The sequence below is a fragment of the Mugil cephalus genome, chromosome 21 (genome assembly GCF_022458985.1).
Source record: "Mugil cephalus isolate CIBA_MC_2020 chromosome 21, CIBA_Mcephalus_1.1, whole genome shotgun sequence".
Classification (NCBI taxonomy): Eukaryota; Metazoa; Chordata; class Actinopteri; order Mugiliformes; family Mugilidae; genus Mugil; species Mugil cephalus.
Genome location: NC_061790.1, coordinates 20,469,174 through 20,613,352, shown reverse-complemented (window position 1 = coordinate 20,613,352; position 144,179 = coordinate 20,469,174). Strand labels below are relative to the sequence as shown.

The 144,179-nt window shown below is 39.6% G+C and overlaps 2 protein-coding genes across 2 annotated transcripts; both read left to right on the top strand.

Annotated features, from left to right (window-relative positions):
- Positions 1-38,609: 38,609 nt before the first annotated feature.
- LOC124998674 (heparan sulfate glucosamine 3-O-sulfotransferase 5) lies at positions 38,610-123,899 on the top strand. Its single transcript, XM_047573132.1, has 3 exons — positions 38,610-39,039; positions 120,464-120,605; positions 122,045-123,899. Exons 2-3 carry the CDS (start codon positions 120,499-120,501, stop codon positions 122,973-122,975), a joined length of 1,038 nt encoding a protein of 345 aa, XP_047429088.1. The 5' UTR covers positions 38,610-39,039; positions 120,464-120,498; the 3' UTR covers positions 122,976-123,899.
- A 2,423-nt stretch (positions 123,900-126,322) lies between these two features.
- Positions 126,323-143,386, top strand: LOC124998792 (histone deacetylase 2). The gene is made up of 14 exons (XM_047573337.1): positions 126,323-126,490; positions 127,944-128,056; positions 128,142-128,259; positions 128,380-128,454; positions 130,633-130,771; positions 130,958-131,099; positions 131,297-131,389; positions 133,010-133,118; positions 133,216-133,356; positions 134,590-134,698; positions 135,333-135,463; positions 138,481-138,636; positions 138,736-138,793; positions 142,996-143,386. Exons 1-14 carry the CDS (start codon positions 126,436-126,438, stop codon positions 143,024-143,026), a joined length of 1,470 nt encoding a protein of 489 aa, XP_047429293.1. The 5' UTR covers positions 126,323-126,435; the 3' UTR covers positions 143,027-143,386.
- The last annotated feature ends 793 nt before the right edge of the window (positions 143,387-144,179 follow it).

Below are 144,179 nucleotides of genomic sequence, written 5' to 3'. Positions count from 1 at the left end.
CTTTCATGTTGTTAATGCCACATTCTGACCCTGCCAACCCGAATGTCGCAGCTGTTTTTCTAATCTTCTATTGTCCAATTTTGATAAGCCTGTGTGAACCGTAGTCTCAGTTTCCTGTTCTTAGCGGACAGTAGTGGCGCCCAGTGTGGTCTTCTGCTGCTGTAGCCCATCTTCTTCAAGGTTGGACGTGTTGTGTTCAGAGATGGCATTCAGCATTCCTTGGTTATAACGAGTTGTTATTTGAGTTACTGTTGTCTTTCTATCATCTTGAACCAGTCTGCCCATTCTCCTCTGACTTCTCACATCAACAAGGCATTTTCGTCCACACAACTGCCACTCACTGGATAATTCTCTGTAAACCATAGAGATGGTTGTGTGTGAAAATCCCAGTAGATCAGCAGTTTCTGAAATACTCAGACCAGCCCGTCATGACCAACAATCATACCATGTTCAAAGTCACTTAAATCCCCTTTCTTCCCCATTGGAATGCTCAGTTTGAACTTCAGTAAGTTGTTGTGATCACCTATACATGCCTTAATGCATTGAATTGCAGCCATGTGATTGGCTGGTTAGCTATTTGAGTTAACAAGCAATTTAACAGGTGTACCTAATAAAGTGGCCAGTGAGTGTATATCACATCTCTTCTTCTACAGCTTCTCCTCACTTGGGTTGCTGGAGTGTATCCCAGCTTTTATCAAGCAAGAGGTGGGTTACACCCTGGACAGTCTATCGCAGAGTTAACACAGAGACAAACAACCATTCACACTCGCACTCACACCTAGGGTACCTGGAGAAAACCCACACAGACACAGGGAGAACCTCCACCCAGAAAGGCTTGAGCCAGCAGTTTAATAATAATGTGCATATATATATACACACACAACCAGTCAAAAGTTTTAGAACACCACACCTTTTCCAGTTTTCTTACTGAAAATTATTCAGTTTGTCATTGCACTCTGAAATGAAAGCATAGAACAAATAGACAAACAATAACTGGAAAAATTAGGGTGTTCTAAAACTTTTGACAGGTAGTGTATGTGTGTATGTATAAAAATTGTGGAGAGAGGGAGAGGGAGAGGGAGGGAGGGAGGCTCACTGCGTGCGACTTAAGACCACAAAGTTAGTCCGTGTTTTTTTTTTTTCTTTCGTCGACCGCCATTTTTTTTCCTATTTCTGATTGATGAACTAATTTTGCTTTGGAGAATTGCACTGAACTTTCTTTTGAAGAACCAAAATTGAATGAACCGAACTTTATTTTGAGGAATTGAAATGAAATGAACTGATTTACTTTGAAGATTTATTTATTTATTTATTTTTTACAAATGAAGAACCTATTTTGTGGTCTCCTTGATTTAAGGGTGATGATTTTGTTGCAGGTGTTTTATTTTTTTTTCCAGTTAATACAATGAGGGTTGAACTGAAAAGGGTGCTATTATTTTAGGTTTCATCCTTGAATGGTGTGTTTTGGGGTTGTTTTGACTGTCCATCTTAAATGCCATGAGAGAAACCTGGCTGGTGCCCATCATATAAAAAACAACAACAACAACAACTTCAAACCGTCATAATATATTAGTATTACTATATATTAATATCCAGTCTGCCCCCAGGATGCATTGAGGACACGTTTGACAGATTCAACCTCATTTAGCGGTGGTCTGGATCACATTTGTCCACATTTTTTTAGTAGTGAACGCAGTGCCTCCTCAATCACATTAAAGACAACCTACTCAACAAGATGCATCAGCAGTGTCTCATTCATTCTGAAAAAGAAAAAGAAAAATGCACTGTTACTTTGCCTTTAAATGATTGATGGTCTTCAAACAGACTTTTAAAACACTCAGCCTAAATAATGAATAAATGTAAACTAGAATTAACAAATGAAAGTATTTTTTGTGTTTATATTGTGTGTGATTTTATCATTAAATAAGATATTGGCATCTCATTTCATTTGGAGATACATAGTAATGCTAGGCATGAACACAGGTATTAATGCTGGCCACTTGCGATCAGATTGACAAGGACGGATGTTAGTGCAAGGTCTGAACAAGGCCTTTGTCAAACATGTTGAAGGACAGACAGTTATGAATGGAACAGTAACCTATTTTTGAGCACCTGACAAATGCCACAAAAAACAATTATTGACTGACATAGAAGACAATAGTGTTAGTGATTCAGATCAGATAAAAGTGCAGCTTTTGGTCTATGTGCAAAAACTGATCTTTAGCAGTCAATGTCACAACTTTCCAGCATGCTGCAAGTCTGGTTTACTCAACTTTTAATGGCTGACATGATATATGTTTGTTTTTTTGTTTAAAGCTGTACTCAACACAAAGTTGGTCTAAATCCAAGATTTCAGAAAAATGTGTAATCTTTCTCTGTAACTTTGTCCTTATTATTCTGATTTTGGTCCAACACACAACAAAGTTGTTGGGAGGTAAATTTGAGTGACTTATCCATGACATGTAATCATACCAGGGGTTTAAGCTTATGTTACTATTTAGCCTGTATACTGAAGTTTTTCCTGTGGATGAAGGTGCAGGGGGGGACAGACAATTGTTATGTTGTTTTCATAAATCATATTATTTCAGAAAATGATAAAAAAATAAACATGTTGCTTCATTATGTGAAGTGTTTTTTGTTTGTGTTATTTATAACAGAATCCCCCAAACCACATTTCTATGTGTACAACTTTTGTTTCAACATATGGAAAAAATATTTTATGAAACTGTAAAATGAAACACAAACACACTTCTGGACCCTTGCTTGGAAAATAAAATCCTCTGATAAATACATAAACAAAAATACTTTTTGCAAATGAAATTACTCTTTTTCAGTGCATGTTCAATTAACTTAGACAGATGCATAGAAAGTTCACACATGATGCGTATTCATTTTTTAATTGGTAGATATCAGTAAATTAAATGTAGGTTATCCAATAAGAGAAATGTGCGTTTGTAATAGTATGGGGAAGCCTTGTTTTGCAGTTCGTGGTTCAATGGTGTTATATCCCTTTATTCCAGTAATCTGCTCATCGCAGAATGTTAGCTGCATCTGTTGCTCAACTGGAGACAGGCTTCTCCTCCACCAGTCCCCCACCGGTTTTAATTGCTGAGGTTTTATTATGAGTGATTTTTTCTTCTTCTTAGGTCTTGCCATCTTTGCTTAATTTCAACGCAGCCACACAAATACAACAAAACAGTGACAAAGAAATAGAGCTTTTGCTGTATTAGTGATATGAAGCTCAGTATCTTCTGCAGCACAAGTTTGACACTGTTGCCACTTGTTGGTGGGGAGGGGTCAGCACATGTGTGACTTAAGGAGAAGGCACAATTCAAGAGAGATGCATATAGACTATACACATGGAAACGTCAGGGTGGCGTTTAGAGATTTATCTACTCTTGGTGCCAGTTTCAAAAATCCGAGTATATGGGCTCCCGCGAACACCGGCTTTGCGTGGATGAAATAACCATACGACAAAAAACTTTAAAGCAAGCGGAATCTATAAACACACTTTAGTGCCCCTTATTTGGGATCTTAAATCAGGCCATAAGAGTTCCAACTTCCAGTACTTTGGCCAGATCTCATCTACTAAAGATACTGCACTCATCTGCACCCATGCTGGAAAACACAAGAGATTATGCTGTTGCTCAGATTTATTTATTTATTTTTTTTTCCAAAAGTTACAACTTTTGTTGCTACCCTCTTTAGAAACATTAATAATTTTATCTCAAACCAACTCAAACTAATTTACTTTCACATTTGTTTTTCAATGGTAAACTCAGATGACAAAATCTCTAAGGATTAAAAAGACACACTTCCAATTAGAGTCTCACAGTCAGCCAGGGGTGCTGGCTGAAAAGAAACAGAACCTTAAAAACCTCTTTTGACAAGTCTGTTACCCCAGATGTAGAGACTAACCCAAGAACTAAACCTCAAGCAGAAGTCGAAAAGCCTTGAAACGTCAGAGAAGGAAAACACATGCAATGTACACCCTGCATCGCTGGAGTGATGAGACAGATACAGATTTGTTGTGCGAGGAAACTAGTGAGCACCAACCACCTGTGTCTGTCAAAGTATGTGGCCCAGGTCTTTGGTGGTTCCATCAGAGTAGTTTACACTCCATGAGCAACTATATTTGAGTTACTGGCCTCTATATCCTCACTCAAATGTGCTTACATGGAAAGCTGGCATGATTAGTTGATCAGGAGGAAATTGAATAATTATTTATTAAGCAAGGATTATTGATTTTATCTTGTTTACTGTAAATATATGATGTCATAATATAATAATAATAATTGTTTTTTGGACTGCTCATCATGTGCTTTGAGAAATTGTGGACTATGAACTGGACTGCATCTTGCTGCTGCATATTAGTTGGATTGTTGTTCCTAAACCATCAGATTCAGGAAAATTAAAATGATTGTACAAGCATTTGTTTTGGCAGACAATTTAAAATTAAAACTCTTTGTGTGTTACTTACTAATTTTTAGGTGTTGGGCTCCAGTAGGGGGTGCAATTTGACGCTTGGCGGTTGACATTAATAATTATGGGAAATGATCATTAATATCTATAAATAGTTACTACAAGTAACCACCCTTTTCAGGGACCAAGAATCAAATTGCCTGATAAAGATACAGTCTCAAAATGGGTTTGAAGTGTACGTTCCAGCACTGACTGTCATGAATCCAGTAAATACACAGTGTACAACCACAACAAACACAATGTCAATTTAAATTATATAAGTATTTATTGCAAGCAATTATTATTTAACAATAACATAATGTACTATAAAACCTATTATAATTCAATTAAGTAACTAACTACTCTAGGCAACACACATGTAATAGGAATGGCATTGGTGATGTGTGTGTGAGTGTGTGTGCATCTGCGTATGTACGTGTGAAAAAGGGGGATTGAGATAGAGAGAGAATGGTGATGTCATGGTAGTGACGTAATCAAGATGGCGACAAAGTCAAGTCGCCAAGATGGCTACAGAGTGGCTGTGTTGCTTCTGCCAAGCCAAGATGGTGTCTCTTAAAAGCTAAGCTTGAGCAGATGCAGAGCGGTGCGTGTGTGTGAGAGAAACGACGAGATGTGGGGCTCAAAAAGGATCTTCACTTCTTGATTTTCACTTCTGATGTGCTACTCGGAAGTGATGGGCTTCGTTGTTTTGAGTTTGAATAGGGCTCCTCGGCTCGAACAATGATGGATTTGTACCAGCTGGCATATGGGAACTGATCCTGGGAAGATCTGTATTAGACGATTGACTTATCAAAGGCAATTCTGGTCCTTCGCTTCTGCAGGTATCCAAGGCTGGCTGTACAGCGTCCTTGGCATGGATCCAAATGTTCAGTTGAACAAAAGAAAGGCATGAAGCTGATCACTGGCTTCAATACCAAAGCCAAGCAACAGGAAAGCGGCCCAGATACAGCTAATGAACTGATTGTCTTTTTTAATATTTTCAGTCCTGGACCCTGTGCTGGCTCTACCCCCAACTCTCACCCCCACTGAGGAAATCAGCCCTATCTCTGTGACACCTGGTCAGGTGAGAGCACAACTGGAAAAAGTCAAGCAAGTCAGTAGGCCCTGACCATGTGAACCCCCACATCCTGACCACCTGCACTTCACAGCTGACTGGCATCCTACATTTCCTGTTTAAGTTTATTCCTGAGTGTGAAGTTGAAAAAGATACTGGTGCTGTGGATAACATCCTGCATACTACCAGAGAGTCCTAGAGAGACTCTCCATGGCTCAATTGAGACCAGGGGGCTCATTTATCAAACCGTGTGTAGATCCTACACACACTAATATGTAATCGGTGATGATAAATCCCACCTGTTCTTAACTACCATGCTCGTCATTTGCATTCAGAGACCAAACCATTGTTGGAAAAAAACAAAAAAACAAGACCCCACCAAATCCATAAATGAAATAAAGGATCATCTGACCAACATCGAAAATACTTTACTGCAAATAAGCGAGTCACCGAATATGCATCGCAAATGTTAAATAAATTTAATTAGAGCAAATTAAAATAGACTGACCTAAAATCTTTGTATGATCCCCGCTCTTGATTGAGTTTTCGAGGTTTACACTGAAGTGCGTTGTAGATGCATCTCCCGTTATTTGTGTATTGACTGAATGAAATTATTCCCCTTTCACATAACTATTATTCATTGTGTGGTTTATTGCGATGTGTATCAATCTATGGCTCCAAATTATGTTTGGGAATGCCGCAATGACCCAAAATTCTCATTTAATTTGGGTTTGTTTGGTGATGTCTGTATGGGAACTGTATGTATTGAGGCCAGAGAAATGATTTAATCCAACACTGCCAGCATCGGTTGTGAAATGCCGCATTTGTGTTGCTGAAATGTTCCGCTGGCCAAGCATCCCAGGGTGGACAGGAGACAAGAGTTTTAAATCATGGCATTAATCCATCAGTATGTATTTTGGAGAAGTGGTGTCGAACTGATCAGATTAATTAACGCTCTTTGAAAACACACGATTCTCAAAATCCTCCAGTAATACAAAATAAGCAATAGTAGTGTACTTCAACATTTCTTTTCAGGTTATCTTTTATAGCTTGTCAAGCAAATTATTCAAAGTGTCCACTAAACTACCGACTGAACATTACGTGGTAATATGTGAAGTTTGAGATTGCTTAACACCGTGACTCTCTTAATGGGTTCTATGTGTAGTTACACTATTCAAACACTAGATTTTGTGTGTACGCACGGTCAGAGTTGTGCATAAGTTTACACACTTTTCTAGGCACAATTACAAATTGATAAATGCCATACTTTGCGTTGGAATGTGCTTATGCTCTCTTTATGCACAGATCTGTGCATAAGCACGGTTGATAAATGAGGCCCCTGGTGGCCCATGTCTTGGACCCTCTTCAGTTCGGGTATCAGCCTCATGTTGGTGTGCATGATGCTGTTATCTACCTGCAGCAGCGAGCTCACTCTCACCTGGATGGTGGGAAGGGCACTGTGAGGATCATGTTCTTTAATTTCTCCAGCACCTTTAACACCATTCAGCCCTTTCCCATGAGTGAGAAGTTGCTCAGGATCGTGGTCGGCTCCTCCACTGTTTCCTGGATTTCTGATTTCTTGGCTGACAGGCCCAAGTTTGTGCAGCTGGGGAGCTCCCTGTACTGTTCTGTCCGTAATGTTTGGGCACCACAGGGGACTGTCCTATCTGGAGTATAGGACACTGATTGCAGAGTTTGTAGAGTGGTATCAGGCAAACCATCTACTCCTGAACATGCTGAAGACCAAGGAGCTGGTCATTGACTTCAGAAGGAAAAGGACACCAATGAAGGCCATCACCATCCAGGGCCTGTAGGTAGAAGCAGTGGGAAGTCAAAAGTCCCAAGCACCAGGGAATGTTTTTGGCCTAATTTTCATATTCGATAATAGAAGCCGATATGTAGTTTATTTTTATTGTCATTTTATCCACAACTATTGTCACATTTGTATGATGATTAAGGGTTGGCTTGATCTGTTTATATTTACTTTAATGACAGCATAAACATCTAAACAAACCGGCATAAGAAAAACCGTCTCCGTAACCAAGGCAACAACACATTAACTGCTGTGTTACAATATCACTGTTGCTATGGCAACATTAGTTCCACTACATGAACTATATATGATCTCCCTCTTTTAAGTTATTATCAATAACATACAGTAACAGACAGAAAATATTTCAAATTTAAACATGTATTCTTAGCATGTTGTAAATTCTCTCTCTATAAGTTCTCTCTATCTAAGGTAATCCACACAAGATGCCATTAATTGTAATAATAATAATAATAGATATCAAACTCGTTATGCTATTTACTTAACTCAACGTTAAATTACTAAATCAAATATCATGACATTAAGGCACTCTCACAATCACAAGATGATTTTCATATAACATACATAGTTCATTCTTTCTTTCTGTCTTGTTGTATATCGATGTCCTGAAGAAAGACGTGATTACTGCTGACAAGTCTTCTCTTGCTTTCACAAAGGTTTATTACAGGAAAGATCAGTGTCAAAATCTCTCGAGGAATCTGAGAGAGCTTCCAGTCAATTGTCAAATCCCCTCTCTCCTTCAGTTCCTACAGTCTCGTTATATATGGTTCTCAATTTGTCTCCTTGCGTCTAGTAATTTTACGAGCTGACAACTGGTAAATAACATTTTTAACCTTTAAACTTTGTACACATCTCAGAAACCCAAAAACAGAAAAGAGGCACGAAGAGGAAAACAAGAGGACCATATACTACTCTCTCTCTCTCTCTCTCTTTTTTAAAAAAACAAATCATAATTGAGTCCTTCTATTTCCCCAATCCCACGCAAAGGCTTTATGATTGACACATCAGTGTCTGTCTACAGGACTAGCCTGTTGACTGGTCTGCACAGTCGTCCAGCTCTGGTTCCATACTATTCCTGATGTCTGTGCAGGAGTGTGTGTGTGCGAGGCTTATGACTTCCTTCGGACTAGAAGAAACAGTCTCTGGAGTGATAACAGGTGCTGGCTGGGAAATTACTCCTGTACTCTCAGCTAATGAAAGTGGGGTGTCTTGGACAGGTTGTGAAGACAGATCTGCCCGGAGATGGCAGTGGTTCCACCTCAACACTGCTCCTTATGGTGTGTTGATGATGTATGACCTCACACACTCTTTTGAAACAACTGCTGGTGTCACCCAGGCCTTTTCCTGATCCAGCTTGGTGAGGACTGTGTCTCCAGGTCGTAGTGGTGGAAGAGGTCTGGCGCCATGTCTGCGACAGTAGAAAGCTTGTTTTGCCGTCTCACCAGCATCTGTCTGTTTAACAATCTTTCTGTTGGGTTCTGCTGGACTGACTCCTGTGGTGGCACATTGAGTTGATCTGTAGCACATGAGGACTACTACTGACTACCTACTTGGTGCTGTCTTTTGTTTTCACTAAAGTAGTATCAGTCTTCGTGCAAGTGGGTTGATGAATGAAACCATACTATGTTCTATGTTATTTTTTGTCGTACCTGAATCAATAATTCCTAGAACCGCCACCAGTGGATCTGCATTAATAGGTTTATGTAAAATATTTGATAAAGTCTGAAAGATAAGTCTGAAAGATATTGTCCCAGTAATAGCCTCGGGCAACTCCAAAACATATGACCCAGTGTTGCTGGTCCAAGTCCACATCTGTCACACGAAGGATCTACTGAGGGAAATATTTTATGAAGCTTTTGCTTAGACCAGTGTATGCGGTGTATTATTTTAAATTGAAGTAGTCCATGTCTGGCACATATTGAAGAATCATGAGTTTGTGCCAAGGCTATCTGCCATTGTTCTTCTGTAATCTCCCTTCCTAGGTCGTCCTGCCAGGCCGACCTCAGATGATCCATAGAAGTTTTACCAGTGAGGCTCAAGAGATATTCGTAGTTTGGATATTCCTCCCTTTTTGGATGGATCTTGCATAAGCACTGAGGATCGGGTGGGAGACTTTGGATATGGTGGATTGCTTTGAATAACAAAACTTCTTATCTGTAAATATTTATAAAACTGTGACATTGGCATATTGTATTTTTCTTGTATCTGTTCAAATGTTGGGAATACTTGACCTATATATATAAATATATATCCAGGAAGTTATGTATCCCTTTATCGAACCAATCTTTAACAATGTATAAGTAAATGAAGGCGCAAAGGCGTGGTTTCAATAAGAGGGCTTTGAAGCGAACAAGACTGCCAACCATAGAATTTTTTAATCTGGCACCAAATCTTGAGTGAATGGGAGACGACAGGATTAGTTAATAAGTACAGTGGGCAAGGCTTAGAGCAACATGGCTGAGAGAGAGGAGGGGCGACAACAGTCGTTTTCTATACTTGACCATGACAGAGGCCTTTTTTGTAACCAGTAGGTCATCATTTTAATGTTACATGCCCAATAATAAAATTTTAAATTTGGCAACCCCATACCTCCTACTGATTTTGGTCTCTGTCAGAAGACTGTCCTCAGTCTGTTTTTTTTTTCATGTTCCAAATGAGTTTTGAGATTATTTTATCTAAGATTTGAAATGTTTTTTTGATATACTGTAAATGGGAATACACTGATATAAAAAAAAAAGAAATTTAGGGAGGATGGTCATCTTAATTATGTTGATTCGGCCTGCTAATGTTGTGGGGATATGGGACCATCCTTGTTGTAATGTCTAGTAGTTTTTTGAAAATTTGTCCTTGTAGAGGTCTGTGAAGGTTTTGGTAACGTTAATAAATATTAAAGATAATAGTGACTATATACCTCCTTAGATTGTACTATGGGTTCTGGTCGTAGAAATCCTCAGCAGCTTTGGGGGAATCAGAGGAGTGTCTAATTCCGTCCACACTGATAGCTAGCCTGGCTGGGTAGAACAAGCTGACCTTGATCTCTCAGAGTTTTCTCTTCACTGGAAGGAAAGCAGTGCGTAGTTTGCTGACCTCCGGGCTCATGTCTGGGAAGATGTATACCTGGTCTCCTTTGTATGTTAGCCGTCCTTTAGCTTTCCCCAGATCCAGTATTTTCTGTCTGTCTGTATAGTAGTGGAGGTGTACAAGAATGGCCCGTGGTCTCTCTCCAGTTGGGCTCGGGGCAGGTGTTCGGTGTGCCTGATCGATAACCACCTGGGAGCTGAAGTTGTCGGCTCTGAGCACAGCGGGGAAGAAATTCGCGAGGAATTTAATCATATTGCCTCCTTCGGGTCCCTCTCTAATGCCAACCAGCAGTAGATTTTGTCTCCTGCTTCTGTTTTCTAGATCTTGACATTTCTCCTGTATTTTCTTACATTCTTTAGTGAATAATTGTTGTGACTTCTCCAGCACAGTTACTCTATCCATTGTTTCGCCGAGCGCGGTGCCCATCTCTTCATATTTGGTGACTGTCTCAGCCTGTGCAGAATGGATTTGTGCTAGAGACCCAATGTTTCAATTAAGAGGCCCAATGTCTGTTTTAATTTCTTTAAACGATTCCACGATCTCAGCTTTTATCTGGACCAGGACCACTTCTCTAGACGTCTGTAGCTCCTCTCGAAGCATCCGCAGAGAAAGTGTGGTCTTGGGTGTGGTATCAGGTGTATTCCCCGCTGCACAGTCGGCCATTTTTGAGCTGCCTCGCGTGAATGGAGTTATTGTTTTCTGTACCTGCGTTCCTTGTTGATTCCCCCGCGTGAACTCTTCATAGCAGGAGTTTTGTCAATATGTAGCAAATAAAGCTATATGGAGGTTTAAACTTGTTTAATAAGTGTTTATGTGTCAGAGCTCTTCTCCTCTGTTGCTTACTCCATCAAGCTGAAACCAGAAGTCTTGGAATAGCTTTTTGACTGAAAACCATTTATTGTATCTGGTGACACCAAACAGAAAACAGAAAATAATACTTAATATAACCTCATCTTCCATACTGCTTAATCCTCACTAGGTTGCTGGAGCCTATCCCAGCTGGCATCGGGCGAGACGGGGGGGTACAGGTTGTCAGTCTATCGCCAGCCTATCGCAGGGTCAATTTGACACCTAGGGTCAATTTAGAGTCACCAATCAGTTTAACGAGCATGTCTTTGGAGGTGGGAGGAAGCTAGAATACCCGGAGAAAACCTTGTAGGTTTTCTGGGTATACAACCTTTTTTCCTTTTTTATGGCAGTAGTTTACCCTTTCCTGAAACTGTTTTCACATGTAAATGCTGTTTTGCAAAGTCTCTGCCTTGGACATAAAACCAAGAGAAAGTATTCACAAATCTTTACCACTCTAACGTCAACATATTTGGTGGATATTGTAAGAAAATAAGGAACACACTAAAACCTTTTAAATACTCAAGAAATCTGGAGCTAAACCAGGAGAATATCTGATTTCTTGCTTGCTACAACTCCAAGTGTTTTGTTTTCCTCTGCAGATTTCTGAGCCATAAAACAAGCTTTTAGGCATATTCCATGTTCCACAAAAAACAAGAATTCTTTACATTTACATTTTTAAGAATGCTCTCATGGATGTGCTAACACAACTCATCTGTTTTTCTCTCTTCAGTCTCTTCTGAAGTATCTTTGTCTTTCTCTTGTCAATTTTCATTTTTAATTCAACATTTTGTTGGCCTGTTTAAAGTTTTTGTAATTTAATTTTTCCTCACCACACTGAAAATACAACTTTCAAAGTTCAAGCTGAATTTTCCTTTTGCTTTAACTGTCAAGACAGTCATGCATTAATGATATTTTTGGAGATATTTTCGACCGGCCATTGGAAGTTTTTTTCAATTTTATTATAAGCAACTACGCTTTATCATTACACATTACCAACTCTTTGAAGATAGCAATAGCCATTCTACATGTGCAACATTGAGGGTGACCCCTGCTGTAACTGGCACCGAGGTCAGATCTGAGTTCGATGGCAGTCCTGGTCCCCCGGAGTGGTTCACAGCGGCATCTACGGAGTACTGCACATAAGTAAACTCGCCTTTTGATAGAGTTGATGTGAAGTCGTGGTAAATCTGAACAAATCTGAATTTTAATCGCTTAATCATCAATTTAGGAAATTAGATTCCATTTGCGTCCTCATTTTCGTTCAGTTACTTCTCACTTTCGTTAAAACGTCCTTCTGAGCTGAATTAGATGATCACTGTACTTAGAGCTGACTCTTCAGATATTGATCCAGTATTAACTGATTAGTTAGTACTTAGTGTACTGTTCATCTGGTGCCCCCATCAATGAGTGCCTTTGTTTGACTTAATTGTTTAACATAATTCCCCTACAACACATTCTTAACTACTTGTATGAAATACCATTTTTCCTGCAGGGGGAGGGAGGGTGGCAGCAGAAGGCCAAGATAGAGTTGTGCTAGATTCATGTGGACGGAGAGGCTAGCAGCAGTCTCCTGTGTGGCTGGCTAAGTCGTCTGTGCGTGCTCTGTCATGATTGGATTCAGATCAGGTGTCTCAGAGAGGCTGAGCTCCATGACAATGAGGGCTTCCTCAGAGACCACGGCCGTGTGGATCCATCCCTTCCTGCAGTCGCAGGAGTTTACACAGCAGCACGAAAGACAGTGAGCCTGTCTGCTGTGAGCCAATAGCCTCTGAGGTTTGTTTCCTGCAACCACAGGGACCTCTTTGTTTAACATGGATATTTTAAGGAGCTGCACAATATGTCCTTCATAAATCTTGGTAAAAATACACTTCTGAATAAAAAGAGATAATTGCTTACCTTCTATAGTTTGCATAAAAAGAAATACAATTACAATTTAAAGTACATGTGACCATGTAACATCCGAAAAAAGTGATATGCATCTTCAAAACAAATAGTGATCTAATGGAAATCAGAGATTTTGTAATATGAGCAGAGTCCTACAGTGCAGAAAAGAGCAATAATATGTTTACAGCTGTGCACTTCCAAATATTATAATCTTGGGTGGCAGTAGCTCAGGAGGTAGACCACTCATCCAATAACCAAAAGGATGGAGGTTGGATTCTGCGCTATCCCTAGTCTGTCCGTTGTGTCCTTGGGTAAGACACTTCACCCTTGCCCCCTGGTGTATGAATGCGAGTGAATGATGTATGGTGGTGGTCAGACAAAATTGGCAGCCAAGTTTCCATCAGTCTGCCACAGGACACCGTGACTACTGAGGTAGTTTACCACCACCATGGTGAGACTATGTGAGAATGAATAATGCATACAATTGTAAGCGCTTTGTTCATCTAACATGGAAAAGCGCAATGTAAAAACCAATGCATAATAATAATGTGGCAACACGAGGGATAATTTACTCAGTTATGTCTCAAAACTCTTTTCTCTTTTGTATACAACCGACAACGCCACCTTGGGTTAGGGCCCAAGGACCCGTATTAAAGGTCAATTACCAACTATTACAAAAGGACACAGGTTCGTTCAATCAGGGAGAATAGGAGACGGAGTTCAATTATCACATACAAAAACTTTATTTTGGCACTCTAAAATAAACAAGGCATGGGACAAAATGAAAATAATAAAAAACGGAGCCAACTGAGAAAAAGGATACGAGCTGGGGCTTACCGGCTGGAGGAGGAACCAACATGGGGAGTGACGTCCACTCACACAACCAAAAAAACGTGAGGAGCGCACAAAATAAGCAGGGACCACCACACACACACACACACACACAGGGGACCAACACCACCCGGGGAAGAACCACCACCACCGTCCACCTCCAACTCTAGGGAAAATAAAGCACAGTTAACAGGGCTCACAATTAAAGGAAAACAAACAATATCCCACAATATAAACGAATTAAAGAATAATCAATTAATACACTAAGGAATAATACAATTAAAAAGTCTCTGGCCAGAGATATCTACTCAACAGTAATCGTAACTAATCCATTTCTGACAAGTAACTGAGGGCTGAAATTAAGAAGTTTTCCCCCCCAAATAGAACGTAAATAATTTCAATAAACTCCCAAAATGACACCTTACTCAAGCAAAGCAAACCACTTAACCAAAAAATAAATAACCACAATAAACTTTACTATTAATCAGAAAAAGAAACAAAATATAAATAAATGAATAAACAAAATTACACCACACCTTGAGAATTGCATTTAAAACGCACACACGTAAGCACTCACGCACACACTCACGCAAACACACACACACTCACGCACACACTCACGCAAACACACACACACTCACGCACACACTCACGCACACACTCACTCTAAACTAGGGGCTGAGGGTCCGGACTGGGCTCGTAATGTCCAGCACAAGCGGTAGCCACACACCCACGAACGCGCACCGCCACACGTGCAATAGCAGCAGAAAACCCGGGCCAGCAGCGCGAAGCAGGTCGACCCAAAACGGCCATCAAGAACCCGAAGTCAGGAGCAGCGAATTAACAGGAGCAGCGAAGTAGCAGTAGCAAGGTAGCAGTAGCGAAGTGGCGAGGCAGCCGTGGCTAATGAGCCGGAATTATTCAGTACCAGTCTTACTCTGCTTGGCGTCCAAACTACCGGCCTTTTATCCGGTCGGTTTCGGTCTCTACCAAAAAGGGAGAGGGGTGAAGAGGGTCGACGTAGCGGCGAGGGACAGCCACCACAACACCAACAACCAGCACTGTTAGAGGGAAGGAGTGGAGAAAGGAGGAGGCTCAACACCTGGCCAAGACAATTAGCAGCAGCAGCACACCGCAACTCACCTAAACGCCAGTGATAGCGACCCCAGTGCCCTGCCAGGACCGCGTCAAGGATGCCGGATCTATCGGAAAGGTTATGTTTGAATTAACTGACACTAACAAGTGTGCACTTTTACCGGCATGCTAATGCGTGCCTACCTGTCCGATGCGGTGAGCAGCGGGGACAACCTGGAAGTGGGCGGGCCGACGAGGCAGGAAGCGAGAGGACAGGGGGGAGAAACCTCTCCTACTTTTATCCTCTCTGTGTGACTAATGATTGGCCAGAGAGGGCAGGGTGAACCGGAAGTATTCAAGACAGTGGTGCCTCATACCACTACAATAATAATAATAATAATAATAATAATAATAATAATTATTATTATTATTGTTACTCTTTATAGTTCAAACTTAACTGACTTAACTGATTTGTCAAATGGACAATTCTCTAGAAAGACAAGAGGAAATGGCACTGTAAGGGAAACCCAAATGCCATGTGTGACTCTGACTACAATAATTGGTTGAGGTGTGACCTGTCAGCCACCCAAGGTCATCCATACACAGGAATGAAAGGAACTAAATTAAATCAAGCAAAACACTAAATAATATGATTTTTGATTCTACATACATTTAACACAGATTTTACTGGATAATCCAACAATCCGACTTTAATCCGACTGCTTAGACTCCTGTTAGTGCTGCTAGCCATATTTTTCAGTTGTTTAAGCAGCAGTTCTAGATCAGTACTAGATAGGTGGTACTTGTCTAAGTAACATCCACATGAATGTCAGATCCAAAGGCTTTGCAGCAGAACCTTAAATAGTCACAATGGTCAATGTTATTGACTTCTTCTGTCAGTGGTTTTAATATTGTGACTGATGCTGTTAGTACGAATAACTTTTGGAGAGAGTGAAATGTTCAAACAGAATTCAAAATATTGACTTTCTTGAAATATCCTCTTCATACCATTTTCCTTTATTCGTGAGTTCAACCTAACTTGAAAATATAGTAAAAACATTATAAAATGCAATCATATTTCTCATTTTGATGGACACAGTATTCTGTCATTATCAAGCTTATTGTCCAATTAAATAGATCTTTAGAAACAGAATCTATAGGTCCTCTCCCTTACTTTTAATTAATCCAGGGTGCTGTAGATCAGTCTCAGTTAGCCACTGTTATTATGTGGTTATCATTGATTCTTGAAAGTCACTCTTTTATTCACTCATTCTCAGTTTGCACTGTGGTGCAATAGAAAGCAGGAAGATACAGTTCCTTGGAGATGTGTGTTTCACAGACAAAGCCTTCCAGCTGTGTATTGTTCCATATTCTACAGTTCTCTGAATGGTGCATTTTTAAATTTTGAATGAGAATGCAAGGGGGATGCAAATGACCACTGCCCTAAAATACAACAACATCTTTAGCAGACTGTTCATTTTATTCAAAATACTCTTTGAAATAATGGTGAGGTGTGATACACATACAAACACTATAATCATATAGTGCAATGTACAGCAATATACATTGTTTTTAGCTGTCTTTTATACACACCATATTAAAAGATCTTGCCATGTATTTCCAATGGTGCTCCAGAGGTTTGGCCTTTATCACCTGAAGTTGTAGTTTGAGGTCTGCTTTTGATCATTGTCTTGTTGTAGAAGACAATCTTTTTTTTCAATTAAAGGTTTCAACTGTCCACACGGATTTACGTTTTTAGAGTGTAATTTATTCTTCTCACGTCATCTATAGTCAGCTCCAGGTTTACAGCATGTTCTTTTCAACCAATATTTCCTCTCCAAACATACTCTGACATATGCAAGCGTTGCAGGACATGTATTTCTTCTAATGATGTGGTGGGTAATAATTTTTGCTGTGATTTCTCTGTTCCAGGCAATTTTGAACTCTCAGAGAAAACCCCAGAATGTGGCCAAATCTCACGCCCATAGCATGATTAAGGAGTCCTGCCAGAGTCCCACACATTTCCTGACATGCTTGAAGTGATCATCGCAGATCCCAAGGTGATAGCAGCTAAAGAACAAAACATTAGAGAGGCAGCCAAGAGAGGAGTGGGGCCTGAAAAGTAGTGGGATGTAAACAATATTATGGCTAAGTCGTAGTCACTTTTGACTTGATTTAATGATTTCATCCGTCTAGACGGGTGAATGGGTCAGAGACGTCTCCACTGTGCTCTCTAACATCAGTCCACACTTTCATTTACATTGATTTAGTGACAAGAGACAGAAAAATACGTGAATCAAACAAAAGCCCTCCCAGATTCGCACTGGATTAGTTTATCACACTTTTTTATCATGTTCATGTTTAATCATGCTCAAATGATCAGAACACACATGCAGTATAACAAAATAATCACAATTACAACAGTGTGGTCCCACATAAAACTAACTTTGACTCCCGCCTGACAATTTCCCTGATTTCAGCCAGTTGAACATATTTGCAAAGAAGAGACATTCGCACTGGATTAGTATTATCACAGGGCATCCATGTTACCAGAAATATGGTAATTTACGGTGTAAATTTTACTTTACAAATTAGAGACATGGACGATTTGCATGGGACTATAGGTCCCAGATAAAACTAGTCCCATGTGAATAGGCCTTTATCTTTTTCTCTATATGTGCACCTTGTGGCCTCTTGCGTCATTCATTTTTCTCAATTATGCTCAACTGAAATTAGAGAAAGTGCCAGGTGGCAGGTCGCGTTTTTTTCTGTCTCTTGTCTTGTCTCTTAAGAATCATGATGTTCTGTAAATAAAAATCTGAATTGATGTTAGGGAGCACAGTGGAGACATCTCTGACCCATTCACCCGTCTAGACAGTTGAAATCATTAAATCAAGCGTTTAAGTGTTTATCGGCAAATGTGGAGCTGGATTAAATACTGACAGATCTTGGGTAATTTCTTCCCCGGGATAAATAGTATCAAAAATATTCATTCATATAAATTATCCATTATAATTTATAAGTAACTAAAGCTATCAAAACTGTAAACTGCCCTCTGACATGTAGTGGAGTTCATGCTGATATATATCTCGTGAGCACAAGATAACAACTTGTGTGCAAGAGATAGTTTTTCTTATTTATTTTTTTCCCCCATGTCCCTTTAAGGGCTTCTTAAGCTTCAAACATCTTGGGCTAAATGCTAAGAGCGTCCTGTATTGTTGTGTTGTCGGAGAAGTTCAGTAAAATAAGAATTTCTCCACATTCATGCCTGCACACACATGACTGCTGACCCAGGTTGCTTAAAAATAATCAGGTGGGGAGGTGAAGTTTACTTTGAAAAAGATAAAATGTGTGGAAATCATCTTTGCTTCCCTCATTCAATAATAGGACGTCATTTGCTCCACTAGCTCCCATGCTCAGACACCTACGCCTCATTTTCCTGCATGCCAGTACACCTGCTTCTTACTTTGGTCTGTGGTGTTATTTGAGACACTACTGAAGATGAAATTATAAAAATACCTTAGGGAGCTGTGCATCGCTGTGTTCCTCTTGCTCTTGCTCAACTACACATTAATGACCAAGGTGTATGCCAGTGCCCTAAGGTTAATGTGTGTGTGTCACAAACAGTTGGCTATGACAAACCAATGTGCAAATGATGTAACTGTGCTAGACCTCACATTTAATTGACATTTTTTTAATGATGGCTCAAAAGCAAAAATGTCTTATTTTGTAAATGCCAGTGGACTCAACCTAACTCTCCTCAAGTCTCTGCTTCCCCAGCTGTTAATTTAGGGAGGGACTACAATGCGAGGGGAGGATGTGAAAAAAAGGAATTGAGAAATTCTTTTACTTGCCACCGTTTCACTTGAATTTGATTATACATGGTTAAATGTTTGTCTTGGCTGCTCATCTGTTGCTGAACTAAGTGTAACAGCCTTTTTAGTTTTTCCTGTTATTCCTGCGATCACAGATGTTCCAGGCATAGGGTTTGAAGAGTCAGGGTTTTTATGGAAGTGTCACTAGCTGACACTTGTCTAATGACAATTCACTGATGGATGCATGATGCAACAGCCTCATGGCCCAGCCTGCAAGACTACGCTGAGGTAAAACAGGAAGACAGATTACACTTAAGAATTTGAGTAGAAGACTGAAACTGAATCAAACAGGCCTGAATTGCCCTGGTGCTGGATGTTGCGGAAGTTGATAACATTAAACAAAAAATGCATTATTAAGATTACATTAAACTCGAAAATAAATAAATAAATTAAGAAATAGTGGTTGCACAAGTTAGCATACAAGATAAAAGAGCTATGGGCTAAAATCTTACTCCTCCCCTTATTCTGCTCATACAGATTTCCTTTGACTCTGTCATCTCTAGCCATTAAATGTGACACTGGCCCTTTAAATCCCAGTCATAACAATCAGGCTGATGTGACATCTGATCACACCATGGAATTAGCTTTATTTTGTAAAAAAAAAGGTGATGATGTTCATAGTTGTCAGCAACACACGGACATACATCCTGACCGAGTCATAATATTTAGTCCCAAGTTGGAAAATCAGCCTGTTTCCACAGAGAGCAACGGTGGTTATTTATGGGCCATTTCATGCTCCTATTTCCTTTAGTAGGTAATATGTGTCACTTTTATAACACTGCTGAAGTTGAAGTGTTGGGGTGAAATGTTAAGTGATGTTTCAGCGATATGCAAAAGAAAGAGATTGGCTTAGCCTTAAGTGGATATTCCAGCCCTCATCCAGCCGCCGGAGAGATCGTAGCCATTTCTGACTCCAACATAACAAGGCAGACTGTAGTGTCTGTGTCCTTGACAAGCCCTTACAGTGGGAGAAGGACGTCCCATTGTACTGTCATGTTCAGTAACAATGCAGTATCAACTGAATAGTTTGGTCAGGAAGTGACAATACTGCTCTGTGTTTGTTTTTTATTTGTGCATTTATCTGCAGTGAATGTTTCCTATATGAAACATCAATCACCTTTTTCTCCTTTTGTCATCGTTTACCTTTCTCAGTTTGGTTATGGTGAACTACTTCATCTTATTGTCTTTACTCCATGTGTTAACATTGGACACATGACTTACATTTAAAACACAATATATTGGTGTCACTGCCATTAGTCCTTATTTGTTAAATGGAGACAGTCAGACATGAAACCATCAGTGTCCAAACCCAGACTCACATTAAAACTTTAAGATTTCTTTGTGCTTGTTGGCTGTCACAGCCTACCATAAGCTCTTGACCGGACTAATCTTTCAGTCTCATTAGTAATTGAAGCCAGATCAGACATAACATTAAAACCACTGACAGGAGAAATAAATAACATTGACCATCTTGAGCCCAATTATTCTGCTGGGAAACTCTTGGATCTGGCATTCAGTTAATGAGACATGTACCATCCACCTAGACTAGACCAGACCAGACAAATCCAAAAAACATGAAGAACAGCAACAAGGTGTTGATCTGGCCTCCAAATTCACTAGATCCAAAGAAGTATCTGTGGGATGATCCACAGAGGCCACTCTTAAATGTACATCTACATATTTTGTTCACATCTATGAGGATTGGAGAGGATCCCTATGTGGATGTGATCCATGTGCAGCCCAAAAAATGTGGCCGCATTGTCTGTATGCTTAGCAAGCTGCTTGCAAGCGCAGTGTTTTGCACCATAACAAACATCTTTAAAAGAGTATAAGGATACACTCTAGATAGTCTTCCAAATTCTCCAGAAAATTCTGTGCTATGTCTGCCCACCATGCCCAGGAGGGAAAGGCAATCTGGCTACTGCTCACATCTGATCATTGAGTAACTGTAACTAGGTGCTATGCTGCAAATATTCTGTGATAATATTATTCTGAAGGATATCGAGGGTATAACAACAACTCATGTTGTCGCTTTTAAGGAGTTAATGGCCGGGCTTGCTAAACACCGATTGGGCTGGCTACTTGGTATACAAGGCCACAGCAAAGGGAAATGGAACTTGATTGTCATGCTCTATTGCTCCTCTGCCAATTTCCCCGAGTCGTATTTCTCTCTAATATCGTTTGATGCCAATAACTCTTGAGAGGCAAGTGACAGGGCCTGCTGGTGCAGAACGTGATGCACCAAATATGACAGCATGCAATACTGAACCAACTCATGCCTGTAATTAATTTTTATCCTTAATTCCTCTGTAGATAATTAAAAGATGAATCCCATCGTATTACAATGAATGGTGACAGACAAACTGAGATACAGCGATATTTATGCCTGGGATTTACTTATACATAATGTGGCTCACCTTGCCCACAGTATCTGCAGTTCACTTTTCAGAAATTAAAGGGTAGGATTAACAAGGTTTATTGATTGTTGAGTATTAATTTTGGGTAACTGAGTAGCCATCGTTTCTGGTATTAACCCACTCAATAAGTTAATTGCTGAAATCTAGAAATACAGCAACATCAACAAAAGATAGATAAGACAGATAAAAGATATGAGATCTTTGAAAAGAAGTACCAAAGTATTTATATAACCTTAGGAACTCACTCCTTTACAAGCAAATGTCTATAAATAAAAAAAAATATTAAAACAATTTAAAAAAAAAACAATAATAAAAAAAATCATTTACTGTCTCCTTTAGTCCAACATTACAAATTAGTCCATGGGCCAGAGCCCAAAATTTCACTAGGCTATGATAGCCTTTCCAGGTGAGTAGCTAAATATTGGTTATCAGCTCATGAAGTTAACCACCCCCTAAGGAAAAGTCCTAATCATGAGGGTAAAACAGATTATGCACATGTGTCTAACACACAGTTTTCCTTAGGGGGCGGTTAACTTCATGAGCTGATAACCAATATTTAGCTACTCACCTGGAAAGGCTATCATACAAAAAAATTATCTACAGACATATATCTATCCAAAAAATATAGGTAGCCTTCGTCCCTTTGACTGATACCAAAATCCGGTCTGGCCCATGGACTAAATGTTACCAAAGTACTGACAATAAATATATTGTCCTCTTATACTATTGGCTCATCATTATTATTACTGATGGATTAACATGCATGATTCCTTGATTTTACTGATTATGCCTGTTTTATACTGCCAGATGGCTCACATAACCTTGACAAGGTCACTAAATTTGATATTTTAGGCCTAGTTTGCTGTAAAATGAGAAATAATATTTCTGATAAATGCGGTGGTGTAAAGGGTGCAACATTTCCCCTCAACCCTCCTATTATCTTCAAATATTCCTAAAACATTTTAGACTTGGGGTCAATTTGAGCCCTGGGAGATTTGACCTTCCCTCTAGCGCCCCCATCAGGTCGAACTTTAAATTTTAGACTTGGTATATCTTGAAAATCTTTTATCCAAATCATTTCTAATTTAGGGTGCACATCCAAATTTATCCAGCTTTTATATGTTTGCTCCTCCCTTATTTTGCATGAACTACCAATGTCCTTGTGGGAATACCCCGCCCTCCACAGCGTGGGAAATATCAGTTCTACTTCAGCAGGTGTGAGTTCAGTAGGTCACACATGCACTTTATGCCCATGGTGTGGGAAAGTTTGCATGAGAATATTGTTTTCCCCTTTGTCATGTCACGTTAGCCCCAAAAATGGAAAGTTATGGTCTCCATGTTCACTTCAACAACAAGGTAGACGTGCTGTGTCCCACCACACACACACAGCCATGTTGAACACATAAACTCATTATTCGCGCTCTTCATATAACCATCAGCTGAAAATATTGTACTTGAGATGATAAGTTTAGAGGGGAGGCATGTGTAGCTGGAAAGACTTGGATGTGATTAACTCTACATTGGCTTCCTAATTTTGGCAGAAGTTCACAAGTCCAGTTGTTTTCCACGTGCCCACACCTTGATAAAAATCAAAGTTCGAGTGGGAATAGTTGTTTTTCCCCACTCTCCTCTTATGTATCATTTCAAAAGTATCAACTCTGTACCTGCAGGTGTGGGGATGTTATTTCATACACACAGACAGACGAACTTTACACAGCTAAAACAGCTTCCCCAGAGGGGAACACCAATGCATGTAATATGTGTTCAGCACTTTGAAAAAATATCATCATGATAATGATAATGTTCCCATCAAATCAGGAAAAGTCATGAAATATGAAGCTATGTATATTAGGGTTGTTCGGTATACCGGTACTAAATTGGTACCGGGGTACTGAGGGATTTAAAATGGTACTATACTGCATTTGAATGGGACCGGTACTTGGGAAGGAGAGATAGAGACAGAGAGAGAGAGAGAGAGAGAGAGAGGGGAGCACGTTGGCTGCTGCAACGCTCACCACGCCGCAATTTGTGGACAAAGCAGGGGCGCGAAGTGCGATATGGCACTACTTCGGTTTGAAAACAAATGAGCATGGCAAGGCAATTAACGCCAACACGCCACTATGCAAACGGTGTTTTAAAACGTGCCTGGCTAAGGGTGGAAACACCTCCAACTCCAAGCACAAAGGACAAGCATCCAGACCTGCACACCAAGTTCAGGGAACGACAGGTAATAAATATACCCATGAAAAAAAGCCACATTCAGTGTTAAAAGCAAGTAACGCTCTGGAAGAAAACAAATTAGAGCTGCATTGCAATTACCACTAAACTCTGGTTTAAATAACCTTTTATATCATATTATATTCTCAGTGATTTTTTAAACTTTTGGCCATACATGTAGATTTACATTGTTTTGAGTGGAATTAGAAAGGCCCGGTGTTTTTAAATCGTTTTTTTTTTTTATTTTATTTTAAAATTGTGTTTTAAAATTTTCTATTAAAAAAAAAAAAAAAAAAAAAGTCAGTGATGACATTTTTTGTGCTCTCTTTTTATTTGAAAAAGTATCGAAAAGTATCGAAATACATGTTGGTACCGGTACCGATACCAAAATGTTGGTATCTGACAACGCTAAATCATACATATACATATATATACATATATACATATAGTCAATTGTTATTTTTTTGAGTGATAAACATTGAATGGGGTTAAGGATAAATAAAGGTTAAATAAAGTTGAATAACTGAAATGGACATGAGCACGAAGTTACCCAAATTAACTCCTACTAAATGACTTTGCGTTGGTTTGCATTGGAGTTTGTTAGAAGCCATGTGAAGTTTTATACAGTTACAGCTAATAGCCAGAGTCATTTTTCCATTTGGAGCCAGGACCTTAAGGAATAATGGATATATTGTGTCACAGCAACTTGCCAATGTAGTCTTTAGACCACAAACCCATTAGAGTTTTACTGTCAGGTAAATAAAATAAATAAATAATTAATAATAATACAAAAAAAAACCTCCAAGAGGCAGTTAGTTGATGAACTGGGAAGACAGCAGGCAAACTTACTGCCAAGCACAACTGTCAGTCAAATCAGACATTAAAGCCCTCTGTAAGTCACAGCAACACATTTATTACAAGCAGCTTAGACCATAATGACTATTGTCAAGAGCAACTGGCTTTTTTGAATTGGGACCACTGGGACTAGGGGACATTTTAGTCTCTGGTACTTTTGCACTGATTTTAGCCTCACCTGGTGATGTCACTTTATTTTTATGAATTATCTTAATGAGACCCAATTTCAAAAGCACAAGAGCGGTGCAGAGGTGCTGTCAAGGAGGCACCCACCTTCCTTCACACAACATTGATGAGACCTCAAGAGATGGAGATCTCAAGAGTGATTTCTAGTGTCCCAGAAACAGCGCCCTGTGTTGGGTGGGGTTAGAGCTCAAGGCTAAGCAACCTTGGCTCTGCTAGACTTGCCTCTTTATCCAGCCCCACCGGCTTCTTCTGTCATTATCCTAACACTGCTTTGATGGCTAAGTGCAGGGTCTGACCTCTGGTTCCCAATCCCAAACTAATCTCAACTGGTCTTGTTTTAGAGGTCTTTACCCGCTGCTTGATACTTCAGCACCCTCACACACAAAGCCGGTTGGGGGTTGGATGTTTCTGGTAGCACTGAACAAAGGGCACGAACATTAGCTCAAGGAAGTTTTTCCTTCTTTCAACAATGCCAAAGGGGACTACCTTGGGCCACCTTTCAGCCTCCTCCTGACAAACAAAAAGGTTCTAACTTTTCAAAACAATGTCACCAGTGTCATTTTGACTCAGTGGCCATCTGTATGTCTACTGTTCTGACACAGTTTAGCTCCATGATGCATTCCATCTAAAAGTATCCTCTGCAAGTCATAGAATCTATCATGTTAATTGTCATCTATGCTTACACACCACAGAAATGGAATAAGCTGACACTGAGTCACCACACTTGAAAGATGACTACATAATCTCACTGACTGGTGCTTACACATCGTTTGGCCCTTTGTACGCTGATCCAGAGTAATAGAATCAAATGAAACCCCATCAATCCGCTTGAATGTGTTTCAGCTCTATCAATCCATGTTACGACACCCATGCCGAACACTAACCGTGTCCAATATGCTATTAAAAGTACATGACAGATATGTTTCTTTTTATTGAATTGATTTATCATAGCCTTTCACGACATTCTACTAAAAATGATACAAGTCAGCAAGTTTAAATGGCTTGCAGATTCTCAGAGCTGCGCTGGTTTCACTCAGTCTGTGTCAGAGTTCAAGTGTACTCTGCCAGGTCAGCAGTGGAGGAGCAGTCAGAGAGCAGAGCTGCCCAAGCAGACATGATGACCGAGTGAACACTGTCCCTCTGCTCCCATTGGTCATAGCCTAATGACAGTCACCAGGGAAGACTGAGTCCATTTAATACCTTTTAGGTTTATTGTGGAATATTGAATCATGGTGATGTTTGATAGCTTTATCATAACCGACAAACTTAAAAAAAGAAATTCATGAATATAGCAGTGTTCGTATTATGCCCAGTACCCTCAATCACTGAGTCCATTACATGTTGTGTCGTCATTGAACTAAGAAGAGTATGTCTGAGTAGTATGGTTCAGCTTTAGTCACAATGCACAATCTATACAGTACAGAAAATAGTTCTTTAGACTGGTTCTGCTTATAGAAATTGCTCTCGATTAGTGAATAAGACGTTGTCTATCCATCTTCATCTTGAAAAAATGTAAAGTGGTTAATGCTGTGTAATTTAAAAATGTTTTCTCTTGGTGATAAACTATCTACAGAGTTATTTTCTCTTGTTTTCATGTTTCAGGTATCAATTCTCCATGAATCCATTCCTGTCTTGCTTATTGTTTTCCCCTCAGCCTTCTCTTTTTTCGAGGTTTGACTCCTTGTGGCTTCTGGTAAGTTTGGATAACAATGTTATGTTGAAAACAAAAACATTGGAGATTGACATTTATTTTATTTAGGCTATTTACAGAGGAGGACATTAAAACTTGATTCGCTAAAAAAAAAAAAAAAGTTTGGACAGCATTCCTAGTAGGGAAACAACTTCTAAAATCCACACATCCATTACGGTAATGTTGCTAATATATTTGCTGACACTGTAAAACCATACTTTAACCAGCTTTGTAGGGCTTTGTTTCAAAGGGTTAGACATTTTATAGTAATAGTTCTGTCTAATTAAAAAATGCAAAAATGGCAGAAGCCCCTATATTTTCCAGTATTCATCACCATTTCAGCTCCCCCATTGCTTTTTTTAATTTGAAACTTAAAAACATGAGGTAAATGAATGTTGACCATGCAGACAAAACTCAAAAGAAGTCAAGACAATGGATTACTTTAAGTTTTTAAAGCTTATTAAATTGAGTTCAATATCAAAAACTTAATCTTCAGTATTGTAGCTAAAAGAGAAATACATTCACTTAACTTAATGGGGCTGATATGTTTTACAGTGTAGTGCTGACTGGTGTCAATATGTCAGTGCTGTTCATTATTATTTTTCCCTTAATTGAAACTTTCTGTGTTTTTGTCTGTATTCTGTGTCCTACTTTTGGCTTACTCTCCAGAAGCATCAATTACATTGAAAATGCACACCGCTACATTCATCCTATCATCAGAAAATCATTGTTATTTTGTTTTATATTTTATTTAACTAGGATTGTCAAATAAAATATCTCTTTTATAAGGGAGACCTGGCCTAAAGTGGTAACAGAGCAGTTTCAACAGGAAATTACATAGTCTGCCCAGTCTTCATGACTTGCAGTTGTCCACTCCTACCTGAATGAACAGTTCTCCAACCTGCCTATGATTCCTGTCTCAAACTGTTACATAAGATAATCACCTATATGTTATATTATTAGATGCATTCACATTGCTAGAATGTATTTACATTTTTACTGAAGGACAAATCTAAATTCAGATTTAATCATCGTTATGTCATACATTTTTACATACAAGCAATGCAGCTACTATTTAACTAAATGTTGTTACAGATTCCTCAACCATTGACCAGGTGTTCACTAGCTTCAATTACATCTTTCTTTCCTTCATTTAAGTTCTATGCAATACTGTATATACACATAAATACACCCTCAGAAAAATCCCAAGTGAGAGATTGCTCAGGTATTTTCACATTCTACAGAGGGTAGAGCACAGAAAGACAGCGCTCATCTCACTAATGAGTGATGACTCACAGAGAAATCTGTGTAGTGTTCCATATGTAGTCACAGTCAACCAGCTTTTGAGGGCCTGGTTTTGGAAGACCAGTCATAATTTTCAGTCTGAATCAGCTTTGTGAGATCCCTCCCCATTCTCATAGTACTGATCCACCAGAGAGTTTGAGCAAGCTTCCGTCATACATCAAAGCTCTGAATCAGACCAGCAGATGAATAACACTGGCAGCCTATTTTGTTCCCTGCCTCTAATCAGTTGCAGGGCCTATCCCTGAAGACCCAGAGCTCTAGTTGCCGCAGTGGCCAAGGACAACTGCTTGTCCACAGAGATGCTCCCCCTGGCTTCAGGGACAGTATTGAGTGTTCCCAAAATCAGCCCACATTAAAGCCCATCTGTCTTCATTGTGTTTGCTGTAGAGATCCTCAGCATTCCAAGATAAGACAAAGATTTCAGTCATCCATCTTGATCTGTCAAGTGTGATGACTTTCAGCATCCAGATATAACAGCTGGCAACCAAGGACGGAGCTTCCTCTCTGGCCTTCATGCCTTGCAGAGAGAGTTTGAGGGATGACACTCACTTCTATCAGGTCAGATCAACCTTGATGTCCACTCTGTGGACTTCCACCTGACAAGGATTTACAGTCCTTCACTTCAGCTCAAACGTTTGTGATGAGATATGATTTCGCAGGAAATTAATTTTGATTTTGGGGACACTCTGCAGACAGACATTAGGTTACAAGGTCACAGTCATGTCAGATTAAAAATAAAAAGTCATATTTAGGCTTCTGGATGAAGTCCTGTAATAAATAAAAGTCACAGATTACATTTGTATGGCTCACAGCTAAACAGAAAACAGACAATAAAACCACTAAATGTACAGCAAGTTAGAGCCTAACCCCCTCGGGTTCTGCTCAAGGCTTCTTCCTGTTAAAAGGTAGAACTTGCTTTGAGGTTTCAAGCTCTATAAAGTTTCTTGAGATCATTTTAAATGCTATTGATATTATTAATAATTGTAACTTGAACTGAAATTTAAGAGAGTTATGACTGACACTACTCTCATATCTGTACATCTGCTAATCCGAGGGCAGACTGCAAGCTACTGTATATGTTCAATGTAGTAGTTAAGCCCTCACTCAGATTAGCTGAGGAAGCAAAACTGAAATAAATAAAAAACTAAAATAGTAAAATATTAAATTCCACCACTAAACAAAAACACAAAGGGCTAGATTAATGGTTTATAACATAGAACTCACCTTTATTGATCGTAGTACACACATTTATGTATTTATTTATTTTTCTGTAACTATCCTAATTGTAATAGAAAGAAAAACATGTTATTTTTATTTGATTGTATATTCATAATTTTAAAAATGCCAGTGATGGGTTGGCCTTCAGTCAGGTAAAACCTGATGGTTCTAATATTTCCATGAGGCCAGAAGCAGATGAAACCACAGAAAATACAACTCTGATTGCTAGCAAATGTAAAAAATCCACAGTGAATGAAACAGGATAACAACAGAACTGATCTTATTTTTTATCTTTGTAAATTAATTTTCCAGTTGCTTGCTACACAAATTCTGTATGTGATACTGAAATAATGGCCGATCAATAGAGAGAATTTAATTTTCAAGTCCTTTTCATTCCATTGAAGGCCAAAGAGGGTCACATTTCTGATACTAAGGGACCTTGCCAAATGATGTTCTCTTCCTATTACAGGAGAAGACAGAGAGGGTAATTTCATACTTGTTTATACCCCACATTCCCAGGCTCTTCTCACATCACAGCAAATTGATTTCACTCTTTATATTGCAGCAATCATCCAGTTTCCTCCAGTCCATGCTAAAATTAATCATGGTAATGTTCCCACTATGTGAAAAGAAAATTAATTTTCACTGCCATACTGATCTAACTAATAACAGGGTACAAGTAGGGAGAAAATGGGAAATCATTACTCATTGAACATTATCTTTATCATTTGTACCCACGTCTGAGAGGAAATGAAGGAGCAGCCATGGAGGAAGTTGAGGCGGATACATTGAAGTGTGTTTGACTTTCAACAAGATCTTGAAGAAGGCATTAAAAAAGGCAATTGGCCATTGATTGCTTGTTATTAGCAGAGAGAGGAGGGAAGAAAAAAATACTGCAACAAACTTCTTTCTTTAGAAAAGAATGCTTATCCATTCATGCATGTTATTAAAACCACTGAGCTTAGACCAGTTGGTGAAAGACAGAATGTGGAAGATAGAATCTTGGCCACCCAAAGTTACCAGATCTATTACCTATTAATGTGTGTTTGACAACCATAAATCAAAATGACACTGTGCTGAAATCTTTATTTAATCTGAAGCAAATATTCCTCCAGTCACGCCCTGAGTATCTCCATTTTACTTTGATTTCACAGTGGGCCCAAAGTCTGTGATTCATCATTTAAAGTACGCAGTTTTTCTTGTTTCAATTTTGTCAATATTTTCAAATTAACAGCATATAAGAAAATGGAACTTTAAAGACCGCTCTGATAATAACCAGAGGCACAACCACCAATCCAGACATCATGCCACCAAACCAGCCACCCAAACACCACAAAGTCATGGGGAGAAGTTGAGAATGTAGTAAAGCAAGTGAGATTGACATTGGCATCCTGCAAACACATTTAAAAATTAAAGCTGGGGGTTTGGGGAAAAAAACAAATCCTATCAAAATGCAGTGTTGGGCAATCTACTTAGAAAATGTAGTGAGCTAAGCTACAAGTTATTCTACATTAAATGAAGCTTCACTACACTGAAGCTACCCACCAGAGAAATGTAGCAAGCTAAGCTACAATAAAATGACAAAAGTAGCTTAACTACATCAAAGCTTATTTTTTATCGAACTTACTTCATTCCAAATCATTGGTATCTAGTGATCAATAAAACTGTGAGATAAACAGATCAGATCACTTCAATTGTTTATTAAACTCTTCTCTCTCAACAAAACCAATACTTACATAGTCACCATAAAAAAACAGGTTGTGTGTGTGACTGTCTTCATTTATGATGATTTCTTTGGGTCTACATGACCTTTAGACTCAGTAACTTTCTTCAAACCACAGGAGCAAAGTTATTCAGAACTGCTCCAAACTAACAGTTGTGTGTGTGTGTGTGTGACTCTTTTCATATATTTAAAGTTATATTGTTCAGCTTCATCTGTGTTCTAATTTTTCCTAAGTTTTCCTGCCTGAATTCCTTTCACACACACACACACTCACACACACGGTGTTATTCTTTTGCTTCCAGTTTGTCCAGAGTTGTGATGATAGCTTAGCTGGTGATTGTGTTAACTTCGGGAAATACCTGAATGTGCGTCCTTAAATTTGTGTTGGACGTCTTGGACGTTGACAGGAGCTTCCTCTTGGGGTTGCATAGTAAACAACAGAATGTGAAACTGCTCTGTGAGGTCTCGACAAGTGACATAAACTTGTTAAGGTATGGCCATGGTGAGTAACAGGGTGAAGACGACTCTGCCTCCCCTTCCCCCCTCTCCTCCCCCTCCATTGTCTCCGACTGTCGCGCGCTTTCTATCTCAGCTGCATCAGGCAACTCTCGCGGGCATCTTTTTATACGAGTCTAGGGCGGGTATCAGCAGGATGATAGATAGGCTACGTGAGGTTACACAGGAGAGATGTGTTTCTAGAAATACCTGGGAAAATGTAGCTTTTGTGGACGGTACACCCAGTACTGATGTAGAAAACAGCGACGCTACGACCATGCTACTGAGAAATGTAGTTAAACTAGTAACGCCGCTACTTGTAAAGGTGCTACTGCCCAACACTGTCAAAAGGTATGGTGAAATACAGGGAGGCTCTACATTCTCCTGAAGAAACAGTGCCTAAACAACAGCCAGATCTATGAGATTCAACCCCCTGAACTTGGGGGCAAAGATTTTCTAGCTTTGGCAGTAGCAGAAGGAAAAGGCAGCCCTTAGACGACAGTGCACATTATTTCAAACTGCCTGGTCTTTATCTACATGTTGGCAGGCTTTTCCTTGCAATATGCAATGTGTGCAATCTTTCTGATTGTATACAACCTGCACTTGATACCATACAGTGACAGCAATGTGCAAACCTTACAATGGAATACTGGTGTTCAAGATTTGTTTTGGCATCAGTCAGAATGATCTATTTCATATCATTTGGAAATCTTTCTAAATCCACAGCCAGATTCACCAACAGACCCCACACACTTTTAGATGTGCCATCAGTTGTGGAACACTTGATTCTAGTTTAAGGATCTGGAGGGGTGATAAATGGGTATGGGTGTGCTTTTTCTATGTGACTGGCGACTGATGTTGAGTGGATAAACACATGGTTGTCAACAATTTGAATGTCATCTTCTGTAAACCAAATAATTGAAATAGGTGGTTCATGTTTTATATTTAGACTTCAGGTGGTCCACTGACTGTTTGGACATTAACACATTAACACAATGCCCATTTTTTGTGTGCCTTGTCTCATATAAAGATAGATAGATAATGACATATACTCTACATGTGTGTAATGCATCAGGCTAAAATGGCACTGCAGACATATCTGTTCCCACTGAAGCCGGCTGTAGAACAACCCTCTTGGAAGTTGTATATGTTATATATATATATTTTTTTTTGTACAAAAAGACATTTTTCAAATACACACCTTTGAGCTTCTTATGACAAGCCTATTTCAGGCAAAATATATATTTTTTAATCAAATTGTGAAACAATTTAACTTGAATTATCAAAACACCTAGAGGTAAATCAGGCTTCAACATTAGTTTCATAAAGAAAAGAATATTCTCTGTGGCCTTGTAAAAGCTGATTGATTCATGGCCCCTTGTCAGTAGTGTTTCTTCTTAGCTAGCCTCTGTTTGGTCGAATTCTCTGGGCAATTAACAGGCAGGACCCCGGCAACGTGAGAGGAATGACTCACAGAGGATAATGATGTATTTCTTCATCCTCTCGGCAAACAGACTATAGCGCTCGTCTGTCCCCATACAATCTCTGACATCTACCTGAACAGCAGCCAGGGTTCATGAAGCATGACCAGAACAGAAGCTAGAGGGGATGAAGGAGGAACATCAGGATGGACAAACTGTTTCAGACTCAGCTCCAAATACATGTCAAATGCAAAAAAAGTACAGCTACATGTGCATGTATCACAATTTTTTCTGCCAAGCAGCAGTAAGTACAGGCTCTCCGACAGTGTACTGATCATTATTTTGAAGGCACACCAAAAAGAATGTATTCTTTACACTGAAGCCGGTTAAAGGTCTTTAACATAAAGGTATGTAGTTGCATACAGTATAGACATATACATTATAATGGAAGCCGTGTCTTATTAAAATAGAAATCAGTGCAGTGTTCACCTGTAGCTCTGGGCAGGGGAACCATTCAGAGACCTCAAGGGTGAGGAAAAAGAGATTTGAAACAGTGATGACCTGATAAGCCTCTGTGCTACATCTAAATCATTTTTCCCTCAGGAACAGCGTGCAATTTTAGCATGCAATTTATGTTTTGTGAGATGCTATCAGGTATCATATAATGCTACCGTAATAAGTGTTACGGTAGCAGTCTGACTTTTTTTTTTCTTGTATTCTCTTATTTTCTATTATTATTTTGCCTTCTTCATGTATATTTTGTTAATATCGGTGTTAGTCCTCCGCAAATAGTCTCTTTAAACTATTGTAGTAGTCCATACTGGGTCCATATTTCATCCTTACTTTCAGACAATAAGATCAGGTCTTTATTGTTGAAATCCTTCTTCAAGACTGTTGGGAAAGCATTATCGGTAACTAGCTCACGATGACTGTTGAGAGAATGCAAATGTGTCTACCTCAAAGAATCTTATTATTATTATTTTTATTATTATTTTGAAGTCACACCTGACCAAACCCTTATCACAGTATAGTGGACAGTTTTCCTTTTTTTCTGGTTTGAAAACATGAGTCTCATTTTATAGTCAAAGAATTACTGGTTATTTTGAATGGAGAGTATTACATTTTGCCTAGGCTTAGGTTCATAACATTTAAGTTCTTTAATGCTTTCAGTCAAAGTATAGCGAGCCTTTAATTATAAAAGTTATGAACATAGTTTCACCTGCATTTAAAAATGAAGTTGTTTCAATTAGATGTTGCCATTAATAATCATACATCAGTTTTATATAGACATTATCATAGACAACGATGATTTACATTGGAGACATTATTCACACAGTCACACCCCGGTGGTGGGTAACTACCTCAGCAGTCACAGCTGCCCTGGCAGCCTATCCACACCTACAACCTCCTCTCTACCTCCTGAGCTACTCCCGCCCATTAGCTTAGTGGAGTTTTTGATCATCAGTAAAGACAACTTCTTGCTTTGTAAACTAATGTTTTCCTTTAGTTAGTTTTCCAATCTTGTGCTTGCTTGGAGTTTAGTGTACGTGTATCAGCTAAAAAGTACGCTTTAGTAAATCTACATGATGGTGTACAGTGCAAATTTAAAATTGTGATGTTGGCAGCCCTGCAATAGACTGGCGACCTGTCCAGGGCATACTCCACCTCTCACACAATGACAGCTGGGATAAGCTCTAGCAACCCCCGTGACCCTAGTGAGGATAAGATGTCATGAGATGAGATCTTGTGGCAAAGCGCAGAATTTTACACCGCATGTATCCCCTGCATATTGTATTTAGACAGCTGACAGAATTATGCAAATTATTTCAAAAGCTAAAATATTGTATGTCTACATATTTTGACTGCAATGGAAGGTATAAGCAGATGGTTATTTGGTTGCATCTGAACATTCGACAACACCAATATGACCATTAAAAGGTGCAAGGAAGATAAAAACTTGAAAATAAGGACCTGATGATATACAGATGTGAGATCATAACCAAGGAGATGTGAGAGTCCAAGACGTAGATGCTGATCAGCAGGCTCCTGCCTCCTGGAGGAATTGACATCAAGCAGATGGGATAAAGGGCACCTCTTCCCACAAGATTGAGGTGAGGAAGGGCAGCCATTGGAAGTGAATGTCATGTATGAGAGATCAATGGAGTGACAGGAGCCAGCGGAGAGACACAGCACGCTGACAGCTCTGCGATGAATATTTACAGCCTGGCCTTGCTCTGTGTCGGCAGGAGCACAGCTCACCCTCTCCTCTTTGATTTTGACATGTAAACCCTGTTATGTATGCAAGTGTCAATATGTGTGTTTTAACAAGCTAAACAATCTATATTGTTTTAAGTTCACACAACAGAAACCAGTTTTGACTTTTGGACCATGAACACAAATAAAGCCCCCCTAGAGCCCCCTAAACTTAGATCAGTAATTTGTCACAACAATGTCTAATGTTTTAGTGGAAAACAAATGAAACATGGTGGTTCATTGAGCAGACATAGCTGCATTAGTTATTTTTTGGCTCATAACCTCCACTCTCAGCTACAGGCAACCGTTTTTATAAACACCACATTTCCTAGCTCATGTTTAAATGGTGCGTTGATGGACACCAAAACAGATGAAGGAAAACCATATCCTGTACTGTGAAAAAGTGTTAGGCAGGTGAGGGGGAAAAATGCTATAAACTAAAAATGTTTTCAAAAATGGAAGTGTTAATAATTTATTTTCACCAGTTAACAAAATGCAGTGAACGAACAGAAGAGAAATCTAAATCTAATCAATATTTGGTGTGACCACCCTTTGACTTCAAGACAGCATCAATTCTTCTAGGTACCTGTACACAGTTTTTGAAGGAACTCAACTGGTAGGTTGTTCCAAATATCTTGGAGAACTAACCACAGATCTTCTAGGGATGTAGGCTTCCTCAAATCCTTCTGTCTCTTCATGTAATCCCAGACACACTCCATGATGTTGATATCATGGCTCTGTGTGGGCCATGCCATCACTTCCAGGACTTCTTTACTCTGAAGATAGTTCTTAATGACCTTGGCTGTATGTTTGGGTTCTTTGTCATGCTGCAGAGTAAATTTGGGGCCAATCATCCTGGTACTGCATGATGGATAAGTATCTGCCTGTATTTCCATTGCAGAAATGCAGCCCCAGACTTGCATGGAACCTCCACCATGTTTCACTGTTGCCTGCAGACACTCATTATTGTACCACTCTCCTGTCCTTCAGTGAACAAACTGCCTTCTGCTACAGCCAAATATTTCTTATTTGGACTAATCAGTCTAGAGCACCTGCCATTTCTCTGCCTTGTTGGCATTATTTCCATGTCAGGGGTACAGATTTTTGCTTGCAACTCTTCCATGAAGACCTGGCCAGACAGGCAAAGGGTCGTAACAACCTGTACTGTATTGGAGATATTTCACACAGGAGCCTAAAAGGACTTTATTTTTTCTCACATTTTCACAATACTGGAAACGGACGTGTGTCAAGAGCAGATAAAGAAAATGAGCCAAAATAAAAAATATGGTTTAATATCAAACAATATTACAGTTTTGTAGCACTAACATACAGTTTTAGAATTACTAATTAAAAGCATGCATGCATTAGTCAGATACAAATTGCAGGTGCTTTAATTAAAGACCACACAGTGTGCAATTACACTGAAAGGTTCTTAGACTGGTTGCCTTTGTTCAAATGGGTTGTTCTGTAGAGAACATAACTTACCTTATTTCCCTCTTGTGGAAAGGCTCTTATCTGAAATTGGTGCACCTACTCACATCTGAGCGGTGTGTCTACAGGCAGAACAGGCCTCTTGACTCAAGACACGCTATTAACCCATTTCACACGATAAGGAGTTTTTTTCTAATTCTGAGTGATTCTTCATTGAGGCAGTGAGGCTGAGGGCTTTGCTGTAGAGCCACTCAGCTAGAGATGAAAGCCTGAATCCCCAACTGGATTAATGGGTCGCTCTCAGGGTGATTACACCATACGCTCTCAGGTACACACACAGCGACCCTCCATGTGATGTGGATTTCTTTATTGTGTTTTGAAAGGATTAGACACAGCCCCTCCATGCGCGCACACACAGCACACACATACAACGCACACACACTTGACTGCACATGTATACATGTTCGTCCCGTTCAGATCATCTCAACCTTGGCAAAGTGAGGCTGATTTTAGTTGGAAGCAAATGAGGGAGGTATGAGGAGAAAGTGAAATATGAAACATCTATCATCCCTAATGTGGTGTTATATTATACAGCAGTATTTTGTAATGGCATGTATTCATAGTGTCAATGGCACTGCTAAAGTGACAAGAGTTATCCTGCTAAATTATGGCTTTAATCATGATCCCTGCCATCAGTAAAGCTTCACTCTAATATCACTAATGGCCAATATGGTAATTGTAGCACATTAAACGGCCCACATGATGTCTTTCAGAAAATTTATGACAATGTTTAGGTTTATGGCTCTTGACACATTCTTATCCAACTTCAATTCCATAATTGTGTTTGATGTTTTCGAGAATGGCACAACAGAAACTGTGTATTTATTAAAATGCTTAACCGCTGGTTTCTAGAAGCACAAGCTCCATGGTAAGCTCAGCGATCACACATAAAAGCAGGATCAGGTGAATTATTTATGATTCTCATCCCTCGCTGTGAGTTCTTAACACACTCCGAGTCTGATATGAAAAAGAAAAAAGAACAGTTCCATCACTGCGATACATTGTGAGCCGGGCCTAAAGTGTGCATTAATGAAATTTGAATTTGAAGGTGGATAACCTCTCGTGTCTCTGTGGAAGCCATAAGCGCTCATCTATTGGTATTGCCCAGCACAAGGAGAAACCAACAAAGTTGTCTTACACATGACAGCTCCAGTCTGCTGTGGGATAGCTGAATAATTCAAAGTTGTTACGTAGGACCATCTGGCAGCTCAAAGTAGAGGTGCTTGACACCAGCCTTCCACAAAGCCTTTGTAAAACTAGAAACCAGCAGGACCTCTGCAGGTTGAGCTGCTTACCAGTAAACTGAAATGCAGAAATGCAGTGTCAGACTGGTGGCATCCTTGAGAGCTTAAATATTCTTGGTATGACATAAAAGTTCATTTTCAATTCCCACTTGAACTGGAATGTCAAATCTCTCTCAGCATCTCTCATTCCTCTGTTTGCTCAGGAGTTTGCATAACAAAGATACCATGATACCTGACTTACTGACATTTCACTGAGCTCACAAAACTAGTCTCATGCGTTTGTCTGTTTTTATTTTTTCACTGGGAAAAGCAGATAAAATGCAGCTACAAACGCCTACAGTTTGTAACCATGATGTCTGAATGGAAGGCCACCGGTCGCATTTGTTTTCCACTAAAACATCTCATTTTGTTGGATCAACAGCATTCGTAAATGTGTTTTGTGAGAGAGAGATTTAAAGGAGATGATTCCTTTATATCTTATATATACAATATGACGTGTAACAAACATACAATTACAACAATTATTATTTTAAATTTTATTCAAATGTATCAATGCAATGTGAATCAGTTTGCCACCCAGTGTCCAATGAATTGTAAATGATTAGTCTGAGTAATCTGCCAGGTGATGCTACCCTTAGACCTTTAACTTCAACAGCACTGTTGCACACGTTTACTGGTGGCGTTGCAGGATCCTTTGCGGTAAAGCTCTCTAGTCTTTCAGTCTTTTCTGCCAAGTTCATCCTTAAATTTTACTTTGTTGTTACTTTTGTGTGTGTGTGTGTGTGTGTGTGTGTGTGTGTGTGTGTGTGTGTGTGTGTGTGTGTGTGTGTGTGTGTGTGTAAATTACGTGGGGGTTTAGCTAGTTTCAGAAAGATCAATAAACCCTATTTAACAATACAGGTAGACATCGCTAAGATTATCTATCATAATCGTACAAGGTAATGTTACTTTATTATCAATGCTGAAAGCTCTAAAATCTTACATAAGCTATGTAATACAATATATGCTATGAGAATTAGAGAACGAGTGCACTTTTTGAAATTTTCTGACACCCTCACACTGAGCATCTTTGCGCATCCGCTCTCCCCGTCTCTCCTCCCCCTCCTGCAGGAACACGCCCCAGCTCTGGCCGAACAGCCTCCACCAGTCAGCAGCAGCATTACAGCGAGCTCCAAGCGTCTCCTCCGCTGTATAGCCAAGGGTTTGTTCCCCGATACACGCAGACTCCAGAAAACGCTTGTACCTGTCTCCAGTATACCTGCACAGGAAGCCTCGCACACCGAGAGGCACTTTGATAGCGACCGGACTCACGCTGACTGTTCCTTTCTGTATGTTTTTATTTATGTTTTATATATATATATTAAGAGCACCTGTCCTGTCCTACCGCAAGAGGAACATCTGAGTACTGAGCTCCAGCACCTGCCGCGAATTGTTCTGCATTTAACCTACAGTGATCCTAAACGAAATCCTGAAAGAGATGCGGAGAGGCTTTCTTCCCTGCGGGTCCTCCTGAGCGTCCGGCTGGAAGGGTAGCCGCTGTGTCCCGGGGAGGATGCTGCACAGGTAAGTTTTTTTTTTTTTTTCATATATATATATATATATATATATATATATATATATATATATATATATATATATATTCCTTTCATATCCCCATTCTGTTGATGTGTTAAATTGGTCCTTATTTCGCATAATTTTGTGGTCATTGTCTCTCAGTCAGGGTCACATTCCTGCAGAGTGTTGTAACAGTCATTTAAATCCCCATTCATTCAATTAATCAAGTTTATTGGAACAAACTTTAGCTCAACCCCTTGAAAGTTTGCTAAATTGCTGCAGTGACAGAAAAAAAAAAAAAAAAAAAAAAATGTATATAGACATTTCTTTAACTTCTACTCTGTTGGTGTTGGTGTACCATCAGTCTTGTCTCTGGTGATTTATTGTTGTCTGGGCTGACAGGTGATACTTTCAGTGCTGCTGCTTTTCACCATTACTCTGCATTAACTCTCTAATAGGGCTTGTGTTAGTAGTTAAACGCCTAAAGCTCTGTGGCAGCCTGTGAGTATGAAGATGAAAAGGCTGCGTGCAGAGTATTGCGCGATATAAGGTGATGTGCTTTCCTTTAATACAAACAGGATGATCTGCTTCTTATGTAAACATACATGCTTCTCCCATTTCTACAAAGAGTGCTCCAGAGTGCAGTTGACAGAACTGCTTGAACATACTGTGCATTGCTTGCACCGTTTAACGCTTTTGTCAATACTGCCCTCATTAGCAGCCTCTTGTGGTTGCTGGGTTGCAACAATTGCTGCATTTCCATTGCCCCTAGATATGCGCAAAACTTAAATAGGACAAAAATCTCTCCGATATCGCTAAATCATTCTTACGCTCCCATGAGGTGGTTTTTAACCTGAGGTGACGCAGGGGTTGATGTGACCAGTTCATTGAAGTCCATCTCCTCAAAGTGACTTTAAGAGGATTCTGGGATATCGGGAGACAAGACTTTGCGAGAGTTACAGCTCATTCTCACCTTTAAACACACCTTTAAATGGAAACACATGAAATTTCAGAAATATCGCTTTTATTATGCAAAAACCTGTAATGGAAACGCAGCTAGTGTTGTATCTGAGAAAATGTAGTAGAAGTCTGTGGCGCCCTACAAAGATAGAGCCACTTGGAGCAGCTAATTTCATGCAGCTCAAAAAACAGCATGCATTCTTTTTGTGCATTTCTTTATGTCACACCTACTCGCACAGGGTGGAGTAGAGGTCAACAAAGATGAAGCTTTCAAAGCTTGTTGAGGCATAACCCAGGTGGAAATATAATCTGACTCTTGTTACCAGCACTAATTAAAATTTACTTCACAACTACCAACCTAATCTTAACCCTCTTTAAATATTATCTACAACTGATTTTAAATGTTGCTTCCCACCTCTTATGTCACTTTATGGATTCTGGTGTCTTACTGCAATGTAATAAGTGTCATACCAGCCTGATCAACTGGAATGCAGCTCATGACCACAATCTTCCAATCTAATAACTAAGAGAACATGCATGTCCTGCAGAGTTTTTCCATGCAAAATGTCTGTGCACTTATCAATATATGGATAAAAATATTTGCATATGATGCCAAACCACTATGGGTCTGATTAAACAAGATCACAGTTGCAATGAAGCAATTCCCAACCTTAAGCTGAGGGTTTTGAATTCTGAAATACCTGATGTTGAAATTTTATTGGTCTCAGGAATACCATAACGTGTGAAATGGAAACAACCCTCTTAACCCCCAAAACAAAATGTTTCAATGCACCAATAGTTACTGTAGTACTGTAATTCCCTCTGTGTTTTAGGCTTCAGTAATGGAGATTAATGTTAGATGCTACTAACTACAGTGAATCTTCCCCTTTATGATCTCAATGTGCCGAGCTAGGACACTCACACATTATGTTGAATGACTTCTATTTTTTACCTCAGCCTCCTTCACAAAAACATCTACATCACATAGAGACACACATCTCATCAGGAGTTAACAGTAGATCTGTTCCCGAAGGTCTAATTCGAGCTATCAGAGGTCATGATGGCACATAACTAGCTGCAGCCTGGACAGCGTATTGCACTATTCATCTTAACGACTCTTGTGGGCAGGGCAGCAGCGGACGTTGGGGAAGGGCCTGAAAACACTCTCCCATGACCTTCTGAGAGTAACAAAAGGAGAGCGTCTTGCATGGTGGACAACCCAGCCAAGCTTGGCACGGGAGGGAGCCAAATCCTGTAAAACTGTGGAAACAAAAGAGAGCAGGAGAGAGGGAGTTTGTCAATCTGTCAATCTGGTTTTACAGCAACCTCTCCAGTGCGTCAGTTTGGTCTCTCCCTCATGTCAAATTGGCTCATTACATTTCACTCACGTTTGTCTTTGCAGAAGCACTAATTGAATGCATCCTATAATCAGGCAAAGGCCCACCTCCTGTACCAACTTGACCTTGGGTACCATTTCCTGATAACTTTAGCAAGCAAGGCACTTCAGTGGAAGTGAGGCCCCACGGCGTGCTGTGTTATCACTCCACATTCATTGATGGTCAACCTGCTATGTCCAATTTACAAAGACATGTTTGGACCGCTGCGATGTGAATTAATTTCTGGCTTAGCAAGCAATTATGGGGGTAGGAGGAAGCAGATGCACAGTGAGGACAACTATGGGATTAAAATCTGAGGATGGTGCAAATAGTTTGTCAGTCCTCCACCTTGACACCTCCATCCAAGTCATTTTCTTGCAGATGGTGATGTATGACTAAGGTGAATGTAATCATTATTCACAGATCCCTTACTCCTGGGTCTGATCAAGTGTGTACTATTATCCACAGAAATGATTTGTGGAGGAGCGTGTCGCTGTAGCATCTGAAGGACGGCCTGTTGTGTAGCCTTCCAAAACAATATCGTAACCCACATCCATTAGCCATGTGGGTTCCATTCCTCGAATTTGCTTGATCCAATTTCCATGTCTTCCCACAGCAGAGCCATGGGCCAGTTACTTTATTGATTATTTTCTTAAACATTTTCACCAAATGCTCATCACAGTTTTCCACAATTGTTTTCTCCACCAGTTAATCGATTAACTATATTGAGTTTTCAGGCGCATCCTGCAGCCTTCATCACTACATATAATTCAAGACCACGACAGGGCAACTGCATATTTTGACACTTAGCCAGCCCAATAATGTTGAGTTTGCAATAAACAGGTGGAAAACATGAGCAAAGTGAAGTTGTCTGCTAGAGCTATTGTACTAAGAAGCTCATTTAGATTTTGTGCCAAGACTAGGTTAGTTCTTCATCAATTTTTCCACAAAACAAAATATTTAATGTTTATAAAATAAATAATATTTGTAAAATATATAATGGAACAATAAACCTTTATGCTCTGCTACTCCAGAATCAGCAGTGGCTGCTTCACCTGAGTTCGGCCCAGCAGCAGACCCTCAACCATAGCATTTACAGATATGCAAACCAGAGAAATGTGAATAAGACAACTAATAATACATAATTTACATAATAATGCTCTAACTTATTGTTGAGTGGCTAGTCCTAAAAAAGAAAACAAACTGGGTGTATTACATTAGGCACCTACAAGAACACTGAAAAACGAAGTAAAACAAAATGCAAAAAAAAGTGTCAATGAAAGTTCCTAGGGTAGAGGGGCCCACACCGATATTCCTTCAGCAGGCCCAGAATGCCTAGCAACTGCCCCGATTATGAAACTGTTGGAATAAACTAAAAAATGTTTGTGCTCATGGTAATGAAGGAGCATAAAGGAGCATTTTTTTTTTGTTTGATGAAAATTTCTGTAGTTGATATAATGGTGATGCACACTCAAGTGCCCATTTTTCAGATTTGTTCTGAGTTTCGTTTTAGGAAACAGGATGTGAAATAATGACTGCAAGTAAGTTGCAATGTCAACTGCTCCGTGAAGTGTTCTCATAGAACCGTGGGAGCTGGAAAGAATAAATGAATGAATAAGTACAGTGTGTCATGATTACACACTGTACTTATTTTTTACTTGTATCTGGAGGAGGTAGAAAAGAGTACAGTATTAATTAAATGATACCCCAAATGTGTCTGGAGGAAGTTTAGACTCCTCGTGGAGTATAACGTGACGTGTAAGTCAGGAAAGGTAGGTTGTTTGGTAGGACCCAGGTGCAGGACAGCAGGAGATGCGGTAGGGGTTCCAACTAAAAAAAAAGATATTAAAATCTAACAGAAGGCGCTGCAGACATGGCAGGTAAATCAAAAAAAGACGAAATCCGGAGAGACGAGATCATGGGTGAATCACAAGACCATGGCATGGAGACAGAAAACATGGCAAGGTGTCAAAAACAACACAACAGAGAACAAAGGGAAAGGCAGGACTATATATACACACATGGGCAGGGGGATGACGGGACACACTTGAAACTAATTAGGGCATTTAACGGAAACACACAGGGAGTAACACTGGAAAGGAAACCAAGGAACTTGACAAAATAAAACAGGAAACTCAAAACATGTTCACAAGTAAATGCTGAAGATATAGAATCATTGACACCGTACTGAGTCTGGCTCCAAAGTCACAAGATGGCGGTGCCCATATCCTCGGATAACTAGTGTCAATTTGGCTAATGCAAGGAAATGGGGATGTGTTGTTCATACTTATGTACAGTCTATGGTCTACACAGACAGCATAGTAAGCAGCACATTGGCAGAGCAGCTGTATCAGTTCTCTATTCATGCGCACACAGGATGTGTGCAGGCACAGTATATAGTGTGGGTCACTCACATTTTGTCTGCACTCAAACCCTACAACAAGCACAGGCACTGCACTTATATGGGGCAGAAGAAAACACACTTAAATTGCAAAAATATGGAAATGAGGCTGAGAGTAAACCAAAGCAGAAAAGTTTCTGGCTGTAAAACCCAGAACAATTTGTTGAGCAATACTCAGAAGCTCAACATAAGTGACCTATACGTACAACACTTTGCCTTTATATCCATTGTCAGTATTAAAAATAACGTGGTTCCTCATAGAGTAATTTTAAACTAAACATCCTTCGTTTTCTGCAGTGTACTCTTAATTATGATTTATCCAGATAAATATGACATTTGTTAATAGTAAATTTAGATTGCAGATGTGCCTCCACATAGCATATAGTGAAATGCCAGCTGCTTAGTATTATGCCCAGTCCTGTAGGTCTGAGTTAGTATGCCTGAACTTAATTGTATTTTATCACAGTTATCTGTACAATACGACTCATATTGTAGAACTTTATTCTATTTCTACTGGTACGTCATGTCTGCCACCTTATACAGGTGTCTAAAAGGAAACCGTAGACAAAAACTCTGTCTGTGCACACTCTTTAATCCAGCCCACTGTATTGACAAAAAAACTAGTGTCCATCTGTTCCAGCTGTCTGCAGACAGACACAGAGAGAGGTAGAGGTACATCTTTTTTCCTTCCAACTTGTACTAATATTGCATCATGGTTCAATACTTATAACATCAGCATTAGTTTGCTGCTGCTGAAATGCAGCCATAAAATAGACCTCCAACTCAAGCTTTTTTGAGATGCAAATACATAATGCTGCCACACTAAATGCAAAAATCATTTCAATTATATTCTTTAGAAGCAAACTGGTTTACTTTAAGACATTTCAGGAGAGTAATGATATTGCAAACTAAATGAGAAGAAGGTTCATCAGATGTTACGGGAAGTGCTTATACTTGGGGCAGTTTAGTCTTTTTCGAAATGCCATAAAGAGATGCCTTCATCAAGATATCAAACAAATGAAAGAAAAGACAGGTTATTCTTAGAGCAAAATATATTTATCAACACAAACTTGGGCGTGCATGTCTTGAAATTTCTCACAGCATTGACATCTTGCATTGCCCAAACATGGGCACAAATTTTATGTAATCGTCAGGGCCATTGTCTGCACATACAATCAGCAGTCAATGATGCTTAATTCTCAGCAGCTAATGCTGCTATCAATTAGAACGTTTATAGGGCGGTGCTGTCAGAGTTACCATAGAAACCAATGTTGTTGGCAGTGTATTGCATCCCTTGCAGGGCTGAAAATGGAGTGCTTGCGAGTATCACTGCATGGTATTGTCAAGATTCAAATTCTTCAGTGCAGGACAGAAACAATGAGCATGAAATACTTCAGTCAATCAGTCTGGCAGACCTGTACAGCTACTCATACTGTTTCTCCTCAACTTCTTAGCTTTGTATGAGTTGTTGAGGTTATTTGGAATGTTAACTGATAGCTTTGGCAATTTAAGGAAGTTGTAAGTGTCCAGCCGGCAGAAATAATAATTTACTGGACGCAAGCCCAGACCTATATAGCGCATTCTTGTGAATTACCTGCTACAACACTTTTACAAGCTACTTTTGGATTCTGTCAAATGAAAATGTCCAAGTTAACTGCTTGCTATTCTTCTACAACACACTTTATGACCAGTTATGCTCAGATTTTCGTAGATGTTTGTGGTGACTTTTACAAGCGTAAAAATGAAATATCATGGGATGTTGACTCACAGGGTTCAGAGTCAGAGCTGCCACTAAAAATACAGAGGTCATGTCTTCTGTTTATATTCTCAGAATTTAGCGGTTTTAAGGACTCGGAGTCATTTTACGTTTTACAGGATGGTTCTTGTATCATTGGTCTTTTAAAAGTCTATGTAATCTTGACAGCATTCAGCATTTTTCAATTTGAATATTAATCCTGACCAGGCTTTCCCTTTCCCATGCACCACAGTCTGTCTTTTCCTCATGTTTTATGCTTTATTGTTTATGTAGATTAAATGCTGCAATACTGTTATATTCAAACTATTGTGTTCCGGGATGCCAGTCTTACATCTAATTGAATCTGTCAAACTATTTCAGCAATTCTCAGTTTATTAGCAGCTACAAACACAATGGTAAAAATCCAGAAGGATGTTTTAAATTAAAAAAAATATATATATTTTATGAAGGTATAGACTGATTTACCATGGCACTTAAAGTGGGCTAGTTCATCTCAAATGCTGTGTGTCCCACTTTGGGGCCAAAACTGTATGCTGACAAGACTGAGCTATAAATAAGCCCAGTATGCAAAGAATATTATGCCAGTACTAATGATAACTGACCTGCACACCCTACACACATTGCTGTCAATGTCTCTAATGTTCTGTAGAACATTAGAGACATTGAAAGAATGAAGAATAGTATAGTGTGGGGCATGCTGTAGGAACTAATTCTTTCTTTCTTACTAACTTCAGTAACCTGGTAGTATCGCCAACTTACGAGACACGTATAAAAATTTTGTGTGAATGTTTAAAACCTGGAAAGTCCCCAAATATGTAAAACCCAGAACACCATTTAGCATATTTCACGACACCAGTGGACATTTTTCATTGTATGTAGCATGTAAATTGTCAAAGGGCTTCACACTAAATGTTACACATTTATGTGTTCACACAAGCACACATACATTGACTCACCAGTGCACTTGCTCAAACACACTTTGACATGTGTTTCATCTATCAGGTATTTAACCACTAACCCTGTGGTTTGTGGGCATCTGACTCAACCTAGGGCATACCTGCAAACACTACACTATGTTCTATATATTGAGGCCGTCTCTCAGCACCCTTCCATTGCGTTGCTTCCCCTGGGAACCTCACATAATAAATTAAAGTCCGTATTTTAAAACCATTTCTGTTAACAGTAGTTACCTTAACTGATAAAACTTACTATTTTAACTTTCTGATGCATGGATTTTTCTTTATTCCAATAGTTTAAACTTTAAAATTTGAATGTAGACAACTGTATTAAAAAATATTATTCTAAATTATCATCCATTTGTGAGGCACTGGCACTGATGGTGCTTTTTAAGTTGATTCTGACACTTTATAGGCTACAGTTCCTTTAAATCTTACAGCATTCAGAGTATTACATGTGAGAGACTAATTCTTCTTAATGAAAAGGTTCAAGAAAATATAATGGAAGTATAGAGTTTTAGTGTCTGATATTCTGTCTGTGGCTTTGTCAGGTATCCTTACATAAAAATGGCCAGTCTTCCTGGCCATGAAGGAAGCATTTAAAGTGTATGGCTGCCTGTCTGAAGACAGTGACGCTGATGTGCAGTAATCTGAACCCTCATTGTGAGCGAGAAAAACACCACCAGCCTCCTCTATCTGCACCGTGAGCAATGGCTCTCCTTTATCTGATGGAGCACTTAGTCTCTAGCCCAGCCTTGTTTTCAAGTATTCTTTTCACTTATGCCCGATTGTTCGCTGTTGCCAAGTGTTAATAATGAGTCATACTATTAAATGTGATGACCTGAAGCCATATTCTATTACCGTGCTCTCTTGCACAGGCAGATTCCTGTAATTAAGGTTCAAGTAGATGCAGTAGGAGAAGCATGTTTGAGCCTAAATTCAATTATAAAGAGCCCTCGTCATCCAACACATGCCATTCAAAAAGAAATATTGAACACAGTTTAAAAGTTTTAAAATAAATATACTGCTGTTCCAGTGGCAGTGTAATCATTTACAGAAATGAATGGCCAGTACCAGCCTTCTTAATTCACATTGTCATTTTTCTATGGAGTCAGTTGGAAATGTGTAATGAAAGAAGTGGAGGTCTCTGGTCAGACAGAGGGGGTTTTATACTCATTAATAAAGTATTAGTATTCAGTATCATTCCAGTCAATTTGATTATTTTTATTGTCAAAATCGAGAGGTGGAGACATTAGTTGAGGCAGTGGCAAGTTGCACATCACCTCGATATACATAATCTCTCACAAATTGGGTTGGGATTATGCCATAGATGGATAGATAGATAGAAGGGTAGGTAGGTAGGTAGACACACACATTCAGTCTTGCTGATCTGACAATAAATTGCACTGAAAAATTACCAGATGAGGCAACTAATACTTCTGGAAGAAGGTGCCAGTGAGCCTTAAGTTTACACTGTAGCTGTTCTTCGTCTACACTTACTCAAGTGCATGGACTCAGTCCATTTATTTATTAGTTTTTTCTCTGAATGAAAGCCAAAAATGGCAGATGTTTAAATTTAAAAAATTAGACCTTCAGTCAAAACAGGAAGTGGTAAATGGACCAGATAATCAGAATTTAAAGTTTAAAGTTTTTGAGTTAACCAGAGTACCTAGTGAAGTGGAAAGTGGGTGTATGTTTTAGCTATTAATATTCCCCTTTTTATTGGTTGTCTTTTCTGGTCTTAAGTAAAAAGAGACAAAATTAAGCAAAAATATTTTGTTGGTAACACTTTCTATGAAGGTTGTATTTATAATGCCCTATGAATACACTCATAATGTTTTATAAGGTGTCTATAAAGCATTATAATGGTCATTATTACCATCTATACATATTCACAAGTCGTTATAACCAACTTCATGATGCATTATGACAACTGGTTATGAATGATTATAATTTTAATCTGAATAGTGCATTATAAATATGTCAATATCTGCCTAGTCACTTTGCTAAATGTGCATAGTGATGCATAATGACTTTTGACTTCGCCTATAGTGCTTTATATCCGTAGTTATAAGTATATGTAATAAAGTTATAATAATTATATACATCTCCCTACAGCACACTGTTATAAACATCTATGCAATATCATAAGTGCTATTTGTCAGCGCTAAGTAAAGTGACAAGAATATGACACTATTATTAACAGATATAAGTTACTATGAGTAATTAAAAGGTGCAATGAACTAAGTCCTGAGTCTGGCATCTTTACCCCATATGCACAGTGTTAATATCATAGGTGTTATTTGTCAGCTTTAGGTAAATTAGAGCAAATGAAATACCTGGACAGTAAAGACAAAAGAAATGCATTTAGTTCACTTTATTTTCATTTAAACCAACACACATAATCAGAATGATTATCAACGCTCTGAGCACATTACACAAAAACACATGAAACAGGCCACAAAAGTGGCACGGCGTGGTCCTAGAGATGTGGCTCTTAAAAGTGCCTTTGGGTTGGTGACGTGATTCAGGGTCAGAGGTCAGGAGATGGTTTGACAGCAACTACAAGAAGAACAGAGGCAAATCTTTAGTGCTCTAGCTGCATAGTACATCTACAATAATAATAATATAAATAAAAACGATATCAAAATAATATCTGACGGCATTCAATAAAGGCGGACATTTCTAGCGATCCTGTATAAAGAAGCGGTTAAATGCCAACCCGGTGTCACAGTGGATGTGAAACTGTCACGAAAATTAATCTATTGTTTGGTGCCTGCCGATTTTTCTCAAATTTTCATGCCGCTCGAAACGAATTTCAAACTGATGTATTTCAATTGGAAGTTATTTCGTGAGGACGACTGTCAATGGGACACTGCGCAATGAAGAGGTTTGATTTAATTTCATTTAGACTAGATTTGTAATGGTCTTATTTTGGTTTTTAATGTAACGTCAATTTTGCTGCAGGATTTGGCACTTTGGGATTCGAAAAAAAATTAATGGTTATCGGTCTCTTATACAGGATCGCTAGAAATGTCCGCCTTTATTGAATGCCGTCAGATATTATTTTGATATCGTTTTTATTTATATTATTATTATTGTATTTTTTTTTTTTTTTTTTTTTTTTGTCTGCATTTGTCTACATAGTTGAACACCACAGGGTGTCAACATTACATGAGGTTGATGCAGTTATATTCTTGCAGCTGAAAGTTTTATTACTTCAGTGCGTGAGTGTGACCATCACCAGCCCTCCCTGAGAACTGTCCTGTTGATCTTTATTGAGTGTAGTGACCTTGTGTGGCAGGGAGGGCAGTGCTACACCTCAGTGGATAGAGGGGGGGAACAAAGGAAAGAAAAGATGTAGAAGGATGGACAGTGGAGGAGATACATGTGGTGCTAGTAGGAACTAGTGTAGTGCAGGGTTCTGTGCTTCCCAAGTCACCTCACTCAAGTATGACTGGGTACAGTCATCTCTGGAGAGATGAGAGAGTCCAGGGGGGGGGTAAGGGTGTCCCAATGGAAGGAGAGAAGTCTGCCATAGGGCACGTAGTGATAGAGTGAAAACAATAATCCAGCCCTTAATAGCCGGGACTCATCAATTCTTTTTGATGTGATCCAGCACGGGCTGGCAGGTGACAACACACATGCATGTGGGCATTCCCTAAATATGAGTGAGACCATTACCAGGGCCCAGAGTCAGGTCAGAAGCCCCAGCGCCCGAGAGCCTCCACCCCAGTGTGGGGCGCATGGGTGACAGGACCAGAGAACCACCGTAGCCACGGGGCAAGCCACACCCCAGCGCAGATGGCGAGCGATGACCAACACCCCCAGACCGACCAAGCGAGCACAAGCCGGTGCAGGCCAGAGCAGCCCCCCATACCCCCCACACCCCCCAGCCACCGCAGCCCGTCCACCCACGCGCGCCAACACCCCCCCCAAAGACCCCACCCCCCGCCCGCAGGGCAGCCATGGACACCTCTCCAGCCGAGAGGACTCCCCCAGGAGCCCAGCAAAGCCCCCGCAGACGGGCACCGGCCCAGCGCCCAACCAGGGACGGGCCATCCGAGCAGGGGGGCCAGGGAGCCGGCCCCATGCCCCTGGCGCACCCGGGCCAGGGAGACCACGGGAAGAGAGAACCCCCACCCGCCAGGGAGAGACCCCAGCCCCCCATCGAAGGGAGAGGGGAAGCACCAAGCCACCACCCGAACCAGTCGATACCGGAACAACCGGGTACCCAAGGAAGCCGCCACGAACCCGTCGCCACGCAGCACCAGGAGACAAAGCCAGGCCAAGAGGACACCAGAGAACCTGGGTAGATACCCCTACCAACGGCCGTGGGGCCACAGACCGCCAGCCCAAGATCCCCTTGCTAGCGGAGGACCAGGCCCCCCAAGCCGTGCCAATGGATAATGAAAAGTGACAGTGTCCCTATTACTGTGCTTCCTCAGTCCCTGATGAGGAAGCAAGCCCCTACACCGTGACCCTGTGACCCTGGATGTGGTGTGGTGCATTAAGAACAGGGGCAAACAGGAGGGTCAGGTGGGTCAGAGGACTGCAGCACACTACTGTCCTGCAGCCTGCCCTGACCCTGACCGATCCTGGGTGGACCCCTAAGGTGAGGTGCATTAAAAACTTGGGATGGGTGTGTGTGGTGTATCTAGCCTTGGTTGTAATGGGCGACATAGTGTATGGTGGAGTGTGAGGTGAGTGCAATTTAGGAGGCAGGCAAGTGAGGGCCAAGTCCCCGGCAGCAGGGCCAAGGCGCAACAGCCGCCCATGGGACCCACAGACGGGGCGAGGGCCCCCAGGACTCAGGAAGTCCCCCGACCAGACCCCGCCCCCAGCCCAGAACAGCAACCAGGATGCGACAGACCCCCAGGAAACCCCGAAGAACCAACACCGACCAGCCGAGCAATGGCATCAGCTACCCCCCCATCCACCCCCCGGGGTGGCAGGGGTGCCCCCAAGGCGGACGGAGACCCCACCCCCCACAGCCCCCCCAGCCCCAGCGCGACGGAGCGACCGGAACACGCCCAGGGTGGTACTCAGGCAGCCCCCCACACCCTCAGGCTCCGACCCCAAGGCGCCGGGCTGGCCCCGACCGCCGGGGCCCCCCGGACCCCAGGAAGGCCCCCCACGACCAGCGAGGGCCCAGCCACCAGCGGAAGGAAGGAGGGGCCGGAGGAGGAGCCGGGCGAAGGGAGGAGGGCGCTGCAGAGGGGAGGGAGAGGAGGGGACAGGGAGCCCGCCAGCCCAGACCGCCAAGGCCCACCAGGAGATCCAGGGAGAGTTGGCCACCGATACCCCACGACCCCAGGAAAGTGAGCAAGCGCCGAAGCCACAGGGAACCCCAGGCAAGTCTCCATCGCCACCCCACGTGGGGGAGAGGGAGGCCAGCCAGGTAAACCGCTCAGGGCCGGAAGTCAACCCAGGGGTGAGAAGGAGTAGGGCACCCCTAATGCATGCTCAAGGTGTTGTGGTCCGGGGATCCTCCTTAGTGAACCTGGATGAAGAGGGCAATAAAATCTTTTCCATAACGACATTCATCACTGTAAGAGAAATATTATTATAGCATTACAGTGAGTGGAACAGAAGTGGCAAAAGCTAGCAGGCAAAGTCTAGATGTAAATTAAGGTTGAGGGAGTCGCAGAATACAGACCATTTTTTGGCAAACAGAGTCAACTGATTTTTTCGGGTAGCAGATATTTTCTCCAATGATATATAATCGGAAAGAAGGTTCAACCACTGGGAAATGTTTAGTGACTGTTTGTTCTTCCAGTTCATAAGGATTGTTTTCTTGGCGATGGTGAGAGCTACAAGGACAGATTGTGATAGATGGTGAGGAAGACTGATTGTTTCCAGGTCACCAATGAGGCACAAGTTAGGGGTTAATGGGATTCTGCAGTCCAAAATTAAGGCGAGTTTCTGTGTTACAAGTGACCAGAAGTGCTGTACCGGAGAACAGAGCCAGAGAGCGTGGAAATAATAATCTGAATAGTTTTGGGTGCATTGCGTACATTTGTCGGATTGGGAGAAGCCCATTCTATACATCTTGTATTGAGTTGTGTGTGATCTGTGGAGTACTTTAAACTGGATCAGCTGTAAATTCGAGTTTTTGGTCATTTTAAATATATTTTGGCAGATCTGAGTCCAGAAATCAAAGTCTGTAGACAGGGAAAGATCGGCTTCCCATTTTGATATTGGTACATGTATTAAATGTGTGGTTGATAGCAGCTTATATATTAAAGAGAGGGTTTTCTTCTTTTTCGGTGTGAGTTTTTTAATGTTGGTGACGAATTGTGGTGGCTGTATGCAGTTCTGGAGCACTGGGATTTTCTTTCTGATTGTCTTGGTCACCTGTAGGTATTGGAGGAAGTTTCCATTTCTTATTTCACGTATCAAAAATCTCGTGATTCTAATAAGTATCCCTGGAATGAAGTGAAGTGCGCTGGGGTATAGTGGTTTTCCTTTATGCTTCCAAGTGCTGAGGTGAAGAGGGACTTTGTTATTCACAAAGTCAGGGTTGTGCCAAATTGGGGAGAACCCACAGGGTTCCAGCAGGGATCCTGTGGTCTCTAGACTCTTCCACCAAGCCGACAGGGTGGCGGCAATAATGGGGTTTTGGAAGCAGTTATGACGCTTAAGGGTGATTGTAATGAAGGGCAGGTCCGAAATGCATATGTTGAGGCAGTCGGCCTGTTCTATTTCTAACCACGAATTGTAATCTGCCTCTGGGTTTATCCATTTGGTGATGTATTGTAGCTGATTTGCCAGGTAGTAGATTGTAAAGTTCGGTGCATCAAGTCCTCCTTCTGATTTATTTTTTTTGAAGGGTGGTGAGGCTAATTTTTGTCTGTTTGTTTTTGGAGTAAAATTTGGTGACTGCAGAATCTAGGTTCTGGAACCATTTTGCTGTGGGTTTGAATGGGATCATGGAGAATAAGTAATTAATTTGAGGCAAAATTTTCATTTTAACTGTTGCTATGCGTCCCATCAGAGAGATAGGAAGATTGGTCCAGCGCTTCAGGTCATCACAGATTTTATCCAGAAGTGGATCAAAGTTCAGTTGCACTAACTCTGACAATTTAGGTGAGATGTTTATGCCCAAGTATTTGATATTTCCTATGGAAAAGGGTAGTTGGGGTTTATGGTCTGCAGGATCCCATGCTTTGTCCGTTATTGGTAGTATTGTTGATTTGGACCAGTTGATTGAGTAGTCAGAGAGGGCTGAAAATTTTGAAATACAATTATAAGCTTCCTGTAATGATCTCTGAGGTTGTTGCAAGTAAAGTAAAACATCGTCAGCATATAGATTGATCTTGTGTTCAGCGATGGATGAGTGGATACCCTGGATACTGGAGTTCTGACGTATTGCTGATGCGAGCGGTTCAATAAATATAGCAAACAGTAGGGGGCATCCTTGTCTGGTTCCCCTCTGTAAGGTGAAGCTTTGTGATGTGAAACCATTGGTGGTGACTGTGGCCTTAGGTGAATTATACAGTGCAGCAACCCAGTGGATAAATGACTCTCCAAAGCCGAAATTTTGAAGGGTGGCAAAGAGGAAAGCCCAGTTAACTTTATCAAAGGCTTTCTCAGCATCCAGTGACAAAACAATGGCTTCTGTATTTCTACGCTGGGACATGCTGATCAGGTTAAGGAGCCGTCTAACATTAATTGTAGATTGTCGGCCTTTGATGAAACCTGTTTGGTCATTGAGAATTATTGATGAAATTACTTTCTCTAGTCTAGATGCTAGTGCTTTGGAAATAATTTTGATGTCTGTATTAATCAATGACAGAGGGCGATAGCTGGAAGGGAGTGTTGGGTCTTTATCAGGTTTTAAAAGTAATTTAATTGCAGCAGTATTCATTTGGGATTTTATGCAACCTGTGTTTTTAATTTCTGTAACAGTCCTTAGGAACAAGGGGGCCAGATCTGACCAGAACTGTTTCATAAATTCGACAGGGAAACCATCCGGCCCAGGAGCTTTGCCCATAGGCATGTTTTCTAAAGCTGTTAATAGTTCTTCCATGGTCAGTGGTGAATCCAATATGTTTCTTTGTTCTGCCGTCAGTTGGGGTAGATTGAGTTTTTTGAGGAAGGCCTGAATGTCGTCAGGATTCGGGTTGGTAGTTGTTGAATATAATTTTTCATAGAAGCTGTAAAAGATTTGATTAATTTCCTGTGGTGATTGAGTGTATTTGCCACTTGAGTCCTGAATTGCATTTATAAGAGATTTTTCTCTGTTGCGTTGGAGTTGATTCGCAAGAAATTTGCCTGATTTATTGCTATGCTCAAAATTTTGGTATCTAAGTTGTTGAAGTACGAATTCTGTTTTTTTGGTCAAGATATTTTCTAATTGTAGTTTCGCATTTTGTAGTTGGGTCCATAATTGTTCATTTGGGTTTGCGGTGTATTGTTCTGTTATTTCTTTAATCTTATCCTCGATGTTTTTTTCTGCTTGTTGGTCCCGTTTTTTCTTGTAAGAGGAGTAAAATATAATTTTGCCTCTGATTACGGCTTTCCCAGTTTCCCAAATCAGAGATGGGGATAAATTTGGAGAGTCATTTATTTCCAAAAACCCCTTCCATTCCCTCCTTATTAATGAGTCAAATTCAGGGTCTCTCAGTAATGAGGTGTTAAGGCGCCATGTGGGTGATGGTTTTAGGGAGGGTTCTATTTGAAAGTGGAGGGACACCGGTGCATGATCACTGATTATGATAGGGTGTATAGTGGTGTTGATTCTTTGTACAATAGAATTGTTTGTCAGAAAAAAGTCAATTCTAGAAAAGGAGTGGTGTACTGGGGAAAAGAAAGTGTATTCCCTCTTTGTCGGGTTTTTGATTCTCCAACCATCGCCAAGTCCAAACTCATCCATGTATTCTTTGAGGACTTTGGCTGATTGTGATTTTTTTATGTGTGTCGAGTTATGGGACCGATCTAGAGAGGGATTCAAGACTGTGTTAAGGTCCCCTCCAATAATTGTAAAGGGTGTGACGGCTATGTCAGATAATTGTGAAAAGATTTTGTGAAAGAAGGCTGGATCATCGTTATTCGGGGCATAAATATTAGCAATTGTGTATAATTTATTAAAGATTGATGCCTGAATGATGATGTATCGACCTTCTGTGTCTGTTATCAATTTGTTTAAGGTAAACACGAGTCTCTTATGGACCAAAATCGAGACTCCTCTTTGTCTACTGTTGAAGCAGGAAGAGAAAACTTGGTTAAAATTTGGATCTATAAGATATTTTTTTTCTGAATCTTGTAGGTGAGTTTCTTGAATGAGTAAGATATCGGCTTGTAATTTGGAGATATAATCCATAATTTTAATTTTTTTTGCCTGCGAGCGAATGCCATGCACATTCCAAGAGACAACAGTTAACTGTGACATTGAGATTGAGAGCATTCAGTCCTTCTTTGTATGTTGTGTTGGTAGAGGATTTTGTACGTCTTTACGGGGTCGTCTGCTGCTGTCAGCATGAAAGGATGTACAGACAATGGAGAGAAATCAGGAGGTGAGGGTTGGAATACTTGATTATACCTGGTACAAACAATGTCATACATACGTATCAACAATAGCATCAGTTCCTGGAAAATGGATTGTTAACTTAATAACATTAGCACCACGAGAAAGGAAATTATTGTGTCGGAGATATGTGGGGGGGTGAGGGGGTGAGTGGAGGTAAGTGTGGAGGGCAGGGAGACATGGACAGAAGGAGAAGAAAGAAAGAAGAATAGCAGGGGGGGATGTATGAGGTGAGTGAGAAGGTAAGAGGAGTGACATACATTAACGTTTTGTGAGGTTTTTCTTTTATGTTTTTTTTTTTTCCCTATTCTTAGTATTTATATTTCTATATACAAATGTACACCTTTATAATATACATACAAATAACAAATATACATGGCTTATTTTTCTTAATACTTATCCGTCAGTAGAGCCAGGGGGTGATGTTTGCATCCCGGAACAGCTGACCGTCGATGTAAAGTTTGTCCACTGTAAGTGCGGCCCTCTTTCCTCTCTGCCGATGATCCTTGAGGATCGGGTACAGCACTTTACGCCTCTCGTTGATTTCTTTCGGGAACTGGTCGTTAATTCCGAAAGTGGTACCTTTGAGTTCGCGTCCTTTGCTCTTCACAAGTACCTTCTGTTGAAAATGTTCAAATTTAGCAATGATGGGACGCGGACGGTTTCCTCCTCGGGCTCCGAGCCAGTGGACGCGGTGAAAGGAGATGTTATTCACCGTCTCCGTTGGCAGCTTGAGAGCGGTGGTCATGAATTTTTTAATCAGAGCCTCTGGATTGTCCGGGGAGCTCTCTGAGATCCCTGAGAAAATTAGGTTGTCCCGCATACTCCTTGACTGTATGTCCAGGACAGTCTCTTTCAGTTGTTTATTTTCCTTTTTGAGCTGGTTTACTCAACTGAAATGGAGGTGACGTCCGCTCGCAGCTCGGCGTTATCTCTTTGAAGATTAGCGATCTGATCGTACGAAAATTCTAAGCTTGACTTGAGATCCTTGATCTCCTGGTGCATAAGGCTTAGCAGATCTAGTTTTTTATTAATAGAATCAAGTACTGATACCTCGGCTGTTATTAGATCGCTTGTGTCCGTGGAGGAGTCAGCTTTCTTTCTCTTGGCCGGATTGTCAGAAGGCTCCATGACGCACCGCAGGTAGTACTCGTCGATAAAGTTTTCTAGGGCCTCCACTCTGGCGGTATTACAATGTTTTAATTTAGCCTCTTCGATTGCGAGTGGAGTCCGCGGATCTCTGTTGATGTTATCCTCTAAAGTCTTGATTTAATCGGTTTAATCGTGCAGCGTTATGCCGCCATGTAACAATTCAAAACCTCACCCGTCTCGTGAGATCACAGCATCTCGCGATCACTCCTCGGATAAAGGACAAAGGCTGCCTCTAGGACAAAGGCTGCCGTCAGATGTTATTTTAATATCGTTTTTATTTATATTATTATTATTGTGGAAGTGTCATTCCTTAGTCCATGACCCCTGACCTCTGACCCCACCCACCCACCTCCGTCCCTAGCTCCTCCCACTGTCGTAAAGCATTGACTGTATGTACTAGTCGTAAAGCGGCTTTTCTTTCCTTTCTCCTCTGAGTCCTGTCCAGGACAGGTATGTCGTCTCTCTGTCCTGCTAATGTTTTTTGAGCTAATGCCTTACTTTGCTTACATGAAGCACATCGTTTACATATTAAAGCAATGATTTCGAATGGTTTCAATCATTAAACGCAAGAATATGAAAACGATCTAATTTGTGAATTAAAACTAGCCGTGTCTGGTAACTTTCGTGTAGCTAGCTTAAGCCATCTACGGGTAATCTGCGCTGCCTGCACGATATGCGGTAACATAATGTCTCATTAGGCTGCTTTAAACAAAAAACGTGATCTGCTTATGTGTTTTCATTCAAACCTTTCTGCATAAAAACAAACCCAGCTAGAGCACTAAAGATTTGCCTCTGTTCTTCTTGTAGTTGCTGTCAAACCATCTCCTGACCTCTGACCCTGAATCACCTCACCAACCCAAAGGCACTTTTAAGAGCCACATCTCTAGGACCACGCCGTGCCACTTTTGTGGCCTGTTTCATGTGTTTGTGTAATGTGCTCAGAGCGTTGATAATCATTCTGCTTATGTGTGTTGGTTTAAATGAAAATAAAGTGAACTAAATGCATTTCTTTTGTCTTTACTGTCCAGGTATTTCATTTGCTCTAATTTACCTAAAGCTGACAAATAACACCTATGATATTAACACTGTGCATATGGGGTAAAGATGCCAGACTCAGGACTTAGTTCATTGCACCTTTTAATTACTCATAGTAACTTATATCTGTTAATAATAGTGTCATATTCTTGTCACTTAACTTAGCGCTGACAAATAGCACTTATGATATTGCATAGCTGTTTATAACAGTGTGCTGTAGGGAGATGTATTCATTATTATAACTTTATTACATATACTTATAACTACAGATATAAAGCACTATAGGCAAAGTCAAAAGTCATTATGCATCACTATACACATTTAGCAAAGCAAAGTAGTTATGATGCATTATAAAACTAACAAGTGACTAGGCAGATATTGACATATTTATAATGGACTATTCAGATTAAAATTATAATCATTCATAACCAGTTGTCATAATGCATCATGAAGTTGGTTATAATGACTTGTGAATATGTATAGATGGTAATAATAACCATTATAATGCTTTATAGACACGTTATAAAACATTATGAGTGCATTCATAGGGCATTATAAATACAACCTTCATAGAAAGTGTTACCATTTTGTTTAATTGTACCAATTTGTCATTCAACCATTAATCTGTGTACAGCTGTGGTAATGGTTATTGTTAGTGGCTGAATTCTGGTGTTTTTAGATGTAAGTGTGAACACGTTATCTAGAGTATACAGAGCACCAGATGAATGTGTGCCATTGTAGCATCATCATACATATCATCAAAGAAATGTTCAACCGTCGCAGTGAACGTAAATGAAATCAGTTTTCCCTGATAAATACATTCACCATTACGCATATAATTCAATTGAATACACTTATAGACTGCTTCTGAGTGTATGGATATGGTTATCAAAGTATTAATATTTAATTTATGACTTTAGTCATATTTTGTTTAGCTTTGATGCATGAATTGTGAAGGATTGATATGCTTCATGAAACTGCACTGAAAGCCCTTCTTTTTCTGTGTGGTTTTAATTCCACGCTTGCAGTATTTCCAAAATAGGGAAGTGGGTTTATTGCAGTCTCAGGTCAGTCTTCCAACTCTGCATTCAGGTCAGCTTTTAAATGCTTGAAGGAATGTAATAAAGGGCGCGTCAAAGGCCATACAACCTGTAAAACGGGGTTTGCAGTCAAAGGAGGAAAATCCAGTCAATATTTAATGTGCTGCACGTTGGCAGAGCAACGTTGAGACAGGGTTCTCTATTTTTCTCAATTAGACATCAGACATGCGGTACCTGTAGAATGATAGCAGATTTTAGGAGACACAATAGTGACACCTCAGTGTCCGTAGAAATTAGATAAAGCTCAGTGTAAAGTTTAGATGGATGTTCAGTAATGTGGCATAGCGTTAAAAAATGCTGAATGAGGAGATAGTGAGTGAAAATTATAAAGAAAAGAAGAACTTTAATTAAACATCAGAAGTGTTCTCTGAAACTTTGTCATTGGCGCAATCCTCTAGAATTATACCAATCACAACATTAGAATGTAAATGAAAGACTGTTAATATGATCACAGATTAGGAAACAAATCTGTTTTTCTGGGTTAAACTCCAACTGCATACAGCATGTACTGTGAGAATTAACAAATGAAATGCCATTGATAACAACCTCTGTTAAAATATTTGACTGCACCCCAGATGATGTCGAGTTTATTTGTATACAGAGTGTTGGATCTGCACTTGGAGACACATGTTAATGCTGGGTCTGAAAACACATACCTGAAGCCACTTCCTATCAGGTCTGAACTTAATGTGAGGTCTGACCAGACCCATAGTATATTTTACAACATCCTCGCACCCATTAGTGACATAGAGGGCTTTCTGCACAAAATATACTCCAAAACAACTAGTATCATACACTTGGCTTTAGATCCCATTGTTTTTTGAAACTCAGTTCTGGTAACACACCATCGGTATTTCATTATGGGGCTTGTTAACTCCAAAAAGGAAATAAATCCTCTGTGCACAACTGGGTAGTCCTATAATCAACCACAGAAATGAAATATGTAACATTAAGTGATTAAACCGTTCTCAACAAATTCCTTAACTCTTAATCGCGTGAGAAACTATATTTGGTAACTTAGTACACAGTTTAAATGTGTGTTCCTTTGCCTCTCAGTGAGGTTGAGAGGCATGCGGTTTTCACCCAGCCAATCAGAGAAGATCCCATATGTGTATGTCAGTGGATGGCCTATAAAGGGTTAATCGCAGTTAACTATTTGTCTTTAAAGTTATATCATTGTCCATATCAACACATTGCAACAAATGCCACAGCTCCCTTCTCCAACCGCAGCCATTTTGATTCTGAAAAAAATCATCTTGAAGGTGCTTCGATGACGATTATGACCAGTTAACGGTTACTCTGCCCTGCCAAAGTATTTGGTTGGCTTAGCAGATCTTTACTTGAGCATTGTCATTTCCCAGTGGAGTAGTTCTAGACAAACTTTCCCTGACAAAAAAAGATTGTTGGCAGGGAAGTTGGTCTGGCTTCAGGCTTTAATGCGTTATGTATGTCGACCAAGTCACAGCAAAAATTCTATTGTCATGTGATCTTACACTACAGAAGCAATTATAAATAAGGTGTGCGACTGGTCATCTGACCATCTCAGAACTACTTTTAAAAGGCACTCCTACATTTAGAGGAGAACAGTTTTACCTCTGGTATGAACCTTTACAGAAGTCTGAAGTTTACATCATAGAACTTGGAGACGAGCAGAACATTTCAAATGATCATTCATCTTTGCTACTTTTCCATAGTAATATTTTGGGCGAAAAAAGCAACACAAGCAACACTATTTTCAAATATACTGTCCAGCCAACTACTTCAGGATTCCACTTTTCTGAAATGTGGACAATCCAAGACGGAAAAGCACAATAATGTTTTCAACTATCAGTGTTCCCTGCAGCAGGTTGCCACTTTCTTTCATATATCTTCCGTAAAGAAAATAAAAAAGAACTCATTATACAACCTGTTAAAATTTGAAATATAGAAACAAGTGGGAAATGTTGATGTGTCTCTTCAGGACAAGGCTTTCTCCCCAGACTCACATAAAATACATCAAGAGTTTTTGTCACTGAATAGAGGTGGAAATGTTTTTCTAGTCAGAGTACAGAACATCCTGTGGAATGTAACCTAGATGTTTTTATCTCTATAGATCTGCTGCCATGCCTGCCATATATCTGACACAATATTGTTGCTTTATTGACCTTGGGGAGAACAGAGGAAGATGGATATACAGTATATATATATATATATATATATATATATATATATATATATATATATGTGTGTGTGTGTGTGTGTGTGTGTGTGTGTGTGTGTGTGTGTGTTTAGCCAGCAAAAAGAAATCTGATAACCTCTGAGCCAGTTTGTTTCAGGTTGCATTGGGAGAACATTACAATAGCACCTGGGGATGGTCTTCCTGTATGATACCCCTCTTGGGATAGCTGGAATTTTGTGGTAGGCTGTATAAAAATCTCTGAGGCTGCAGTAATAAGTATGAAGGAAACCGAGTCCTCATTCGTCAGCGCTGTTCTGCTGACTCTCCCCTTTCCGTATTCCTTTCACCTGTGCGATGTACAGCCTTTTCTCAGTTTTGCTCTTTCAGCACACACATCACAATTTATCAACTTGTTTTAATTTACAACTAAATGTACCTGAGTGTATTAATTCACTTACTTAAAAGTAACAGATTCAATCTCCTCTTGCTGACTGATGGGCCACTTTGGCAAAAATTTTAAGGGCTCATCATAAGAAATAAAGAAATTGTAAAATAACTGATTACATTCTGGAGCTTGTGTAGACCAAAGCAGTTGGTTGAGTTTTTATTAAAATGGATTTTAATGTAAGTACTTTGATTGGCTCTTTTCTTGTTAACGAAAATGCCAACATTTAGGGTTAAGGATATGTGTGGGTTATGTAATGTTTCATTCAGTTAAAAAACATTACTGGAAAATACTTGAAATGAAATAGCTTTTTTTAATTTATGTTATAACATGATGCTGCCATTTTACATGCTCCACTATAAGTATGGTATTAGCCAGGAGATGAGCAGCACGTAGTGTTTAGGTTAGGCTAACTGGTGACCTTAAATTGACCCTAGGTGTGAGTGTGAGTGCGAAAGATTGTTTGTCTCTGTGTTAGCCCTGTGACCTCTTGCCTGATGCCAGCTGGGATAGGCTCCAGCAACCCCCGCAACCCTAGTGAGGATAAGCAGTAGTAGAAGATGAGATGATATGAGATTCCTTTAGCAGCTGTAAAAGCTGGATTGGTGGAATAATGTTGAGATGGTCGTCCTTCTGTCACGTTCTCGCCTATTTGTAGAGGACTTCTGTTATAGTGACTATTGGGGTATTCAGTTTGTTAACATGACCAAGAGTTCTAGTAGTTAAAAACGTCAAATCCAGACAATAACTGTAAAGTTATTCTGAAACAATATTTATCACTTTCACATTGGTCAAATGCCATGGTCAAGTTGCTCTGCTATATAGGCCTGATTTCAGCGTGACCAAGAAGCTGGTGGTTACATTTGATTTGTAGCTCTAGGAAGAGCCTTGGTGAGTCCAATGTTCTCCAAAGTTTTATTCTCTTTCCCTGATCTGACTCAGAGAGTACTGTGGTTTGGCTTTTGTCCTGGTATGCAGTGTAAATTGTGGGACATTACACACTTGCTTTTAAATTAGGTCCAATCCCTTCAGTTCGACACAGGTGGACTACAGCCAAGTTTTTTGACCTTTACCACTGTAAATGAATTTGTAAACATGTGTTTTCGCCTTATTATGGGTAGTTGAGTTTAAATTGATGTGGATTTAGATTTAGTTCTTGAAAACTAAATCTGCGGGACTATAAAGGAGCACAGCAGCCATATCTTTAATTTAAAATGTATAATGGTATCGAGAATAGTGCCTTAGTACACTATATTACCACACGTATCAGAATCAGCATGTATGCAATACAGTTCACAATTCAGTTATACTTTGATTTCAGTCTTGATTTTCAGTTTTGTTTATTCCTAGCATTACCTAAACAAAGATTTCAGTTTTCCCTACAGCTGATTGGCATCTCTCTGTTTTCACCTCCGTGATAAATATACTGCACCGTGAACACCTACAGTCCCAGCGGTATGATCATTTTCCACCTCACTGATGTCACTTTAGTTTAATGAGGCTGACACCTTCACACTCCACATAATGAACCCACCTGTGACTTTTGTCACTTGTGCTCTCTCAGTCTTTGCATGTGATTGGAAATTATGCAGTGCTGCATTGCATCATTTACATTGATAACACCATGCTCCCTCTGCATTTGGCAGTGGGATTTTATCTACATTTGCGACAGCTTTTAGATCTTCATGGGCAACTACATTCTTAAGGTTGCTTTTCTGTTCTGTTACTGTGTAAAAAAACAGATAACAATGTGCTTTTCTTACACAGTCAGCTTGAGACATAATGATACACACCATATTTTCAGCTGAGGACTTACAACTGTTATACTTAAAAGTAATAATTTGCGAAAGCTTTATATTCTATGCTAGCAATGCAAGTAGATTAGACACAAAGGAACAATGTGCCTTACATTGAGTGTGTTCAGGATGCATAGAATACAAAAAGTCATTTCTTTCTGTGGCTAGTGTAGTGAAAAGTCTACACAGCTGGGAGCTGTTGGCACAGAAGATTCTTAAAATTGCAAACTGGGCCTTTATGCATCAAGTCATACTTGTATGTTTTCCCAAAGTAGAAAGTTTTTCCCCCCAGTTTTTCAGAGTTTACAGACTTTGTAGCTACTGCAGGGGAGTGCTGTTTTTCCCCCCACGGTTTTGCCTCAATGCCTTTTACCCCAATAATTTTGTAGGCAGACACCAGGATTGGTGTCTAGTCAAGTCTTACTCACTTTTTAGTTGAGTTACATTTGGATGTGTATTTCGATGAAGCTAACAAAATTAAGTGTTAAGGTAAGGTTTTTGTGTCCTTAGTTAAATAAGTAAAAAAAATATTTTTTTAGTTACATTGTAGCGAAGTCCAAACAATCTAATCTAGTCAAGAGACCCTGAGAGAAAACTTGGTGAAAACCCTGTTTAAGTTGTCAACTGTTTGTGCACAGCAGCTGCTGAAGATAATGGTTTTTGTTCAAGTTGAGAGAGAAAAAATTATGTTAGCCACTGTCTGTGGTGCTGAATCAGCCTCTTCTTCAGATTATACTGCAAACAGTAAAAGCGTGGCAGTGTGCTCATCAGTTTTTTGTTACAATAATGTGTTGAACCATTTCAGAAAATCAGTGTGATGTACTTTGTTAATCTCTGTTGACAGAAGGGTATTTATACACTCAAAAATATATTCTAAATCAGGAGTCCATTAACATGGCTGGGCAGAAGCCGATGACTTCAGTACATAGTTTTAGTCATAGTACTGAATAAGGTAGCATGTCATATATTGTATCCTAGTTGCGAGATAGTAACAGAGTTCTATGACAGAAGTGTATTCATCTTGTTTCTCCTGTTCTTCTTTTCTCTCTGTTTTCTCTGTTTCTACCTGGCTGGTCTGCAGCAGATGGGTCCCTCCATATGAGCTCCAGAGCAAGCTCTGGAGGTTTCAGGTTCATTTTTGTAAAGTGTCTTGAGAGTGTCTTGTTTCTGGTGCTATATTAATACAATTGAATTGAAGTGAACCTCTGGAAGTGTCTTGTGCTATCTGGAGCTGAGATGTTACTAGCAGATCTTTTAAGCCTGTAAGTGATGAGTTGGTGCTGTGTGAATCTGATGTATTTCAGTGTTTCTCCTAAAACAGTGGGATGATGTCCCTTTTCTGACCCAGTTGTAGGGTCATACTAATTTGGGCCTTGTCACTGTGTTCATCAAACAGAGTGGCTATGGGTATTTTAGCTCACAGTGTGCGTTGTCCAGTGCTGAGCCTAAAGGAACTATGGTGTTCATATTAATACTAGCTTTATAAAACTTGGCAGTAGTAGCTTTTTTCAAACTACAGATTCCATTCATTCAGTTAATTTCTGCACTGTATGATGTATCCTGCCAGGCCCTTCTGCATCCTATGCTCTGGGCAAATAAATCTGTTTAGCTGTGCTGTGGGCTGCATGTGCGCAGCTCTAATACGGATGCATGTGTGTCTCAAAGCAAATAGATGACAACCAAGGTCTGGGTTATGAGGCAGAGTTTATATGAGCTCCGTGATCACTGGATGTATTTTAACACTCTGCTGTAAATAAGCCAGTGACATAAGAGGCCATGGGCAGATGAGCTTCTGAAAAATAGCAGAATTCCATTACTTCTTTCCTGTTTTTTTTCTTTTTTTTTTTTAACAAAGGAAGCCATGGTTTATAAAGCCAACTTGACTTAATATTATTTCCATGGTATTGGGATGTGGGCACATTGGGATCCCAATAGAATGTGTGTACAATAAGGTGTGTACAATAACAAACTATAGTTCACAGACTGCCTATATCATTAAATCCTCTCTCTTTATCTTCCACTGAATGAGTTGCGGCCAGACCATGGACTGAGCCACAATATGTCCAGTGTCATCAAATAGAATTCATCTTGCTATAATCAATAACAGTCCTTCCCATTTATAGGTAGAGCTCCACGAGGCTAAGTAAACTCACCTAGATGATTTGTCATATTTTTGTGTTTGTGGATGTAAAAAATACTTCTTCACTGCACTAACTTCTTATTTGGCTCTGGTGACTTGATGTTTGGCTGCCTGAGTTGATGTGATTTACTCTGAGCCTCCACATTATTTGTCAGTGCTACTGAGCATTACTTATTAATGAGTTCTTCATGCTTTATTAAACTTGTTGTCATAACACCTCATTGGGGACCATGCAGGGAGTTTGCCTGTCCTCCTCTCACTGGAAACTTGGAAGTAGTTTATTTCTCATACTTACTCCATTTTGCTCACAGGATGTGACACGCCACCGACTCCAGAACACTGAGGAAGATAGATCAAACTTTAACGTAAGGAGCTGCTTGCCAACAACAGCACCTAATGGAGTGCACTAGCTGTCGTAGAGGAGACTGTGTTAGTTAAGAGGGGTGTTCAGTCAGCCAGGCAGGCAGGGCATGGGCTTTGGCTCACTTACTCATCACCATTTATCTCCCCAGTTGATGTCCATTAACAGAGCTGCATGCCTGATGATTTCAGCAATTTAAAGTTATCACTGCAAGGTTAGTTATGCCAAATGGGCACAGTGCCCACCAACAGGACCACAGCCACTAGTACCGTCAATTCTGAACTGCTTGGTTATTTTAGGACAGGCCTCTCCTCTTTTGCACCCAGTAACATTGTCACCTGTGGGCTTGCTGTCAGCTTTATGAATCTCACCAGTATGGGAGGATAAGCCCATCCTTGCCTTGACCAGAGAAGTCCTCCTTAGTCAAATAATCTAAGTCCTTAATGATCTATGCCAGCTCTGTAGGGTTAGGGCATGTTCATCTACACTCTGCCATCTGTTTCATCCTCTTCAGTTCTGGGGCTGATAAAGCATGTGTTTGGTGCTTCTACTGCCTGAATCTGCTTCACCAGCAGTGCTCCTAAGCATAACCTGGACATACATGTACAGTGACAAAGGAGGTGTCATCTGTTCTCTCCATCTGCTTTTACACACAGAGGAGATTATCTCATCTCCACCTGAGTTTGGCATGATGTTGCACCATCTCAGCTCAGATGATCAAAGACTAGAAAAACAAGCTAATTGGCACTCCCCTGAGACTCCAAGCTGGAGGAAAGATTCAGTCTGTCTCCAAACAGTAAAAATATTCTCTTTGAAATTATGCAATGAAAAAGTTGGCAGTGCTGTATGGCATATCATTTAAATGGCCCATTTAAAGATGAAACAATACAGAGCATTTTATAACATTTTGATAATATTTCCCCACAAGTTTTCACTGGTTTCTCAAGAACAGCACATGACAGAATTAAACTTTCATTTAATAAACAATACACCTGCCTTGTTCGGTGAAAGTGAAGTGACTCTGTTGAGTCAGAAATGATTCACACCTTTTTGAAGATCTATTAAAATTGTCCTCTTCAAGGACCACTCTGTATTTGGCTGCCTTCATCCCTCCCACAGTTCTGATGAATCTCATTGTTCATGATGGTAAGAAACACCTGCAGTGTGTGACTTTTGTCTTCCCCTTTTGAAAGACACTCTGATTATGTCCATCATCTTCTTTGGCTTTCTGTGTCGAAACAGACAACAAACACTTGTTGTTGTGGGTCTTTTTCCTGAGTACCACTTGGAATCATACTCCTCTGTGTCAAATATTTCTGTGTGGAGATTTTCCTAGTTTAATGAAGGATCCTAACAGTAATTCAGGCTGGCAATATTTGGGTTACACCTCCATCTCGCAAACCAGACTCCAACAACGTAAATACAGTATCAATCATATGTAAAGACCTTAGTGACAGTGTCCTCAGTAAGTGGACTCTACACAGGCAGCTATTCAAGAGAGTGAAGAAGAGAGTTTCTCAGGACGGTGTCATCACAGCTCTCATTCTTATGAGACTGGTATTTTATCAGTGTATATGAACAAATGATAATATCTAGTGTATTATGACACCTTGGATAAAGATACAGAGAAACATGTTACACATACATATAACTTTTTTTAAAAAAGTTGACTTTCAGCACAGGACCTACATTATTATGTGACTATGATATAAGGACTCTCTACATTTAACAGCAAAAAATAAAGACAACCCAGTTTCTTACAAAATGTTTAAAATGATACGATGATTATGTTCAAATATGGTGTCAAATTATTCAGTTCTAAAGTATGCAGGGACATATCTGTTTACTGAAAAGCAACATTCAACAGAAGATTTTAACTTTAGAACTTCATCACCCCTATTGTTGCTTCTGTAACATCGCAGCAACAAGACTGTTGAGTGGGTGTGTTGAGAGTCCTTGTCATCACATAAAAACTATTCAGTGTCAGGCTGCGGTATGTTGTTGAATCATATGATAGCAAAAACAAAAAACAAAGTCCTTCCTCATCCACTGTATCTGAATCTGTATGCACCACATTTCACTTACTCACTTTATTAGATGTCACATCAATGATAGGAAGAGTATTTTTTGATGGTGATTTGATTATTGATAATGGCCTAGATCAGGGGTCGGCAACCCGCAGCTCTGGAGCCGCATGCGGCTCTTTCGGTCCTCTGCTGCGGCTCTCTGTAGCAAGTGGTGCAGAGCAAGCACGCTAGTTAAAGTCATTCACATTTCCGCGCTAACTGCCTCAGCACAGTGGTAACTGTTAACTCACTCAATAGTAAACAAGCAAGAGCTACGCAACAACTGAATGACACTGAATGCCACACTACTCACACTCAGACATACATACATACCGTATGTATCTATGTCTATGGTTGTAATATCCACCAAAAACACTGAACTTCCACAGTGCATTGCAGCACATATAGTCTGCTCCTCCTTGTTATCGAGTATTTAATTGAAATGTATTTTGTTTTACTTTGTTAGTTTTTTAAATATAATTCTAAATTTGAATTTATGGTGATCTTGTAACATTAAAATAAAACATGTTTAATGTTTTGTCACTCAAAATATACGTCACAACTGCCGATGTGTGACACCCGCCGGGAGGTCCAGCGCGCTATTTATTTAACTTTTCGACCGCAGGTCAGCCAACTGTGGATAAATCCCTGTTATGTAGGCATAAATAAAGTTTTCGTTTTCTCTGTTGCAGTTATTTAATTTCATAAATGCAACACACTATAGTTTTTTATACATAGGACTAGCATAGAGGTAAAAACGATATATGCAGTGTTATCTTCATTTTAGATGTCAAAGGGGGTTTTGTGGCTCCCAGTGTTTTCATTTCTGTGGGAAACGGGTCCAAATGGCTCTTTGAGGGTTGAAGGTTGCCGATACCTGGCCTAGATAAAGAACACAATTTATTTTTTCCCAACCTACATAATGTCTGTAACAGTAGTCTGATCTAACACCTTCTAAAATTACTCAAGCTTCCCCAAATTATATTGTATGTTGTCATTCATCATTTTAAAATGAATGGTTATGTCTTGGTCAGAGAAGTTTCATCTATATCTATATTTTTTAGCTTTATCTGCTATCAATAAAGCTTGCAGCATGATTAATAGGGACATGTGCAGGATGTTTATCATCCCTAATTTAACTGCTTTTCTACTGTACGCCTTGCATATTTTTTGTGCAGTGATTTTGTGCCAGAATGTCAAGTAAGTCTCTGTCCTCTCTGTTTGTTCTGTGCACCACCATCTTTTTATCTCAATATAGCAACTAATTTTGTACTGAACAGCCAGAACATTCTGATCATAGATAGGAGAAGTAAAACACATTGACCATGTCATGACAATGCAATACTCTGCTGGGAAACTTTTGGGCTTGACATTCATGTGGATGTTAGCTAGACATGTAGCACCCACCTAGACCAGACCAGGCACCCCCACCCCATAGGAATGACACTCCTTGATGGCAGCAGCCATCCCCAGCAGGATGAAGCTTAACACAGGCGCACACACAAAAACGGTTTAGGAACAACTCAAAAAATGTGAAGAACAGCAGAAAGTGTTGACCCGTAGAACCCAAACCTTGCCTCACTACGTGACCTCCTGCCATTAATAAGATGTATAATATGGATTGAATTATCTCTCATGATTCCACTTTCTCTCAGGGTTCAGGAAATACAGTCAATGACAGGAGCTGGGCTATGACAGTTATCATTGCTGTAGGGCATTGTAACAACAAAGATAGGGGGCCACCCTAAATGAGCAAAACAAGTTAATGTTAAGTTTCTTTTTCTCTTATGTTTGTCCACTCTGGACTTATGGAACCACTGGTAAGTAAGGACACATTAAGAAACCACTTAAAGTTGCCACTCATTTATCTTCTGTGTCTGCAAAACAGACAAACACAAAAGACTCCCCTGGCTTCTTAGTTGTAATGAGCGTAAATTGGTCTGAATGTCTGGAAACAAGAGCATCTGCTGGAGCATGGCAGGCCACTGTCATACTGGTAATAGTTGACAGGCACATAGAGTCTGTCGCAGAAGCTTGGCAATTACGTGGGCAGACAAACTCTCTTATCTCTAATGAACACTTGCAGTAGCTTTATAAGCTTTCACATCTGTCCTGGCAAGGATGGTGGGGAGAGTGGGAAGTTTGCTAGTCGTCTCTTACTGTCATGCAGTCTGCTCTGAACGGCCTCAGTGCTCTGTGTCTTTTTTAGACAATGTGGGCAAACACTTGACTGTTTTTTCAGTGCTAGGTAATGTAGTGCAAGTCAACCATTTACCCAACCTATGTCAAATATGTAACACTTTCTCTTATTCTACACTCACTGGCCACTTTGGTAGGTACACCTTGCAAGTAAAAGGTTGGGCCCCCTTTTGCCTTGAGAACTGCCTTAACTGTTCATGGCATACTTTCAACAAGGTGTTGGAAACATTCCTCAGAGATTTTGGTCTGTATTGACATAACAGCATCACACAGTTGCTGCAGATTTGTCAGCTGCAAGTCAATGATGCGAATCTCCCAGCAATAGTTAGATTCATAAGATGGTACAATAAGGTGCCTGACAGATTGGGGATTGTAACATATTCATGAACTAGTGGGTAGTCCCATAAGGGTTTTTTGCAGCCAGTCGCAGATTTCAATCACGGGAAGTTCTGTCCATGGTCTGGTCCTTCAGATTGGAGGGTTTATTTTAAGACACTTCAAAAATTACTTAGCTTAACTCATTTCAGAATCAGTCAACCTTTATTTGTCCCACAAATTTGGGATGCATGGTATGGTCCCAATAAATTTGAGAGATGACTGGCTCCAATGGATAGATGTTGGTTAGAGATGATGGTGCTTGGCTGCGGATACCAGTATAGATAGCATGCAAGGAGCCAGTTGGTGTTCCTTTCTCTGAGCCTGACATGTTCTACTGTTCCAGTCCAGCTGTGGATCTGAAAACAGCAGAGGACTTGAGTTTTTTTTGGGTGTTCATCAGGAGTTTACTGTTAGCATACAGTAATACTTATCCGTTTAATTTATTGTTGATGTAAAAACCTTGATTAGTGTATCTTTTCAGTCACTCTTACTATGGGTGAAGTGACTGTTAAAGAATAAACTACAAATTAACACATTCTTATTATAATTAGACTGCCAGTCTTATCAGTTGCACGTTATATTAGAGAGGTATTGATTCCTCACACAATGTCTGTGTTGATTAGTTCATCCTTATTATGCCTCCTTGCATATTTGCTTAGATTCAACTTTATTGATTCCTTTGGGATGACTTGTACATACTTGTACACACTTGCCAACAATTATTCTTTAACTTTTAAAGTTCAAACTCTATTTGCAAACTACTCACTTGAGAATAGACACTCAACAAATAAACAAAGACAAAAATACATTAGCATAACTCTGCTTTGACTGGTTGCATCTATGTGCCTTACAAATTGCATCAGCTAAGATCATTAGCATGACTCAGGTTGGAAACCTGACACAGCAAAATGAAAGGAAGAGCCAGAATGGCTGAAATGAGGATGATGAGGAAGTCTCAGAGCTAGCAGAGGAGTGTGGAGATTGCAAAGAGACAGTGGTGTTTATTTTCTATGAAGGTGGTGCTGTCCAAAAGAATGCTGGCGACAGGGCAGTGCAGTGTGATTGACTGCACACCCTGTGGAAATTATCAGTGGGGGCTGAGGAATAAAGTAGAATAAGCCTTGTGCTATCACATGTCAATGTGCCCTGTGCGGAGGAATACTTATGTCACTCGAGTCTGACGGACTGTCTTGGCGAATGTGCCTGTGGTGCCTGAGATAGCAGGGGATTACATATTTCATTAAAGCTGCAAGGGGCTGCCTGGAATGTAAGCAGGGCTGCACGTCAGCAAGAGGCCAAGTCGTCTAGTGTGATGTCAGTGATCTTCACACAGAATGCTCACATTCAGTCATTGCTCAAAGGGACAACAGAGGTGAAAGGTCAGACAGTGGTCATGGTAAATGGCCTTGCTTTTATATAGTCCCTTTCTACCTATTGCAGGGCTCTTCTGGCACTGTGATCATGATCACGGTGCCGTGATCTCTGGCGTGAGGCGTTTGATCTTGATTAAAAAAAAAAAAAGATCAACATTTAGAAAAGAAAAGCTAATGCGCGATATTGTGAGGTTGGAGCAGTCAATTGAGTTCGCCCATTTTCAGTGTAGTGCTTCTAAAAACGCATGGTGTGACTGTGTCACTGTGAGGTTTGCTGAAGATAAAAAGTTCAGAACAAGAAGACCATGAAAACACGGAAGAACTTCCAAAAAAGGTGCCGTGTTAGTTCTGTGGGTTTTTTAGGGTGACCAGACGTCCCAGATTCCTGGGGCAGTCCCTGTTTTGGATGACCTGTTCCCTGCCTAAAGCTGTTCCCCAAAATGTCTCAGATTTTAGCGTTTTATGAATAAGAAACAAAATATTGCGCACAGACTGTTTCAATACCGCATTTCAATAAGTTCACATGCTCTCACACCACACATTTCTCATGCCGAAAAATGATAAAACTCTCCGCACATGGACTTTAAAAGAGATTAGTAATCTATTAATAGATGAGGCTAAAGAAGGCTGTTCTGCTTAATCATTGACCAATCAGAAAACAGTATTTGCCCTTTCCAGGTGAAATAAGAGCTCCCTTACCATGCCTTCCACAAATGCACGAAAATGTGCACTCTTAATAGTTTTTCAATAGTAAGTCTAAATAAGTCTTTCAATAGTTGCTTATTAAAGTAATCCTGCCTCTTGCCTGATGACAGCTGGAATAGGCTCCAGCAAGCCCCGTGATCCTAGTGAGGATAAGTGATAGTAGAAGATGAGATGAGATGAAATACTGTGATACCGTCAGAATTTTGAAAAATACCGTGATATACCTTTTTGGTCACACCACCCAGCCTTAGTTGAGATCCAGGTACAGCTGATGCTGCATTCAAGACAACTTGGGAAAAAGAAATTACTGCTTTCAAAATAAAAAATAGCTGCAGCACTTATTTTAATGTTCAGCAAACAGTGACAATATACCAAACACATTTTTTCTCCTCCTGTACTTGTAGTGTGAATACTATGATATCACAAGTCTGAAATTTCTCACTACAAACATAGAATTTCGGGGGGTCATGAAGGGGTCATCTAAGCCAGTGTTTCTTCATCCAAGTTACTGTTGTCAGAAAGATGGAGAGTAAATTTATGAAGCTATGAATGTGTCCTAACTTCAAACAAGACTTAAAAACAGCAAATATACATACAAAGATACATTTTGCAATTTAGATAAATTGAAACTGAATTAAATTGTTGAACTGCTAATCAAGTAATCGAGTAATTCCAGTTCCTCAAATTAATTAACTTAAGCCCCCTCCTCAGACAAGAAGTTCAGGATCAGGATTTGTTTTTGTTTTTTTACACTACACCACCTTGCTGTTTATGTGCCCCACTGAATTTGTCCCTTACATTTTTTCCAGTTTCTATTCACACATTCTCTGTGTCTGTATCTTGTATGAGAGTAGGGATGTGAAGTGGGTGCACACACACGCCAATCCCGTTTTCAACAGAGTTCTTCTGTTGCATAACAAACTGGATAATAATGTCACTGGCGACTCCCACGGCAACGGATTGTATTTCATGCATTGCCGTCACGTATTGAAAAATCTGACTATACATTTTTTGACGCAGCGATGCATCATGGTGGCCAATGTGTTGCTTTGCATCAGTCGCGTTATTGCTTCAATTGTTGACTATGAACCGGGCCTAAGAATTGACTAATCCCCTGTAGACCAGTTTGTCTGATCACTGGTGTCATATACCTAATATCTAAGGAGCAGATTGAAAAAATTATGCCAATGACATATACAGGGTACATATAAAACTACAGTGGGGTGTTGCTGATTTCACTGGTAACTCTTTTATCAATGCCTCTGTGACTTTGGGTAGTAAATTAGACTGATGTTTCAGTCAAAGATTTGTGAACTGAACAGTGAATCCACCAGTGTCTACAAATGTAGTTTACTGTTCCTTTGTAAATACCTTGAAATTAAAGACGACTATGTGAAATGGACAGAGAAGATGGACTGCGATCTTATAAGGGAAATAGTAAATCCACTGTCAGCAACTGCCAAACAAGACATAATAAATCCCAAACCTTTAAAGTCCATTAAAGTCTTTGTAGAAGCTGAAAAGTAACTGTCTTTCTCCCATTAGGAGTCTTCTACATATCTGCTTGGAGATTGACCAACTTTAAATAGCCCAACTTTGAAGGCCTTCATATGGGACTGGGTCATGATCCCTTCTCAACCTGTCATTGGCAGGACAGGCTGTGTGTGAAGCATATCACTTTTACAGCTGACCTTGGGCAGAGATCCTCCCAGCAATTTATAGCAAATAATTCTAAGGGGTCCCATTTTCAAGATTCACTGTCTCTTTGCACTCAACCATCACTCTGCCTCAAATGACAATCTGCAATCCTGACATGGCAGTCTCATAAAAAAAACTGTCACCTTGATTCCCTATTCAATTATGTGAAGAGGGAATTAACATGTTAAACGGTTTTGAACAATTATTGCAATTTATGATACCTGTTTCACAACCACAGTAAGACTGACTGACTCAAGACTTGAGGCATCATGACTTTATGTGTGGCTGCCTGGATGGCAGTTAACAAATATACTATGGGGTGAATATTAAAATCCTTCTCCAACTGAGTCTTTAATGCCAGTTACAGGGAAAGCTGGAAGTACTGCAATGATGTTTCAGCTATTTGTTGCTGTAGGTGATGTTTGATAAGAGGGAGTTTTAGAGGGAGTTGAGCATGAAGGTGAAGCTTTAGATTTACAAAATGAACCACATGAGGTTTAGGGAGTGACCAAATCCTGAGATTGCTCTCAAGAGAACTGAAATGTGTTGCCTTCGCAGCTGGCAGGGCATGAAATTACTTCCCATTGTCTGTGCAATACATTCGACCAAACTGTGCTCAAGAGGGAGTTGCAACTGAAGTATTGATCTTTTATAAAGATGGATAAACCCTCTTTGATGTCACCCATGGGACTCCTGAAGAGTGGTTTTTAAGATATATTTTGGTGGCTCTGAGCATCACCATCTTTTCATTAAAATTGAAATTCCCTTACTTTAAAAATCAGTTTAATGAAACAAGCAAGTGCACAATGGGATTAAGGCAGAAAGAATAACAAAAATCTGTAACACTTTCTATGAAGGTTGTACTTATAATGCCCTATGAATGCACTCATAATGTTTTATAAGTTGTCTATAAAGCATTATAATGGTCATTATTACCATCTATACATATTCACAAGTCGTCATAACCAACTTCATGATGCATTATGACAACTGTTTATGAATGATTATAATTTTAATCTGAATAGTGCATTATAAATATATCAATATCTGCCTAGTTACTTGTTAGTTTTATAATGCATCATAACTACTTTGCTTTGCTAAATGGGTATAGTGATGCATAATGAGTTTTGACTTCTACTATAGTGCTTTATATCTGTAGTTATAAGTATATGTAATAAAGTTATAATAATGTATATATCTCCCTACAGCACACTGTTATAAACAGCTATGCAATATCATAAGTGTTATTTGTCAGCGCTAAGTAAAGTGACAAGAATATGACACTATTATTAACAGGTCTAAGTTACTATGAGTAATCAAAAGGTGCAATGAATGAATGAAGTCCTGAGTCTGGCATCTTTACCCCATATGCACAATGTTAATATCATGGGTGTTATTTGTCAGCTTTAGGTAAATTAGTGCAAATGAGGTGCTGTGGATATAAGACTATTATAAACAAATATGAGGCACAATGAAATGAGAGCCTGGACAGTAAAGACAAAAGGAATGCATTTAGTTCACTTTATTTTCATTTAAACCAACACACATAATCAGAATGATTATCAACGCTCTGAGCACATTACACAAATAGATGAAACACATGAAACAGGCCACAAAAGTGGCACGGCGTGGTCCTAGAGATGTGGCTCTTAAAAGTGCCTTTGGGTTGGTGAGGTGATTCAGGGTCAGAGGTCAGGAGATGGTTTGACAGCAACTACAAGAAGAACAGAGGCAAATCTTTAGTGCTCTAGCTGGGTTTGTTTTTATGCAGAAAGGTTTGATTGAAAACACATAAGCATATCACGTGTTTTTGTTTAAAGCAGCCTAATGAGACATTGTGGTACCGCATATCATGCAGGCAGCGCATATTACCCGTAGGTGGCTTAAGCTAGCTACACGAAAGTTACCAGACACGGCTAGTTTTAACTCACAAATTAGATCGTTTTCATATTCTTGCGTTTAATGATTGAAACCATTCGAAATCATTGCTTTAATATGTAAACGATGTGCTTCATGTAAGCAAAGTAAAGTATTAGCTCACAAAACAATAGCAGGACAGAGAGACAGCCTACCTGTCCCGGAGAAATGTCCGCATGTATTGAATGCCGTCAGATATTATTTTAATATCGTTTTTATTTATATTATTATTATTGTATAAATGTCATTCCTTAGTCCATGACCCCTGACCTCTGACCCCACCCACCTCCGTCCACAGCTCCACCCACTGTCGTAAAGCATTGACTGTATGTACTAGTAGTAAAGCGGCTTTTCTTTCCTTTCTCCGGGACAGGTAGGCTGTCTCTCTGTCCTGTCCTTGTTTTGTGAGCTAATACTTTACTTTGCTTACATGAAGCACATCGTTTACATATTAAAGCAATGATTTCGAATGGTTTCAATCATTAAACGCAAGAATATGAAAACGATCTAATTTGTGAGTTAAAACTAGCCGTGTCTGGTAACTTTCGTGTAGCTAGCTTAAGCCACCTACGGGTAATATGCGCTGCCTGCATGATATGCGGTACCACAATGTCTCATTAGGCTGCTTTAAACAAAAACACGTGATCTGCTTATGTGTTTTCAATCAAACCTTTCTGCATAAAAACAAACCCAGCTAGAGCACTAAAGATTTGCCTCTGTTCTTCTTGTAGTTGCTGTCTTGACCTCTGACCCTGAGTCACCTCACCAACCCAAAGGCACTTTTAAGAGCCACATCTCTAGGACCACGCCGTGCCACTTTTGTGGCCTGTTTCATGTGTTTGTGTAATGTGCTCAGAGCGTTGATAATCATTCTGATTATGTGTGTTGGTTTAAATGAAAATAAAGTGAACTAAATGCATTCCTTTTGTCTTTACTGTCCAGGCTCTCATTTCATTGTGCCTCATATTTGTTTATAATAGTCTTATATTCACAACACCTCATTTGCACTAATTTACCTAAAGCTGACAAATAACACCCATGATATTAACATTGTGCATATGAGGCAAAGATGCCAGACTCAGGACTTAGTTCATTGCACCTTTTAATTACTCATAGTAACTTATATCTGTTAATAATAGTGTCATATTCTTGTCACTTTACTTAGTGCTGACAAATAGCACTTATGATATTGCATAGCTGTTTATAACAGTGTGCTGTAGTTAGATATATACATTATAACTTTATTACATATACTTATAACTACAGATATAAAGCACTATAGTAGAAGTCAAAACTCATTATGCATCACTATACACATTTAGCAAAGCAAAGTAGTTATGATGCATTATAAAACTAACAAGTAACTAGGCAGATATTGATATATTTATAATGCACTATTCAGATTAAAATTATAATCATTCATAACCAGTTGTCATAATCCATCATGAAGTTGGTTATAACGACTTGTGAATATGTATAGATGGTAATAATGACCATTATAATGCTTTATAGACACCTTATAAAACATTATGAATGCATTCATAGGGAATTATAAATACAACCTTCATAGAAAATGTTACCCATATTTATAATGCACTATTCAGATTAAAATTATAATCATTCATAACCAGTTGTCATAATGCATCATGAAGTTGGTTATGACAACTTGTGAATATGTATAGATGGTAATAATGACCATTATAATGCTTTATAGACACCTTATAAAACATTATGAGTGCATTCATAGGGCATTATAAATACAACCTTCATAGAAAGTGTTACCCAAAAATCTGTTAAATAATACTTACTGAAAGGAGAGCAAAATGCACAAAAGAGAAAGACAGCAACCCAAATCAGGAAACAAAAAACAAGAAGAATAAAACAAAAGCCAAAATGTTGACACCTAATCTATGGGACTAATATCAATAAAAAAAAAAGTTATATGTTGAAACCATAATACATAATACATAATAATACATTGCGTAATACAATAAAAAAAAAAGTGAATGTGGTCAAAAACTGTTGCACATACAGTATAGTACAGTACATGTAGTTAGTTCTCAACTTTGAAACTTGAGACTCAAAAGGACCAAATTGTACATTGAAACATTTATTGCAACTTTATTTGCTGCCCTGTTCTGATGATTATGTGGATTGTTTTAATCATGTGGCCTGTTCTACAGTTTAATTTGATATCTTACTGTATGCAGTTGTTACACAGCGGAAGGACTTCGTATTGTTTGCTCATTAATCTCACTTTATATTTCCTGACATTTATCACTCATGATTTTTTTTTTATCTGAAAATGTTAAAATGACCTAAGGCAAAGGGAAGATATAAAAGTGCAATGCGGTCCTAGCTTTCCCAGTAATCATATTGTGTGTATGCTTTTATTTTTTTTTATTCTGTTTTGGAGAGGTTCGACTGACATCTTTCCCATACAGCCACAACGTCTTCCACTGTCTCCTATGTTCTTCTTCTTCTTCTTGTTTTTTTTGGAAATTTTATTTGGGAAAGAAAGTGACAATGCACATTAATGAACAGTACAGTTTATATGTACATATGCCAGATTATATCCTGAAGGCTAGTTTCTATCTGTAGTCCCATCAGTAGGTTGGATGTTGCAGACACGCAGGATGACAAAAAAAGAGAAAAAATAGCAACATATCACATGTGAAAAATGTAGTATCAAAGAAAGGAAAGGAAAGAAAGAGATAAAAAGTTAAAGAAAGTTGATAGTGATATAAGAGGAACATGTGCGCACACACAGCGCTATTATACATGCTCACATGTCTGATTAAGTCTAAGCCATGCCTACAGATGACCTTTAAGGCTGGAGCTTTCCCTTATAGAATGAGGTAGGCTGTTCCTCACCAAACTTCCTTTGTAAGACAACACATTGTGAGCAAACGAGGTTCTTTTAAACGAAACCAGACATTCCCCATTCATGACGGCTCTGGTGGGCCAAGTAGCTGACCAGTGTTTGATAAAGCACAACAAATGTAAATGAGAATAGTACAGGAAAACCCAGGGAACACTATTCCTATACATGTATTTGTGACGAGGTGATAAAAAAATCACATCTTCTCTATGAACCACTGAGTTTGTGAGCAATGGAGAGGGCACTGAAAATCTGAAAAATCTGAAAATATTTAGTGCATTGTTGTTTTTTGTCTCTTCATGGGGTTTGTTGTTGTAAGAACAGCAGGGTTATCCTTATCTAGACAGGTTAGACAGACTTATCTGGTTTAGTATCAGTTTGTAATAGCTACGCTCAGTAAATTCTTGGGCTTTTGATTATAAGAACCACATTAACATATTGTCACCTTGTACACTCAGTTGTCAAGTTTATCAAGTAGGCAATTTAAACTTAAGAGGGTGTATACTGGAGAGCCATGGAAATTTCAGTCAGTAAATTCATGTGATTTACTGCTCACTATTTTGGGTTGTCATGTCGAGTCTTCCTGACTGTCACTACGAGTTTAAGCTCTGGCAAGTTCCAACACACAGTTCAGGCTTTGATGAAACCAGTGAGTCTCATCCATTAATAATTAAGATCCGCCACACAAGGACATCTGTTTCCCGAGGCTGTATCAGCACATACAAAGCACAAACTTGATGCAAGTAGGCTAAAAGTGGAATCACGTGGTGAAACTGCAGTTTTTCATCCATCATCCAACCCATGAGCTCCTGTCTTGACCTGCAGCCAGGTCATGTTATGAATTAATGCGCTAGAAGTTTTGGTTTGACCTGATAAAAACAGGTTGCAAAAGATCCCACAGCTGCAGTGGTGGGATTGGAGGTAGTGGACACAAAAGCTATTTGTCATTGTTAATTATTTGACTGCGATAGGGCTACGAAAGATACCCAAACTAATTAACAAACACAACTAGGAGAGCAGCAGGGGACATTGTGGATGCACTACCACCTGATTGTTTTGGATGTTCTTAGGAAAGAATTTGACACTATAAGACTGAATGACTTTAAGAAGTAAAGTTTAACCTTCCTATTATCCTCAGATATTTTACCCTTGGGGTCAATTTGACCCCTGGGATATTTGCCTCCAGATAATGATACGTAGCCCACAAACCGAAGGTTTAGCAGTTTGATCCCCAGAATGTGCCATATGCTGAAGTTTGAACAAGACACTGAACCCCAAGCGCATGGCACTGGTGTGTGAATGTGTGTGTGCTTGTGTGAGTGTATAGGTGGATGTGTCTCTGACTGTAAAAGCGCTTTGAGTAGGTAGAAAAGTGCTGTATAAAAGCAAGACCATTTACCATACCTGATGTGTTTTAAGTGGCGGCTAAACTTTCCACTAACAAAGAGCTCTAAAAATGCCCAGCAGCAAACCTGGTGGTCAAGGTGGTCATAATGTTATGCCTGATCAGTGTAACTGTTGTGGCATGGGCTTTCTGAGTGTTCCCTGCTGTATCTGGCAACAGAATTTTGTCAGTGGGGGCCTTTGGACCCATTTGGTACAATTTGAAATGCAAGCAGAGCTGAGCTAACACTGGGCTAGATAATGAATCCAGATATACTGTACACTGATAAGGCATACAATTATGACCAGCTACTTGATCTTGTGTACGTCTTCCTTGCGTCTCCAAAACAGTTGTGACTCATCAGTTCCTAAAGAATTTTTGTGTGTGTGTCTGTATTAGGCTGCATCCTGCTGGGGATGGCTGCTGCCATCAAGGAGTGTACTATGGGGTGGGGGTACCTAGTCTAGGCGGGTGGTGCACGTCCAAGTAACATCTGCATAAATGTCAGGTCCAAACTTTTCTCAACTTCATCTGTCAGTGATCATGATGTTATAGCTGAATTAAGCCTATGAATATCCAGAAAATGGTAATTGATTCCATTCACCTGGATAAAAACAGCTGGATGACACAGATATGTTGTATTTGATCACTGCTTCCTTATCTTTTCCACCGTTTGAGGCTGGATTTGAAAAAAAAAAGCAAGTATTTAAGGAAATATTGCAGGTTTGACAAAAATAATTCATACAGCTTTACCAACTAACAGTGTAACAGTGAGTTTGTTTGTTACAGCCCTAATTGGTGATGTCACACATTTTATACACCATAAATGTTTTGACACTAGTTGTCACTGTTATTGTGTGTTATTTTTCCACATGAGGACACTCTGCATCACTATTAACTGCTTTTTTTTCCGCAGCACCCTTAAAACCAGAGTTTACACAGTGCTTTACACAGTGCTCTGTCTGACAAACAAAAAGCTGGATCCCCAGAAGGCTATGTAACACCAGAAAGCTAGGCAGCAAGGCCAAACAAAAACCCTTGACTCACTAGTTCTAACATCTTTTTGATGCCCAAGGAGACTTGCAGATTAATTATCTGTGCCGTGATCAGCTAGCTAGAAGCCAAGTCAGCTCTGCTAGAACTCTTTCTGCCAAGTATTAGTGCAGGATTTGGATGATTTCCGTATAAGCTGTGATTTCCCATCACATTTATCAACCACATATTCTTGCTAATGCACAAAAGACTAACCCCAAAGTTGGACCGGAGTATGCAGAAAAGTCTTTGTATAAGATTTGAAAAATATGTTTTACTTAACCAGCCAAAAAACCTAAAGGTAATCTATATAAGATTTTGTTCATTTTAGTGTGAAGTAATAGTTTTTTGTTCCCCACATTCTCAATACAGTTCTTCCAATAGATGATTGCATGTAATAACGTTTCATATTTCCCCCAGTGGGAGGCTTTTATCATGATGCAAGCTCAATAGATTAGTTAAATGACTCTTCTAAATTAACTGCCATTGTGTAGCTGGGGAATGTCTTTGTTCAAATTAGTCTTGCTCATTACTTTTAGTAATAGTCATGTTGTTGTATATTGTTTTTAATATAATAACAATAATAATTCATCATTTTTATATAGCGCTCTATTGTAGACACTCAAATGCATTACATTGTTTTTTTGTTTTGGTACATTGTTTTGCACAGTAAAATGTTGTAGGACTTAAAAGGAAAAGGTAATTACACAATACTTTTGGTCATAAATCTGTCTCATATGAAGAACTCTGTGCTGGCCATGTATTTGCTGACATCTTCTAACCCAAATCACAATATTTTTTAAACAGGTTCCAATTTCCTTTAGAAACAACACATATACAGCAGGTAAAATAAGTATTTAACACATCACAGTTTTTCATAGTAAACATATTTCTAAAGGTGCTATTGATTTTCACCAGGTGTTGGTAACAACCCAAGTAATCCATACATAGAAAGAAATCAAAACAAATAAGTTCAGAAATTAAGTTATGTGTAATAATTTAAAATAACAGATGGAAAAAATATTGAACACACGTAGAAAGGGAGGTGGAAAAAGGCATGGAAAGCCAAGACACCAGCTGAAATCTATCAGTGATCAGAAAGCCATCCTGTCCATTGTCAGTGCAAATGAATATCAGCTGGTTCAGTCCATAATCCGTAAGTGGAAAGAACATCATTCGACCATAAACCGGCCACGACCAGATGCTCCCCACAAGATTTCTGACAGAGGAGTGAAAAGAATTATCAGAAGAGTTGTCCAAGAGTGAAGGACCAATTGTGGAGAGCTTCAGAAAGACCTGGAATTAGCAGGTACAATTGTTTCAAAGAAAACAATAAGCAATGCCCCCAAACGACCATGGCCTGTATGCACGCTCACCATTTCTGAAGATAAAGCATGTTGAAGCTCATTTAAAGTTTGCTTCACAACATTTGGACAAGCCTGTAAAATACTGGGAGAACATAGTCTGGTCAGATGAGAGCAAAACTGAGCTCTTTGGATGCCATAACACACACCATGTTTGGAGGTCAAAATGCCCTATACATCAACCCCAAAACACCATACCGATGGTGAAGTATGGAGGTGGAACATCATGGTGCGGGGTTGTGTTTCTTCATATGGTACTGGCAAAATTCATATTATTGAAGGGAGAATGAATGGTAAAATGTACCGAGACATTCTTGAGAAAAATCTGCTGCCATCTACCAGAATGAAGAAGATGAAACGAGGGTGGACATTTCAGCAAGACAATGATCCCAAACACAGAGTCAAGGAAACTCTCAACTGACTTCAGAGAAAGAAAATAAAGCTGCTAGAATGGCCCAGCCAATCACCTGACTTAACTCCAATTGAAAATCTATGGAAAGAACTAAAAATCAGAGTTCATAGAAGAGGCCCACGGAACCTTCAAGATTTAGAGACTGTTTGTGTGGAAGAATGGGCCAAAATCCCACCTGAGCAATGCATGTGACTAGTTTCTCCATACAGGAGGCTTCATCACCCACCAAGGCTTTTGTACAAAGTGTCAGTAAATGTTTTCAATACTTTTTCCCTCTGTAATTTTACATTATTACACATAATTTAATTTCTGAACTTTTTTGTTGTGGTTTCTTTCCATGTATGGATTACTTGGGTTGTTACCAATACAATAGCCAATAGCACCTTTAGAAATATGTTCACTATGAAAAATTGTGATGTGTTCAGTACTTATTTCACCTACTGTAGCTCTATCTGATTGCCCTATGTCCTGTTCGTTTGATGAATATGTTAAGGACCACAGCTGGCTACTTCTCATCGTCATACTACTGACATACTTATAGTCATAGTAACACACTTGCATACACTTACACTGAAGTTACACATTAAAAAAATCTTGTGAGTGTAGTTTATAGTTTCACATCATTGTCACAAAGTCTGATATTGGCAGAAGCACAACCAGTTAGTTGACCATGTAGATTACAGACAAGACAGCACTTCACACAACATTTCCACATCTAAGCCTGAGCCTGAAAATGCTAAATGTTTTATATAATCAAGGCAGGAAGAGAGAGAGAGAGTTAGATCCCATATCAACACAGCATCAGACTGTGGCTTTGACTCGTTTTAACTCACATTGTGTTTCAGTCATTGTATCATGAATTCATGCTCTTTACCACTTCTGTTTCATCCAAGTACAACACTGGTGTTAATAAATAATTTAATTTCGGCAGCACAATGTGTAAGTCATAATTGGCAGAGTCCATTGTCCTACAGGAGTGGTAATCTGCACTGTAGCAATGATGCTCATGTGTGATTTACTGGGCCTCCATGCATGCAGTTACTGTTTTGCATGATTTAAATGGCTGTGGGATTTGACCTGCAGACCTTGACCTCCTGAGACCCAACAGATCTTGGACACATGTCCACTTGTGCCTCCTGGCCCTTGTTGAAGAGAGGGAAATATGGTCTTATTGGTTGGTTTGTGCTTTGACTCATATATTTATGTTATTTGTTATTTATCCATGCCGCTCTAAAGAGCCATGCATGGGGTTACTTACTGCATGATTTATAGCAGAAAATTGGAAAGAAGTAACTTACAGATTATTTATTGTGTCTTTTTTTTCTTAGAGGGGCAATTATTGCTTTTCCCTTTCTAAGTGGACCTGAAAGGCATACTGCTATATAAATGTTGTATTTACTAGCGCATAGTAAAACTCCCATTCCAGTGTCAGTATTTGAGAATCAATCAGAAGTGTGGACAAAACTTTATTTTCTACATCGTAAATAAATAATAAAACATCAGAACTAAGGCACATTAACATATGGAATTATGCAGCAAACAAAAAAAGTTAGAAAAAGTTTTCTAATTTTAATTCTTCATCATATGGTTACTCCAATGACAGTTTTGCACGCCCTCGTCGTTCTCTCCATCTGCTTCATGAGATAGTCACCTGGAATGGTTTTCAGTTTCAAGGTGTGCCTTTTTAAGAGTGAGGTTGTGGAATTTAGTTAGTGTTGGTACACAGTTATCTACAGTAACTAGCTCTATTGAACTGCTGTTCTAATCCATATTATGCCAAGAACCACTCAACTATGTAAATAAAAAATAACAGTCCATCATTACTTTAAGTCATGAAGGTCAGTCAGTCTGGAAAGTAAACATCAAACGCTGCGATGATACTGACCAAGAGTTACCACATACCTCCGTTTTCCTCTGCTGCAGAGGTGCTGCAGACGAGTCAAGATGGTTGGCTCTGTTCGGGGTTTCTCTCTTGAGTCTGTGAAGGTGGTGGGTGATATATACTGTAATATATTCATGTTTTTATACTTGTCTTTGTCTGCTCAGTATGCTTTTTAATTGCCCCTCGGGTATATAAATTTATTTGAATTGAATTGAATTGAATTGAATTGAATTGAATTGAATTGAATTGAATTGAATTGAATTGAATTGAATTGAACTGAAAATGGTGCTGCCGAAACCTCGGTACTCACAATAAAAACTGCAGTTTTGAGGAAGTATACCCTGCCTTAATCAAAGGAGAGTTCTGGTAAATAGATTTGGATCTTCAGCCAACCGAAAAGTTTACAACGACTTCAGAAGAATTTGGTCCATCAGTCAACTACTATGAAGATTATGAACAAATTGATTGGTCATCCAATGAGTAAACTACAAGTTCAACATGTTTACTCGTCACAGGGTAATCCACAGACCTCACCTATGACTGATGTCTTATGTCATTGTTCTCAGAAAAGAAAACAATTGGAAGAATTGTTTGTGAATGCATACATCAATTGAACTTTTTTGCAACATTTGGAACTATACATTTGGCACAAAGGGCTTGTCATAATGCAGACTCTATCAGTGACCCTTACAACAATATTATAAACAGCTAATATTATACTTTATATACTAACCCTGTGAGACAGTTTCCGTGTTTGACCACGGCCTCTGGTATGTCTTTGGTCACATTAACATTAACTGTTTTCTGACCTTTAAATATAAAACAGTCTTTGTCAATAAATTCACCAGGCTGCTCCCACGGGACCATGAAAATAGTGAAAACTAAATCAACAAATAAGTGTAGTGTATAATCCAACATTTCCTTGTAACTGGTGGATGTAGTTTTTGTTTATTAATTAAACAAAAACCCATGTGAATCTGGCGGATGTGTGAGTGGGTCACTGATAACAAGGGTCCTCACGACTCTGTTTTCAGTAGTACTGCGCAGACTATGGCTCCAAACTCACAAGATAGCACCACTCGTATCACTGGAATTCTAGCATCAGTTTGACCAGTGGAAGAAGGTGGAATCACGTCATCCATTTTGTTTTTATCAGTCTATGGTCCAGTGTGTACCTTTCACCCAGTGATAGGTAGGATAAGCTCAGGCCCCCCGTAGAGGGTACATGGTAGATACCAAATGAATGAATGAATCCATTCAGTTCAATAACAAGATTGTTTTATTTTATTCCACTTGTGTGTAGGGAACCGTCAGGAACTCAGTTTACTCAAATTGGCTTTACTGAGAATGATCTGGAATGGAAGTAGTGTGGTCCCTGACATGTGTACTAATTCCTTTTTACCAATCCCACAAATGGCAGTATGCTGCAGACAAGTCTCTACTTTGTGGATTTAATGTAAACTTAAAGGGGACATAGTATGCAATTCTCACTTTTTAAGCGTTTTGTACATTTAGTAGCACAGGAACTCATTCTGGGTAGGGAGGGGAATCACACCAAAAAGAGCTCACTGTGAAAAGGGCGGTTTTTGACATGGTGGAAAGGGGCCTGATTAACACATTCATTGAGGATTTTTAACCAAAACAAGTGGAGCAGAGATTTTTTCAAGCCATTAAAGAAACAAATCATGTTGAAATAGGCATCCGACATCCCCTTTAAAGCATGAGGACGTCTTCCATTTGCACATATTGTAAATAGAAAATGTTGTGTTAAATTGCTGTTGATATCCAACCAGAAAAAGGGGAGAAAACACCATCAACAGCTGTACAAAAAATTTCCAATCTTGGTTTTTCTTCTTTCTAACACATTCTGAAACACTTTTTAAAACACAAAACAACATAACAAGGTCTTCGTGTCTTACTTTACTTATGCAAGGTATTATTCACCTGCACATAACTAAATAACTTATTCAGCTCTTGAGCTGCCCAGATGCCCATATTTGTTACACTCCTACATTTACTACATTTAAAAGACTCAACCACACTAAAGAAACTTTAAATATTACAGGGTCAACAAAGTTTGAATAGGAGAGTCAAGCATTGCCCTCTACTTGATTTGTGGGTTTCGGTGTTGAGCCTTGTTTGGTGTTGTTTATACATGCCAGCAGTCTTAATTTGGTGATATTTCAGAGCAGACCTGTCACTTCATTTTAGAATAAGCCTATAAAGCAGCGAAGATGCTGACACATGAGAAGAGATATGAGAGGCAGGATTAATCATGTGCCACAGAATGTGTATAAGAAGAAGAGACGGCTAAGCTGGAGGGGAAGAGGTACGGAGAGAGGGAGGGAGGGAGCTGAGACAGGGGAACGTTGATAGATGAGTAGGGTATGGATTTACCACTCTGCCTACCTACTCTCAACTCCACCCCCACCTTCGGAGGTTGGCATTAAACTAACAGCACATGTCAGGAGAATCAGCAGCAGGTCTCATCTGCCATCTAAGAAGGACGGGTACACAAAAGTCAAGGTCATGCAAAGAAGTACCACCTCCTTTTGTGTGATAGGTATGTTGGATATGACACAATAGCTGGTTTACATGGAGCAAAATATTCCAGTTACAATAGAGAGAAGCCCATAGATGATAGAAGCCCAAAACAAATGAAAATACTTCATACAAGCACCTCAATCAGAATAAAAAGACCTAAAGCAAAGGACATTTCATTCAGTCTGTAAAAGTGTTGTTCCGATTAAAAGTAGTAGTACATGTAAACATCAGATCAAAATAGATCACCTCACATTTAAACATTTGACCTGAAACCTTCAGTTGGAATGATTTTAATCAGACTGGGAAAAAAGTCTCCATGTAAACCCAGCTAGTGATTCCATAAGTCTTCTAATAATGCCCTCTAGTATCCCATGACAATGACAACAGCAGATTCATTTTGTCTCAGGTCGCCAGTCTATCGCAGGGCTATCACAGAACCAAACAATCTTTCACACTCACACCTAGGCTCAATTTTGGATCTAACAAGCCTCTCTTTGGAGGTGAGAGGAAGTCGGTGTACCCAGAGAAAACTCATGCAGACACAGGGAGAGCATGCAAACTCCACCTAGAAAGGCCGGGCCTTCTCGCTGGGAGACATCAGTGCTAACCACAAAGCCACTTTGCTGCCCATATTCTTTTTCAAAATCTTCAAAGAAGAGTGCACAGCATGAGGAGATATCAGTAGATACTTTCTATTTCTCATGACTTCCAGATGTGGGCTAGTTGTGTATGTGTCGTGTATGTGAACAACAGGTGGTGTTATCTTAGTCACATAAGATCTGTTCACGGGACATTGAACTACTAGCAGTGGGGCTCCGACCACATGGTAGCCATTGCTGTTTACATCGCACTGTGGAAATCACATGTGACGTCATCCACAATGTGATCTCTGGGGACTTTAACCATGCCAGCCTCACCTCTAGTCTGCCCAGCTTTGTGCAATATGTTGATTGTCCTACAAAAGGAAACAACACATTGGACCTCCTGTATGTAAATGTTAAAGACACTTACAGTGCTGAAGCCCTACCACCACTGGGTAGATCAGACCACAATCTGGTCTACCTTCAGCCCTCCTACATCCAGACAGATGCTGCATGCGTCTAACCGCACATTCAGGAAGTGGACACCTGAGGCCAGTGAAGCCCTGAAGGACTGTTTTGGAGGACGGATTGGAGTGTACTGTTTCGGGGTTCTACTGTTGATGGAGAGGATGTAGCATGTAGAATTAACAGCACAGTGGACTTCATCACAGACTACATAAACTTCTGCAGGGACACTGTCATCCCAGTTAGGACGGTTCGTTGCTTCTCTAACAACAAACCCTGAATTAACAGCAACATCAAGTAGCTTCTCAACAGAAAGAAACAGGCCTTCAGGGAGCGTGACAGGGAATAACTCACTCAGCAACAACTGAAGAAGAGCCTGAGACAAGCAAAGCAGGACAACAGGTGGAAGGTGGATAGCAAGTTGAGGAACAATGACACCAGAGAGGTGTGGAGGGGTATGAGGATAATCGAGACATGCAGCACTATATATAACATCACACTGATACATATATATAACATCCACACTTTGGATCTGTACTGAGAAACTTTGGGACTGAGACACATCTATATATCTCATATCTGTACATAAATGCTGTATTATCCAGGTAAATAGGACTGTAGATTGAACTGTATATTTCTTTTGTAATTCATACTTACTACCTCATTCTTTTTCTATTTTTTAAGATTATTTTATTTTATTCCTATGTCCTATGTATATATGGATATTTTACCTTTATGTATGCGCGCAGAGCCAGCATCTGTAATACAGAAAGAGAAATTCAGTATAAGTCTAATGGACAGTCACTAATTTATGCTATTGGGACTGTCCAAAAGCCTCTCACTTTGTCATTTTAGTGATTAAAGGGATTTTAAAAGAAGCTGACAGTTTTGCATCAAGTAACTACGTTAGCAACACTGCATATTAGAGAAATATGAAAATATGTAGGGTCACAGTTTTGACCAAATACAAATGTAGTTGTTCTTGGCCACTATTTTTTTAGTTCACTTTGGCAACACTTTATAGGTTTCATACTGTACTGTACTATTCACCTATTTGTTAAATTACCTTCAAAAATAAAGCAATAAAGTTGTTGATTGGAAGTCTTCACAACATTTTTCAGGTTGATAGAAGAAGCCTGAAAATCTCTACTCAGCGAGACACCTGAGTAGTGAGGAAGGATGGGACATTTCTCTGCAGCTGTGGAGATGTGAGTGTGGAGTTGCAGTTCTCTGAAAAGCTTTTACTGCATGAAGTCAAACATGAGTGGATGGAATTTACTGAAAAGAAATGTGACGTGCTATATTATACAGGTGTTCAGGGCTCAAGGTAATGCACATGTACATATGTACAGACGCCCATCTTCTCAAATGTAAGGCACAGCTCTGAAACCAGCTGTTCCACTGTGTTTAAATTATCACCTGTCAGCACAAATTTAGCCTGAAACTGAAAGAGCAATTTAAATTTCAAATTCACCATACTGTACAGATGCCCTCTACCCCCCACCCGTCCTTCCTCTGTCATCCATCATAAAGTGCAGGCAGTCAGGGTCTAGCCATTCATTTTACTCATTTCCAGTTAAGATCGCAGCTATTCAGTTCAGACAAGATGGAACAGAAAAAAAGGTGCTGTCAGCTGGCATTTATAACAAATATGACAAATCAATAAATGTGTGTTATTATCTGTATTTTATAAAGACAAAATAAAGAGATTTTCTCTTTCATCTCACCGCTGATTAGATTTAATGGTAAGCAGATATTCCATTAATTCAAAGCAAATTATTATGTATTTTTTCGCATTAGGCAATCAAAGTACTCAGTCAGTCTGTCAAGGGTGAGATATTTGTCATTGTTTCTCAGCCCACATAGTCCATGTCTTGAATTCTATGAGGCATTGCTGACTACACTTGTGACAGCAAGCCTTCTTGATAAAGGTGAAAAGAGAACCAATTTCAGTATTTTACATCAAAATTTTATAGCCTTGTAAATAAACACAAATTACCACTAAAGTACCATGTTTATTAAACTCCCTATATATGGCTCCTGAGCAAAACAACAGATCACTGATAGGGTGTGCAGGAACTTCTAGCCTATGTGTGTTTTTGGGTAAATAGACAGGCTGTGCAGTAATATTAGATTTAGCCACAACATCGATTCATTCTGGTGTTTTACCCCAGTCCAACATCTCTTTCCTTGTCTGTATATATTCGTAAAAACCACATTAAAGTCAAAGTTTTTCTCTAAAGTTGCAGACCACTCTTTGACCCAGTTTGCACTACACAGTAAAAGCAAAAGTTTGTACCCAAGTGTGAGAGGGTCCGTAGATGCACCCCCTCGCACTTCAGTAGTCACAGTATAGCCAAAAGAGCCACATCACACATTAATGATGACAGTTGTTATCTCATTACAACAGCGTGTGTTCTTCACCGTGTCAGATGTGGGAGGAAGTGGCAGGTTAAACACTCAAAACTACTTTGACAAGGGTTACACTATTCTGGCCATACAACTAGGGCGTCTTTTGAGATGCTCCCAGTCAACAGGGGTTACTAACCTTCTGGCAGTATTCAGAGGAGGGATAAGCCATTAATAGGGGTGTGGATGGGTGTGCTGGAACAAAGTCTGGCCAAAACCATTTCCAACTCTCCAAAGGTAGAGTCCATGCCTTGGTGGGTCAGAACGTTTCTGACATTAAGAAAATGGAATATAGTGTATGGGAAGTGGGTTATCACAATGTTTTGGCTCATAATTTCATGTTAAAAACTGTTTATTGTTGTATAATTTAAGTTTAGAGAACATTCATTGCTCTCTATTGAATGATAGACCAGGACCACTCAGAGACTTTCCCTCTTCTAATTTTCTTTTCATTTAGCTGTATGATTGTTTTAAACAAGCACACATGGATAGAGATGGCCATAGCCGTTTGCCTTGTGGTAGATGAGGTTTGCATCTTTCTCCCAGTTGCCCCAGAGTAAAAAGCAAGTGATTAGCAGCTTGTCCTCAGACAAATTACTTTGATTTTGATCCTGACTCCTGCCCATTTTCACTCAAGCATCTCCTCCGTGAGTAGGCCACTGACATAAATGACTGGTAATAACTATAATGATTCAATTACCTTTAATTCAAAGCAAATTTTGCAGCCTGACAGACATGGAACTTGCTGCACTCCATCCAGCCATAGGGCATTGCAGGTGTCTGTCCTATTGTAGCTTAAATGTTCTGAGTAACCATAAAAGCCTGACCAATTTTACATGAGATTTTGTAGAGTTGGCTTATTTATGGATTGACACTGTTCCCTTTTAGCTTGCGGGGCAGAGCTCTGCCACGGTCTAATGAGGCAGAAGACATCCTGAAATCAATAGCTGCTCCCAGTGCAATGCATTGAGAACGGCCCCAAAGAAGACTCCAGTAATTAAACATGTTTCACTGTGTATAACAGGCTCCTGGTTAAAGGCTGGAGATCAGGAGATTTGTTTTTCACAGTTTGCTTGAATTTAGGTTAAATCTATTTTTTTTTCTTGTCAGACTATATGGAAACTTTTGCCCGCTGGATTTTGCACCATCGCCTGCAGGGTGACATATTGTTGGTGTTAATTTATTGAGATTTAATGGTTCCGTCCAGTTCATTTGCTTTGTTCCAGTGTAATGTTTAGGGTTACAGTATTTACCTTGACAAATCCATTGTGGCCATGAACTGAGCTTGCCATTCAACTTATGATATTTTTGAAAAAGGGAGAGCTGTAACAAGTCAATGCTTTGGTGTCTCAGCCACTGATTGTACATATAACAAGGTCTCAACTAGGATACAATGCAAAAACAAACTTCCCTTTTAGAATTGCATATAACAACAAGCTTCTTTGTTTCTACTCTTTGACACTGTTTCTGAATTGGGCCCCCCACTCTCTGTCCCCTCCCAGCCTCTGAGCCCCAGTTTCTTCAGAACACACATTTTAACTTGTCTATTGTCAGATGTAACTGAATTATAAGCTTGGTAATTGCGTGTTTCAAACCACAATCTTTTTCAGGGAGCTACAGTTTACTCTTCTGCCAGGGAGCAACATTAGCTCTAAGGACCGAGTCCAGTATTCATTCCCCTTCAGCTCTGTTTTGTCTCCCACAATCTCTCCCCTTAGTTGCTGATTACAGCACTGTATTCACCAGCAAGTTAGCAAATTTGTTTGGTTGTTTCCTGCTAGAAGTGTACAGACAGAACAGCTGCATCCCGACATGCCGGCTTCAAAAGAGCAAATAAAAACTGGTAGATCTGTAGTCTGCTCAGTGATTCTTCTCATACATGTATAGAATTTCCCCATGTGGAAATTCTTTTCCACATCCCCTCTCCATTCCACAAAGTCCACCATAGTACAGCACAGAACAAGACACACAGTAAAAGACATGAGAGACACACACTGAAAACAGACAAAACAGTATTTTACATTGAGCCGATTCACAGAATGAATGTTTGGACCCATTTAGCGAGGCCTTTTGTTAAGAGCAACTATAACAGCAGGTATCAGGCTTTTTCGGAAGCAAACCCTTCTGCACCTCAGTGCTCTATAGCTTTGCCCTGAGGAGTGTGGGGTGCTGTGGGTGTTTACTGGGTGTGTGATGTCCTGTTCTATTGCAGCTGCAATGCTTGTAATGGTGTATGTGTATTAATGAATAAAAGCACTTTATTATAACAGACCCAGCTCTCATCAAGAGCAAACTAACATATCCCATTTGATGACATCTTCAGGGTGACACAGTGAAATAAGAATAAGAGGCAGGAGAAAATACATTCATCTGCTAAGAAATGTATATGCACACCTGATAGCTCCATATGTACATGTGTACAAGAAATATTGTATCCAGTAAATATACCACATGCAATCTGTATGCAGTAAATATGTAAATGCACAGTATCTCTGGTAAAGACTGTACAGGGACAGACAAAAAGACAACTGTGTATAAGCAGCACATGTGCAAGGAGATGCATAGAGTTTGTTTTGATGAGACAAATGATTGTAAGCATGGTAAATGGTCCTGCTTTTATATAGCGCTATTCTACCTATTGGTACTCAAAGCGCTTTTACAGACACATCCACCCATTCACACACAAGCACACACCAGTGCCACACGCTGGGAGCAACTGGAGGTTTAGTGTGCAACCATTCTAGTCTGTTGTTCAGCTGCATCCCCAGGATCTTGCGTCCACTATCTCTACTACATCCCCCCTGATGATGACAGGGGGGAGGCAGTGTTGCACCGGAAGTCCACTAGCACCACTAGCTCCTTGGCTTTCTCAATGATGAGTAGAAATTGGTTATCCTATCCTTGTTGTAAACATGATCTGTCAGTAATAAATGTGGATGTAGATGTTGAACTGTATGTTTGGCTGGCAATTCTCTCATTATTTAACTCATGTACAGGTGATTTGGGTATGTTATAGTTGTTAGAATAAGGTCAGTAATTTCCTGATTAGCATAAGAACATTTACAGATCATGTCACATTTTACTGTAAATTTAGTGTGCGTACAGAGGCTTTTAGTACCTTGCCATATATGGGGTGTGATTAAATACAGTTGTTTAAAACTGTATTGCACACAGAGCACAAAAGCTGGTGTTGGGCAAATGCTCATGTAATGTTTAAAATATATGACTATTAAAACAGCTGAAATACCTTAGTTTTAATCTCATTCATTCATTCATTCACTCTGCAGAAAAGGTGATCGGCTGCAGTCTGAAGTCCCTCGACGAGCTGTACGCTTCCAGGATTTTGAAGCATGCAGCTAAGATTGTGGCTGATCCCTCTCACCGTGGACACAGACTATTTAACAGACTCCCCTCTAGCAGGCGGCTGCGATCCATTGAGTGCAGGACCACTTGCATGACGAACAGTTTTTTCCCATCTGCAGTGCATCTGCTGAACAATGCCAGCGCCCACCCATGTATACATCAAACCCACCACCATCCCACTGTAAATGTTCCTTTTGTTATCTATAAAGTGTATATATTTCTTTTGTATATTTTTATATATTTGAGTGTATACATGTTTAGGATTTATTTTACTTTATATTTGTTATGCAAACATCAAGGCAAATTCTTTGCATGTACATATATACTTGTATTTTCTGATTCTGATCTAAACAGTTTTAATCACATCTATCATTTATTTTTTTCTTTTGAGTCACTGATTTATTTGAGAAGACTCACCATAAATCCATAGAGCTAAAGTCCACAACTCATCAAGTTGTGAGATAAATGGAAGAAATTGTGATAAAATCCACACAAAGCCATATTCAGGGTTGCTGCCTCAGGTTTTGTGGCTTTTTATTTTGGCAAATGGGTGCTGGCAGTCCTGGCAAGCTGCCAGTGTTGGGCCATAATTAAAGGTGATATTAAAAGACAGGAGCAATGCGTAAGTCATAAGAAGAACCCAGCAAGGTCATCTTAACCTAATGACATGCTGGTGTAACTGCAGTCACCTTTCCTGTATACTTGACAAACTGCTTCCCACCAGGCCACGCAGGAAACAAAACAGACACATAAACCACTGGCCTTCACACAAGCCCTTGACTTGACTGCTATAGCATAATGGTACTGTCACTACTTAAGATGTACTCACAGGACAGTAATGTGAAGGAGAGAGTAAAATGTGAAACAATATCAACCTCAGTTTGAGCTGTCCGTATGCTCCATGAAGGATAAATGCTACAATTCTGGAACATCTGCCAGGCATTACAGCCCTCTCCCAGCTATTTTTCTGCAACATTAATTTTTCCATGCTCATTTCAGCCGGAATTATGCTGATTCCTACAGAAATCAGAGATCAGTCAAGTAATGGCTATACAACAGGTGTATAATACAATATTTTATAATGTATTATACTAAATGTAATTACTGAGTCTTAAGGCCACAGTGAAAAAATAAATACAAAAGAAACATCCTTGCAGTTCTTGCTTCACACAGTCTGACTTAGTTTATTCTAGGACCATGTACTGTGAGACAGGTACCCTGTAATCAGTCAGAGTGGGCTACTATTGTCACCGGTATATCACAGCAGGACAACTTGCAAAGCAAGCACCAATGGTTGTATAAAATATGCACTGCACAAAAGTTTTGGTTAAAAGCCAATTCAATTATGTATTAACTCTTAAATAATGTAATTTGTTCTTAAAAGTAACAACTTGATTAGATCTTAAAAGTTAAAAGGAGTTTTTGGAAAATCAGATTTAAGCAACATTTATTCTGTAGCTGTTCTTTAAAAATGCAATTAAGGACACATTTTTAGACATTCTACATGCCTTGGACTGACTGCTCTAATCACATTTCCAGCTGCGCTTTATGCCACTTTGCAGTACTTAAAGCACAGTGAGTAGTCAGCTGAACATGACATCATCAACTTCACTCAGCCAGGGCTTTTATTTGAAACAGAAGTATAGTTATGGTATTTTACTAGAATCTGTTGTTTGACCTGGTTAAATTCTCATTTCTTTAGATGTTCTACATTCTGTATTATACACATGTGTACAGATCCACTTTTTATATAGAAAATGTTGATTATTACTAACCAGATCTTTAACTCAGTTGCAAAAAAGCATAAGAAAAAGGCACAGTGGTTTGTGTAGAGTGATGATCCATGTTGTTAGCAGTTGTTCTTATCGGTGACTTATTGGAGCTCTGTGCAACCTGCTCTGTTAGTATGACTGAATTAAGAAGAAGTGAACCCAGGTCAACTATTGCTCATGCCTGGTTCACAGTAGGTGATATCAGCTCGCCACAGTTAGATATTTGACACTATAGAAATAGGATGTGACATCATGATGACTACAAGTTGCCACACCAACTGCTCTGTGAAATGAGAGTAGGAAAAAATAATTAAATAAACTAGTACAGTATATAATCCAACTTTTCTTCGTAACTGGTCGAGGCAGAACAGAACGCAATATGAGTGAATCATTGATAGTACGCCTCCACTCTGGCTCCAAACTTGTAAGACCTGTGTGCCCACAGAACAGGGGACGCGAAGTGGCGAAGCATTGTACATATTTATATATAGTCTATATGTGCAAAGCACATATGGACACAATTTACATTGTTGTTTTCAACATTTTTCCTTTGGTCACCATTATCAGGCACCCATTTTGTGAGTCTGAACTTTTGTGTGAAACTAAGCTTGTGGAAGTGTGGAGCATGTTTGGGAATAAAGTCTGCTAAACCTCTTTGTCTACTGCTGTGCAAATGTTCCTACAGTCTGAACAAAGTGTGTTCATCACATCAGCACAAGTAGAAAAATCTTAATAGAAATGATGAGTGCAGTGTGCATTTTTGCTGTCAGCATCTCCAGATTGTCTGGCTGAAGTAGTAATTTGAAGAATAGCCTGAAAACAACCAATATGTACCTTAACCGTGTTTAGCGATCACTGTGATCACATGCAAACAACATTCATCCAGCACATCCTATCTATTATTCATGGCCTGAGCTCTTGCTGCAGTCTTCACTGGTAGTAACATGCCCTTTGGTTCTGTTTCCCCCTGCTCAAATGGTGGCGCCTCCGCACACACACCCTGTGCCTGCTATTTAAAATTGTGGATTTCGTCTAGTTAATGCAGTCATATGAATTATTAATTGTAATAAGTGGAGCTTCCAGGCTCTGTTCTTTATTGGGTCCTCCTTCACCGCCTTGTGGCATTACAGAAATTGTAAACTTGTCGGAGACAGACGGGGCTCATTAATAACAGAGCTTAGCTTTGTTTCCTTTGTAGGTACTTCGGACCTCTCTTGACTCAAATAATGCCTGGAACGCTTTAATGGATTCCTCTCCAGTACCTGCCTATGACGTGTTTATCAAAGGATAAAGAAGCGGTATGTGGAGGTTCAACTGGTGACAGTTTCTTCAGTCTTAAAATGAGATGCCATGATGTCACCTCAGCAGCTTTTAAAATAGAAGTATTCAGTGGTGTCATCATCAGAATATTAAACCAGATTATTTTGATGGATTAATTGGCACTTAAAAATGATTTTTCATAAGCAGTTATGCTGTAATTAAGAAAGGGACCTAAGCTTCATGTCCTAACTGAGTGAGGACTGAAGTATACCATTGCCTTAAAAGTCACTACACAACACTATTCATTTACTGTTTTTGACACAACATAGACAGCGAAGAAGTCTCTTGGAAGTTACACAAACAAACAGAACGGGATTTTATTTCAGCTCCAAGAAAAGATAAGCATGGGGTATCTATATTTGGATGCACTACTAATAGAAAATTATTGTTTGAAGTTTGTAGTAAACTATATGCTGCAGGCACCAGGATTATGATGTGTCCGTTTTAATTTTCTCTTCAAGAATCATGTAAAACATGAGGTTTTAATGCTTTAAATGAATAATCTCCATCCTTTTCATTGTGCATTTAGTAATTCTGCATTAATTGTTTTCTCGCCCCTTAGGTGTATAGGAGCACCACCACCACCATATTGTTTTCATGATGAAAGGGTTACATTTATCACTTGAAATTCTTATTAATACTTATGTATAGTGGCTTCACGATATAGATGGGGTAACTAAAAATAAAACATATAGTTTTTAAGGGACAACTGCTATTTTTTAGAGCTTGCAGGCTTTTTGAGGTCAAGATAACGTAAGTAAGAATTGCATGTCAGTATGCACTCGAGTACTACATAATGTACAAGATATTATGGCAAACATTTAGCACTGATGAGACATCTACAAATATTGGAAACAAAATTGCAGCATTTTTTTAGAAGTGCAGGTTAATATTACAGTTCTATAATAAAAGAAAACCTAACCACCACCGCATAATGTCACTTTTAGATCTCAGTGCTACTCTATTTTTGTTTCATTTGTTCATATATTTCTGATTTAAAATGGATGTGTGTCAAAATGGGCATTGTAATAGACTGCGGATTATGGTTTTCTTTTTTTTTTTTTTTTTAAATAAATAAAATAAGCAGAATTCAGAATTTGAACTATGGGTTCATAAGATAGATTCCCCGTTAATGAACAAGCAAAGGTGATGTCAGTTTAGTCCTACCCACTCTGTTATACCTTCTAGAAATGTGTACTTGAAAATATGAAGATATATTAATGTATAACTTGTCATCAACAGGAAGAATCAAATCTGTAAAAATTATTAATTAGCAGCAATATCAGTTCACAGTTCAGTGATGCTGGGTCAAGGATTTGGAGGTGAACACAGACCTGTATGAAGAAATCTGCTTAACCAAGTAGAGCTTCCTGCCCTGACTGGCAACAACTGCCTGGCTCCCCGAGCAGCTGACAGGCAACTCATTGCCATTTTCACCACTCTCACAGCACTGAAGTCAGCTCCTGCAGAGGCTGCGAAAAAAGTCTGTGTCTTTTTGGACTAGCTTTGCATTTTCCTACTTAAACCATTTCAGACATCAAGTGCACTAAGAGTCATCTAATCATTCAGACAAATCTTCAGCACTTAATGGACAGACAAACTTCCTCCTCTAAGCAACACAAAGATCATTTGTCCCTTGGCATTTTCGCTCATATTTTCTCCCCACCCTTATGATGTATTTATGGCCATTTATCCATTCAAGTGCCAGTCTGTGATACATATTCTACTCACCCATGCAGAGTGGGAGTTGGCAGAGTGCACAAATACACACTGGGACTTTGAGTGTGCTTATAAAGTGTGCATCCAAATGTGTTTCATCCTGTGTGCCAGAGGATGCATAATGATCTCAACAGTTAGACCACCTTCTGATCAATACAACTAAAACTGAACCTCACGCAACTTCAGGGAGCTGTTGAAGATCTGGGTGAAGATGGAGCCAGCTGGTCAGCGCAGACTTATAGGCAGGATGGAGGAACTCCATCAGGTCCTGGAGCCTTCCTGATCCTCTTTCTTTGAAAATACAGTACAGGCAGAGGGTCAGACAAGGGGGAAGATATGGGGTGCAGGTAGGCCTTTTGTGATGGAGATGGTAGGGGAAGTGAAAGGTGTAAAAGTACCTTCAAAACTGATGTGAAAGACATTGAGGCCACATCCACAGTATGTACCAAAACAATCTTTTTTTCTCCAGTTTTCCTTGGATTCATTTCAAGAATTTCTCCATAAAGATGGACCCACTGCAAAACTGTCTTTTAGATCTCAGACCTATGCGTGGCGCTGTTTCTGCCACTGAGGAAGAGTATGCACATCAACCCTGCATGCCATATACGATCATAAATTTCAGATCACAGTTTGTAATCCTTTTTAGTTTATTGTAGTGATGAAGCAACACTGTATACCACCCAACAATCTCATCTGATTACAAGCCTGTAGTCCGCCATTGATGTTATTGTTGTTATGAGACATCAGGAGGGGTGGGGCAATGACATCATCATGTTTGTATCACACATCCACACAAATGAAAAAAAGAAACTGCATAAAAATCCGGATCCGTCATGACAGTCGGCCTAAACGTGCAAGACTTCTGCAGTTTCGCCCATAACGTGTGGACATGGCTTGAGGCCCTCTGCCAGCTCGGGTCTCCCACAGGGTTGATCTCCTGTAGTTGGTAATGGTCTGCAGGCCTTTCCAAACTGCCATAGAGTCATTGGCAGAAAAGCGGTTTGAAAAATTCTCAGTGTAGTACCTCTTTGCTGCCTTGATTTTCTTTGTCAGCCTGTTCCTGGCTTATACAGGTCCCAAATTCTACTCCTGTAGGCTTCTTCCTTGTCCTGGCGTAGTTGTCTCAGTTTTGCAGTGCATCATTTATTATAGTTGTATGTGCAGAAGGTTTAGGTCTGCACGCACATGACCTCACAAAAGCTGATGTAAGATATCACAGTGCCAATATGGAGGGCTTTGTCCATGGAAGTTTTGTCTCTACACATTTTGCAGTTTTTGTTTAGACTGTCGTATTTTCACACTCACCGGCGCTTCGTAGAGCGAAGGGCATAGAGTTCCATTGTCACTTGTAAGCTTTTCTGAGATGCCCCTCTGGAGAATTAACTTGGTGATGTGAGGCAGTGAGGAAAAGTAAGAGTGGAAAGAAAGGTATGTGTGTATTGTAGTATCAGGAATTATTTTGGGGACTGTGGCTTCAACTGCGTCCTCTGCTCGGGAGTTGCCCTTAGCAACAGGTTCACAAGAGTAGTAACCTTGATACAGGTGAGCAAACGTGGAGCACTTCCCATTGAACAAGACTGCAAACCAAAACTGAGGATCTTTGTCAACTGGGAGACAGAAAAATGCATTGGACAAATCAATAGCAGAGAACCATTCACTGAAATGAGGAATCTGTGACGAAAAGGATTGTGAAGATTTGGGACACTCACTTGAACCACATCATTTACAGCCTGTAAATCTTGAGCAAATCTCCATTCATCTGGTTGTCCTTGAGGTCTAATTTTCTTAACAGGAAAAACATTTTTTGAGACTGCTTGAAGAAGCGATTCAAAATCAGTTTAATTCCTTGTAGGGCATTTTCTCTTAGTGGATATTGTGGAACCGTGGATATTGTGTATATAATCAGTCATCACTCCAGGCTCACAGCACCGTTGCTGGGAGACTTGACACAAGTTGACATTCCCATTAAGCACAGAACACCCACTACTCACTTATCACCAAGAAAGTAATAATTCAAAACTGGAAACCCAAATCATCCTGCCTATCTCCCACTGGACCAACTTACTAACAGAATGCATTTCAATAGAACAAATAACAAATAATAATGAAATGTGGAGCCCATTCGTAACTCGCCTCCAACCTACCACAAATCTCACCCATACCCAAGCAGAACACCGGAAACAACCCTATAACTGAAGCCACATACATGACCACATATCCCACCTATGACTAACACACACTACACTTACTGTTATTATTACTATTATTTATTATTCATACAACCCACATTGTCTTGCCCTCTCTCCTTCTCCTTACCATTTTATCATCTGCAATTAATGTTGCCATAGTTATCTTTTTCTTATTAATATTCTGCCTAATTGTCTTTCTTTTTTCCTTTTCCTTTTTTCTCTTTACCTTTGTTAATTCTTGCCATTAGAATCTATTTATATTCATTTATTTTGTATCATTTTCCTTATTGCTCTTATTGTAGCTGATATCATCAACTGAAATTTTCTACCTTCTTAAACCAAGCCACCAATTTATTATTATTATTGTTATTATTACTAATTATCATTACTCTGTATTTAATTTATTTTTATTTATTTATTTTCTCCCCTGGATTGTTCCACTGCGGCATGTCACCTTTTTCAATGAACTGCACAACAGCTTAGAAAAGGGAAAGGTGACACATAAAAACAAAAGACAAATCAGTCCATGGAATCACCCCATCTCTTCCTTTTTTTAAATGCATCACACAAACACCCAATTTTAATGCACTTCATGTACTTGAAAACGCCTCACAAATAAATAAAATAAATAAATTAGAAATGTATATATACATATAGATACAGGGTATGGCCATCTGCACTCTGGGGCATCCAGGCGGAGATGTTATTATTATTATTATTATTATTATTATTATTATTATTATTAGTAGTAGTAGTAGTAGTAGTAGTAGTAGTAGTAGTAGTAGCACTAATGTTAGTTTTAATGTTCATCATCATGTTCAATCATTATTATTATCACAAAAACATTAAGTTGACATTGCTGAATACTTCATCTTTATTCATTTGATTTAGATTTTTTTGAGTAGCCGATAATTACTATTATTATAACAAGGTCTGTGGAACAATGCAATACACAAGCTCGCATACACACACACGCGCATACATGACCATAAATATTGTTAGTCCCTCTCTTTTTATTTGTTTTGTTTTATTTTTTTGTATTTGTTTTGTCTGTCCATGTCGCAACACCATCACTGTATTGTCAATGTCACTGTCTCATTGCACAAAAAAAAAAAAAAAAAAAAAAAAGTTTACTTTAACCAGTGTGGTTCAATGGAAAAGTGCTGAGACAGTCATGTGTGCTGAAACAGTTGTACTGGACATCTTCATGGGATCATTGTCAAACATAATATATACTTCCAAAAGACAAGTTGAAATAAGAGTGTCTTAAAGATGTTTCACCACTCACCCATGTAGCTCCTTGAGTCCTCCTTCATGTTTTCCTTTGAAAGGAGAAAATGTCATCAAGAAGGGTCTTCATGAACTCAAGTTGAGTTCAAGTGGAAAGTCTATAAATAGATACATAGATAGATACCTCCCTGTTCACCTTACCGTAGGTCCCTACAAAGGTACGTACAGCTGACCAGGCAGTCTGTGACTGACATGAAACAGTCTCTCCAGTCTGGAAACATACGCTAATTTTGGTATCAACATTATCATCTGCAGCACAGATGTAGTTCCTGTAGTTCACAGGTGTGTTCCTATCAGGTGCATGAATTCAGTAAAGATTTCATGCAAGAGGTTTTCCTCTCTTACCTTATCTTGAATTCATTCTTTATGTTGACAAACATCTGTGGTGACATTCACAAGTTTACACTCCACATCAAAAACTCTCAATCTCATCACTCTGATAAAAAATTAAGAGCCATGTGGTGTATTTATTATCACAACTTTTGTTCAAAGCTAAAGAATAGAACTTAAATTAATCAGTTCGTTGTATAAACCAAATAACTGTTCCATGTGATACTTTTTTTTTTTTTTTCAAGTTTGTCTTTGCTTTCTGGACACAAAAGATGATGTCTCTACAAAGATGATACAAAGTTGTCTACAATACATTCTTTCATAAACCCTCTTTCAGATTAAAAGGCTTGCATGCCTTTGCTAATTTGATTGCCAACAGATACCTTGTCTCGGTGCTTTACTCCTGTAAATTGGCTGCTAACCTATGAGCAGTAGTTGCCTTTTTCATTCACTGGCTGCTTGCTAGGGTAGTTAGCATGCTTGATGGAAAATGTATGCTGATATTGTAACTTGACAGTTTCATGGCAGTAGCCAACATGATGGATGTAGGAGAAGTGATCTCCCCTTCATTTGCAATGATTAATAGAAGTTGCACAGAAGTTTGACTTGAAGTTTTTGTGCAAAAGCAAAAATTTGTTTTGTCAGACTAGTTGATCGAAGGGTCAATGAGACACACACGGATGAGTGTGTCCTGCTGAGCTTTTCTATCTGCTGACAGCCTGATGGAAAGACGATCCCAGCCAGTGATGATTGGACTCTTCTGGGGAGGTGAATGGAATTTTAAACACTCACACTGGTGTTTGTATGCAAAGAGGAGCAGAGGGCCTGTCAGAGGAAATCACAAGGTGCTTGATGACTGGAAATAGTTAAAAGGTTTTTGCATGGTTAATTAGTCCCACACATATGTCTGCCCTCGCTTGGGCCCTACACCTAGAGCCATCCCCTGCCATTCTCTCCTCTCATCTTCCACTAACCTCAGGACATTCACACAAGCTGTAAATTCCCCACTAACATCTGCTTCATTTACAGTTGAGAGGACTGATGCATCTCATTTATTAATGTGGCTTTTGAGGGGCATATGCATAACCATTGACAGCAGAGGCCTGATTGAAAGTACACTACAAGGATAGCCCAAGGTTGGCGCCTTTCTAGTCAACAAAGAGGAGCCGATCATAGTCTGAGCTGATGTTTAAGGAGGTGAGATGTTCGAGCCAATTGTACAGCGGGGGAGAGATCTCAACAATCCCTGCAGTGTTTTCCTGACTCAGAACCTCATCACTTACACATTACGCAGCTTTAGCCTTTGCCTGTGACCTTATTCTCACTGTTCATCCCCCCAGGGCCCCTGCTAGTCTAGCTACGACATTACATGACAAGGTTGTTCCTGTGTGGACGGTATTGTCCCTGATTCCAGGGACACTGGTGTTTGTTTCCCTTTGTTTTTGTATTTGTGTATGTGCTCATACTTTGCTGATAAGAATCTTATTATTCTTTCATCAAATAAGAACGAGGGAAAAGCACCTATTGTGTTTTTCTGTCTCCTGCAGAATCTTGGGAAATAGAGGGGTTTTATTTGGCTGGATATCAGGTGTGCTGACTGATACAGATTCACTGGCAGATATTAGATAAGATGGGATGTGGCTAATGTCCTTTCTGAGTTCTTAAAAGTGAGACTTGATTCTTTCAGTTGGCTGTGTTCATGAGTTTTAAAGGACAACTGTTTGTGTGAACATTCCATCAACAATTTTTTTTAAATTTTTTTTATTGCATATCGTCACCTTCATCAGTCTTCTTGCAGGAGCATCAGTCAGCTGCCAAAGCTCTATAGTCACAGTGTGACTCAAGATCAGTCACAACATTAATACCACTTACAGAAGAAGAGAATAACATTGACCATCTTGTGTTCAATCGTCTGCTGGGAAACCTTTGGATATGACATTTATGTGGATGTATCACCCACCTAGACAAGAGCAGGTACCCCCACCCCATAGCCAAAACAATTAACAATTAACACAGCTTTTACTCACCAAATTGTCTGTATACTTGAGCTCAAATAAAGTAGGACAACTGTTTTAATTCCAGTGATAATGCTAGCCTTTCGTTATTCTTTTCCCTTCCTTCATTGCTGCATAAACTGTATATCTTGTGCACCTGCCACTTAGGGTCAGTGGCATGATGTGGCACCATTTGCAGGACTGCTTCATAGAGCGAATGAAACTGCAAAGGAAAATAAATGATTTAATTGTGTCAAACCCTATTTTAGCTATACAACTGAAACAGATCTACATGGCTACTGGATGGCTTATCATGAAATTTGGTATTGACATTCATGGTCCATACTGATTTTCACTTAATGGTTATGGTGAACATTTGTTGTTCATTCAGGCTCAAGTTATGTTGTGATTCACTGACTGGAGGTTGCTATAAATAGTCTTAGGATTTTTTGACGCTGAATAACCTTTTATTAAAATATACAAGAAAAAAACACAGGAGGGACAACACTTTGTTCCTTTAGGCTCTTAAATTTTACTTTTCTTTCATACAATATTGGTTTCAACAGTGAAAATCATAATGCTAAATGTATAACGTTTATTGTAATGGGGCCTCTTTAAAATGAAGAAAAATGAATTATTTTGTTGTTAGTAGAAGAAGCAGTTAGTGAATCTATGTTAGTGGTAACACACAGTGCCCCATAGGCTTCATCAAATTAGCCACCATATCTAAATCGCAGTGTTGAAACTCCAAAAGTGTGATGACCCTTCCTGAACTTTTCTCACTGAGTAAATCTGACCTGGACTCGCATTCCTAAATATTCTGAGTCCTCTCAGAGAGCTCCTAATTTAGCCTAAAGATTCCTAGCAAGGAGTCTTAGCTTAGGTGTCAACATTCTGGGAGAACTCTGAGCAAGGAATGGAAACTGTGATCTTAGTGAGGAGCTGACCCTATTGCTAGGTATGAGGCTTCAGTTCAAAAGATGTAATTGGTTGACCCTAAAAGCTGGATAAAAATACACTTTTGGTGATAATGGGCATAGAATGGGGCATCAAATCAACATAAAAAGAAAATCTCTGTTAAAGAAACAGTCAGATTTACTTTAAATTTATCCTACAAAATGTGTGGAAACTCAGGCATTGGTATTAACAAGGGTAAAGTGACTCTGCTATCATCAATTTCTGGATTGCTAACTTCTTTCCACCATTTAATCCTTTGCAAGTCTCTTAAAAGTCCTCATCCCTGCTCTTAACAGATCTTATCTTAGGAGCTCTCTTAAGAGATAATATTCTTTAGGAATACCTTTTATCTTTACTAGGATCTACTGTTAAGAGAATTTGGCTACTAGGACCAACTCTTTGTGCTAAGAATCATATGAATCTTAGGAACAAGACAAGAGAGTGTTTGGAGGAATACCATGTTTCTAACTCATTCTGCTTGTATATGGTGAAGAAAGACTGAGAAACAACAGAAGAAAATCAGATGAACTGAAGCTACATAGGGAAGTTTTTGCAGAGGGTACAGACAATTGAAAGGCAGCGCCTGCAGGTCTGGCAGCACTGCCTCTCTATACCCAGGCATCAGGCATCAACAGCTCCCTGTTCCTTCCAGAACCCACAGCTGGATAGCTGTTAGGACACCATCTCTGCTCTGTGGAGGTTGGTTGTTAGGCAGCAGTAGCAGCCACGCAGCTGCTTTGGAGATCTCTCTGCCAGCAGGTGTTTGTACCTAATGTGATTCATGATTCTCCCAAAGGTGAAGAGAAGAGAAAAGAGCCCTGTGTCAGTGCTGTGCACATCATAAGAAAAGAAATTAAATAAGAAACTGGAGGATAGATGCTCAGTGCAAGAGAGAAAAAGTAGAGGGCAGGTGCTCAGTGCGTCACAGGAAGACTCCCAGCAGCATAGACCTATATCAGCATAACAAAGGGATGGTTTAGGGTCACCTTAAGTCTTAAGCCTAGCCATAAAAGTAGAGAGGGTGTCTGCTGTTTGAACCCAACCTGGAAGCTGCTTACACATGAGCGGTTCCACGGGCTAGAATATTGAAAATCTCCTGTGAATGTTGAGTCTATAGAGTGCTATCATAGTTTAAATTTTTGTTTTCTTCCATTAATATTATTTATTTTTAACTTTTTGATAACTTCAGGAAATAAGAAATCCCCTTTCTACTAATGAAATTAGATGTTAAATCCAGTATTCATTGTTCTGTTTAATTTATAAATTAGACTGTCTAATGTAGTTCATAAACTTGGGACCTCTATGTGAGTCGCTGGGACTCGACCCATACTGAAAAATCTATCTATCTATCTATTGCTTAGTAATTTAATGTTATTAAAAGCTGAAAATCATGATCAACAACTGTGACTGACACTGACTGCACATGAATGCACATTATATACTGCATGCATCTTTTGTTTGCTTGTCTTGGATGAGAAAAGAGTTTCTTCAGTAATCACACAACTCATGAAGCTGTTTAAACTGGGTTTGTTGTTACCATTCATCCATGGCCTATTTTGGGAATGATTTTATTCCCTTTTGGCATGTGCTCAAAACCACATAATATAGTGGAAAGAAGATTCTGATGACAGTTAAATGTTTGAAGTGAGGTGTACAAAGCTATATGCTGTCATACCTCTTGAAAAGGACGTATCTTGTCATTCATCTGACGCTCTTTAAAGAGTCTGTTTTAGGTTTGTGTGCATTTGTGTGAAATTGTTTGAGAAGATAAAATTGTAAAAACCCTGTGGGGATATCTCCTCTTGTTTCTCTCACAACTCTGTGTTTATGCTTGCTGTCTTATTTTGGGTTTGAAGGTCACACAGCTGTCCAGAGTACAGGGTACAGCCAGATACTGCCGTCTGAGTCCGTACTCTCCTTGTGTTATAATGGTCCCTCGTAGAGTTTTGTCATTAGCCTAATGTTAACAGAACAACACAACCACTGGGTCATAGATCAAAAGGTCAGATTGATGGTGCGTTTCATAGTGTATGGCAGATATCTCAAAAAACAAAACAAAAACAATACTCACCCTTGACTCTGTCTGGTCCACTGCTCATTCTGAACAGAATCTGGCTTATTCATTGTTACTCTGCTCTATAATGTTGTCACCTGTAATGCTTGCCAAATATGCTCAGCTGTTTTTCTTTTAGTCTGTAGTCCAGCACATCCCAAACAGCCAATGCAATTTTTTGGGCAGATTAAGTTTTGCCAGGTAGGTTTTACTTGTCAAGCCTTCCCACAGCTCATCATCTGTGCACTGGAGGAGCCACATGCAGATAGATCTGTGAATATTCACAGTCATTTATGTCTTGGTATATCTAAAACAGTGCTAAAACAAGGCATTTCACCACTCACCCAAGTGGCTTTTCAGCAGAATTTCCTTCTTTTCAACATCGGCAGACTCATCGACCTGGACAGCGTGCCGTAGTGATTCATTAAGTTGGCCCAGAGGCTGTGTTTTGATGTCCTCTGCTTTTTCATCTATTCTTCTTGAAACTGGGGTAGCCGAAAGAGGAACTAGTGCCATCTTACAGAGCACATGTTATTCCAACATATCCATAGCAGCAGGCAGAATCAGTTCTTCACAAATAGAGGAAAGCATCAACAAAACACACGCACATAAACCCAATGTGACTGAATTAGGACAATAGCACTTTAGATAAGTAATCCAGGACAACGGATGTTAAAAAAAAAAGCATGACTATTTTGTTGAATGTATTCAATTAAAGCAGGGGAAATGTAGATTATGCTTTTGAAACATCCGCATTATATGACAGGTATAAAAAGTTTGTCCAGGAGCAATGTGAGGGTGTTTGTGTTGACAATGCCCCAGTTCGACATGGGAGACCCACCTTCTAACTGAGGATATACACATTGGGTGTGCATGCTTTAGTTGGGTTGAAGTTAGATTTAGATGTGTTAAAGCTATTTTCAGAAGCATATTTGCACATGCAAATGCATACATATGTATTTCTTACCTTTCTTACCTTAGTGCTTCTTATAGAATACACAATGTCACAATGAGGACAAGACCATGTCAAAGTAGAACTGGGGGCAAGTGGATCTGCAACAATGGTGATGAATAATGTTTAATATTACAAAGTGGACATCTGGGCTAGAGAGGGGGAGTGGATGTCGAAGGAGGGTGAAACTCCATACCAAACAGCAGAATCAGTGTCTTGTACATAAGCAAAGACCAATAACAATAATAAAGCACATAGTGGTGAATAATTCATCAGTGCTCTGTCCTCTCTCTTCTCTTTCTACAATGTCCTTAGCTGACTTCACTCCATCAGTACGCTGCTGCTGTCTTTCTCATGAATGTTTGGAGAATTTATTTTTACCACCAAAGAGCCAAATGCATATGAGAAGCTTTTTCCCCTTACATATAAATACCTTTGATGAAGAGATTTTAAAGTGACAGTCTTTGAAATTGTGCTCCAATTCAGTCACCGTTAACATTTGTAAGCCTGTGTGAAGTAGATTGTCGTGATCGACACCTATCCCCTATCACCAATCCCATACTCATCTCATCTTCCATACCGCTTAATCCTCACTAGGGTCGTGGGGGGTTGCTGGAGCCTATCCCAGCTGGCATCGGGCGAGAGGTGGGGTACAACCTGGACAGGTCAACAGCCAATTGCAGGGCTAACATGGAGACAAACAACCATTTGTACTCACACCTAGGGTCAATTTAGGGTCACCAATTAGCCTAATGAGCATGTCTTTGGAGGTGGGAGGAAGCTGGAGTACCCAGAGAGAACCCATAATAATATAAATTCCATAATTGTTAAATCTTGAACATGTTGTTTTCCCTTAGCTGATGATCTAATCCTTGAGATCTGTTCAGAGCTGAAGGGCAGGTGCATAACTTGTTATCCATGGATGAAGGGGAACCAAGTAGACGGGTTCCAGATCCAGACTCAATTCTTATCAGAATATGAACCTCATGGGCTCAGATGGCATAGATGACTATTTTGCTGTTATTCCTCTGTCCATTACTACATAAAGCACACATGCACAGTTTGATTTGCCTAGCAGATTTTTTCAGAGCATAATCAGTTTGGTCTGGAGCGACTCCAGACCAACGCTTCAGTGCAATCATTTTGTGGACCGTTTCTTCTATGCTGTTAAAAATGGGGGCAAACATGCACACTCTTTGTTCCCTCTGAAGTAGGCTATAAAGTTTCATCAATCTTGCTATGCTAATGCTTACATACTCTATTTTTAGTACAACTTTCCCTTTTTTGTTTGGAAAAACGTTGCCGGGACAAAAATAAAGAAGAACTAATTATTTGTTTGACTGTTAATTAAATGTAAGTTTAAAATATATCTAATGGGACTCACTCATATGATGCTTTAATGTTTTAAGTGTTGGACTTGAAAATAGTGGCACAGTTCATCAGGTCTATAATGTCCCTGACCATCTGTCTGGATATTTCATGCCTCTAAGCATTGGTGAAAGGAATGAATTCAACAACAGGGCCTCAGTGAGTTGTGTAAAAATGGAGAAAATTGTATTGCTCTGACGCAAAAAAAAAGTTCTCCTGTAACACAACCCAGCTATTACTGCTGCTGCTATCCTTTAGGTCAGTTGAAAGGTCCTACAATTGATCTGAGACGATTACTAAAGGGATTAACATTCTTCTAGTAGCATTGCTTACAGTACTATTATAGGGAAGACTCTAATGAATAGTTGTAGAAATATCCTTTTACCACTTTGTGGTCATATTATTAGCCCAGCATAGCATATCTTATTAGGTTTGATTAGGTTTCTAGGGGAAATGATTCTGCTCTTTTTTCAGATTCAAGTAGATTCCTCAAAATTCTGCAGAAGCTCTCATTAATTCAATTTCATGGAATAAAATAATGTCCTGCATAGTATAATTTCACCACTTTCTACATATTTGAGACATTGGGATGTACTCGTGTCTTTGAACAATATACTGTAAATATATGTGTGATACGTGGTGCACTACTGCGTAGAGAGTTTACTATTTACTAGAGTTTACTACTATTTGGTTAGCCAAAGTTGGGACAGTTTTCTATTTTTCTCCTGTATTTTTGATTGGTCTGAAGGTGTGGTGACTACAAGCTATGTTTTGCATGAAATTCCACATTCTCCAGAAGATTAATACAAATAATCAAATCTATCAAAGTATTCTGCGGATATTCATGGTCCCCAGACTGTCATGACAGGTTGCTGTCATATTCAGTAAGCTTATTTGTGGTCCACACAGGTTAAATCCATTCCACATGGGTGCTTGCAAGCCAAAAATAGAGGTTAAAGCAGTCCAAGTAATAATAGATTAGATTCAACTTTATTGTCATTACACATGTACAGGTACAGAGCAACAAATGCAAATGCAGTTTAGCATCTAAACAGTGCAATAGGCAGTAAGTGCATGTAGCATGCTAAACTACATTTTTAGTGTGGTACACAAGCGGTATGGTACAGGCTGTTTTTAATATTTACAGATGAATAATATGTACACTTGAGTGAGAAAAAGATAGAGTTAGGGTTGAGATACAATGTACATATGGATTTGTGTGTTAAATGTAAGTAGACTATAAATAGGAACTGTAGCATAATTTACACTATAGAAAGTGTGGAGAGGAAAAATTAGGCGATACAAAATACAGATAAACTGAGCATTAATAAGTGCGTAAACAATAAGCACTAGCTCCCTAATGTTACTAAATTAGTGCAATATTTGGTATAGTACTATGCAAACAGTAGTTTCAGAGTCCAGGTTCAAGGTCGGAGCTCTGGGGAAAATGCTATTCCTCAGTCTACTGGTTCTTGTCCGGACGCTTCTGAAGTACCTGCCTGAGGACAGGAGGGAAAACAGTCCGTGTGTCGGGTGGGAGGAGTCCTTCAGAATGCTTAAGCTTGTTTAAGCTTAAGGCTTAAATTTAAGACTAAGACAGATATTACTGAACGTCAAGGGAAATTGCTTTGTCCCTGTAGCTTCATTGCACATAAAAGTAAACTCATAAAAACCACAAAATAAAATAAAATAAAATAAAATAAAATAAAATTAGATTAATTTAAAGTAAAATAAAAATAAGTATTTTATAGCAAAATAAAATAGTGTAATCAAAAATTTACAGAATTAGCATTATAAATAAATATACAAAAGTAGTTGACAAAACAGTGTCCGAGGTGATGTGGTTGTTTGGCCAGTTGCATAGCAACTTCTTCTGGACGTCCTCAACGGTTGGGAGGTAGAGTTCCTATGATGCACTGGGCAGTTTTCACTACCTGCTTGACGGCCATCCTGTGAATGGGGTCTTCTCTCCTTCCTGAAGTCCACAATGAGCTCCTTGGTTTTGCTGGTGTTAAGGAGCAGGTTATTGTCAGCGCAACATTTGGTCAGGTGTTGTACCTCCTCCTTGTAGGCTGTCTCATCGTTGTTGCAGGTGAGACCTATCACTATGGTGTCGTCTGCAAACTGGAGTTGGATCCATTTTTTTTCTTTCTTTTGAAAGATCCATGATGGCGCCATGGAGGGTCCCCTCAGTGCTATGCTCTCTGGTACTCTCTCTACGCTCTCTGGTGCTTTTTTACTTTTTAGTGTTGTTCTCGGTATTCCCTCTGCTATTACATTTAGCAGGGGAGAACTACTGAACATAGGATTATCCAGTGCTGGACTTTTTTCTCCGGTTTTCTGTCAGTCTGATAGCTTTTTAGAGGTTCTGACTGGAGGAGCAGCAGCTCTCTGTGGATTTAGACGGAGAAGCCGGCGGGGCAAACGAGCGGGTGCGCCCTTCAAATTGTAGCAGCGGGGATTACGTGCACCTCTCCCGTCCTCTCTGGAAAATGGATGAACTGCTGCTTCTCTCAAACAAGAACTTGGACTTTCGCCGCTCAGCCGCCTTGTGCTTCACTGAAATCTGGCTCAGTGAACACATCCTGGACAGTGCACTAAACGTGCCAGGCTTCCAGCTGTTCCGAAATCAAAGGGAGGAGGAACATGCTTCTACATCAATGAAGGTTGGTGCACAGATGTCACAGTGTTAAAGAAGACATGCAACCCTCACTTGGAGTCGTTTTTCATAAACTGTAGACCATTTTATTCACCATGGTTGTTCACCTCGTTTGTGCTGGTCGGTGTGTACATTCCACCACAGGCGCCCATCACCTAGGCGTTACAGCACCTGGTGTTGGGGGTAACAAGTTACAAAGTAACGAATTACTGTAACGATATTACTTTTTTGGGTAACGAAGTAAAGTAACGCATTACACTAAAAATATCGGTATCTACACTACTTTACTAGACTATAGGAACGCACTTTCCTGTGTTACCCAATGGTTGCTTGTGTGTAGCGTTCTGATCTGTTTAGTGGTGTAGGCATGTGTGCGTGCTGCCTGTGTCCCTGCTACTTGCCTGAGCACTTAGTAGCTAAGTTTCTTGCAACTGCTGCGAAGTCATCAGCACCAGCTTTGAGCATTTGTCAGCCCAGCATGGCAATACAAAACTTGTGGCGAAAGATCCTGTTCGCCGGTCATCTGAAGGAGTCGATGAGCAGTCGACCCCACCTAAACAGGCAAAGCTTTTTTCAAGTGTCAGAGCGCAGAAGCAGGTAACAGCAGTGGCAGCTGGCCAATAGAGGGCGCTAGGGCGCCGCCCCACCACTCAACCACATTACCTTGAATAAGACATAAAGAATTTTAATAAAAATTAAGTAATAAAATACAAATATTTCAAAATATATGTTTATATATTTTTAGATGTGCAAGATAAATATTTTATAATTAATGATAAGTAAAGCTGTTACATTCATCGACGTTGTGTGGTTGGTGACGTATTTCCGCCCTGGGGTGCAAAAATCTTTGCCCATAAACTCCTGTTATAAGTTGTACATGCTGGCTAACTTAAATACAAGAGGACCATGCTGGAGGCCCAGAGCTGGATGCAGCTTAATTTACACACCACCACCTTCCTGCCATGGGGCCGACGTTGGGGTCGACGTCACAGCCGTCTGTCATAAAGTGCAGCTGATTTGACAGGTCGAGCCGCAGGAGTTGGGAACGATTGGACAGAGAGTGAAAAATGGAGAAAGAGAAATGAAATAATAAAGTGAAGTCACCTAATACAATACCTTCTTAGAGGAGAAGCTCGACATGAAAGAGCTCGGATCTGATCAGCCGAACATCACACAGTGCGTTTACATGCAGAGCTTAATCGAGCTATGCTCAAAATTCGACTTTCTCACTACAGACCTTGTTCTCCTCATCCACACTAGGTGGCAATACGTGTCTTTTCAGTGGGATGATACTACATTAATACAGCCCAATTTCCAGTTGACCTATTGCGTGATATAATAAACAAGAGTCGTTCATGCGGCAGACCGGCATTTCAAACAACAACCAGACGGATAATTGTACATTTTTTAATATCGTACGTAATGTTCATGTGACTTCTGGTGCAGGTAAGATCCGCGCTATCCCTCAGATGGTCCTTCCAGCGGCTCCATTCCTCTTCTTCTTCTGCGACCGGCTTTCTTGGACGTTTTTGTTCCGGGGTCACACGCCAGCGCAGTGGTTGTGGAGCATGCACAGCGATTGAAAACTGCGATTCCAATCACATTGTCTGGGTGTCTCAATCAGATAATGAGAACTCTGATTTTAATCAGAATAACGTGTTTACATGCACTTAAGTTCTCCTCTTATAGTTCGATTGAGGCAATAAGGCAATTTTTTTCACGTGCATGTAAACATACTGACAGTTAATCAGCAGTCCAAAGGTCTTTTTCCAGGACCTGGTTTAGTAACAAGGCTTGGCAAATTGCATGTAGCGAGGCTAATTCTGTTTTCCTTGCCTCTTTTTTCAAACGCCAGGACCTGACCCAGCATGGATTAAGACAGGTATGAGTGATTTAAAGCACTTTTAAGAAAATTCAAGCATAAACAACCTGGGATCCACATGGAAAATGCACTGCGACTAGCCATGTTTGGCTATGTTTGACTACATGGCATTATAATGTTGCTTTTATTGTTTTCATTCATTTAATACACTGGCACGATACCTTCGCACATGTTTGCTTGTTTTTTTGTTATATGTCTATTTTGGAGTTATAGCAACCCTGTGGCGAGACCCCGCCTGGCAGAGGATCTCAGTGTCTTTTATTCCAGGTTTGAAAGTACTTTCAAACCTTCCACTTCCCCCATCGTCTCCATCATAAAAGGTATACCTTCTCCCCAAACCTCTCCCCCATCTGATCCCCTGCATGCAGTGAAGATCTACAAAGAAGACGTGCGTCAGCTCTTTCAAAAACAGAGGATCAGGAGGCCTCCAGGACCTAATGATGTGTCTCCATCCTGCCTGAAAGTCTGCACTGACCAGCTGGCTCCCGTCTTCACCCAGATCTTCAACAGCTCCCTGGAGTTGTGTGAGGTTCCCTCCTGCTTAAAAACGCTTCACCATCATCCCAGTCCCCAAGAAGTCCCCTATCACAGGATTAAATGACAACAGACCAGTAGCCCTGACGGCTGTGGTCATGAAATGGTTATGAAAACTGGTGTTGGCTCACCTGAAGGACATCACTGACCCCCTGGTAGACCATCTGCAGTTTGCCTATAGGGAAAACAGATCAGTGGGTGATGCAGTCAACATGGCTCTGCACTACATCCTGCATCACCTGTAGTCTGCAGGGACCTACGCATGGGCTTTGTTTGTGGACTTCAGCTCGGCGTTCAACAGCATTGTCCCTGAGCTTCTCCACGACAAACTGTCCCAGCTCACTGTGCCCCCCTCCACCTGTCAGTGGATCACCAGTTTCCTGACTAACAGGAGGCAGCAAGTGAGTGAGCTTTACATCCAGCACCTGGACTCTCAGCACTGGTGCCCCCAGGGGTGTGTTCTCTCCCCACTGCTCTCTCGCAGTGAAGAATACGAGAGTGAAAAATATGCTAACATGTGGTTTGACAATAAAACATGGATCTGTGGAATATCCAGGCCTCATCCTTAGAGTTGCACAAATGGGCAGTTGATCTTGTAGTGACCATCAGCAGAACCAACCAATAAAGATGGAAGATGCTAAACAACACAATGGCCCTCTCCATGAGAAATTTGAGTACAAAAAAAACCCAAGACAGAAGAGTCGACTGACACAAAGTATTATGCACACTCTGCATGAAGGAGTTTTATTTTCACCGCACCACTTCCAGCTTATAATACCACATTATTGCCAAGCATACGTTGGTAAAGGATTCTGCTAGCACTTCAGTTAACGCATCATCCAGCTTGAGACAAACCAAGACGAAGACAAGCTGGCAATGCTGGCTTGCAAATATCTGGCATGAGAGACTGTTCTCAGTTGCAGGCAACATTGTAAATAAGTGGTCAGCTCTCAATGTCAGCAAGTTAGTTTGTTTTAGTAGGTACTTGAAGAACAAGGCCCCATTAATGTGGATAAATGGTTGTTGGCAAAAAAAGAGACAAAACGTCAAATGCAGCATATACATTGTTTTTTTTTTTGTTTTTTTTGGCAAAGTTTTAGCTTGTCAGCATATTGTAACTCCAGGGTTATTAGAGATAACATGCCTTCTGTGCCTCTTCCTGGCTGCGTTTAAAGGTTTTATAAAAATCACCCGTAACAACATTCTGTTACCAGACACCACTGGACACCCTCAGAATGCCCAAGTCCATTCTCTGCTTACACAAAATTCAGCTCAACTCAAACTTTATTTATAGAGCACATTTGAAACAACGGGATTGACCAAAGGGCTGTACAGATGAAATGGCAGCACAGACAGTAAAATTTGCCAGCTGACTGGCAGAAGTCACCATACAACATGAGTGAAATGTTTCCCAGTCACAGTGGGGTCAGAAGCTCTATCCAGTTGTTTATGAGACCCTCTGGAGGATATGCTCTGTTGTAATGGGAGGCAGTTTTAAAGGATGGATTATAGTGCTGTATGTAATAATAATATAATAATAATAATAATTAATAATAACAGTGAGACCAACATCTACGTTCCATCTGTTTAAAAGGATATAGTGCCCCTTCTTAGATGAAGAGCAGAATTATTTATTTTTCTTTGAAGGTCAAAAGAGCAACAAGCAACATAATATTGTAAAGTGGCTATTCCACTAAGTCCTTTTTATAACTTCTATCTGAAGATTCTCAAATTCAGTTCAGAATTGAGGTCAAGAAAACATCCCAAAAGGAATAACATGCTGCATTAAAAGAATGAGTGCAGCATACTATCATGAAATAAAAGAAAATGGAATGTTCACTTGTGAAGTAACATATTTTTTGCTTAATTCTTTTTTGCTCGTATGAGGGAGTGATTATCTCATTTGTAGCTGACATTTCACCTTTTCTTACTTGGCTGTATGGAAACTGCACTGAAGTAAGTTTTCTGTAAGAATAAAGATGCCCTCATCAAAATGTTTATAGTAACAGTGGATGAAAACATTCCAGTCACAATAACGAATCCACATAGATTTAACATTAACATTCAACCCCAGTGCAGTATTATTTTGGTATTTTTGACTTGCTTACTTGAAACTGAACACACAGTGCACTACCTGCACAAAGTGATCCTGATGGGCAAAATGGAACATTTGGTTGTGTCTAAAACAAGAGATGAATCAAGGGCAACCAGACTTGTAGAATTTATTGAAGATGCATCACCACTCATCTAAGTAGCTTCTTCAGTTCTTGAACTGACTGATGGACAATTGGGGTTTAACTGAGAACATCTGTGGGTGTTGCAATTCCCAAACTCACATGATGTGGTCAGTTAATGACCAACTGGAAGAAGGATTCCAGTGTTCTGATGTAAACTTCTTGGGGAGACATGTTAGACTGTGTTGTAGACCATCCGTCTGATGATTGTCTGTCTGGTGTAACCAGATTTGAAGTAATCCTTCAAAACCGGTCACACACTCAGGCAGATATGTGCAGAAATGTGGTTGGACAGGTAAAGTCAAACCCTTCAAACCACATTTCAGTACAGGATCAAACTGTATCAAAAAAGACTACAAGTGAGTTTCAGGTCATTAGCATACCCTAGTCATACAAGTCCCATGTGGTAAACACCCATAGATGTTCCTATTTTAAACCAAACACCCCACTAGTCTTTTGGAACTTCTCTAAAGCCCCTTTCACATCGGACGAAAAACCTGTGATTTTATTGACTTGACTTGGCTGCGATGTGAACGGGAATGCTGCACTGACTCACAAATTTACACGATGATGCTGATGTATGTGCCTGTCACATTTCGATTTTGTCACTGGACAGCCTGTCGGAGTGTGTCAGTGTATAGAAGCTCCAGGGCTATGAGCAGCTCAGAAACTGAGCAAACTTTTGGTCTACTGTCATGAGAGACCGATCTCTGAAGGAACAAATCAAATGTGATGTTACACGATCGTTGATGGAAGCACATAGGTGAATTAGCAAAGATCGGGAAATGCATGTGCCACTGTGTTTATATACAACTTGTATAGCGGTATGGCACAGTTTCTTTATCAAATATGGCAGCGCACTGGCAAGACCTTGAGATCTGCGAACTGCTCTGCATCCAAGGAGAAGAGGAGAGGAGATTCAGCGGCAGATATTGGGCTCTGTGCAGGAGACCGTCAGTTCGTTTACATGCATGTGAAAAAAAACGAATTATTTCCTTAATGGGACTATAACAGTAGAACGTAAGTGCATGTAAACACGTTGCTCTGAATAAAATCGGAGTTCTCATTATCCGATTGCGACACCCAGATAATGCAATTGGAATTTGATTTCCTCCGGCTACGTAACCGCAGTTTTCAATCGGATAATGCGTGTGTGCATGCTCCACAACCACTGCGCTGGCGTGTGACCAGAAACATGTGTGTAACAAAAACATCCAAGAAAGCCGGTCGCAGAAGAAGAAGAAGCTAAACGGAGTCACTAGAAGAACCGTCTGAGGGATAACGAACATCTTATCTGCACCAGAAGTAGCACAAACATTACGTGAGATTAAAAAATGTACTATTGTCCCTATGGTTGTTGTTTGAAATGCCGGTCTGCCGCATGAACTACTCTTGTTTATTGTATTACGTAATAGGTCAACCGGAAAATGAGCTGTATTACCGTGGTATTAACCCGCTGAAAAGACAAATATCGCCACCTAGTGTGGAAGAGGAGGACATGTCCCATCAGTTATTCAATTTTCTTCCACTGCATGTACACTGGGACAAGGAGTGTAGTCAGAAAGGCAAATTTTGAGCATAGCTCAATTAAGCTCTGCATGTAAACGCACTGAGTGATTTATTCAAATATCAGCAGCCTTTTGGAAGAGCAGGAGTTTGAGGGTGGGTCCATTGTTTACTGTGTAGTGTAGTGTCCTTAAATGTGTAATGACGACGTTGTCTACGCAATGATGTGTGAGAGGGCAGAAAAAACAGGCATGCAGCTCTCACAGCGGGAGGTCCAACCTGGGACTGGTGGTAATGTGAAAGCACACCAAGGGCGGGTCAATCTGGGATTGACGATGTGAAAGGGGTATAAGAGAGACAAGAGGATAATAAAAGTCATATCAGAAAATACAGTTGCACCACAGAAACCCCTTATCATTGCATAAAAAGGTGGCAAAGCTTATATGTCAGATAACTGTAGTTTGCTAATAAATATCTGTGGGTTAATCATCTGAATTCAGAAAACACAGATATTTGTTCCATTCTTTGGTCGAAAATAGAGAGCAGCTTTCACTTTTTAAGAACACTGTGCCTGCACTTAGAGAGTTCTCTTTTAAATTCTCAAGCTGAATCCCTAATTTGCAGTCCCTCACAGCATGCCTGTAGATCAAACCTGACTGCCGACTTGTCTGAAATAAATAAAAGTAACAAAGTAGCGGCTGGTGGGTGAGCATTTTCTTTAATGGTACTGCAGCACTTTGCAGGCATGTGAGTGTGGCTTAATCACTTGTAAGGCTTGATTGAGTGTGTGTTAATAAACATTAGGCTGTCTCTCTTCCACTGGTGATTAGTGGTTTATGTGCTTGGCTCTCTGCAGGCTGAAGACGCAGTCCTGAAGATTGATGGAGGGCCATGCTATTCAAACAGCAGGCACTGCTGACACAGAAGCTCTTCGTTCTGGGCAGCCTTGCTATTGGAAGTGTCCTCTATCTTGTGGCCAGGGTAGGGACTTTGGATAGGTGAGTCATCACGGTTGGATTATAAGATGTACCAGCTTCATTTAGTAATGATCATGCATTTTGTTGTTTACACCCTAAGGTTGACAGAGTGGTTTAAGTAGACAGTCATCCATTTTATGAAACGGGTTTCTATGACTTCCCATTTATGCATTCTGGCAGGTCTGAGACCAAAATTTAAAGAAATATTTTTGAGAACATACAATGGAGGTTAGGTTTTGGATGAGGCAGTCTTTCTTTAAAGGCCTATTACAGAGCAAAACTCTGTAACAGAGCAGAAGCAGCAGTTTGTTCAGAAAGAGCCATAAAACCTTTGTGTATGGTTGCAAGTTTGCAATATCAAGATAAGATAAGATAAGATAAGATAAGATAAGATAAGATAAGATAAGATAAGATAAGATAAGATAAGATAGGACATAAAAATTATAAAATTAAGCTAAAATCAGTAATACCTTTGTGACCCTTTCACAGCAAACATTAACAGTGCTGTAGAATCTCATCTCATCTCCTACTACCGCTTAATCCTCACTAGGGCCATGGGGGTTGCTGGAGCCTGTACCATCTGTCATTGGGTGACACGTCTGGGGTACACCCTGGACAGATCACCAGTCTATCGCAGCGCTAACACAGACATATAACCATTTGCACTCACATTCACTCCTATGGTCAATTTGGGGTTACCAATTAGCCTAATGACCATGTCTTGGTGTGGAAGGTGAAAGTACCTGGAGAAAACACAGGGAGAACATGTAAACTCCACCCTGAAAGGTCCGAGGTGGGTGCTGTAGAATATTATTTTTCATGTGTGTGTCCACTGTGTTAATGGTCTTATCATTTGGATCTTATAAGTGCAAATGAGTGAAGACTCATTAGAATTATAACAATTATTTATTTTTCTTTTAAGGTCAAAAGACAAACATCAAATGTGAATGTGTCCATTCCACTAATGTGATTTTTTTTTTTTATTATCTATTTTCTCATATTAAGTTTAGGGCAAGAAAGGTCGATAAAACATCCCCCTCAAAAAACATAAAGCTTATTTTTTTGCTTATCTGTATGTTTAAACTTTGTGTAAGATTAAAAATGCACTCACTCAAATGTGGAACAATGGATAGAGAAGTGTTAGTCACGGTAATGATCCATACATATCCATAATATTAAACTTCAGTGCAGTTTCCATCAGTACTATGGAACATTTTTATATTTTTAGTGCATTTTGTATTTATGACTATTGTTATATATTTTTTTGTGAAAACTGTCATTTTTACATCAAAGTCACTGTTGTCAGACAGAAAGAAGGAGAGTAAATTTATGAAGCATACTTGTATCTTCTTAGATACAAGTAGAAGGGGCTCCAAGGAAAAAAGTTTGGAAACCACTGTCTTAGGCCTTTTTGTCTTTCTAGGACTTGGGAATGACTGTTTTTGTTTTCTCGTCTTCAGGCTACAACCAGTTTGTCCCATTGAGAGCAGACTGCACCCACCTGAGCCAGAGCAAATCACACTCCGCACCTTGCAGTTTAAGCGTGGCCTACTCCATGAACTACGTAAGGGCAATGCGACCAAAGAGCAAATCCGTCTGCACAACTTGGTCCAGCAGCTGCCTCAGGCCATCATCATCGGGGTGCGCAAAGGTGGCACCCGTGCTCTGCTGGAAATGCTCAACCTGCATCCAGCAGTGGTCAAGGCCTCGCAAGAGATTCACTTCTTTGACAATGACCAAAATTATGCCCGGGGCATTGACTGGTACAGGGGGAAGATGCCCTTCTCTTTCCCTCATCAGATCACTATTGAGAAGAGCCCTGCCTACTTTATCACAGAGGAGGTCCCTGAGCGCATCTTCAAGATGAACTCCTCCATCAAGCTGCTGATCATCGTTCGCGAACCTACTACCAGAGCTGTGTCCGACTACACCCAAGTGCTAGAGGGCAAGGAGCGCAAAAACAAGACCTACCACAAGTTTGAGAATCTGGCCATTGACACCAACACCTGTGAGGTGAACACAAAGTACAAAGCTGTCCGGACCAGCATTTACACCAAACACCTAGAGCGTTGGCTGAAGTACTTTCCCGTGGAGCAGTTCCACATAGTTGATGGGGATCGCCTTATTACGGACCCACTACCAGAGCTGCAGCTCGTCGAGCGCTTCCTCAATCTGCCCTCCAGGATCAGTCAATATAACCTGTACTTCAATGCCACCAGGGGATTTTATTGTCTGCGATTTAACATTGTCTTTAACAAGTGCCTGGCAGGCAGCAAGGGCCGCATCCATCCTGACGTGGACCCATCTGTAGTGACTAAGTTGCAGACATTCTTTCATCCTTTCAATCAGAAGTTTTACCAAATCACTGGTAGGACATTCAACTGGCCATGATGAATATGGAACTCAATGAGACAGTTGGTGTTTAAAAATGAGCCAATCTATAAGAACTCAAAGGATATTTATAGCACTTTGAATTTATTACAACAATGACCGTATGACCAAATAAACAAGGAACTTGATGTAAGTATTTTTTTTTGTGTGTATGTGAAAAGAATTTGATGGCATCAACATCCATGCTGTTGATAGGTAAGCTTTATATGTGATGCTTTTATTCAAGATAAAACCCCTTCAAAACAAAATATGACAGCTGCTAAATAACTAAATATTTCATCCCCCATCATGTTGTTTACTTGACCAAAACTGCATGTGCAATCCAGAAGCAATTATAACATAATAGACTCTTGTGTTAGTTGTCTCTTGTTTTTCATCGTCTTTTATTTAATACCTGCTGTGATCAACCCATTAGAATATGGCGTCTTTTAATTCTTAACACAGATCAAGTATGAAGAACAGACAAGGTTTATCATAAAAGATTTAATGTTTTGAGTTCGACTGTCACATTTTATTTTTTAAAAAATCATAAAAAAAAGTATTTAACTTCTGCTATTCACGGAGGTATTCTGTTTTTTCCCCTACACTTTCTCATTGGTTTTCCAAAAGTCCTACAAAAAGCCATAGTGGGAAAAAAAAATCCTTTGATGATTCCTGTCAAACCAACTGTTTATTCTATGATGTTTAACAAAACCTGTCTGTTTCTGTGCAAATATCCATTCTGTATCATATGTGTGCTGTTAAAAAATGTTAAATTAAAAAAACATTAAACCAATGGCATCTTTGCATTAGGGGCAGGTGGAGCACGGCCCCACCACAGGGCACTGCTGTGCAGGGGATTATTATAAGCTTTTATAAGTTTTCCTGTGTCAAAAATATTGTTGGGTATAAGTTAATAAATAATAAACTTTGTCTCCAATGAAATGTCTGCAATTTTCATTTGATAAACACATTTTCCTCCGTAAACACTTTTTGTAGTGTAGTTGTGTTGTTTATGCTCGGTGGGGCACAGCCGAGGTGACCCTGGCCTGTAGTGTTGTGGGCTTGTGAACTGCTGCATGTGAATGCACGTGTACAACACACACATCAGTTTGGGTAGTGGGGCCAGAAGTTCAGGGCCCCAGAGCATTTCTCACTGACTGATTTGAAGCAAGGACGGACACTGCAAAGGTCTTTCTGGCTCGGATAACGTACACAACATACCATACCGGTAGCTTATTCACTTATCATTCATTCATTGCAGGATGAATCGAGTTGACTACCTGAATAGTGTGAGATAAAGACCACTTGAGCAGAAGTTGGGGATAACTGGTTTGGGAGCAAATCGACCAGAGGATTTAATTCTTTCTCAGGAGGGAAAAGACAAAACTGGGCCATTCAACCAGGAGTGGTTTAAGCAGAAAAGTGTATTGCATTGGTTGTGCGTCATTCATGCTATGAGACATGTATTGGGTTTTTATTGTTGTCACGTTATATATGTTGTTAGATTGGGACAGCAGTTATCACTTTTTGCTTTCACATTGAAAATATTGGGTTGACACAGCATTGTCCGACCTGGGTTGATCCACCTTGCTGTGCTTTCACACTGCCAGCAGTCCGGGGTCTGACCTGCTGGTGCGAGAGCTGCTTGTCTGTTTTTTCTTCCCTCTCATACATCATCATGTTGACAACATCATCATCACACATTTAAGTTTACTGGAACACTGCGGGGTAAACAATGGACAGCATGGTGCGGCCCATGCTGCTCCTACTCATCTTGTTGTTTATCAGAAGGTATTTTTGTAATGCTTTCAGTTTCTTGATGACCTGCTGAAAGAACCCCCGCTCTTTCAAAGGGATGGTGATATTCGAATAAATCCCTCTGTCCTGCACACCTGGCACTATCTGCCGCTGAATCTCCTCTTCTCCTCTGATGTAGAGCGGATCTCATGGTCTTGCCAGTGTGCTACCATGATTGATAAAAAAGTGTGTAATATCACTACAAGCTGTATATAAACACAGTCGCACATGCATTCTCCTGTCGGTGCAGTTTCCTGAATATGACGTAGGACTAATTCATTTATGCGCTTCAATTAGCGATCATGTAACAACACAATTTGTTTGATTGAAAAAAGTCAAAAAGTCCAGGAGCCAGCCACAGAGTGTGAAGTGCAGTCTGAGTGTACACAGTTTGTGGGACATGACCATGTTGAAGCCGGAGCTGTAGTCAGTGAAGAGCATTCTGATGTTGGAGTCTTTATTTTGCAGGTGAGAGAGGAAAATATAGAGGTTATCATGGCATGGACCTGTTGGGATAGTAGGCATACTGCAGGGGGTCCAGTGTGTCCAGTATACTGCTCTGGATTTGGGCCAGCACCACTCTCTTGTAGCACTTCATGATGATTGGAGTCTGTGCTACTGGCCTGTAGTCATTCAGGCAGGTCATTCAGGTGGGCTCTTCTTAGATAGGAGGATGATCTTTAGAGATGAGAAAAAATAAATACCACTGCAATGCCAGTAAGAAGGTGGATTTATTGTTAGTCTGACCTTCATATCATAGCTTTGGGTCCATTATCTGTAGCTTACTCCAACTGATGATTAACATTCACACACTCTTTATGCCGTGATTGGCCAGCTTAATAGAGGTGAGAGAGGACTTGTATGTGACCCAGTATCACACAATCAATGTCTCCCTGCAGAGATTGTCTGAATTATCTTTTTTTTTTTTTTTTTTAATTATATTATGTCTCCTCTCTTTCTGTTGTGACCAGTGTTTCTCTTCCTCGTCCAAGTGTGTTTACTGTGGTTCTGACCACAGTAAACACACTTTATTTATGGCTTGACAGCATGTCTTGAGAACTACTTATGAGATAAGATTATGATCTGGTCCACTGTGGGATAAAGGATTATTTTATTTTATTATATATTTATTTTATGTATTCAAAACTATCAACATTTTAAAGTTAATCAATTATTGTTGTCACTGAGAAATTTATCATGTTTTGTGAATTCGGTATCAATCTAATGAGTTGGTGGCATTTCAGTTTATTGGCCATTGTGTTTTTTTTTCTGTTAGAGTCTGGGCAGAGGGAAACCTAACGAAGACAATGCTGACATCTAGTGTATTGTCAAAGTAGTAAATGTTGCCATGGATCTATCCCCTCCATTTGTTGGAGCTATTTGAGAAGCACTTCTAAGGATACAGGTATCTGCATTCTAAAATAAAACTGACTCTTAATTAACACGACCTGCTCATTATTTTACAACTGTAGCCACAAATGTGTCCGAGCCTATCTTGATCGGTCTAGGGGCCAACTTCATCATGTAGCCGTCCGCCTCGCCTCGCCCCGCCCCGGTGCCGTTGCGCCTCCCATTGATCATCGCTCTCTACCGTGTAGTCTTCTACCTCGGTGCAGTTAGTCCTAATTGCAGCTGTTCAGCAACAAATTCAAAGCAACGTTTTTGAATATTTCCTCCGAACATGGCTTACACAACTGCGGGTGGGACCAAGAAGAAGGTCTGCTACTACTATGACGGTATGGGATATCCTGAATGTGTGAATGGGGAGCCCAAATAGAGGCATCTGGCAGGCTAGCCATTTAGCTAGTTCGTTTAGCTAACGAGCAAGCTCGCCGCTAGCGTTAACACGCATCGATTGAATGGCTTCGGTGTGCTAAACAGTGTCACTGTGTGCTAGCTGTTAAATAAGTCTATTTCTAAAGTTATACGCATCCTGTGTCGAGCAATTGAGTGTTAATAATGGTATGGTTATATTAATATCGTAGATAAATTTCCATACGTGAAATTACTAGACTAACACTTATTGTCATCATCATCGTGTGAGCCTAAATTGCAGCCTTGAACAAGCCTCGAGTGAAGCGTTGACTTATACGCACCAACGTAAATACATGAAAACAACGAGAAACTACCAAACTCAGAATCAATCGTGCATTCATGGAACCAACAGAGAAATGTGTAAGCATTTCAAACATAATGTGCTCAGGCCTAATTGATACGTTTTACTACTTGGTGAGCCTATTTCTCAGGAACTGTATCCTGTCCCTAAGGAGTCACTAATTCTTACGGACGGGGTGGCATCTCATAGGCCCGACACTAAAAATTGATAATAGGTGTTGAGGAAACTGGTCTTACTCGAGGGATGTCTGACAAATTCCTTAGACTTAGTCGAAGCATATGTGCGTTCACATAAAGTGCTGCATTCATTGCTTCTGATTAGTTTTATTTTACTGAACATTTCTCACCAGAGCAATAACCCTGTCAGTCTTTTACAGCCTATCTAAAGAGATGACATAAACAGACCCAAACCAGTAATGAATAGATGCCATCTAGGGATGTTCCGATATCGAGGTCTGGTATCGAGCGACCATATGTTTGTACAATCCAATTCAATAATGTGTTTAGTGTGTAATTTGTCTCTAAAGCTGTGCCAGTGTTGGCACCTCTCCCCTCTTATTTTCCCTCACATGTGGGTTTGACTAACAACTGAAATCTAGCCAACTTTGTAGAAAGTACTGGGCTATAAATTATGCATCACCTTTCAGTGTGTATATGGGTAAATATGGAGTTTGGTCCTTATTGCCCATCCCAGTGCTGGGTTTAAAGTATGAACTCTGCGATTCAAATCAGTCTTGATAAACCTTGATAATAGGAATCAAATTGATTCAAAGCAAAACAGATACTAGCCCACACTCTAGCGTATAATAAAACAGAGTCATTATTGTTTTGATATCATTTTGGATTTTAATAGCACTATGACAGTACACAATTTGTTATACCTTAGTTTTGGAAATGCTTTGGTAAGTTTTTGGTATAGCAAAGAAAACCGAAAACATTTTTGTCATTAAATAAATAAATAAATTCTCTGACCATGATTCTCTATTTTCCTTATCTTGAAGCTCAAGTAAATATTGTTGATACCTTCTAGTTTCTTGATAAACATATTCAAATTGCTTATTATTGTCTTTGCAGGCGACATAGGTAATTATTACTATGGACAAGGACATCCCATGAAACCCCATCGTATCCGGATGACTCACAACCTACTTCTAAACTATGGACTGTACAGGAAAATGGAGATCTATGTAGGTTTCCAACAGAGTTATTTAATTACATCATTTGGAAGTCCTTGTTACAGTATTCTTTCAACAAGTTTGTTTTATGTTTCAGAGACCACACAAAGCCACTGCAGAAGACATGACAAAATACCATAGTGATGACTATATCAAGTTTCTCCGATCTATACGGCCAGACAACATGTCAGAATTTAGCAAGCAGATGCAGCGATGTAAGTCCTCATGTCTTCTTTAGAACATAATATTCTACTGTAATAACATTCTCAAAAAAGCTATGCTCCCAGCTTCATTGATCATCATGGTTAATTACAAGAATCTGTGTCTCATTGCAGTCAATGTTGGGGAGGACTGTCCTGTGTTCGACGGCTTGTTTGAGTTCTGTCAACTATCTGCTGGTGGCTCTGCTGGTAAGTTACAAAGAAATAAATTCCATGGATGTAATGCTGACGAGACGAGACAACATATTATGCTGTCACCACTAGGTTTCCTCATCGTGACTGCTTAGTATTACGTCCCTAGATGGGTCTAGGAAAATTTAAGAACAGACACAGGACAATCACGGAAGTCAGGTTTGGATGTAAGGCAAACTTAAGGTTTTTATTACAATACAAAGGTAACTGTAAAACTGCTTGAAGTACCTCCCACCTATAGAGCGCACTTTCCACCACAACCAACTTAAATGGAACTCATAGGTTCAAAGCAGCGGTAGAGCAATAGCAAGCAGCAGCAGAGTCTCAAGCTGGGTCTCATTTCATGTTGGCCCATGGTAGTGATTGGACATTCTGTGGCCAATCCAGACAGTCAGCAGGCATCACCAGATTTTCAAGGTTGAAATCAATTGTGTATTAAACATCTATAGAAACTGACAGGGGAGGGTAGAGAGGAAAACAAAATGTTGCCCCCTGTCTGGCTCGTAACAGGATATTTTTCAGTGGGTGTGCCGAGCTTTTCACTGATCTCTTTATATGGCCGCCTGTTCTAGGTCACACCCACAAAGTTAAACTTTTTTAGTAAATATGATGTTGTCAGAAATTAGTGAACTGTTTACTAGAAACATCCTGCTGGTATCTTTGTTGCAGATGTCAGAGCTGCTCACTCTTAAATTTTAGATTGGATTTGGGGCCAGATATGTACTTGAGAAGTTGTCAGTTCCAATCAAGAAAAAGAAATTGTAGTATTTGTGAATATATAGTGTGCGTTCTCCACAATGGCAAAAGGATGGGTTGGTGCTCACAACCCAAGGCCTACGCAAAGCCTGAAAGTGGGTTTTTAGCGCAGTCTTGGAGATCCGCTGAGGGAGAGATGTAAACTCCCAGGAGCGTGTCTCCATCCGCCTGTAGTGTCTTAAAGCCGGGCACAGACGCACTGTGGTCTGGGAAGTCTGCAACCTGGGAAATCTCCCAGCCTGGGATCCCAGAAGTTCAACGGGAAACTCAGGGCAGTTGCTCTCTTGAATACACCAATAGACACCACAGCCAAACACAAAAAGTGCAAAAGAACAAAACAAAAAAAAAAAACTGAATAAAAACAGTACAGAAAGATAAAAACAGCCAAAATCCATGGTGGCTGTTGGTACCCTGAAATGAAAGCATCAAATAACAATTGAATTTAAAAAAGAAATCATGGAATCAATATTTATCAATATCAATTTTTGACACATGTGAACACACTTATGACATTCTTTCTTTCTTAAATGGAAATCTAATGTTTTTCAGAGAGTTCTTCCCAGTTTTGTTGCAGAAGTTCCCATAAATAACAGAATAATATCTGATGTGAAAGTTTTAAGCCGCTGACAATAGGTTTCGGTATTTCTACCACTGAATAACTGAGTAATTACGAACTACAGTGGTATTAAAATATAATTGATTTTAATTTATGCAAATGTTTTGGATTCTTTAGAATCAGTGTGTGGGTTTTAATTCACTCTGAGAGTGGAACTGTCATCAGACTTGAGTTCAGATATTGTGTGAATGTCACTGCACATTTTTCCAGCTACATCCAACCATCTTAACTCTTAATAGGGCGAGGAGCCGTATTTGGTAGCTTAAGCACATTTTAAATGCTGATCATAAATGATTTCTTAGTTGCCATTAAGACGTGGCCTAATGTTGTCTAATGCGATAATGTGAATGTTAACAGGTGCCTGACTCAGCACTTATCTCCTAATGGTCTAAATACATGTTTACATCTTTTCACCACTTAAGGGCAAGGTATCGTATATGGCTATTTAATTTACCTTGATTTTGTACATGAAAATGAAATGTTTTGAAAAATCATCAAAAAGCATCAAAATAAAAAGTCTTCATATGCCCTACAATAACATAGAGTTGAAATTTTGAATTTCAGACTATTTCAATAAAGGTTAAAATCAATCTGAGGGGCACTGATGAAAAATGGATTGCAGTGTTATGGGGCTCCTCCAAAAAACTTTGTTGTGAATACGTTGTGTTCTGACCTGCAGCTGGATGTCACAGTTTAAAGAACAAATACTGTAAAATCTCATATTTAATCTATTAATAAACTTGCCCAGTACATGTATTTCTTTATATTTAAGCAAATCCAACATGCTTTTTCTTTGTGTATAGCTGGTTCAGTGAAACTGAACAGACAGCAGACGGACATTGCTGTGAACTGGGCAGGAGGACTCCACCATGCGAAGAAGTCTGAAGCCTCTGGGTTCTGCTATGTGAACGACATTGTGCTGGCCATCCTGGAGCTACTCAAGTAAGACCGCTTTCCATTTTACTTCCCATTCTGTGTAGGACTGAAAATACATTAAATGAAAGTAATGCGAACAAAGCAGAAGTAGTGTCTGGGACCTGAATTGCAAGCTCTTTTTCTGTATCATTTGACACACTTAGCATTGTTTGTACTTATCCCAGCTTTGTTTGTTTTGTCCCTCTTTCATAGGTACCACCAGAGGGTGCTGTACATTGATATAGACATCCACCATGGAGATGGGGTGGAGGAGGCTTTCTACACCACAGACAGGGTCATGACTGTGTCTTTCCATAAATATGGGGAGTATTTCCCTGGAACCGGAGACCTCAGGGTAACGCTCCCATTTAATTGCTCTGGAAAGTCAGTACTTTTTGGTGAAATGAGTAAAACATCTTAGTGTGAAGAGTTCATATTCATTTAAGTGGAAGGGGGTGTTTAACAGTTAGAAACAATACAATATGTCTTTGAGTGAGTATTTTTACAGAATTGCATTATTTATTCAATGATCTGTTTCTCTGTGTCATTTAGGATATTGGAGCTGGAAAAGGCAAATATTATGCTGTCAACTTCCCACTGAGGGATGGCATTGATGATGAGTCATACGAGCAAATTTTCAAGCCTGTGAGTGTGAACATTACAATAAGTGTGACAAAACACTGTTAATGGTATACATAGCAAGACTCTCCCAAAAAAATTGTAGACCTTTGCAAAAACAATCCCTCTCAGTCTTCACTTAGGATCTACAAGAAATTTTATGTGCAGACTGTGTTCTCCATGTTTAAAAATGGTTACTGACATATCCTGAGTATGCCTTTAAAGGGGGGAAACAAAGCTCTCAATGAAGTAAACAGCATTTGATAAATGGAGTTACGCTCTTACCTAATATTTAACACATGCAAACGTTAGTATATATAAAGAAAAACACTACAGTCATTATATCTTTTTTTTAGTATGGTTGTCTCCATCTTGCCGTATCATGCTTTGTGATATCGGAGAGATGCTTGACAATTGCAACAGACAGTCAGTGCGTTTACATGCACAGCTTAATCAAGCTATGCTCTGAATTTGCTTTTCTGATTGCACTCCTTGTCCCAGTTTACATGCAGCGAAGTTAATCGAATAACTGACGGGAACATGTTCTCCTCCTCCACACTAGGTGGTGATATGTGTCTTTTCAGCGGGTTAATACCATGTTAATACAGCCCCTTTCCGGTTGATCTGTTACGTATAATAAACAAAAGTCATTCATGTAACAGACTGGCATTTAAACAATTAGATGGATAATAGTTCACTTTTTTAAATCATGTACGTAATGTGCATGCTACTTATGGCGCAGATAAGATGCACGCTATCCCTCAGACATGTTACAAATGTTATCCTGTCGTAGTCAGATTAAGCATATACATACCCGAGAAACCCAAATTCCAATCGCAATTCCCAACATTATCTGGGTGTCTTAATCGGATAAGGAGAACTCCGATTACATGCACTTATGTTATCCAGTTAGAGTCCAATTAAGGCAATAATTATTTTTTTTTTATGAGCATGTAAATGCTCTGAGTGACACACAGAAGAGAGAGCAGGAGAAAGATGGGTAATGGAAGATAGATCAGTTTAAGTCAGATAGTGAAAGATACATGAGTACAGTTTTTGGGTGAAACTGCTTAAATCTTGCATGGTTAGGCTGACCGGATTTTTCAGCGACTGGAACCAAACCTTTTTGAATTGAGGTCCCAGGGTGAAAAGGATGCATAACCAAGTGAATTTATAACAGACAACATATCTTTCCATTTCAGTTTCATCGAAAATGCTTCATTGTCTTCAGCAGCTGAAGGGTCCAACCAAGTCCAACATAGTCAATGACGTCACTTCAAAATGGTGACTCACTAGCTAGAAAGTTGGATTGAAATTATGATAAATAAAGTTCTTAAGTCTTTGACTTTAGGAACTTTTTTACATTTAACTTTAGCAAAAGTGTTTCTAATTTCTAATACAGTCTGATATTTGTCAGTTGGTAACTTTGCTATTACCTTTCAGAAACAAGTATAAAAAAAAAAATAAGAAAAACAGTGGTTATTGCTGCTCTTGCCTTCATTTCATCTGTACAACACAAGCTGTTTGTTGTCTTTTTTGGAAGACTGATATAAATGTGAAACAGCTTGACCTGTCTTTTCGCACTGAAAAGCCACTGTAGACAAAAATAACAAATGGATGCTTTTATGACTATGTGGTCACCTGCAGGTGATGGCCAAGGTGATGGAGATGTACCAGCCCAGCGCAGTGGTTCTTCAGTGCGGTGCAGACTCTCTTTCTGGAGATCGCCTCGGCTGCTTTAACCTCACCATCCGCGGTACAGATGCTCAGTAAATATTGAAAAATACTGATAAAAGATAATGCGTGCGTATATCATATAGGAAGTGATGAATTATTCCTCTTGTTCATACCAGGACATGCCAAGTGTGTGGAATACATGAAATCCTTTAACCTCCCGCTACTCATGCTGGGTGGAGGAGGATACACCATCCGCAACGTGGCCCGCTGCTGGACCTATGAGACTGCTGTGGCTCTGGACACAGACATCCCTGATGGTTTGTCACTCATTTTGTATCAATGACTGCAAACAATAGTAAAAAGAGGTTTGATTGTAGCATGGTTAGGTTAAGATAGCCAGTGCCAGCCAAGATCAACAAGTCTCAACCTTTTTGGCCAAGGTGCCTTATAAGGAAACCATTTAGTCTCAGGCTGCAGATAAGGCACAATCTACACAATACACACAATAACACAATACTTAATATTTTAGAATTTCAACTTGGACTCGAGGAAAAAGTGATTAGATTTTGGTCAGAGCTGGTGTGCCCTTACTTATCACTCGCTTTGATCACACAACTCATCTTTGGCCTTGCCATGATAACCGTGGCAAAGTTTCACACAATGTCGCAGTGTTACAATAGTATAATACTGAAGGGAGGGATGTCATTTTATATCCAAAATGTCAGAGACAGAGGAATCTGGACATCTATGGAATTGAGCAAAGGTTCAACCATGAGAAAGACAGCCAAACTTTTAGGGGAATGCCACTTGTATACAAAAGTCTACACAAGAATACTGCATGCATGGAAAACCCAGATAAATAGTATTAATATTAAGTAAACTGAAATGTGGGTAATGTAGACTCCAGAGTTCTGGGAAGACGATTGTATGGACTACAATGAATTATTTTATCTAACTCATCACATTGAGTCCTGCAGCATTCAGCCCCGAAAATTAGCACCACCCCTTGGTTGTAATTGGGAAAAAAAGGTTTTGTGTTCAGTCAACTTGACTGAATACATTTGTTGTAGTGTAGAACAGGGGGAGCATCTCAAACACTGGAGTAGGTAATTTAACAGTAGTTGTGTTGTATCTGCAGCCTTGGGTGTTGGAATGTCTGGAAGGTGGAGTTGATGGGGTATCCGGTTAATGTTTTATGACTTCACTTTGAAAAGGACTGTCCTGCTTCCCACAGTTGGTCACTGGGAGCTGATTCAGCAGACCGTTCCAGTGAGTGTGTACCACATAAAGAGAGGATATAATCAGAGGCTCTCAAATGGCCAGTAGTTCTCTTAATGGAATTTGAAGACGTTAACTGAACTCCCCCATTCATTTCAATCGGCCTTGCCCTCTGTGAGGACTGGGTTATGTTCTAAAGCTTCAGTAAATCATATTAACAGGTGTGTTAGAACCACTCTTTTCATCCCAAATCATTTGAAGTGAAGTGCTGTGTTCAGCTCAATTTGTTACAGTTTGCTTACACTTCTTATTAAACTGTGTTTCTGTTGCAGAACTGCCGTACAATGATTATTTTGAGTACTTTGGGCCTGACTTCAAGCTGCACATCAGCCCCTCCAACATGACCAATCAGAACACACAAGAGTACATGGACAAGATAAAGTATGTACAATTATGTGAACATAAATCATTAGTTAAGGATTTCATTACATATGCAGTGTTTTTCCTTTGGTTTACAGCTTTGAGGGTGTGGGGTGAGGTGTCTTCAGGTATCAACTTCTGTAGTAATGTGGCGTTATAGTCATTCATGCAATCATGTTATATATAGAAAATGAAAATAACGGACCGAGCGTGGGGGGTGCTGTTGGTTGGCAGGACGCCCCCTATGCAACACAGCATATAGTTATCATTACTATATCATAATAACTGTGTGTTAAGTTATAATTATAACAATGAGTTATGCATGTCAGCTCTACTGCTCTACACTATTTGTGTGTCTGTTTGTGTGGGATGTGGGATTGAGTGAATGAGAAACCACTTTAAACTTCAGTTGCATTAACATCACCCGAATCCAATCACAAGTGTTTAGCTTTCAGTACAAGTGTGAACACACAAAGAATGCATTGATATTGCATTTGAGAGATCCGATCACAGACTGCATTTAATTATTAGCTTGTTGGTCATCTGTGTTGCTCTAAAAAGGTGCCGCACAAACAATATATGATGTGGTGGTTGATAAAGCTCTGAAATGCACTTGGGAACACTCTAACGTAATGTTCTATATTTGTATTTTCAGGCAGCGGCTGTTTGAGAACCTGCGGATGCTGCCTCATGCTCCTGGAGTTCAGATGCAGGCCATCCCAGAGGATGCCATCCCAGACGACACGGTGGATGAGGACACAGAGGATCCTGACAAACGCTTGTCTAGTAAGACTGCTGTCCATTTTGACACATCATCCTTTCTGGTAATAGATATCCAGTAAAACTGTGGCCGCCACAAATGCAAAAAGATAAATAGCATAGGACTGTGAAAAACCTGAAAAGGTGGCTGCTATCGGTATTTACAAAAAGTAGGCATTGCTTACTCTAGCTCTGCCCTACATACATCTTTCACATACTAATGTATATGCAGTATGCAAAGCTGGCTGGTGTAAGGTAGCACAGCTAAATTAAATATACATCAATTTTTACAATAAGATGTTAAAAGGCCACAGGTAAAAAATCTATGGTCCATAATCTCGCTTGGTTCATCTGTACCAGTGACCTCTAGTGGCTTTTTTTTTTAATTCCAGACAACACAGTGTTACAAAGCCAAAGAAAAGCAGCTGAGATTTTAGATTTTGTTGATCTAGGATGTTCGGAATAACTGCAGAAAGAATCAAAAATCAAACCACTGTGGCTGTGTTCCAGCTACTTAAGGCTTGTTTTAGCGCAGTCACAGGGAGCCTTATTTATAAATAATACTGGCTTTTTTCCACATGCATCTGCATCTCAGAATTGCAAACTGAACTGAACCTCAGAAACATCATCTGAACTGAATTATAGTGTGGGAAAATAACATACTAAAAGCCTTTTCTCAAATGAGCTATTTTCCATAAAACTAAGGTTGGAAAGCTGGAACATTTTTTTCAAGCCTGTCTGAGATTTATATATTTAAAATATTGATTGATTGCATTAGATTAGCTTTTGTATAGCAACAGAGTTTAAAATTTACTACCCTCTTGTAACCTTAGTGGACAAAAATAGCCCTGTGATTTTCCATTATAACCACATTTTTTAATCTCTCAGCCATGACTCACTGTAAACATTCAGAAAAAATGGTCAAAATGTGTTCAGCACTAAAATCAGCCATTTTCCCTTTAAGGGTGGACCAGAGGTTACAACATTAGGTTTTGATCATAACAAACTTGAATGAAAGATGTGTAGAGCGAGTGATATCGATGCTTTCACATCATGTCCGATGCTTGGTAACATAATGGCAATAGCAGTAACCAGACCGAAAAGCAACCCAGATTTTAGTGCCACTGAATTTTTAATTACTGCCCCCTTAGCTCTATTGCTGTGCCGGTGCTGACATCCTGTCAGTTTTTCACAGCATGTTTGGACGTAAACCTTCAAAATACTTCAAAATACTTGAATTTGGGTGATTGACTGCAGAGCCGTAACTGTGCCACAGACGCACACTTGGAATTGGCATCCTGCAACAAGTGCTCGAAGGGGTTATTGTGCAAGAGAAAAGGCAGAGAAATGTACCGTCTCTGATAGCCTGCCATACCACCGCTTCTATTTAGGGTTAGGCATTGATAAGATTTTATTGATACTGATGCCATTATCGATTCTGCTCATCAGTCCAATTCTTTATCAATTCCCTTATTAATTCCTCCAGTGAATCTTTGCTCTAGAAGAAGTAGGCACTTGTGGATTCCTGGAAACAACAGAAATTTTATTGAGTTTCTAAACAAGAGATAAGAGCTTGTGTAAGTAAACAAATAGGAAATTGGTCATTGGATCCTCACTAGTGCTGCTCTGCTGAGACTTAGCGGCAGCTGCACTCGTTGACTGGATAACACATGGCACTCTCAGTATTTAATACTTGCGTCGTCAACAAATGCTTTGGTGCCTCCCTTGCTTGAAATTACGGTGCTGCATGAATTGCATGTTGTGCTATTACAGTCCCTGTTAGTGAAGTGAAGCCACACTTTGGACCGTTTCAGCCTCTCTTCCATTGCGTCTTCCGTAAAGATTCTTCATCTTTTGTTTTATGGTGGTCGGGAAAGAACTTTCTGTTGCTTTATTGCCACCATCTGGACTGTGATGTAATGACGCGGCATGAAAAGTATTGATAACTGGAATCGATACGCATGAAGGCTAATGATATCAATGAACTGAACCAGTTGAAACCGGTAAGATCCGAGGCCCATCCCTAGTTTTTATTATGATGATGATGACAGTTTGTTGTGAATTTTATTTTATATTGGTTAATTTATTTCTTAGTCTTAGTTGTATTTATATTATTTAAATTAATATTCTGTACAACTTTCACAAAATGCCTTTTAAAATAAAAAGGATGATGACAAAGTCTGTATGTTTTCCATTTTCAAGCACCGGTTTGGGCACCATTTAAGCACAGGCACCATTTCAGAAGTACTGGTTTGGCACCGGTATCGGATAAAACCTTAACGATATACCCATCCCTAATAACGTGTCATGGCTGAGAGTGTTTTGGTAAAAAACAACAGCGACTTTAAATAATCAAACTGGGTTAAAGGATTAATATCCCCAAACTGATGGAATTTTTGGTAGTTTTGTAAAGTGCAAAAGTTGTGTAAGAGATTCATGCAGGGAAAATATTAATCACAAGAGGATAGTAATTTTGTTTCAGTGGTAAGCTGACCTATTAGAATTTTTTTTTTTTTTTCTTATTTCAAACTTTGTGTAAAGAGTGGCTTTGTTACGAAGAAGTGCCACATACACTAACTGGTGCTTTTTTTGTAACAAAGCCACAAGTGAGGTGGAAAAATTTGTCCTAAAGAATGGTCCTGAGTGCAGGGTGAAAATGATTCATTCTATACAAGAATAAAACAATAACTCATTAAACAGGATGAAAGGTGTGCATGTACTGTCCGCATAGTTTTTGTGCATTTTTTTATCATTTCTTGAAATAACGAAAAATAGTCAGGCCTGATCAGCCAATCCTATTACATCACATCATTTAAATTTGTAACAACAATTACCTGATAAAAAGTGGGTAGGACAGCCTTGCAAGACAGATGATCTTACAAATGTGCAGTAAATTAAATGAGTGGGTCTACTCTGCATGTTCCCCCCACTCACATCATTGTGCAGACTCCTCTAGTATTCCCTCATGCATGACACTCAGCATGTATTGACAGACTGCCCACAGGGAATGCCATCCATCAGTGCATGTCGTTGTGTGATTGCAGTTCGCGCCACTGATAAGAGGATAGCCTGTGATGAAGAGTTCTCTGACTCCGAGGACGAAGGGGAGGGAGGCAGGAGGAATGTCATCAACCACAAGAAGGGAGCCAAAAGGCCCAGAGTGGACGAGGACAAAAAGGAAGGGGAGGAGAAGACAGCTGGTTGGTTACTCTGAATTTAGTCACAGAAAACTTTATCTTCAGTGATGACATGATGCTGGACATGGTTTAAAGGCTATTATGTTCTCCATCCCACCTTAGATATAAAGGAAGAAGAGAAGACGAAGGACAGCAGTACTGAGAAGACCAACTCAAAAGGGTGGGTTTCAATTTTTTTTGATCAAAACAAATGTTCAGATTTGTTTGGATTTTGTTTTGATATCAGAACATTGGCATTGACTAAAATGGAATTTAATCTAAGTCCACCTGTGACTAACTAGTTCTAACCAAAAATGAACACATAGTATTGGTATTTTTTATGGTTTAATATGAATCCATTTCTCTCTTCAGAAAATAGCCATACGCTCGCAGTCAACCATGAAAAAAATATACGTGACTAAACTTCTACCACACTGTCAGGTTATGGTCCTCTTTTGAGGAAAATTTTACATTATTTGACTTTCCTTTATGGCCATTATAAAATGCCTACTAAAATTTTTGCAGTGTATAGACAGGCCCCCTTTGCGAGTTAGTTCCTCTCTCTGCAATACATTTCTCTGACACTCATGTTACTCTTGGCTCTTTGATGTATTTGGGTTTTCTCCCTGCTTTATCTCTGCAGTTCAGATGTGGATAGACTTTACACTTATTCAACAAATTAAAATACCTTAAATGTTAAAGGTAAGGGGGGTGGGCATGACAGGAAATTAGCATCAATTAATAATATCCAGGAAATGAAGAATACTTTGTGCACTCAAGAACAACTTGAAAGAGGTCTTTATTGCTTTACCTAGTATATTGTCAACAAGTTGTTATGTAGTTCATCCACATGTTCCATAAGTTCTCAAATGTATCCTTTTCCAGCCTGAAGAATGAAAGTTAGCCTCTCCATTTCAAAAATATCTTGGACCACTTTGATCCAGTCCTTGACTGTAAGAGAATCTTTTTTAACCATCTCCTCATGATCGCTTTCTTACTAGCGAGAAGGAGAATCTTGTACTTGTATTTATTCTCAAATCCCTTGTACAGTGTTCGGCCTTAACCCCAGATGTAAGGCCTCACACTTTGAGGGTATCACTATTGCCATATTTTTTTCCACAGTCACCTTAGTTTCTTTCCAATATTTTGATGTGCATCCTCTTTGACACATTCCTTTTTCCACCCATATTCTCTCCCAAGAAAGAGATGATGTACTTTTCCATTGTTGTGAAATTATTTGTTCCCATGTCTCAAGGTGTATCGTTATGCTACTGTCTTTCTCCCATTTCTCTTTTATTTATGTATATATATATATAGTGTCTCCCCTTTCTAGTAAACACCTTATATATTTTTGATATGTTCCTGTGTCCAAGGTCTGATCTATAACTAAGTAGAAAAATCTTCAGTATACCCGGATGGGTTGGTTGGCTCTCTTCTCTCTTCATTGTTTTCTCTACATAATGCCTAAGTTGCACATATCTATAAAATTCCAAGTTAGTTAGACCAAAACAATTTTTAAGATTTTGAAATTGTCGCAGTGAGCCCCCCTCATAGAGGCCACTGTGTTTCGTTAACCCTTTATCACTCACTGTTTAAAACCTGCGTCCATTCTGTTTGGTAAAAAGTCAGTCATATCCAATCCATCTCAAGATCCAGTACGGTTCCCTAGCTTTGTTTTCAGTGATTAGCCTGTGGAAGAGCCTAACTGGTATATTTACCCAAGGGTTTATGTCATTGAGGTGCTTGTAATGGGATATCACTAGATATTTGAAGATCTATCTCTTTCCACCTAGCATTATAGGATGGATTGCAAATATTAACCAGAACTTTTATTTGTGCTGCTCGGTAGTCATTTCTGATGTTTAGAAAGGAGAGGCCTCCTTTTTTTTTTTTTTAGCTATTGAAGAGTCTTAAAACAAATTCTCAACCTCTTCCCCTGCCAAATGAATTGTGACAGTAATTTGTCTAATTCTTGAACTACTACTCCTTGTTATCGAGTATTTAATTCAAATGTATTTTATTTAACTTCGTTATTAGCTATTTATTGAACTTTTCGACCACAGGTAAGCCAACCATGGATAAATCCCTGTAAAATAGAGCTAGGGCTCTATTTTGTCCTTCTGTAACTGTCGGGAGGAAAAGGGACTCAGGTGATTTGTTTTCCACCTGGTTCTTCTGAGGAATATAAATTCCTATAGTAGTAACAAATTAGAATATCCTAGAAATCATGCTTCACTTGTTTTGTTATTGGGTCTTTAATTTTATGTACAGCTCTGCTTGTTGTTTTCTTAATTTATACGCAAGATCTTTAACTTCCTTGCTGCCAACTTTGTAATATCTCTGCTTCACAAAGGTTAGTTTCTTCTGAATATTCTTCTCATAAAATTCCTTTATCTGATTTTAATCTCACTAATTTTTTGAGTTAAGTGAAGATGGGTATCTTTTTTTATTTTGTCTTTCTAATTTGCCTAGCCCTTTTTCTAGATTATTAAATTTGTCCTGCCTAAGCCTCTTTTGTGGAGCCAATTTTGCAATAATTTTTCCTCTTAAAATGGCCTTTCCAGCATCCCATACCATAAGTGGGGACACCTCCCCATTATCATTTTCAGACAGATACAACAAAAGTTCCTCTTTTACTTCTACCTTCATTTTATCCCTCAGTACATTTAAATTAAGCCTCCAGGAAAATGTATTTTTATTATTTCTTAAATTTAAATCCATGTAGACTGGGCTTTGCATGTCAGTACAAAACCAATGTCTTTACTGTACATAAAAAATAATCAATCCTTGAATAAATTTTGCGTGGTAAGGAATAAAAAGTATAGTCTCTGGATGTCGGATGTCTGGATGAACTCTCTGCATACATCACAGATACCCATCTCTCTTAGCACCTTTTCCACCTTTTTACCTACTGTGATATTCTGCAGCTGGAGAGTGCAGAGTTGGTCTTTACACATCCCCCTTTCAGTCAGGGTTCAGTCTCATATTGAAGCCACCTCCACAAACAACCATTCCTTGGAAGTTTGTAATCATCAGATTAAAAATGTGACTGTAAAAGACCCACATTGCACCAGGAGGTGCATAAACATTCAGGAGAATAATTTCTGATCCTTACGGTTGGGTTATATTATACCTTCTCTCCTTGTCTATAATTTCCATCAGCATCCGCGTGAGATCGGTGGGGGGGGGGGGGGGGTTTTGCCATGAATCCTTATATTGTTCCATTTCGTTTGTCCTTCTTGGTCCGTTAGCTTTTCTTCCAATTTAGCCTGTGGCTTCAACAGCTCCCTTGTTGCCTCCTCCAGCCCAAGTACTCTTTTCTCTGTCTCTGACATTCGTATTTCGGCTTCATTGATTCTGTTGTCATTTGCCTTAATATCGCTTCTTATTTCCGGACGGTGTCTGCATTTTCATGCCTAAATTCTCGAAGATCTTGCAGTATCGTCTATATGTTAGCCATAGTTAAGTCTGCCTGCAGCTTCCTGGCGTCAGGGTGGCTATCTGTGTCGCCTTTGTCTGATTCTTTTTTGTCCAAGTAGGCAGTTACAATCTGTGAATAATTTTTTCTGCTTCTTCTGGGCATATTGAAAACGCCTCTTGAACTTTTGTTGGTAGTACTCAAAAATCATTGAAAAGTACAGCCTTTTTCTTACTGATCATGGAGCTCTGTATTTGTGCTGCAAACTGCATGGCTGCTCAACCGGAATCGAAAAGAGAAGTTTTTAATTTAAACACTTACATTTATGTCCTTTACAGTGGAAGGAGGCTCAGGAAACTCATTTTCTTCCACTCACAACATGACTTGAATATCTTCCACTTGAAATCCTGTTACATTTAGAGTTTAGGACCTGTTGGTATAAATGACATCCCAGCAGTGCTACTAACCATATTAACATATTTATGCCTTTAATGTATTATTCAGTTGGGCTGGACCAGTAATGTAATAGCATAATAACCTATAAGTAATGACTTATCAATTTTTTTCCCGTTTGTTTTAGTGCAAAGAAGAACATGTAAATGTTCACGTTTAATAAACTATCCTTAAAAAAGTGAAATGTTTTAAAAAATTATTGCAATTTGGGCTTTCTGTCTGATGTTTAGTCCTCGGCCTCATTGTTGTGTTCTGTTCACTCTCACTAAAACAGTGGACAAATTAGGGATAGCAGTTATTTTCATAGAAATTTTTCAGTCTTATATGTAATTTTCTCATTTTGCAAATTACATATTGCAATATATATTACAATAATATTGCAGGCCAGATTAGACCCTCTGGTGGAACACTTTCATTCTCTAAGCAGGCAATGGTAATGATGCAGCATTTTTTCAAAAGTTTACCTTAGCCAGTCTAAATGTTGGCTGTTGCTTCTCCTTTTCCCTGTGCAGTGTGAAGACTGAGCAGACCAGCAGTGCCTGAAGAGAGCTCTTTATCCACATACATGATTTGACCGGTGCTGTCTACCCCCAAGGATCCAACTGTTCACTGAAATGCCATCAGCAGCATTATATTTATTATGACTATTTTCTACTTGTAAATCTCTTGTGAGTTGTCTCTTTGTGTAGTGCCTCAGTTTGATTCTCCACTCTAAATCGCCATACTCCATCATTTGATACTATTTGAACCATGATTCCAATGTGCTTGATCTTCTGAAGGAAACATCAGCTTATATGCTATATGGCAACTGTGGGTAAACCATTAGAGAAACTTAGGGGGACTTTATGGTTAAATTTTGATATTCTGAATTTGTCAATAAAACTTTTTATACCATTTCCTTGATATGCGTGGCTGCTGTTCTGCTGTAATGGAGATGTTGAACCACACTGGGGTGCTCTGGAACGTTTCAGATCAGAGCCGTAGATTAGAGAGTCTGGCCAACTCAAATCACGGGCGCCATGTTGGACACCTCGGAGGTAAGATTCAAAGCCGATTCAAAGGCGGGTGTGTTGAATGTTGAAATAAATGCCAATAAATATTTTTTCCGTTAACGGGCCTGTAAATGTTATTGCCAACGTCTGTCAATATGTAAAAGGATCTCACTTAAATATCCCATGGTCTATTTGCTTTAAATATCTTAAATGAGCCTGTAAAATGCTTTGTAGCCCAATCACCGCATCAGTCACGGAACTGTTTACTTTCCACGCAGTCTTCCGTTTTCATCCATCGCCATACTCGGACAAATGTTCCTTTTCCCCGCTGTCCAAAATCGCTCCTTTAATGGAAGCAGGTCTCTGGGATTACCGAGATTTACCAATAAAAGTTTGAAGTAGCTTCCAAGTTATGCTTTCTTGTTGCGTTTATATAATACCGAATGAAGTCCTAGATATTTGCAAATATTTCCCCATTAAAGTACCTTCAATTTGTCTTCGCAGGTAACAAGAATCTTAAATAGTTGGCTTTTTGAATTGAGTTTGGCGTGGCAGACAAAATGCTGGTGCAGGATAGGGGCCTGCATTTAGTGGGGTAAACTAGTTAAATTAAAATTAACCTTCTAAGCATGGTGCACTTCCAAGGTCACTACTTTTCCTTTTATTAATTCAGCGCGTAGAAAGCCCAATAAGGACGTGTGTAA

What these genes read in the sequence shown, in the direction of transcription:
- LOC124998674 (XM_047573132.1), top strand. Translation starts at nt 120,499, where the DNA reads ATGCTATTCAAACAGCAGGCACTGCTGACACAGAAGCTCTTCGTTCTG. An exon ending in AGGGTAGGGACTTTGGATAG is followed by an intron (nt 120,606 to 122,044) that starts GTGAGTCATCAC and finishes TCTCGTCTTCAG; the next exon opens with GCTACAACCAGTTTGTCCCA.
- LOC124998792 (XM_047573337.1), top strand. Translation starts at nt 126,436, where the DNA reads ATGGCTTACACAACTGCGGGTGGGACCAAGAAGAAGGTCTGCTACTAC. An exon ending in ACAGGAAAATGGAGATCTAT is followed by an intron (nt 128,057 to 128,141) that starts GTAGGTTTCCAA and finishes TTTATGTTTCAG; the next exon opens with AGACCACACAAAGCCACTGC. An exon ending in TAGCAAGCAGATGCAGCGAT is followed by an intron (nt 128,260 to 128,379) that starts GTAAGTCCTCAT and finishes GTCTCATTGCAG; the next exon opens with TCAATGTTGGGGAGGACTGT.